This window comes from Caloenas nicobarica, chromosome 3 (genome assembly GCF_036013445.1).
Source record: "Caloenas nicobarica isolate bCalNic1 chromosome 3, bCalNic1.hap1, whole genome shotgun sequence".
NCBI classification, from domain to species: Eukaryota; Metazoa; Chordata; class Aves; order Columbiformes; family Columbidae; genus Caloenas; species Caloenas nicobarica.
The window spans coordinates 96,961,444-97,105,622 of NC_088247.1; the positions used below are offsets into that span (position 1 = coordinate 96,961,444).

The window sequence follows — 144,179 nt, forward strand, 5'->3', positions numbered from 1 at the left end:
AGTATCTAAAGACATAGTGTCTCGTTATATGTGTTAATTATCTCCAATAATAACTGAGTATTGGGTAAATGTAACCCTTTTTTTCTTTTTTAAATAAAAACACATCAGTTTTAGTAGTTCTATAAAATATTAATCCTAGGATAAAATTCAGGAGGTAGGTCTACCCCATGACTATTTTTACATGAAGCAGTCCTTGATTTCAAGAACACTGTCACCATGTATTGAGAATATGGCTTGATCTGTCTTTTTAAAATCGTGTTTCTTTGAATGTAGATTACATTTCTTTTCTTGGCATTTATTCTCATGCCACCAGTGTCAAAACAGAAACTGCAAGCATTGTGCTAAAAGAAAAATTATTTAATTTTCCGGGCAGCTTCTGTAATTGCCTTTGTGTCCCTTTTCAAACTGCTGTTCTGTACCTCCTCGGAGCCAGTCCCTTCAGTGAACAGCAGTTCACGGTTCTGAACTTCTCTGCCTACTATGGCAACAAGACCTTAAGACGCAGTGGAAAAACTCCGACATCTCCGAGTTACGCGGTAGCACATAAATTGATTATTTCTCCTCACTTGTATGAATAGATTCTGTTCTCTGAGCTTAATTCTGCTCACTGCCCCGAGCAAAAATGAGAGTGTTTAGCAGAGGTTTAGTGTGTTGGTGACAAAGCCGCCTCCGATCCTCTCCCAGGTTGGGCACAATTACATAAGTACTCCCCGCACACAGCTGCAGGCTCCAACGCAGGAGCTTCTGCATCAGCTCCCCTTCCCCGAGAGGAGATGCTGCTGGTGGAACCACATGCGCGGGGATTTATCAGCCCTACGCCTCCTCTCGCTGCCTACACCGGCTCTGTGCTGTCACCACGGATCAACGCAGCTTCGCGGGTCAACGCCTGCTTAGACTCTGCTGAACGCACTTCCTAAGTGCTGTTCTCTCCCCGTCCCCACATAGTGGAATCTATTTCTTTGGGCAAAATGTAAGCCAGATGGGATAATGCGTTGGAAAGCTTGGAAGTCAGATCCTTTGAATTTTTTTTTTTTTTTTTGCTTTATGATCTTAATTTATGCACATATGAAAGTGGAACACAGCTTCTTTCTTTCTCTGCTTGTCTCTTTCCTATCCAAAGCATCAAAAAAAAAAAAATCAATCTTTTCCAATAATGTTTTTTAAATTGTTTTTGAAATCAAGAAAATTTGGAAATAAAACCCATGAAAAACTGTTCCGACAAACAATTTTAAAACAAACCATGAGCTTTACTTTTTCTTTCTCTTATAATCTGTAGAAGAAATATCTGTCTAGAAAATGTTTATTTGTCTAGCACAGCATGATCAGCATGTGGTAGAGCTGGCAATAAAACACAGCCTTCCAACGCTTGCTCAGTTCTTTATTGAGAAAAATATTCTTTTCCTCCCTACAGCTCCTCATCTATTACAGTGCGCTGCAGCGATGAGGAACGATGCACACGCAGGCAGAGATCTGGTTAGCAGCAAGAGAAGAGCCAGGCTGAGACCCTCTTTATTAGCCATTGACAATTTATAGGATTTACAGATACGAGCCTGGACTAAGATGTTACATAAGATGTTTTTCCAATAATTGTTATTAAAAACACACCACACTCGTGTTATATTTGTTTCTACATTCCCACTCATTCACAGACCAGGCCCAAGGACATTCACACATCATACATGTGGGGGTGGTTTTCCAACCCAAGAGATCATCCTCACTGGCCTGGGCTATCACTCCTTACACGCATAAAAAACATACTTCTGTATAATCTGTCCAAGGCCCTTTAGCTGGAACTGCGCATCCTGTTGTTCCCACAGTGCACATCTTACAGTTTCTAAAATAAAGGATATAAGTTTTACAGAGAAGACTTTCCTTAATAAAATGAGCGTGATTCTGATTCAAGAGCTCTGGTCAATCTGCGCTCTGAATCAGAGAAAGCTCTGATGAAAACAAGCAAACACCAGGAAAGCAAAGATCCATTCCCCATGTGTTTTGGTGCCTTTGGTCACTTCAGAACAATGTGGGCACATTTAATGAAATGCACTGACATTTTCAGAGCAAACTTCCAGATTCTGCTGCATCTGTGGAAATGGTAGTTTGCTGTGGCTTCCACAGGGGACCACAATAGATGTCCTGGATTTAGACTTTGAGTTGTTACAAATCGCTGTGCTCAACCAGGGAAGTAGTAGAGCCCATAGACAAGCAGAAAGGTAAACGTCAGCAGGTTGATGTTATTGAAACGATATTTTCCCCTAAGAACGCTCTCACAGCAAAAATTTCGTCTAAACTTTCCAAAATGTTACTCTTAAAGCTGAGACAAACAATAGAAAATATTGGGCAAATGTTTTAAATTTGCCAGGTCCACAAGCAATTGAAAACAAGATACTATAGCGAAAGTTGGGCAACCAAAAACATGGAGTGCTAAAAGGCTCACCCCATTAGAGTTACTGCTAAAAAGGATATATGGTCATTCGCAGGCGGTGACAGCAAATGTTTGCTCATTGTCTTTCCAGAAGCAGAAAGTTTTAGAGGGTTGGCATTTCCCTTTGATGTTATGGCTCAGGGCATTTTTTTAATACAATGATGCATTTATCACTGGAGTCACTCAGGATTATTTGCCTACTGAACATCAGTACGTAATTGCATACTTTCTGTTCAATCATGTGTTACTGGCTCATTTAGGACACAGAGCAGTATATTATCTTTAAAAATAAATATCTGATCATTAACTTGGAAGATAAATGATATTCATTTTGCTGATCTGACTGGTCTGATACAGTTGCAATACGCTGGCTTGAAGCAAATTCAGACTTTTAGAAGACCAGTGTATTTTGTGGCAAAACCTATGAGTGGGACTTGTACAGTGTGGCTCTTATGATATTTTGCACAAAGCTGGATTATATTTACTCCTTTGGCCTTAATCATATCAGGTGGGCACATAATTCTGGTAAAAAACCCCAGTATAAATACCTGCAGACAAGGTATAGTTCAGTTCAAGAGTTTCAACTGTTGAAACTACAGATTTCTGCTTAAAACAATGGAAACTTTTTCTTTCCTCTTTATAGAGGACACTTTATCCGTAGATCACAGTTGAAGCCTACAGCTCTGTGTCCAAAGGTACCTGATTACCAACTCAGGGTAACTGAGACATGGACATCCAGTGACTTGCTCATGGTCATGCAGCAGGTCAGTGGCAGCAGTGGGAATGCCAAACCTTGTGACTCCAATCTTGTGCTCAGTGCATCATACTACAATTGCCTTGTTTATATAGCTGCATTTTCTGAATTTGTTATTATCGTTGTAATCAGATACTTGTAAATTGCTGACTGTAATCAGAAATGTATTTATCACTGACTCTGGCTCACAGCCAAGCATACTGTTATTTTTGCAACAGGACAGCATGTTCTTCTCATTCCAAGGAAAAGTTAATTATGAGTGGCAGGAGGGTATGTTGTGGTTTTGTTGTGACCAGTTGTCCTCTATTGTGTCACTACTGCAAAAGGCAATTAGTTTCCCAATTCTCATTTGGTGCAACAGAATTTACTTCAGTGAGCTGGAGTTTTAGTACGCTGATAGAATGAAGCAGAGTAGTTTTTTAAAGCCAATCACCAATGGGAAGAAATAGTCCTAATGGGCATGTTTTATAACTGAGGAAGGATGAGAAGACAAAAAACCATCACTGCTTATGCTTCAGTAATCATCAGGCACTGCGTGCAAATACGCAGGCACGTCGCAAGAAGAGCCAGAGGCCACGAATGCATTGCAAAGAGCAAGTTTTATTTTAGTTGCCTCTCTACTGGGGGATCTCCGAAGTCGCACCTGAGCTCTCAGGCAGAGGTGACACCAGCGGGGACGCGGGCGCTGGTCAGTCCAGCCCTGCTGGAAGATCGCTGGGCCCGCTGAGCTCGCCTGGATTTCAAGGCTTCAGGCAGGCACAGCCTCCCGCTCTTTCCCACAACAAAGCAGGAATTCCAGACATGGTGATAAGGTGCCTGGAGTTTCTCACAGGCCTATGTTATCTACCACATAGGTTCTACTCATCAAGCACACAAGGTCAGTAGAACAATTAGTGTGATGTATGTGCTTTTTCTACAGACAGGTGCAAGTCACTTGAGCGTATTTACATTTAACTAACCTCACCAAATCTTCCGCTACATTCCCATGCAGGTACCCTAGCTACATACTATCTTTTTCATCACGTAAGAATATTTTGTGGTATAGAACCCATTACATTGTCCAAATGTAAGCTCTAACCTCTGTTTCCTGTGCTGTCATGGTAGCAAAAACCTCCCAGTTCAATGTTGGCTGTCAAGATCTGGGCAGATTTGCCTTAACTAAGAGATTTGTGCTCTGTGCCAAGGAAAAGGTCTGGTAGTACTAGTCGTTCGGATGGATCAAATGCTGGCACTGGTCGGCTAGATCGGATATGTTGGATTTCTGTTTGGCTGTTTCTGATAGCAATGTTAATGTGGCAGAGTGTTTCCATGCAATATCAGGCTCCGTATATTATCTCCTCTTACAGTTTGTATATTAATTCATTTAATGTAAGTCTATGAATTCATCCAAGTTCACTAATTCTGCTTGTATATTAATTCACAGTTCATGAATTGTGCATCTTATCAACTTAGTTTAATAGCTAAATGAGTAAGCACTTGTTTGTGTTTCAAAACATATTTTAGGACAGAAGGATGTAATAGAAACAGCAGTGTACTTTCCACGAAAAATTACTAACCCAAGGGAACCCAGCCACCAGAGAAATATTGCTGAAGATGAGATCTGCTTGAAAGTAAATTCCCTAATGACTTTTGGAAGCAACTTTTACATAGAGAGAAAGAAAAAAGCCAAATTGTTTTACAATGGTGTCACCTTCCATGTTGTGAATTGCCTGGTGTCAGTGTCATCATGTTATCCATACCCTGAAATACAACTTGTAATGCATAAGTTTACATCCTAGAGATGTGCCCTGCATTTAATTAGTGTGACAAAAATCTGCTCCATGGAATTTTCATGGCTGTCCAAAGTGACCGTAGTACATGTAGACCACCCAGCAAGTTTATTTTAAGGGATAGGGATCCCTGTTTAAGGGAAGACCACTCCGTAACCTCATAAAAAGCTTGTAAGCCATTTGTCACACCAGAATTCCTGCCATTGGGTGGTACAGAAAACCGGTACCAGGTCCCTGAACCCTACATAGTTCTCCAACACATTCCCAGCAGACTTTTCACTCTTAACTGCCTCTGTACTGTGGCGTGCAACACCTACCCACAGATCAAGAAATGCCATGAACGTACACTGATGGACTGCACGTAGCTTTCACATTATTTGAGATATTTTGAGTAGAAAAAAAATCATGTATACAATAATGATGTCATAGGACCACAGAAGCACCTAATGAGACTGAAAAAGAGCCCAATGCCACTCACAGTGTGGAGACATCCAGGCTGTGCCAACTGACCCCAGAGCTACAGGATGGTTCTTGGTTCTGTTTCATTGAGCAATGTGGTTACAACTTCTATATCACTGTTATCTATCTGTAAAATAAAGAAAATTGCATTTCTTACCTTGCAATAGTATTGTAAGGATCAATGAAGTTGCAACAAAAGGAACTTGATTTCTCTTTGACTAAAGTAGTCTATTATGCAACAAATGATTAATCACATTAAATAATTTAAAGGAGGGCCAGATCCTGTCCTAAACTCTAGTGATATATTTCCAGTGGAGTACTTTTCTCTTCTGGAGAGTCACACAAGCTGCAGTTGGAAGAATATCAAAGGTGAGGCTTGGGAGTGGGTTCAACAGAAATGCAGAGCCAAAGGATGACCTACCAAGGACGCTAAGTGTGTGTAGAAGAGGAAGATGATCAAGGGAGTGGAGGATCTCCCTTATGAGGAAAGGCGGAGGGAGATGGGGCTCTTTAGCTTGGAGGAAACTGAGGGGTGACCTCATTAATGTTTATAAATATGTAAAGGGTGAGTGTCAGGAGAATGGAGCCAGGCTCTTCTCGGTGACAACCAACAGTAAGACAAGGGGCAATGGGTTCAAGCTGGAACACAAGAGGTTCCACTTAAATATGAGAAGAAACTTCTTCTCAGTGAGGGTGACAGAGCCTGGAACAGGCTGCCCAGGGAGGTTGTGGAGTCTCCTTCTCTGGAGACATTCAAAACCCGCCTGGACACCTTCCTGTGTAACCTCATCTGGGTGTTCCTGCTCTGGCGGGGGGATTGGACTGGATGAGCTTTTGAGGTCCTTTCCAATCCCTAACATTCTGTGATTCTGTGTGATTCTGTAATGAAGCACATAGGTGATAACCAGTAACAAGGACCAATAACTTCGGGAGAATTGGCAAAGGAAATGGTGGTGGAGAATACAGCTTCCACTTGGACCACCTCTTGGACTGAAAACAATTTTGGGAGCCAACAAGAACTGCCAAAGCAAAGCAATTGTGTAGACTGAGATCAGTAGTGGAGAGGTTCCAGATGGGGGGTGACGTAGCTGGAAAGAAAGAACAGTAAGTTTAATACTGGAAAGAGATAAAGAAGGCAGAAAGTTAGAAAGCACTGTTCTAGACAGCTCTTGCCCCACAGTTTTAACAATAATATAATTAAAACAAAAAAAAAAAAACCCTCAAAACAAACCCCGCACAGCCCCCCCAACAAACAAACCCCAAACCAAACAAAAAGTACAAACAGCACAGTAATTTATTTTTTAGGATAATTTTTAAAAGTTTCATAGTGGATTTGTGAATACTTTTCACATTTCCTTTGGATTTTTTTCCCAAACTACTGATGTATCTCCTCTCCTATGTGAGTACTAGATGAATATTTAATAAATCTGAACTGAAACACTGTTTTATTTCAATATGTCTACCTTAAGCTTTTTGTAAAGCAGAGAAATTAAGATACCTCTTTTTATGAAAAACATTTAGATGGCTAAAGTAAATTTATGCCAAAGTCAAACTCACTTCAAGCAGAAGGAAAGGTTTTGAATCTATATGGCTAACGCATCAGTGCCCTGTCATGTTTCCATACATTACAAACACACCTCATCCATTCGCCTACCAAACCGGTCCTGCTCTAGTGCCATCATGCCCTGGCACCTCGGGGGAATCGTATTTATTTATCCGCTGTTCTGGGGTTGGAGATATTTCTCCATTGACAAGCTCCTCAGTTAAATATACATGTTTGCAGTATTTGAATTCTTTATGACCATGGGGGATCAGTAGGATCAGAGGATAATTCAGGCTGGAATGGAATTAAGGAGGTCAGACTGGGAATACATATCACTTTGTTTCTTCTACTGGAAGAAGCTGGTTCTTGGGGAAGGAGAAAGCAGGTTAACTGGCTTTTAAATAGCTTGTTTTATGCACTTCAGTTGCAAACTAACCTCAGATTAGTTTGTTACTAAGGTGTGGGGCTTTTTATTTTTTTTTTAATCACTTCTGCCTCTGTGAAGTTCCCCATTGATGAGTATTTGCATTTCAGAAATCTTTGTAGAAGTTTCTGTTAAATAACAGCCAGGCTGGAAGTTGGGTGATTTTCAAAATCACATGCTTAAACTAGCAAATATAAAATGGTTTTAATGAACTCATTCAGTAGCTTTTTATTAATTACCTTAACAGATGTAGATAAAGCCTGAGTACTTCATACAAATAATACTTTGTGATTACACAGCTCTTCTGAAGAATTAGAAATCTTGTTATAATTGTATAAAGAAGCACACTTTAAAGGAACCAGGACTATACTTCCAGTTTACATATAATGTGGGGTTTTTTCATGGAAGGAACTCTTTTATTAAGGCACTAGAAATGTTAATTAAAAAATTTATTTGAACAGGTTCCTGCATTTAACACTGATTTTAAGAATTCTGCCGGTTACATACATTTTTAGTTAAAATGTTTCTTTGGATTCAGTAGGGTCATTAATACATCAATAGAATATTTGTGGTGCTATCAGAATGAATGACATATTCTGGTAGTTATTTTAAAAGTAAGAACAGAACATATGTTCAGAAACAGCATTAAGAACAGCCCTGCTAAATCCAAAAATCAGAGTAGATCATATGTTGCTGTATACCTTTAGAATATTTGAAATAATTAAAAGGCAGGCTAAAACTTTTATCAGTAAAAAGAAGCATGAAATTAGATGGATGCAGCCTTTTGAACCCTTATTACTTTTAAAATAATTTTTACAATACTGCTCCTGGAGGCTAAATCCAATGGGAAAGTACTGAGTACTCTGCAGGCTTGAGATCTAGCTGTGCAGGAGCAGTCACAAAATAAGTCACTGCAATTAGAAAGAAATTAAATGCAGATTATATACTCTGCACAAGCCTCCCAGTAGGAGTGGTTAAGGATACCAGTTCTTTCCAGTGAGACCCTAAGGCTGTGGCTGCAGCCTTATCTGGTTGCTAAGGGGACAGTGTTTGTCAAGTGCTTTCTTTTGTCAGTAGATACTGTCACTCTTCTCTACAGAGACCAGTTTCTCCTCCTTTACATGCAGAGCAGCTACACGAAAGTACTCCCTGCAACCCAGAAGTGGCGGCTTCCAGCTCACCAGGCTACGGGTGGGAGGGCAGCGAGACAAAGCAGAAGATCAGAGAGTGCACCGAAGGCAATTAGAGGGGGATGAAGAGCCAGAGCGAGGGAAGCTGTTCCATGGCAACAGCAATGACTTCGTCAAGGTTCGCCAAGAACAGCGGCCGTGGGTAGATTTGGCCAGGGCTAGTCAATCAAGCAGGGCGGGCATGCATGCTGTGAGTAACTCACACCATAAACTGCCTTGCGATTCTGTTATTGTTTCCCCTTCCTTGGGAGGGGAATTAACTCCCCGTGCTGCCACCACAGCCTGTGAAGCACCACTTGTGCCAGCTACCTGGGCCACAGGGAGGTGGATCTCTCCCGCTCTCACATCCTCAGTGCCAGCTGGTGAGCAACCAGCTCTAAGAACGCCTTGACAGAAAAACCTAACCCTAACCCTAACTGTAACCCAAACCCTAACCCTAACCCTAATCCTAACTCTAGCCCTAACCCTAACCCTAACCCCTAACCCTAACCCTAACCCCTAACCCTAACCCTAACCAATTTATAGCATCATAGAATCATTTCAGTTGGAAGAGACCCTCAGGATCATGGAGTCCAACCATAGCCTAACCTAACTCTGGCACTAAACCATGTCCCTAAGAACCTCGTCTAAACGCCTTTTAAACCCCTCCAGGGATGGTCACTCCACCACTTCCCTGGGCAGCCTGTTCCAACGTCTGACAACTCATGAAGAATTTTTCCCTAATATCCAATCTGAACCTCCCCTGGCGCAACTTGAGGCCATTTCCTCTTGTCCTATCACTTGCTACTTGGAAGAAGAGACCAACACCCTCCATGCTACAACCTCCTTTCAGGTAGTTATTCGACATTAAAATGTTGTAGTAACCAACACTGTGAGAACTTTAGATCTGCCTCTGTGTATGTGATGGTTTTATGGCTTGATACAGGTCACTCTCCATTCAAATCTTTGTGCCTCTTATTGTACTATTGGATCAGGTTGTGAGAACAACGTCATTTTGTGCTGGCATGGACAGGAGCAGTAGGCTCTGTTAGCACTCAGGATCTTGTTCTTTCTAAAAATAGTCCTCCAGGAGGGCTGGATCCTATCTTCCCATCCCCTTTTAATATTTTAAGTATGAGTAATGGAAATTTAATTTGGTTTTATTCCATGGCATTACCTTTGATGGCTTTTGATGAAGATTTATTCCCTAAAAAATAGACATGACTTTCTGAATGGCTGTTTGTTCATACTATGTACCTGCCTATTATCATATTATTGTTGTATGCTATGGTTTCTCTAATTAGATGTCCATAGAACTGTTCTGTAAGAAAGTACCATAATTCTCATCCACTTGTATGTTGAGAGATTCATATGTGATCTTTTTCAAAGAAAGGGGTTTTTTTGTTGTTGTTCATTTGTGATAAATTGTATGCATTACTTTGCAAGTGTAGCTGAATGGCTATTTTTTCATATTTTGCTGGAGTTGAGTGGGCCATTTGCTGGGATTCGAGACTTTTAGCATTTCCCAAGCAAATGAGGCTTATGTGAACATGCTCTCTTTGTCAGTCAAAGCTGAGGAAAGCCTCAGCTTTGAAACAGTTGGTCAAGTTCATCAAGATCCCAGGAATAATTAGGTTCCTTCTAGTTTCATGGAAACTAACTTCTGTGTAGAGGAAAGAAAGAATGAAACTACTGCCTCCACCGAAGAAAAGGCCAGGAGAATTAATCAATCCTGCCAATTCATCATTCAGTTTTTGTTTGGCAGCTTCTTGACTGTTCAAACGGCATGTGCAAAGCTCTGGAATAATTGCAACGTGCTGTTTTTGCTGGGGATATGACAGAGGATGTGGCGGGTGTGAGCTAGGGATGTCCCACTGAGGAGGGATGGAGAGGAGTGGTGAAGAACCACGTCTGCAGGAAACACGCTTTGTTAGTTCAGCTTCTCTTCGAAAAACTGGCATGTCCCCATGGATTCTGGATTAGTTTGGCATGGGATCTTTTGGCACAATTTTGGTTTATAATTTCTGTGGTTTTTATGAGCACATGCACCCGTTGATAGGCACATTTCTTGGGAACTGAACTCAACAGTCCTAGCTATATCTTCATGATGGTTTTGTTTTGGAACAGTGCAAGGCAATACAGTGGAATAATGTTTACATTAGTAACTTGAGCCAGTTAAGTGTTTTATGAGAGTACCAATAAAAGTCATTATCTAATTTATCAAGGCCTGAAGTTTGCAAGTGAGTCGTGGCTAACTGACCATCAGCTGGATTAATTAGGCACCAAAAATCATGGGGGTTTGTATGTTTTTACGTATGTTTTTATTTCTGTAGCAGATGCATCACCCACAGATTAACAATGTGAAACTGAATAAAAGTCTTTGCTCTTTTCCTCAGCTCATAGGACCTTTTCCAACTGTATTGTAGTTGGAAATCTGACCTTGTGGAGTCCTGAATTTGGCAAAAGAAAGGTGCTGCTGGAAATCTTCTTTTCCAGTTTCTCAGTCATTTATTCATGAATATGAAGTTACACATTGAGTGGTGGTATTTGGCCAAATAATTTGCTTCAAGAGTCAGGTTTATGATGCTTTTCCAACAACTGCAGACTTGAGAGTATCTGGTAGATCTCTCTTACCAGATGCAATTTCTGTCAGAGGGCCCAGGCTGTCTTTCCTAGCTTTAAAAAACTATAAGAAGCCAAGACTAAGAGTCACAGATTATTTACTTAGTGCCAACAACCCAATAATGAAAACCTTGATATTGAAAGGTCAGGTATTTAATGTCCTAGTAAATAACATTTTGTGAGAGAAACTAATCGGGATGGACATGAAGTTGCAAATCTAATTGGCAGTGTTCACAAAATTGCTGCCAAAAACTCTTAAGAAAAGATGCAAACTGATATCCCAGATCAGTTAGGGCACAGCAGCGTATTATAATCCTCAGCCATCTTTTCATCTGCTGGAGCACTAGTATCTTTGGGAGATATCTTCTGAAAATGTTTCAGAGGTCACATTTTAACTTCAACATCATGGGTCAGAGCTTTTGAGTTTTTCTCTTTGTTTCAACATTGCTGCACCAGATTTTTTTGCATTCCTATAAATAATCTATAAGGGTAGAATGCTCTAGAACTGCACATCATTCTACTTCTTGCTGGGATTTTTGTAAGGCTCCTACTTAAAAAACATAATTCCAGTTTTGTGGGAGTTTTGATCTGTTCTTTCAAAGTCTGTTTTCATTCCAGTCTGAAAAATAACCAGAGAAAAGACACACACACACAGAGGTGGGGGTGGGTGTGTGACACCCCCCCCCCTTGGAACACCCCATTAATTGGCATTTCAACAAAGGGTTGAGTTTCCTAATGGAAAGATTTTATATTGATAAAATCAAGACGGTTCATTTAAATGTCAATATTATGTTATAATACGAAGTAAGAAGGCTTGAGAATAAATGTTTTTTCTGAAATGAAAGAACTTGTATATGCTCTTAACTTCGCCCCCCTCTCCAATGGCATCTCAGTGAAATCATTATGTTTCTGCAAAGTACCTACATCTGAATGAAATGGCAGCATTCCACTGGAAAATTTACATCCAACTGTTTGAAGCTTGCTTCTGCTGTTTATTTGTGAACTAATTTTCTTCACATCATGACAATTATAGACAGTTTATCGGTCTGGCATCTTAATTGGCAGATCACTAATCTAGAACTTCAGCCTTTCTGGTTACTGATAGCCTGTCCTTTCAAACCCCTCAGTTAGTCTTTTAATTCATATATGCTGTGGTTTTCATATATTCTATGTCTTCATTAAGCGTAAGCTCTTTAATTGTATCTGGTTTAATACTAAGATTATGGCTAAGGTGGAACAGAAAATCCAAATAGGTTCGGTGTGGATCATGCCTTAAATGTGCGAAGAATCAGTTCATAACTAGGATCAGATAATTTAGAATTATTAGGTAATGTCCCATATAATATTTGGTGATTTTGAGAAAAATCAGTGAAAAGTTCTACTCAGAAAAAGCTAGTATTTTTCTATAATGAACAAACACACACACACACACAAAATGCATATAAACAATGACACTAAGATATGTTAAACAGTCTTAATCTTAAAACAACATTATTTCCTGTGCTATATATATACATATACAATGACACTATATCTCATACATATAATTACATAATAGTCTATCATTGTACTTCTTATTTCCCGGTAACTGAGATCTTCATGATCTTTAAGGTATTTCTCCTCCTATGTCCCTCATGCCAAAGTTTCCAGCGGCTTTCAGTTTTAATCACCAAAGTAGCTTCACACCAGTGCAGTGGGAGAAGTTTCTCCTGTGCAAGGTAGTTTCTTGAAGGCTTTAGGGTTTAGGGGAAAAAAATTGTCCTATACATGTCAGTTGTATTGCTGTCGATAAATTCGTCATCACAACAGGTGCTACTTCTTCCGTTTGACAGGAAATTCTTGATAACCCATGAATCATCGGCACATTGCAGATTTATCCTGGTTCTTAATGTCTCATGTTGAGCTGCAGTAATGTTTGTGTACAGCTGTCCTCTTCGGCAAATGGCAGACCTGTAGGATCACGTGTAAATGTTTTCAGCAGAATGAATTGCCCCTTGGATTTAGTAGAAAGCCTCTGATATATCCAAACTAATCAGCTGTGCTCCTTTCATGCAGGGGATGGATGAAGCTATAGCTTACAGTGTAGCAATTATACCCTGAGAACAAAACAAAAATAGTTGAATTTTGGAAGTTTGTTCAAGAATTGTCCCTCCTGGTAACGTTGAAAAATGAGACTCTCATGGTGGTGGGCAGGAGTATCTGATGTTTGAATAAAGCCTGGAAATTTTAAACATCTGCTCCTGAAACTAAAGCACAAATAGAATTGATTTGATTCAGCACAGCTCTGAAAAGCCATGTTTTGGTCTCTCACACATATTTTCACACCATCTCCTTGTTGATGTGGAACCATGTTTGTTCCTTGTGTCCTAAAACTGTTTTTCCAAACTGAGCAAATCACTGCTTTGGTAGAAATTACGTGTTTCTTTTGCATTTTGAAAACCAAAAGCCTGGACTAAGAGCTTCAATCATAATGTTACTAATTCACAAACATATATTCATTCCTCAACCTCAAAAAGAGTTTGTCCAACAATACGAACTTCTGCATCCTATTATGTTAATTGCATACGTGAATCACAGAAATGTGATTATATGTGAGGCTCTCCAAAAATTTTAGATGACTTTTTAAGCATCTCACAAACTGAATCCTGGATTCTGCATGGGTGGACGTCTGTGCCCTGGGAAGTTCTGCCGCCATCAGTGACTGGTAATTCCTTCCTACGGGAATGCTGCCAAAAGCAGATGGAGAAATAAAAAAAGAGAAGCATAATAACTCTAACTATGTACTTGATCCCACTGGAGTCTTCATTCCTGTGCTCAATACAGTAATAATGTCAGAAATACAGCTATCCGGACAAATTGTGCAGAAAACTTCAGGGCTGGAACACTTTCTAGGAACGAACAGGAAATCAGGGTATCTGAGGTAAATGTCAGTGCTGGTACAGAGAAAGGTATTCGCCATTAAGCTCTGCTGACATTTCCTCTTTCAAGATCCTTCTTACAGTTGCTTCTTGCCTGGACAAATGTCTCTCCTTTGGGACTCGTGTTCTCCAAGATGGCCATTTTCCTCAAGCTGAGTTTGCTTTAAAACTCCTCACTTTTAGGTTGCTTTTTCTAATTGAGGTGAAGAATGAAGTTGAGAAAACACATTGATAACTCCATATGACAAAAAGATTCTAAAGGCTGCTAGACTGAAAGAGATTAATGCGTAATTCCAGCATTTGAACAGTGACTTAACATTTGACAGAAAGACTATATTGGTACCAAAGATATTCCTCCTGACAATCTTGCGAAAATTTTCCTATGTTTCTCCAGTCCATACATGTCCAAAAAACCTGTTCGCACGTCCTGATGTGTCCTGTTCCCTTATAGCTCCAAATGCTAGCGGGACTTTCCTACACAACAACAAGAATTTTACATGCATCACACTGTCTTTCACCGTATAAAATGCATAACAGAACCGATCTGTTTGGCTGTTTTCTCTGTTCGTCACAGGAGCCATGCATGGCCAGTTCAGACAGAAGTCACAGAATCACAGAATGGTTGGGGTTGGAAGGGACCTCTGGAGATCATCTAGTCCAACCCACCTGCCAGAGCAGGAACGCCCAGATGAGGTGTCCAGGCAGGTTTTGAATGTCTCCAGAGAAGGAGACTCCACAACCTCTCTGGGCAGCAGACGTCTTTCTGGCTCCCAGGATCCTTGCGGTAAATGCCATGGGGCCTTGCAAGACCCTGTCGTCTTTGCTCACTGCGCTGCTCCTTTGGCATGGAGCTTCTGGGAGGCGAGGAGGAGGGTGCAGAAGAAGGATGTCCTGGGTGGGACAACAACTGCAGACCCCCAGGAGGAAGAGAGGCTGCTTCGAGTGTGAGGGAGACAAGCAAAAGGCACGGAAGGGAGGGAAAGGACCTGTGACAGGGGAAAGTGTAGGAATGAGGATGGAAAGGAGGAGTGAACAGAGGGTATAGCCACAGGAAAGTGCCTGTGAAAGCCAAGTTTCAATGCAAAAACTCCCTCCCCTCAAAAAAAAGCTCTTGTGAAGCACTGCACATTCACTAACCCCTTCCCATTTCTCTGAATCTCTTTTAGCATTAAATTCAACTTAAGCATTTGTGGAAGTTCACTATAAATTTGAAGGTGCCAAACCCTTCTGAAGATACACAGCGTGCTTGTGAATGCGGCTCTATGTGGCAGGTTGTTATTTCAGTTTTACACCCCCAAAACCATAGGAAATTGGACGATACGGTTACAGAACGTTACGGTTAGAAACAGAAGCCACCAAACCTGAGACGTACTGCATCTTTATTCACTGCAGGATCGTGATTCGCTCTCAAGTGCCATCTGTTTCCTGCACCAAGTCAGTCAGAGGTGGGATGGCAGGGACCAAGGGTCAGTGACCATGCAGCAGCACCGTGTCTCCAAGTGTTACAGAATCACAGAATCACAGAATGTCAGGGATTGGAAGGGACCTCAAAAGCTCATCCAGTCCAATCCCCCTGCCGGAGCAGGAACACCCAGATGAGGTTACACAGGAGGCGTCCAGGCGGGTTTTGAATGTCTCCAGAGAAGGAGACTCCACAACCTCCCTGGGCAGCCTGTTCCAGGCTCTGTCACCCTCACTGAGAAGAAGTTTCTTCTCAGATTTAAGTGGAACCTCCTGTGTTCCAGTTTGAACCCATTACCCCTTGTCTTATCATTGGTTGTCACCGAGAAGAGCCTGGCTCCATCCTCCTGACACTCACCCTTTACATATTTATAAACATTAATGAGGTCACCCCTCGGTCTCCTCTTCTCCAAGCTAAAGAGCCCCAGCTCCCTCAGCCTTTCCTCATACGGGAGATGCTCCACTCCCTTAATCTTAATCCGTTACCTACACGTGGAGGCCGTGGGGGTGGTTATAAGGCTGACGTTTCCCAGCTTTCAGCTGCTTTACTTAGCAAGACTTTTTTTCCGCCGTTTTTACAGGGCTGTACGGGCGCTCAGTGCGGCTGGACCTGCGTGGACGTGGAAGCAGGTGCCGGTTGCGTGAAGCTCTGGAGATGTTTGTGGAACCACGGCCAGCCTGCCGTGCCCCGTTCTCTGTTCCACCCGGCAGCTCCGGGAAGAAGAGCCCCGGGACAGGACCACGGAAAGCGACGGGCCCTTCCCTTGGCGGATGACCAGCGTCCTCCCCCAGCCGCGGCGGGGCGGGGCGGGGCGGGGCGTGTGGGCGGGGTCTCCGCGGGGGGCGGTTCCACGGCCGCCGCTGGGCGCGGGTGGGGCGGGGTCACGCGGCCCGGCACGCCCCGCCCTCCCCACCGCCCCCGCGCGGCGCTCCCGTCTCGCAGCCGCCGCGCCCGCCAGCGCCGCTCCTGCCTGCGCTCCGCTTGGTACGGCCCACCCCGGGGATCATGGCGATTGATGGTAAGTAGGCCAATAACGGGCTCCCCTCGCCCCGAGCCGTTCTCCTCCCCCAGCCCCCTCCTCTCCCTCTCCTCCCCCGGGCACGGGGAGAGGGCTGGCTCCGGGGGGGGGAGGGCTCCCACCGCGGCACCCAAACCGAGCGGCACCCCCCGGGCCGGGCCGGGCTGGGGAGGGCGGCAGGGGGGCGCCTCCTCTCCCCTCTCCTCTGTCTCTCTCCGCCTGCAGCGGAGGGGCTGTTGGGTGCGTGTGGGAGAGCTGAGCGCCGCTGCTCCCTTCTCCCGTCTCCGTGCCGGGGAGCCGGGAGGGGGTAAACAGCCCCGGCGCGGTGGCCGGCGCCCCTCCTCTCCCTCCGCCGCCTGCCCCTGCGATGCCCTGCGGAGGACGGAGCCGTCCTCTCCGCGCCGCCGGCCGCCCTTGCTCGGCCGGGGAGGCGGGGGCGGGCGGCTCCCGTGGGGCCGGGGCTGCGCCGCCTCTGCCGGGTCCCGGAGCGAGGGGCTGTCTCGGAACAACCCGCGCCCTGGGTGCTCATGCCCGTTGCTGGGGGCGCGCAGCCTCATCCGCCCTCCCCGCAGAGACTTCGCCAACTGCTTCAGAAGTGGCGGTGCCTCCTGGCCCCCGAGGCTCTGCGAGCTGATTCCCCAGGCGCTCTGGAGCCAACAGGCTGTGTAGGAGCTTGTGCCCGCAGATCTTTCTAGTCATCGCTTAAAAACAACAGTAAGGGAGCGGGGCGCGCTGGACACTTGTTGGGTTTGTTTGGAGATGGTCGTCTTAAAAGGCAGGGCTTCTGAGCTTTGTTTTGAAACCTTCCCTTTCGATTCTGAGAGTAATATTACACCTTGTTAAAAATCCTTTTTTTAAAAAAACCCCGAACCCAGAACTTTATTTCCAGCAAAAGGCATGCTGCTGTCCTGTTATGTTTCTCTCTGAAAAGGATCTGTTGTTGTAACTTAAAGAATCCAGGAAAACAGGGAGGAGGGGAAAAAACCCCACAAACTATTCTTGTTTGTTTTGCGTGTGGGATGTTTGTGCGCTGTCAGTTTCAATGAATTAGTGATTCAGGCCTCTGTAAGAAGTTGCACTGCGCAAGCAAAGCTGCATGTTCACCCTGTCTTGGAAGCTGTGTGCACCAGGAGTCAAAGTTGGCCAGCTTTAAGTTGGCTAGGTTCTTTTCTGCTGAAAAACCCTCTTAAAATTATCAAGATTATAGCAAAAATTTCTGCTGGGTCTGGACTTGAGCTCAGAAAAAAAAATTATCAGTCCTTCAAAATGTCTGTTTTCATCTTAGGCTGTATTATCCCAGAAATCTGTGACAATTTGTTAGATCTGAAAATATTCACAGAATGCGAAATCCATGTTTAACGTGTTCAGAGGATTTAGGGTAATACTTCTTACAAGTTAAAACAAATACTCGTGAATGAATTAAGCAATCTGGCCTTTGAATAGAATGCAACACTTCTTATTAGGGCCAGGCTTTAGAAATAGCCCAGCTGTCTTGTAGATACTTACATGAAATTGCCAAAATGGTACTTAAACTCTCAAGAAAACTGGGTGCATAGTTTACAGTTAAATGTTAGGCTGGATTAAAAAAAAAAAATCCAATCATGAAAGTGATCTGCTAGGTTTTGATTTCGTACTCTTTTCAAAGACAGAAAATGCAATGCATTTTTCTGCTGTAGTCTGTAGCAGGCATGTGGCATCCTCTTTGTTTTCAACCAAATAGCTGATTGCTGTAGATTTGTTGGTAGGTGTTACAGTTTTTATTCCTGATCTTGGTGTTCTCCTCCCCCTGTTTCTGCAACAGTATCTTGCCTGGACTGTACCGTTTAGCAGGACTATTTCCTGGCCCTCATGTTTAAAAATGAGAGTTTGGTTTGGGTGATTACTAACTCTTGAAGACAGGATCAAAGCACAGGACCTCTACTCTGAAGTGTCAAAATACAGAATTTACATTGTGTCCAAATAAATTTGTAAATGTATGTAATTAAGTGAACAGAGAGAATACTTTCCTCAGTTTTAAAGACGCTGCTGTTGTCCATATTTTTTTTTTGAAAATTGTTTTGGTAAAGGCATGGAAATTGAGCAAGTTTGGAAACTTTTGACTGAAGAATAAATATGCAGTAGCTCAAAACCCCTTCAGTGCTTTGACACAAACAGTTATATGTCAAGAGTGCACAAAATTAGAAGAGCTCAGATTAAAATATTTGGCTGTTCTTAAAAATCTGCAAGTACTATTTCCAGTGTCATTGTGTCAGTAGACTAGTTTACATCAGTTCTAACACTAAAACCCAAGGTTTTTGTGAAAGTAAGGCTTTTTGTATCAAGTGTTATAGAGAAACAGGAAGCCAATGGCCATTGTCATTTTGGTCAGACACAATGCTTTTTTACTTTTTTGCATTATGATCAGTGGCAGCTTTTTATTTATTTATTTATTTATTAAAAGTATTCTTCATGTGACCAAGTTAAAATCCCTAATTTAGTGATTGTGGGAACATTTACATATTTTTCTTTAGAAAGTTGATGTCCTGTTAAAGCATGTTCTTAGTTATTTATAAATCAGGTATATATTTTGCAAAGATCAGGCAATCTCAGATTTGCTAGGAAAAAGCAGAGGGCAATCCAATCAGGAAAGTTTTGGCTCAAATAAGATGAAAGAATTTTATTTACACGTCTTATTTCTGTATATTTCTCTTCCAAGACAAACTTAGTGTTAATATTAAGTAGGAGCTCCATTTTAAGATGCAAGGTTATTTATTCCTTAATATTTCCACTTTTTCATGGGGAAAGGTTAAATTAATCTAATACAAAGAGTATCAGAATGGAGAGCATGGTAAATATGGTAGAGAGTGAGGCTACGCAGAAGCAGTAGTAAGCCCAGACTGGTAGGCAGTCTGAGATGAAGCTCCTTTCACCTACACCTACCCAGCCCAGGGGTCCTGTGGCAGTTTGCTGGGGTTGGGAAGAGGGAGTTTGTGTCACTTCTGAGAATCCTCCAGCGTCGCTGTGGCAGTGCTCCTCACAGCAGCGGTAGTTTGATTTCTTCATGCTGCTTTGCCTCTTTTGAGCAACAGCAAAACTTTGGCACCTCCTTAAAAGTTATGTTGAATTGAGATCTGGGTGAGGAGCTGGCGATGGAAATCACATTGCAATTGCGTGGAAAAGGGAAAAAAGTCGCAGTTGGATGCTTTATAACCTAAGACAGAATTCCATATCTTGCCTATCCTTGTGAATCTACGGTTACGAGGATTTTGGGCTGCACTTGAACATGCTGTAATGTGGTACAGGCTATTCAAAAGTGTGCCTTTCTCAAGGAGGGGAATACATTTAGGGATGAAACTTTTCAGACTGAGTTAATTATTTTTCAATTTAAACTCTTTCCGGTGGTTTCCATTGTGAGGAGTTTAGTGTTAAGAACTGAGAAGTGGTACTAAAGAGAATAATGAGCCTTACAGATGAAGGGGAGAAGGAGAGAAGAAAGAATTACAGGGTGGTGTTGCCATCTAATAAGTTATTGCCAGAGTAATGAGACTAATGAACAAGGCTTGCTATATTTTTTCTGCTGTGATCCTACCAGTGTGACACTTGCCCTTCCTGATATAGTTTGCCAGCGTCCTCGTCTTGTGTCTAGGCTTTTGAATACCTTTCAGTATGTTCCTGCATCTCCAGAGTGTTTCTCAAGTGTCACGAGCTCTCTGATGTTTCTGATGGGATTGTCCTGCCTCTCTTTCCTCATCTGGCAGCTGTTTGGTTGGGAGCAGACGGCTGCACCGGTGTGTGCTGTGCGCGGATTTATTGGCTGGTTGGCCGCCCGTGTGTTTGGTGAGGTCCGTGTGTGTGTTCTATTTGACTACTGACTTTTCACGGAAATCAAAATCCCCAAAGTATTAAGTTCTTAAAACTTTCTGTCAGTTTTGGCTTCAGTTAGCCAATGAATTCGTAAACAATGGAAGGAAGGGGCAGGAAATGGACTGGTTAATTATATAACCCTCATTTGGGAAACAAAGACAAAAATTACCAAATGAACCTACTTTTTGTTTACAGGTATAAGAATAGAGAGGAACTGGAACACTACTTCTTATAGGTTACATGAAAACTATGCCTAATTGCAAATTTCTGGAATTCAGAAAAGGGAACAAAAGAGCAAGGACCTGTGTACAGTTCTTAGGAAGGAGTATCATATGTGTGGCTCATAGGTTGAATCTGGCCTAGTGAACAGTTTTATCTTGACTTCCAAGTTACCTGGGCTATTCAGGTGTCACCGCAGAGTGTACTGGAAGGGTGTAAGATGACATGGGGATCCTCAAGTTAACACTGACCTCAATTTGCCATAGTATTTCTGAGTCCAAGGTGGTGCATGCAGCCAGGGCAGGGGTTGAGCAGCAGCAGCAGCAGTATTAAGTAAAGCCTAAATGTTAGAAGCCATATTTTGTAGTTAGGCCCACTTTTAAACACATTTGTTAAATGTGAGTTGAATCGAATATCACGGTATTGGATTCAATCATCTACGCAGAATCTGTTTAATGCTGTCTTATGCTTATTCACTCTCTTTAGTGGAAACTATTCAGTGAGTGCTACCCAGTATTAATTTTTTATTGTCATTGTAAGGATGGTTACCTGCATTATTTGCTGAAGAAAGCAAAACCTTGTGCCATATGCAAAATTACCAATTTTCTGCTTGGATTTGTGTTATACCATCATCACTGTAGTGTTGCAGATCTGCTGAAATAAAGCAAGCAGTTAGGTCTCTGTCACCTTTTAGGTAATAAGAGTGGGCTACCTTCTGAAGGAAAAAAAAATCCTAACCTCTAATGCTCTACAGACTTCTTGACAAGTTAGTTCCTCGTGGGCTGAGATGAAACTATCATAGCTGATATAAGAACAGTTCATGTGTTCAGAGTGAAATTCTTCTTAAATTCTGTTAATTTTCAATGCTTAGTGCTTTTGCAAATTGGAACTCTTGGTGTTCAAGGTGGGTATGCAAGAAAGCAAACACACAGTCACTACCTGATTAAAAATGTTTGCTTATATTACTGCCCATCAAAATACAGGGGATCCACAAAAGGGGAAAGTGTTTTGCTGTCTTCAGAGAGCTTTCAACTGGTTTAACCATTAGGTTATATTTTCTCTTCACCTTATCCAAGTACACTTCTTCAAGCTTTTGTGATGAATGATGCAAGGGATCCACAGCTGATAGTCTCAGGCTTTTCCCTGAATATTGTCAGGTTTTGAAATGCATAAGGCAAAGGTCCTCTATTGTATGTGAAACTAAATGTGCACCTGGGGACTGAAGGGAGGATTTCAACTCAGCATTTAATCTGTGCGTTTCTTAATTTTTGAGTGTTTAACTCTGGGATGTGGGAGATGCTTTCTGATTTCTTTGTAAATCTGTCTCTAGAGTGAGACAGAGAAACCTGGGGATGGTTTTGAAAGTTAATTGTAAGACAGCAAATAAGTGTGAGTTTGTGAACTAATAGGTCACATTCTACAGAGAAATGTGTTCTTTGATGTGAGAAGTGGTAGGTTCAGTATGATTGACACACATCTTACAGGTATTTTTGTTCTGTAGTCTAAATCAAGCAGTTTAACCGGGACCTTTTGAAATATAAATTATTGGTAGTAATTTCCTTTTGTATCAAAGACTTAATGTTTTATCTGAAATATTATAAATCCAGTTACTGATACTATTTCTGTGAGTATATTTTTCTCACAATTTCATGGAGTAACTAAAATTGTTAAAATGAACACTTTAAAAATAAATTATAAACTAAAATCTATAGATCATTAATCATTAAAAAAATATTTCTCAGCTTACTTTCTGTTGTGAAACTTTGATCTAGAGTGGTGATTCAGTGGTGTTAACTAAAAACTGTAGGAATTAGCTTAAACTCAGACTAATTTTTCATCTCTTTTTTGCTATCGGCTTTTGTTGTTGACATCTTCCTTTTTATTTCCAAGATATTCGATAACAGTGTACATTTTTAGCAATGTATATTTAATCTTCTTGTCATTTGCAGTAAAGTAATAATTCTTCTTGTAGCTGCGGGTTCTCTTTCTATTCTTATTAAAAAAATATATTCACAGGTTTTATATTAGGTCAGATTTGAGCCACTTATACCGAGTATTTCTCTTGCTAGTTATATTTGCTGTATCTCTTCATTTCCACTAGTAAGACTTATCTGAAGAAGTGTTTACTGAGAATGAGGTAAATGAAGAACTTGTTAATCTTTTTTTAGTGCTAATTATATTTCAGTTGTCAGAAGGGTAGGAAAGATAAGCATCTGGTCATTCTGGGTAGAAAGGAAGCTGAGATTTTATTTTCATGATGGGAGGAGAAGGTCCCCAAGAACCTCTCTGCTTTATGACATAGTCATTTTAGAAAATCTGTGCTATCTCAATTTCTTTTTGGCTTCTGTAAGTCCGTGGAGATGCTTCCATTTATTTCAGTGTGGACAGGGGCAGATGCAAAATTTATTTGAGAAACAGGTATGGCTATTATATTCTTGATTAATTGTCATTGATTGCTAATTCATTGATCAGTGTTGTTGGTTCTGTTCATTACAAATGTAATTAAAAATTAAATATTTTCTGTGTGAAAAATGTTTTAATGTTCCTTGTTACTTTAATGGTTGGATAACAACAAACGGAATATTCTTAAGTCAGGACAGGTAGATGACCTTATCCTTAGGCTAAGAAATCAATAGATAGCAATCATTTTAAATGGTGCTAGCAGAGAAGACAGTCTTTACGGTAGGAGTCTGTATTATAAAACCAGAATATTGATTTCTAACTTTTACTCTGGAAAACATCTGGTCTTGAACATGTTTACTGGTTACTTAATCTGATGCTTATTTCTTTTATTACTGGATTAGAGAGTAAATAACTTCTTTATTCACCTTCTTACATTGACCATCTATTGTGCCTTTTTTCCAAGTTTAAGAGTCTTAGTCTATTAAATCACTCCTCATGTGGAAAACATTGTGTTCTAACCATTTTTATTGACTTTCTGTGACCTCTGTGGTTCTAATTTATTCTTTGAGGTGGTGGGACAGAGAGGAAACCAAAACTGCACAAAATGTACAAGATATGGGCACATAATAAGTACATAAAATAGCAAATTGGATTTTTTTTTTTAAACTTGCTGTCTCTTCTCAAATACATTGAAATATTTGCTTTTTATTTTTGTTTTTGACTACTTCCATGCATTCAGCGTGTAGCATTTCATTTTTTACATATGCAGTATTATTTGTACACTAAAATTGTAAACGGAGTACTAAAGGTATGCAGAGGTGATTTTACATTACGGGTGAGGATGGGCTAATGCGCGTATGTAACCTTTTTAGGAAAAATACCATACCAATATCAGCTGTAGGGTTGCTGTTCTGTGAAAGTCTTTTCAGCTTTGTTTATTGCCTTTACAGTTAGCTGTCTCTTCATCTAAAACCAGATTCTTCCTTAAAATCAGTTCATGCTATGAGGCAATTTTTCAAGGAGATTTGTTGATATATGTGAGCCAGAACACTTTCATTATAGTTGTCTTTTAGAATAACTTTGTAGTATGTTGCATGAAACAGCTTAGCATAAGAATGTGTTTTCTGAGTAACCTGTATTCATAGTGAAAGCATTAGTATTTCCATATCCTTCAGGCACGTTAACGTTGACAGTGGTAGGCTTTTTCACTGTATCCCACCTCTATTTCGTGCATTTGCTGTTTCCTTCTTGTTTGACAGTCCTGAACGCTCGAGGCAGGTGTCCAGCCTTACCTGTCATCTGTAGATTGACTGTGGCTGTGTCCCTGGGGTCACAGAGGAGTGGAGGATCTCAGCCGAAATGCGGGTCCCTTGCCTTTGCTGTGTGTGAGCAGCAGCTCCTCCGTAACTTGGCAAGGTGGGCTCTCAAGGGCCGTAAGGAACGCCGTGCCCATCGCCCTGCTCCTGCTACTCGCCCTGTGCCGTATCGTTATTCTGCACTCTGGTTTCGCAGGTTTGTCAAGGGAAGAATAGTTGTGTAACGTTGAATAAAACATTAAGTGAATGCTTGTTGAATGCTGTCCAAACTTACGGAAATGCTAATTAAAATACAGTCCTCAGCAGGAAAGTAATTTATCACATTAGAAGTATGTCCCAAGTTACACCCGATGACAAAGACTTCTGTGATGTGGTGTAATGTTTTGCTGCAGCTACTAACACGGATTTGTTGCTGAACTGAAGAATAAGGTATTTCATATGCAGCTCCGTAAGTTGCACTTAGAGTACTGCTGCTGGAACTGCGACTGTGTGACGTGTTTGTTGAAGGGATGCGATGCACCCTGGCAGAGTTGGTGGGCGATGCCGGGTAGGGGAGCAGCTAATGTGCTGGAGGGCAGGGCCGCTGGAGGGCAGGTGAAAGAATGGGGTGAAGGGAACCGCATGAACTTCAATAAGGACAAACGAAAAGTCTAAGCCTGTGCAGCACTACAAGCTGCAGACAGACTGGCCGGGAGCAGCTCTGAGGGTCCTGGTGGACATCAAGTTGAACACAGACCAGCCATGTGCCTCTGCAGCCATGTAGACCGACCCTGTATCCAGCGGCGTTAACCCAGTACGAGAGAGACTGACAAACCAGAGAGACTCAGCAGAGTGCTGCTAAGCTGGCGGGGGACTGGAGTACATGGCACATGAGGAGATGCTTCAGAAATCTGTTTGTGTAGCTTGAGGAAACCTGAAGGGGACTCTTACTGCAGCCTTTCACTATATATAAGGGGGCCTAAGAATGGAAAATGGGTTCTTCAGGTGCATAGTGAAAGCACATGAGGCAATGCGCCTGAGCTACCTCAAGAGAAATCCTGGCTGGCTTTAAGGAAGAAATGCTCACAGTGAGGGGCTGACACCTTCCCTGCCTCTCTCCTCGGAACTGGTAGTGCCTGGAGAGGTCATGGGATCCTGGTCCTTGCATACCTTGGTTGGTTGAGGCCCAGAAGAACTTCCCGTAAAGGTGGTCCTGCTCTGAAGTCTTCTCAGAGCACCAGAGGTTGTTCCCAACCTAAATCACTCTATGATAACATCCATGTTACATTTCTTGCCAGTTTTTGACACCTAGTAGTGGAGTTTCATCTGAAGTCCAAACATAATAGAACTTTGAATTGTACTAGTTTTAGAAAAACATACAATTTTACAGTTCAATCAATACAAAATTCAGGTGGTACTTTATCTTCTTTGATGTAAAACTTTTCATGCATGTTAGATTGTACATTTCTTATGTAGCCTTCTGGTCAATAAAAAGTAACATGAGGATTAATATAAAGGCTATATTTAGTGGAAGGCCATCATATTTTAGCATCTAAACAGTTGAAAATAGATATATTTCTTTAGTAGACAATAGGTAGCAAGGCAAAATCCAAACCTAAAATTAGTATTTTATGATGAGATTTCAAGCTGGTTGATTTCTCTGAGGGCAGTATATAATTAAAATCTAATGCTATTCACTCTTCTTATCTCAGTCAGTTGTGGGTGAATCTTAATTTTCAACTAACTGTATAGCACCCAGGTAATGAAAAAAAAGTGTTTTTTTCAGTATTTTTTTATTTTTCACTGATGAATTTAAGTCTATCAGGGGAAGAAAATCTAGGGAGAAGAGTTTCAGTCACTCAGTTTCTCTTTTCTAGTCTTAAGTTGATTGCAATTACTTTAAAGAAGGTTGTAATCTTCTCCCAAAGTTGTTTTCTTTTAAAAACACCTTGTTGTTGTAAAACCAGATTTTTTAAAAAAAAAAAATTTGTTATATTTTCCTTCCAAATGGTTTCTGGATGAAAACGATATTGGCCAGCTTCTAGAATGCACTGAGAAGAGAGTGTTATTATATTGCTATTATAACTAGATTTCATGATGGTGATGACTGTAGAAAACTCATTGGATACTCAGACTCATTGATACTTACTTGATTTCCCTTTCAAGAGTGTCTTTGAGGCTTGTATTTCATATTACTGAATAGGAAGAAGTATGTTGACATATAATGAGGATTCTTTTTGACTTCATACCTCACAGACTCCTAATTTTGTTTTATATCCATTTGTATAATCCCTTTTATCCTTTTTCCCTCTAATATGTGCATTTCCTACAGCTATTTCTTTAAGATATAAATTTAACTACAAATACAGATATCTTCTTAAAACTTTTACACCACCATCTGTTAGTGTTATCAGTTATGAGTTTTAAATATTAGTTGATGTTATAACACCCTTTGTTATTTGGCATAATTCCTTTATTACTGAATGAGAGTAATAAGTGCTACATATTTCCACACGTTTTTATGATGGAAAGAATTGTTTTATCTAAACCTTGTTTTAGTGTGTTGTGAAGTGTTTGGAGCCCTGCAGTGATTAATGCATATGGAATAGATGTTCTATGAGTTTTTAGAAGTGTTTTGTATTTTCATGAGATTGCGGAGAACTGGTTATGAAAACCTGGGCAGTTCCCTTCAGCTCTGTATTCATATACATGCAGTGTTTTGTTGTCAGTGGAAAAAGGCTTTGTGGCTGTCAGAGTGTGGTTAAGACGAGCCATAGTTTTGGTGTCGCTTGAAATTTTAAGATTTGACTGCAGGGCATATAATCTCAAAATATATTAATTTAAAACAGAATACTGTATATGTATTCAATATAAAGTAATCATAATAAAAAATAAAGTCATGCAATAATTTCTAGATGCCATTAAAAGAATTTCTTTAACAGTTTGTAACTTGTCGGTTCCTCCTTCTACAAGCCTTAGCACTAGCGTATTTCATGTCCCGTCCCTGTATCACACCTTCCTCTTCCAATGTGGTTGACTGAATGTATCTCCTTCCTTTGTGGACTCCTTCATTTACCTCACTAGGTATATGAGGTATTGGTGTTTTCTTTATTAGCTGTCATGCTAACATTAAAGTATATTTTATTAAAATGTAAAATAAAGCTCAGTGTCTCTAGCAACAATTTTGTTCTCATATAAATGTCTCAAAACCCAACAAACAGCTGTACAGATTTTGGGTTTTTTAAAATTAAAATAAAAAATCTTAAGGAGAAATTCCAGGTAAACCCAACCTTTAGTAACAGGTTTTCTCTTTTTTTTTTTTTTACCATGAAGGATAATCATAACATTGTTTTGGCATTGTATTGTGTTACAAGTATTTTTGACATAATGAGAATTCTTCTCTCAGAACAGGAAATTATGCTTTATACTTGGGAAATATTAGTGTGCCTTCAGTTAATTTGCTTGCATTTGTAATTTTATCTGTATAAATTCTATGTAAAACTCTTCAAAATGCACCGTCATTAGTAGTATCAAACCAAAGGTACACTTATTGTTTCCTCCAAAGGATATAATGTATAAATGGCAAACTCTTTAAATCGATCTTTTGCATTTTTTTAAAATGACATGGTTTTACATCTTTCTCTTTTATACTGTTTATAAGCCTTATTTAGAAGCCAGATATATTTATTAATATTTTCTAATGATTTATTTCCACATAGGTGGAGAACGAACTTGTGGTGTACATGAGCTAATCTGCATTAGGAAAGGTAAGCAATGATTTGTGAAAGTGAACTTCTTAACTTATGAATACTACTGGTAAGAAATCTGCTACCTAAGGTTTACGGTCTTATGTTTTCTGGATCTTGGTGTTACACCTTTGTGTTGCAAATTATTTGATGCTGACACTGCCAATTAAAAAAAGGAAACAATAATGAAATAAAATGTGAGATTCCCAAATAAGTTTTGATTTTTCACAAGGAGGAAAAATGTGCTCTTCCAACATTCACTGGGTTACAAGGAAGTTGTTAATGTTGTTCAACTATGACACGAAACCACAAAAACTTTGACCTTTGTCTTGTCCAGATATTTGTAGGATGATTTGATTTTTTTAGTAGTAATGGCAAGTTGTGAGGATATCGTGAACAACAGATGTAATGGACTGGGAATCTCCGTCTGTGTTTTCTGTTGAGATCTTAATGACTCAAACTTCTTTGAAAACAACTGTGTCTAATGAAACCAGTAATTGATAGAACATGAAACAGAGCCGTACTCAAGAGAGGACTTTGATTAAAGCTGAGCTACAATGACTGAAGTTGGAGTTTGACAGTACAGCTCAGCCAATATAATGACTAGATACAGTTCTGATTTCTGTGGCCTTTGCCACCCCTATGCTCCTTTATGTGGCATTGCTGTTGAATCTCTGTGTTCTGATCTGAAAGCTAATCTTAACCAAAAAAAAAGAAAAAAGAAAAAAGTTTCTTCAAGGATTAGTTGCTTTAATTGAGTCACCATTAGGTCAGAAGAGTCTCAGTGCTTTCAAAAGGAAAGGAGTAAGAAAGTGTGGTGGGAGAGGAGGAGAGCTGCAAGACTCTTCTGACAACAACTAAGCATTAAACTGGCTCAATAGTATTATCAAGCCACATTATACTTGGTAGGAAGAAATTTTTTTTTTTTTCTTCTGAATTGACCTTAGTTTCCATTGCATTCCCTCAAAGGTTTTAGTAAAATCAGTTCTTAAAAAATATTTACTTAATATCTCCTAGCCCCAGAATTAAGTCTACCGGTTAAGGTGAAAAACAGCTTTATGGTCACAAGTCATCTTTTCCAAATATCTATTAGAATAATAGACTGTTGTGTGTGGTTTGAAGTATTGTAAGTAAAACCAATATTCTGCTTTTTTTTTTTTTAACTGTGATTCATTTCATTCTTGCTTTTTGATTATTTCTTTCTCATTTGGGAGGGAGGTACTTTTTAATGTTTTGGTGTGGGTTTTTTGTTGTTGTTTTTTGTTTTCTTTTCTTTTACATTTCTTTGTTGTTGTCTCTGTTTTTCCACTGATGGATAAGTCGGTACACACAGTGCTCTATATTTCTTCTGTAATAGACTCTGTTTTTCTTTCTGAATTATGAAACTCATTCCAAATTCAGGAAGCCTACTGATAAAGTTTCAAAATCTATTAATCTTGTTAATCCCTATTTATTTCAGGGTACTGCAGTGATTTTAAAAAAACAGTTTTTCTGTGTTCTTGGAGGCAGTGCTGTACGGTTTTTAATTTTATTGCTGGGAACCTATATTGAAAAGATGTGCATTTTTTTAAGGTTCTGTCTTATGTTTGAACATTAGATTCTAAGCTCTGTCATTGGTATGGTACTATAAACTTTTTTTTAATAACAGTTGCAGGGAACCTGTGTTTTAGCATTGCTGGTCATGAATCAGCCTAAGCATAAGTGTGATTAAAAGAGAAGTATCCTGTTAGTGCCATTGATACCTGCAATATATTGGGTTCCTTTTTTATTCAGCTGAGTTTCCACATTTATTCTAACCTTGTGTGCTCCATGCCCAGCTGTATTCCTGATGGATTTCTCCTTGGAGTCTGTGGAGCGGGTGCATTCTTGGCTGTCCTCTCTCCCAAGTTGAGATGTACATATAAAGCAGAAAGTGCTTGCCTTCGTATTACAAATCATCCAGTCGCGTGGTGTTTTGGTTACTTGATCTAAGGCTTTACATCGCCTGACATATGTTCGGGATGTTTTTGTTGTCTGACTGACGGCCAGGTTCTTCAGGATTACTTTGCCAGTTGCGCAGGCCTGCTTGTTTGCCAGGAGCAGGGTGCGTGCTCAAGGTCCGTAAGGACCTCCTCAGAATGGGTCCTTGCCTTCCAAGCTGAGAATTCCCAGCTGCCAGCAGTCTGGAGCTGGTCAAATTGGACCATCTCGCTCTGTTCGTACTGCCTCTGGCTACTCATTGCAAGCTTATACAGGACTGAGTTGAAACATTTTGTGGTACAGAGGTCTTCCCTTCACCATCTCTTGGCTGTGCCATGAAAGCTGAGCCTTTTTTGGTCCGTCAGCTTGCTGTGGAAGTTTGATGGACACATTCACGTGGACACATGGATAATTCCCTGTGGTCTTGTCTGGTGCTAGGAACGTTTGCACTGTCCCCCTCTCCTTTTTCACTGGTGTCTGTGTGACTGTGGCACCAGGAGCGCACACCCTGGCACTCCTACCGTTCATCGGCTCGTTTTCATCAAATGCTATCTGTGAGGCTTTCAGAGTTGGTGCACCGTTTGACAAAATGGTTCTGCATTTGCTATTTGCCTGAAAGCCTCTGATGCATTCTGCCAGGTGACGGCAGGTAACTGCAACCGTGAGGTGACTGTAGTTAAAGTGCCCGCGTGGAATCTCTGAAAGAAAGATCAGTAGTAAATTGCCAGCCTAAGTAACTAGAATTCTTAGAGATGTCCGTTGTATATTTGTGCCTTGCTTGTCTGTGTATCTTTCTCATAGTCCTTCCAAGTATGTTGTTGTTGAGAACCAACTAATATGATCAACAGCGATGTTCTGTCTTATTTGTCCAATGCTGAATAGGGAAAAGGGAATAGGAAGCAAGCATGTGTCTTCTATGAATAATGCAAAGGAAAACTCTCTGGTTTCAAGTGATGGCGTGTAATTAGAATTTATAGGGGGAATTATACGACTTGAAGAACACCTGTTGTTGATTGATTTTTTCTTTCTGGTTAGCAAACACATTCCTAAGTGTGGGTTGGTTTTTTTTTTTTTTTGTGCCTGCCTATTCATTTATGCTAGGAAAATAGGAACCTTGGGGTGTCAGAGGATGAGATGTGTAAAGGGACCAGAAAGGTCTGCAAGGCTATGTGTGACCACACCATTTAGCTCAAATTATTTAATGAAAACTTCCTATCTATATATGAAGGCATAACTGTAAAAAAAACCCGCAAAAGCCAAAGCTTAAAAATGAAATGTCTGATTTAAGAATAGTCAGCTATTAGAATGAAAATAATTTGAAACCTCACTTTTCTTTCTTTTTTTTTCTTTTCTTTTTTTTTTTTTTTTTTTTTTTAAGTTTTGCATTTCTCAAATTAGCCCAAACCATGGAGGTTTGGTGTTTTTTTTACATTCATTATCTGAATTTTTTTAGGTACTCTAAGCTGCAGTACTGGAACTGCAAACGGTTGTGTTTTCATTTAAAACAGTTGTATTTTCATTTAAAAGCATCATTAAAATGTTTTTTATGTTAACAATGCTTCCACTGAAATAAATAAAACTAAATTAGTTTGTAGATTTGTTTCTAGCTTTCTAAGACTCAAAGATTTGCAAGTACCAGTTATAATCCTTATTGAATACACGAGATTATCTGAATTCTAGAGTAAATGTGGTACCAATACAGTATCAATACAGAACTCAGATTTGCTAACCAAAGATGTTGCACTTTTCTAGTGCAGACCCTCCTGCTGTGTCCCATAATGTTGTTGCAGCTTCATAGTTGCCCAAGATGGACTGTGGTGGATCCACTTCTAGTCTGCAGAAGAAGGATTACAGGTCTTTTATAGTGTTTTGCTCGTTCTTTTTCCTTTTAGCAGGTTCATGCATTTTTGAGAAGGATCTGCAAGGAGCTGATCAGGAGTAAGAAGACAGATAGGCTTTTCTGGAAAGCCTTAAAAATGAATTCATATGTATTTTTAAATAGAGACTTCTTCTAAATGTGTAAATATAGGGTGTGTGCGTCCTGAAAATGTGTGTATTTTTTTGGGAGTTACATAACGTCTAATAGCTGCAAAATACAGAACAAGTCACTTTCCAGCTATAGAAAAGAACTTTAAAGAAGTATGATCAGTTATTAGAGAGGTTTGGTAATACAGCACTGAAATTTGTGACCTCTGTTTAACATAGTTAAGTGGTAGAACTGTTTGTGGTTTTTTTTAATTACACATTGTTGAATTCTGGAAATTGGGAAAAGGCAAAAAGATATTTTTGCTTTTATTATAAATGGACTTCTTGTTTATTTCTATTATTTATTGCAAGTTTCTTTTATGTGCATACACATATTCAAATTCTTCTTGTATGACAATACATATCGAAGACTTGATTAAGGAAAGAAGAGTCCTGTTTAGTTCAGTTCCTACTGGCTATGTCAGGGCTCTTGACAGCAGAAGAAGGTGATGGTGGGGTTTTTCAAAATTACTCCTTTAAAAGTTTGCCTTTTTGCTGGCTGTTTTCCTAACACAGGTGTTTTCGAGAGAGTCTTGAGAGTTAACTTGTTCCTTTGGTTATTTGCTAGGGATATAAAAGAAATTGAGGAACTTAAGTTCACACTTAGGAAAAATGGGGGGGGCGGGTTGACTATGTAGTGCACTGTAGCTAGGCCACTAGTCTGACTTGGAATTGGTTGTTGTTAGATGTACTAAGATTTTAATTAAGACTGTTTTCAGGTTCTCTTTGTACAGATAAGACAGACTTGTGACGAGTGCTAAAATATTGAGCTATAACTGGAAGAAAGCCCTTTTTAATGTGTTCTGATATGTATAATACTCACTGTACAGCATGGAAGTGGCATTACAGCAGAAAATTCATGGCCATATTATTTTTGGGTCTCTTTCACCTTCCGTTATTCATTTGTGCATTTTTGAAGTAATGCAAAGTGATACTTCTAAGTCAGCAATGTATTTTATATTTAATTCATGGAAATGTAGATCGGGTATCTGAGGAAGGTCTGAGTTGTGCAGATTTTAAAAAATTATTTTTAAGCCTTTTTTTCTTTTGCAAGATGTTCTTTTCTTTCCATTGTTGTGGCAGTCTCGCAAACAAAGGAAATTATTCAGCAAACTGCCTTTGTGACTAATAATGGAACAGAAGTACTCTTTAATATGCAAAAGAAAGAAGTTGCAAAAAGTCTGTGTCTTTGGCTGACAATGAAAAATGTCACTTTTAATAATAATTTTGAAAAGATAAGAAGGTATGGATTTTTGTTTTGTCAGAAGTATGTTTGAAGTAGAACTATGTCCTCTTTAATGTTCTGGTCAACTATCCTTACCCATTTTGCATGTATCTGAATGTTAAGTTGCCAACTGCATTTAATTAAAGTGGAACAAAATCATATTTATTCATGAGTTTCATTTTGCAAGTAGAAACATTATTTTAGTGAAAGTCAAGTGCATAACTATTCTGTGATTCTATGATTCAAGATATAGTACCGTTTTTATGGTGGTCTACACTAAGTGCGTGCCTCTGAAAAAGAAACAAAATAATTTTTCCTCCTTCTTTTTGCTGTCATCCAGTTGGTAGAACTTCTTGTTCTTCATAAGGAGAAAGGTGATTCCACAGATGTTAGCAAATTTCTTTAGGTAACCTCACATGAATATAAAACCTTATAAATATGTTGTTTCTACCCATTTAAGGGTTCACATATGGACGGTACAAAGTAAACTGCATGTGTTTTACAGATACAGGAATAAAAACTCTTCATTAAAAACCGCACACAATTAAACCTAATATGCCTAACATAGTAACGAATCTGTTCAGAATTGTGTACTAGGTAGTTTTAAATAGAAAAATAGATACTTTTTTACAGGCTAGAAGTAATTTTATGTCCTTTATCCTATTAATGCTAAACTTGATAGATCTGGGAAATATTATGGAAGTATGGCTGCATATTAAAAAAATGAAAGTAGTAATGTTAGAATTAACAACACCAGAATATATACTAAATTTTGCACTCTGCTGGAAAGCTAATTTGTATTTATACCTTTTGGTCTAGAGAAAATTTGATGTGAAGTAAATATTTTTCTTTGAGTTTATTGATGTCCGTACAGGAATCAAAACTGTGTTTCTATGTGTTCTCCTATGTTTGGAGTCTTCTGGAGAGCAGCAACTACTGGGGTCACTTAAGTCTAACTGTCACAATGCCTTTTCTTCCAGAGCAAGTTTGGTGTGTGAGAACTTTGCTATATGCAAACCCTGGCATTTCTTCACTTAAAATGATCATAGAATCATTTTTACTGCATGGTTCTTTGCTATATATCCTAGTTAATCACTGTGCTATTCAGAAATCTGGATCCTGGATTGTCTTACACTTTGTTATTAATTGTAGTTGCTGATAGGAAAAAAGTGGTTTTAAAACAAGATTTTTATTACATAGGTTTGGTTTTTTTTTTTTTTCCTCCGTAGTGGAGAGCTATTATGTAGTAGCTGTGAACTCTCAAACCACAAGCCTCTCTAGACCCCTGCAGGTCTTTAATACTGTTGCACTGGGAGCATTATTTGAGAGTGCCATTTAAAATCTGTAATCACTGCCGTTCTCTTTCCCGCTGTGTGGAGAATCCAGTCGTGGAACATGCTATGTAATTGCAACAGATTTGGGGGATTTGGAGGTGATCAAGATGATTCCATGATCTGTGTCTGTTTCAAGTAGTAATGCAATGTTTCCTTCGCTATTTCCTTTCAGAGATTTCTGTTGTGAGATAACACTTGACAGGAGATGAATTCTATATTAGAGAGAAAAGATGTTGAGGGACTGGTAAATCAGCAGGGGTGGCAGCCTGACAACTTCCCCAGCCTGGAAGGATTTAGGAATTAAAAGATTTCTGTCAAAAGTTTAAATCTCCATCTCAGAGTATGGCTTCTGTAATTCCTAAATTCTTTCTTAGATCGGTGATTTTTTTGGAGCGCAGGGTCCTCATTTTCCTATAATTAAACTTATCTCCAAACCCCAGTTTCAGCATGGTATTTTAAAAGAGAGGAAAAGGAGTCCTGTAAATGACAAACTGCAGAGGCAGCGCTGGAGTGGATAGAAGTATTTTTGTGCAGTTGTATACATGATTAGTTAACTTGCTGAACCAAGATCTTTTTTAACATGAACTATAATTTATAAAGTATGTTGAACTCTATTTGATGCAAATATTTAGTCAAGTAATTTAATTGCTCATAATAAAATTAAATAAATTGAATTTAAAAAATTAAAATCCATTCTAGACTTTCTTCCTGTTTGAAGGAAGTCCTGGAACTTAGATGTTGAAACATATTTTTTCTTATTAGTCCTTTTATTAGATGTTACGAAAATGAAGGGGGAAATAGTCCTGGTTTATCTCTGTAACAGTGCAGATTATCCTTCAGCCCGTGTGAAGTGACATCAACCAAATTATGAAAAAAGTTACTATTATTCCTGATAACTTTCCACTGGAATTAAAGCAATACTGGAGTTAGACCAGTGTAGCTGTTGTGATACAGTAATTCCAGTAAAATTTTTCATGTAAACAGGTACTTTTATTTTTACTTAATGTTAGGTATATGGATTCTTTTATAAATTCACCTTTTAATCACATCATTTATCATTTCAAATAATGCAAGTTTTCTGTTTTCCCCAGTATTACTTTGAAGGGTTTATAAATCAATTTTTTAAAGAGTATTGTTATTCCAAATAGAAAATTAAATAAGCACTTTCATCCTGATTTCATTCTGTCAGTCATTCAAAACTTCTGGAAGGTTCATGTTACTAAAAGTTGTTAATAATTTTCTTATTTAGGAAATTCTCATTTCAGTTATGCATTGAAATTCAATTGTCGTTTCATGTTTATGTTCATTTAAAATTGCATGTCATTCGGCAATATGCTGGATATCGATATTTGAAGTGTTGAAATACAGGTAGCTCGTGTTGCACATGCTTCTAATTTATACCAGAGAGCGGGTAATCTTGCTGCATAGCAAGGTGCAAGATGCAGGAGAAGGAAACACATAAGGAAGAACATCGCACGACTAGCAATATAATGTGTATTTAAAGTAAAAGCTGACAAATGTAGCTGTCAGTAGTGGGCTAAGTTAAGGAGTGTGTGCTGCAGAAGAAAGGTAATATGCAAGTTTGAATTGAAGGGGACAGCATTTTTATATGGAAAAGTTTGTTTTAATATTACCTAAATGTAGCTAAAAAATTAAAAACATTGATAGGTGAGATTTAATTGCATGTTTTTAAGTTGAGCTAAAATACTTTTCTTGATGCTTGTTTTGGCAAAACACAAAAGAAATAGGTCAATTTTTAGAAAGGAATGACATAGCTCCAATGAGAAAGAAGAAAGATGAATACAAAATAAAACAGTAAGCATAGGAAATACATTGGGAGTTTTTTCTTTTGACACATTTAATAAAATATTTAGAGGGAATTCGGGTTCATTGTCCGTCATTGATTTTTAGCAGAAACATCAGCTAGTCAATTTTAGTGATAAAGTTGCCTCAGTTTTTTATATGGTTAAGTATTCCAGTAGTAATATCAGCTGCCACATAGAGTTTATCTTGTTTGTAAACCAGGGCAGGTAGTCAAGAATTTAATTTTTTAAGTCTTTGAACACAACACTGGATAAAAGAGAGCCCCCTGTAGGTGTAGCATTTTGTCTAGGTAAACGAGGTTCTGTTCACTTGTCATTGCTTCTTCAACTATTCCAGCGAACAGGAGGGTAATAATTCTGCTAAATTACTGTGAAATTTTGTGTATTGAGTTTGCCGTGTCGAAGAAAAGCTATTTGGAAAGAGCACAAAGTTGTGGGTAGCCTTCAAATTGAGTTATTTTAGAGAAGAGACCATCCTATGTAAATAGTCATGAACAAAAAAATGTTTACACGTGAACTGACACATATGAAAGTACCGTTCTTATTCCTGTTGAAAACTCAGTCAGACCACAGTATTTTACTTCCGAGTTGACTCTGAACTATAGAGGATTTTGTTTGTTTGGTTTTTTCCATTATGACATGAGTTGTCTTTGAGAAATATGTGCTGTTTGTAGATAAATAATTCAAGCATGGAGAGAAGGCAATCATGGCATGAATCTTATTTTGTGGTTCAGTAACCTGTTCAGCTTTCCGAAAATCTGTTAATTTCTCCTGCAAGGCAGAAAGTTGGTGTGAAGTGATGAGCAGCAGTGAATAGCATTTGAATGAAAATACTTTTGATCTGGACAGCACAGATTATTTTCATGTAATGTCACAAGATGCAATGGTGTAAAAGCTAATAACAATAAATAATAGTTCTTCAGGGCTAAATAAAAAACAACATATTTATGTAAAAGAATTTAAAGGCTAAAATATCTTGGATCAAGTTGTAAAAAAAAAAAAAGGCAAATAGAACAGGGTATAAACTAAAAACAAGCTTACATTTATCATTTCAGATGTTTTTGTGCTAGGATCTTAAAGGTAATTGAGGTTCTTTGGATCACACCGCTTGTTACTTTGTGCACAGAAGAGATAGTATTGCACTTGTAAATTAATAATTAAAACATCACTAAGATAACTACGTGGCTTTGTACATTACTAGCTGAGTGAGCAGGATGATGCAGAGTGTGAGAGCTCCAAATATAATTAACTGGATATTAAATATAATTGGAGGAGTACATACATATTAAGAACATCAAATGCTTTTTAATTTAATATTAAAAACATTACATTTTAATATGTCTGAAGATTATGTTTTGGTGATATTTATTTAAAGATGCCATTATTTTCTGAAGCGTTCGAAACATCTTTTGGAAAGGAAATGTTGTTTAATAACAGGGAAGTTATTATTTGAGAACGAGATGCTAATTTGATATTTAAGATCAAGAGATGGTAAGTTTCTGTGTTCTAATAATTCTAATTCTAGTGATGATAATAGTAAAAGTGAATTAAAGTTATGTTAATGTAATACTTCTGTAATGAGAGTAGGGTTCTATGCCATTTCCATTGCCAGCAATTCAATTAGTGTTAATAACTTTGTAGTAAGACATTTGTTTTTTTAGTATTTCTAAAACTGTGTTTATTAGTATGAATTTCAAACATTCATTTTTGTTTTTCTTAAGAACTGAGGATAATTATCAAGTTTATAAAAGCTGGACATTTGAATTTGAAATATGACTATGAGATAGCATTGCCTTTCTACTGGCTTGTGACTGTAGAAGAAACCACTGGGAACCTCTGAGAGTTTTAAAAATGCTTTTCATGGTACAAGTAATGCCCAAACCAACCAGAATTTATGACAACGTGCTTTGAATCAAAATAATTTGGGTGCTGAATTTTGCACAGATATTTTATACGCAAAGAAGTACATTTATTTCTTTTTGTGTCTATGAAATATGACTGCTTGACACTTCAAGTGTGAGAAACTAATTGAAGGATTAATGTGATGTATAAAACCTCTATTCATATATGGGAATTTGTACCCATTTACATGTGGAAAATGAAAGTACAATTTCATTGGGGTTTCTTTTTCTGGCTTTATAATGGTAGTACATTAAAGGATTTTAACTTGATAATGTGCTTTATCTGTGAACAAGCGTTGTAAGATTCTTTACATGGATGTAAATTGATACGGAAATACAATTTTCAAGTCCTGTGTTCACACTGAATTACATAAATAATTAATTAGTCTTGCTGCAGCTAGAGTTTCATTCTTTTTGTAAGCTATCAGCCAATGTTTTTTTTTCTCTCCAGAAAGATGTCATCAGATACTGTGTTTCCATAGAGAACTATACAGTTTGCATAGAGTGCCTTTTTTTCTTTTTTAACTAATTAATATCCAGGAAGCTCTTGAGGGGAAAAAAAAGTATTGTGTTTTCAAGTTACTTTTAGGTTGTGGTTAACTTGCTTAAGCACATATTTTGATGGATCAAAGCAGATTTGATTGCTGCACAATATAAGTAAAAAACCAAAACCACAAACCAACAAACAAACCCAAACCAAACAAAAACAAACCAAAAAAGCACCTACGGTTTTGAAAGATTGACTGTGAAATACCTAAAAGTGCACTTTTGTCTGAAGGTGTTGTACAGTTAATCGATGCTGTTAAAGAAAACATTCACTGTCCTTCATTGTGAATCACAGCATGACTGGAATTCAGTTCAATCTCCTGCTCAAAAGCAGTGTTGACACTGAATTCAGGCAAAGTTGCTAAGGACAGCCTGCTCCAATAATAAAGCAATCGTCATTGAAGATTCTCTCAGAGTTTCTGCTGTCACTTTATCTTAATCTGTGTTCTTTTTTGGCCTTCACCTCCCAACTTGGTCTGTGTGCTCCATCCCAATGTTACACCTTCTTTGTAACTCGTACTTCCCATTTCCTCACTGGGCATCGTTGACTTGTGCCTAATTGCCACCTTCCACTTCACTCTTCTGTTGGTCCCCACGTCCTGGTGAACTGCAATTTTCTGCCAGTGCCTCTGCGTTTGAGAAGTGTTAGAACTGGAAGTTATTGAAGAATAAAGATTTTCTGCTCTTGGCACAGTCTCTAGTCTCATTTGGGTCAGAATCAATAATTCAAAGAAAACGGGATGTTGTTCCAAGAGCCCCAGACGTTCTCAGTTATGCATATGCAGTCTTGGGAGGGGAGGGAACATGCCTATTGCCAGCAGAACCTTGGGAGATTTCATCTCTTATGCTTTGAGGTTAAAAAATAAACATAGAGAAACTGAGGCTTTTGTCATATCTCAGAGCTTTCACGTATTTAGGAAGATTCCATGAAAATGGCAAATGGACACCTGACGAACGCCAAATTTTCCTTGCTGTAAATCGGGGAACACTACGGCTCTTAAAAAATAATTGGTCACCACTATAGCAGTAATTTCTTCAGCTCATTCTTGGTCACAGCTTAACTTTTTTTTTTTTTTAACTTAAAAACAAACAAAACCCCTTCAGTGTGAGGCAGAGTTGCCATAAACTTCAGCTATGACAAGTGATTTTAATTAAGTTATAAGCAACTCCAAACAGACTTCTGAAGTCAAGTTCAGCTCATCTTAGTAGGATGTACAACCAAGGTCTATTGTGAACAAAGGGATTTTTTTTTCTATTTTTTCATGTTAATGAAAATATTTTTAAAATAAGTCCTAACTTCATTTTATCTCTGATCCAGAATATGATTCCACTTTTCACACCTTGCTCCTGTGCTTGATGCGGCAGGACATCTCATCCTGCAGGACTGATGGGGAGCTCTATAACACTGTGGGTCTTTGTATTTCTTTTGTACTGTCTGAAATTGAAAATACTACATGCCTGCTCCCCCCTGTTGCATTGTTTGTTTTATTCTGGCCCTATTAAGCATTTATACTGTGCTCTTGTATTTCTTGTTCTTTCTTGGACTTCAGTGGGTGAAGGTGAGATTTTGAAGGTTTCCAATTATTTCTAGCTTTTCCTTCAGTGCTTCGGAAGACAATGTTCCTTACTTAACTCATTTGAGAGTTGCTCATGTTTTTCCTAACTTTTCTAGTATGATCTAATAAAACAAGAAAAAAATTTACTCAAGTTTGATATTGACTAAATAGAGGTTCTAGTCTAATCAGTGTTTCTGTTTCATCCTTTTGGGACTTTTGGGTTCTAGGCACAATGTTACGTGATATCTTCTGCTCAGAGGTAAGAAGTGAAGCAAAAAGAATTTTCACAGTTTCAGATAGGTCTGGATCTCTAGCTCAAAATACAAATGCAATCTGACCAATTCCGTTTAGATGGTGGAAGGTGCATTTCTTTTGATCTTTCTTTTCCAGTTTTTGAAACACACCTGTATAATTATTTAAGAACAGCACCACAACCACAAACGTTCCCCGTCATTCCACAGAGCAAACCGAGGACATTCTGGAACTGCGTGTTTTTCTCATTCAGCACTTTTACATAGATGTATGGGCCCAGATTTACAAGGGGCATATGTAGACTCAGAGAATAATTTAATTTGGAATGCTCCTGGGAAAGTAATTCACAGTTCAGCCCCCTGCTCAAAGCAAGGCTAACATTAAAGCTGGGTTCTGTAACTGATCCAGGCAATCTGTTCCTGTGATTAACTTTTATTATTCTGGAATTTTCCTTGTTGCTACTTTGGATTGTTGCCTCTTGTCCTTTTGTATTGCGTTTCTGAGAATGCAGAGTATCTTTGCCATTCTTGCCAATTTTTCCCGCTCCTTTTTTACGTAGTGAAAGATGTTGCCAGACAGCATTATACTCCTAAAGCAAAGTGCCAAGATCTTGGCAAATGGAATTAATAAACCTAATAAATCTTCATAAATCTAATATAAATAGAAAAAAATCAACCCCCAAGACTGGGCTTTATGGTAGTGAGTAAAGGGACACAACAGCAATAAAGGGATAGGTGAAATCTGAGCTTTCATCCAGCTGAATGCAGCCATGGTCAATCTTGAAACATGTACCTCTGTGTGCTGAGGCCACAAAAAACGCTCCGACTGTTCAGGTGTCTGTTACCTCAAGGTCTCGCTCTCTCTCTTTAGAATGCCAGTTTGAGACATAGCTGAAATAAGAGACTATAATGTTTATTAATTGTTCAGCACACTACTAGTAAACCAATTCATAGATTAATTAACTAATAAACATATGTCTATGAATCACTTCAGTTCTATAACACTTCACACCATTGTTAATTGCATGCAGTTGTTGATTTCTGTCACTTTGTTCTTATAAAGTGTACCCAAATATTATTGAATTATAGTTCTGTAACTCTTAACTTTAACCTTTCACACTAGTTATTAACAAATTTACAATTCTCTAACTTTATAACTTCTCACAGCAAGTCTTTCAGACGTAGAGCCAGTGGAGAGTCCAGCAGCTTCCCTTTGATATCCTGGCTGCCCCTTAATTACTCTTTCCCAATCGTTCCAATTTACTACATCCATTTCCAGATTTCTTATTTCTAAAGCCATGTCCCAGCTACTCTTGGCCTTAAGTGGTATTACTGGTGTTGTTACTTAGGTACTGATGGACTTGCAAGATTCTACCCCTGCACAAGATGCCCGATATTCCCTTTCAGTCATCTGCTCAATAGCAATTACTTATTCTTTATTGTATACACTAAGACTTGTCAGTCTACTTCAGCCTTTTCCCCCTACCTGTTTCTGATTAAGTATGCTTTTTCTCTCTTCTACTTAGCTCTTTCTCAGTTTACACACAAGTCGCACATGTACCAGGGCAAGCAACACACTGTTACATGCTTTTTCTCATTCTGTTTTTTGCTCACACAGTATCCTACTTGTCAGGGAGTGGCGAGGACCAGCTGGTCCTCAAGGGAAGAGGAGCCAGGAGCTGAGCATCACAAGTTGAGAGAGGCAATGGCCTCACCAGCGAGGGCTCAGTCCCTCCCCAGTAGCGCGACCTCAGAGTTGGCCCTGAGTCCAGGTAGCCAAAACTCCAGTTCCTTCCAGAAAGGGGAGATGCTCTCAGCTCTCATCCAGCACACTGTGTCTCAGATGTTTCTTCAAAAATCATCACTCTTGGCATCTGCTGATAATCTCCCCATTTTCTGCAGAGACCCTGTCTTGTTATGGGGTCCAGTACTCTGGCAAAACCTCTTGCTCACAATGTCAGTCCTCCCTTAGATTAGAGCTAGACACTTTTCTGTTCTTTGAAAAGATGATTAGAAGAGAAAAAATTGCTTAAATTTAACAGTATCAAACATTAACTCAAAGTTAAATTCCAGTTTTTCAGTTATATCTTGCATATATATTTGGAGCTTTAGCAGTATTTATTAATGATCAATTCTGATATTATAATTTTTACAAGACTTAATGAAATGTGTTTCTTTCTGTTTCTTTTAGTATCTCCTGAAGCAATTGGATTCCTGTCTGCTGTTGGGGTGTTCATTATTCTCATGTTACTACTTTTCCTATATATTAATAAGAAGATGTGTTTTGAAAATGTTAGTGGTTTCCCAGATCTCGATTCAGGATACACTACAAGAAAGAATTCACAAGATCAACTTTGTAAGTATCTGAAATACAGTATGCTAAATGTAATAATAAAAATGCACATTTTTACAGGGATGTGTAGAAATACATCAATAATCCCTTGACTCAAGTGATGAAAACACACGATGTTGACTTTTTCTGTGACTGTGTGGTATGTGGAAACGAAGAAACCTTTGTATTCACAAGCCACAGAGATTCAACAGCTATATAACCAAAGAGTTGATATTTACTTATGGGAAGGTATTTCTTTTGGATGTGAGAATATTCTTGAACATATTTTATATGTTCCATAAATGTGTATAATTAAATCTTCTCAAGTAAATTTCTGAATAGGATTATTGGGTTTTGACTCAGGCTATTACAGTCTTTCACCAATATTTTGGAGAAGATCTTGCCTTTACTCAACTGGAAAATAGTTTTAAAGTAGTAAGACATTAGAAACTAAAGACATCTTATCTCTAACAATTTTTTTGTTTGGGTTTTTTTTTTGTAGAACAAGGTTTTTAAAGATAATGTGCAATGAAAAAAATTAGAACTTGAAAAAGATATTGAGAGTTGGTAAACTAACCCCTTTCTACTTTTTGGGCTTTGGAAATTGAATGGGCTTTGTTAGCTGACTTGAGAGAAAGAGACAGGGCCATCAGAGAACAGAATGGAAAATCTGAGAGGTTTTGTTCCCTACTGCCTATTTAGAAGATGCAGCCTAATTTTTTATTTTCAGTTTTCTTGGAGGCAGAAAAAGTTCTCCCCTCAGATATTAAGTCTGTCATCTTACCTTTCTTTTTGCTACAAAACAAGTCTTTGTGTTCCAAAATGTCTTACGTTATGTAAGAGACAACAAATATTTGGGGATGAAGAAGTCTCCATGATGCATGCTTTGTGCAGCTGTTATGTTAAAAGTTTGGTTTAGTGTGACATTGATGAAAGGATGTAATTTAAATGTCTCACAACTTCTTCTTTGCAGGCTAGAATAAAAAAACCATATTTCCACCACACACAGTTGTCTTATTTTTGAAAATAATGAATTTTATAATGGCTTGTTGATGCTGCAGTTGATGAAAGACTTATGATTTTACTAGTTGATTGTGGCTTCATTTCAAGATATTTACTTAGCTGCTTTCTTATTATTTTCAATGCATATTGAATGGAAAGAGCAAAGCTGCAACTTCCCCTGGTAAATGTATTGAGTTTGAGATAGCAAAAGCAAATAGCTCTGAAATTTAACTTGGAGAAATGGAGTTGATCTGCTTGTGAAACGGAGGACCTTTCTGTAGTAAAAGCAGTTGCTGAATAGGTCGGACAAATGGCGTTTTTCAGAAACCTTCACCAAAATCTGAAACTTCCCTCTGTGTCTTCTCTGGTCGACACGCTTAGCAGTGCTGTGGATGATCTGACCAGTGTTGTTGGAGAAGTCGGCTACAGCGTCGCGGATTCAGTAACAGAACAAGTCACAAGCATGATCAGTGGCCTTCGTGCCGAAGATGAAAGCTGCAAAATGCAGAATGATAAACCTGTGCAAGGGAGAGAGGAACATACACCATCATTAACTCATTCTCAGGAAATTAATATGAAAGCGAAGAGAGGTATTGCAGAACACGAAGAGACTCATTATTCTAATTCCTTAGATTTTATTAATAAAGGTAGAAGCCATGATGGAGAATCTGTCCATGTAGTGGACAAAAACCAGTGCCAGTTAAAAAGCAGAGATAGTAATAGTCATTTAAGTGATACAGAAGTACCTCAGGATTTGAAGAATGTAGGAGGACCTTTTAAAAGTGAAGCAGTAGGAGGAAATGAGTGTTTTGTAAATGGTAAGTTCTTGAAGGACGGTAACCTGAGAAGTAATAAATTTACAATAGAGAAATCTATTGAGGAACAAGATAATTGCCTGCATGCAGTATCAGGTAATTCCAAGAATCACTTGCATAGAAAAACCAAACCACGGTCACCTGGAGTTGCTTTTAAGGATTCTGAAGAAGTGCACAGTGTGAAGGTTCTCCAAGATTTAGAAACAAAACTTGTTGAAGTACAGAAGCAAAAATTATCAGACTCCAGCTTGAAGAAGACACACCATGACGGTCCCTATTGCATTAATGAACCCAAAGAAAAGAAATCTGAAGCCTTTTTTGACAGAAAAGGAAAATCTGTGTCACAGGATGAAGACGATGTGTCAACTACAATTACAAAAACAGATAAAAAGAACAACTCAAAGAAAACAGAAAAGAATTCAAGAGAGCTGTGTAGTAAGAAGACAACAGGAAAAGGTGAGGAGTCCGTCATCAAACTGCGTTCTTCAGCCTTTCCTGAAAACTATGATACTTCCTACTTTTTTTCACCTAATTTACGCATTTAATAATAGTGTTTCCTGTGGATGAAAGTAGGTCTGTGTTGTCAGTGCTTCTTTCTCTAATTATGTTGATATTTCTTGGAAGTTAATTACTTTTTAAAGTATTATTTAAAGGAACTGATTAATAAGTGCCTTTCCTATGTTCTAACTTTTCTTTTTCTGTATACAGTTTTTCTTACCTTCTATGCAGTGCCTAATGTGGTTTCTGTTGAAAACTATGAATTAATTAATACTGGAAATGAACACTTGTTCTGTGAAGGTGGTTTTTATTTTGTGTATTTTAAAAGCATTGTATAAAATGTCATAAGATGATAAGGAAAAAAATAACTTCTGTTACATTTACATTATAGTAGATCTTCAAAATGTATTTCTGGGATATGTAAGATAGTAATTTCAAGACACAAAGCTCAATGACAAGTGGCAATTAAGTGATTTAAAGTATAGAAAGAACTGAATGAGGCTTGTCTTAAGGAAAGTTGTAGTCTTACAAGGAAAACCCATGTATTGTTGATATGGATGCTGCGTGTGCCATCTTCAACATCCAATCTTAAACAATATGACAATGGGATTACCATAATAGTTTGTGAGTAAGAAGTAAAACCTTGTATTTTCACACCATTGTTTTGTGAGCCGTGCAGTGAATTTTTAGAAAGCAACACAGGCTTTTCTTGAGGTACTGTTTCTGTAGAGAAATGAATGATCTCTTAATATAAGTCAGTTGTGTGTGTTGTGGTGGTGTGAGTTGTGGGTTTTTTTTTTTCCCCCTCAAGCAGGCAAGTTTTCCCTTATCTGAAAATTTCAGGTGTTTTCTGGGGTTTTTTTGTTTGTTTTGTTTTCTTTTTAAAATTTGATTTAGAAGGTGGTTTCCATGTTTGTGTGATAAACTATGATCTTATATTTTACTAATGTAGTACAATATTTGTAAAATACAGTCTCTATCAAAAACGTCATTTTCAGGTCCCATAGTCAGCAAATTAATAGTTTTCAAATTACCTAAATAAATGAGAGTTTTTAATAAGAACATGAATTCTCTTAGGCAAGTTTCCAGATAACATATAAAAATCAAAAGAGAAGTGTTGAGGAGAGGCATAAAACCCTGAGGATTTTTTTTAATGTGCAGGAAGCTATTTTTTCCCAAGAACCTGAAACAGATTTGCATTGTTCATTTAAAAAATGTTTGCACGGATAGCTTATGTTTTAACTTTAGCGAGGTTTTAAAGTCCTCTGAAGAAGTCTTGTTTCATTACTTGTAATAGTAGTATACATGCTCATTCTATTTCTTTTATGCTTGGAACTGGAGAAAAAACATCTGGTGTCACTGAGAACTGGATGCTTACAAACTTCAGTGTATTAGTAGGGACATAACTTGCCGCATGGCTTTGAAATATGTTGCTACCATGTTTTATACTATTCCATTGTTTGTATTTTATGCAGATTGATTAATAAATGTAATTTCATATTTGTTACTACATTTCTTGTAATGATAAATGATGCATCGAATACTGAAGTCTGGCACTATATGTTAGTCCTGGTATGTCCTGCTTTAATTATAATGGTGGTAATCTGTAGACGTTTACTAGGTGGAAGGTTTCAACCTGTTGAGGGCTATATGAAATACAAAATTTTACTCTGTGTACTAGCAAAGGAGGCTCCATTTTCTGGGCAGCTTCTTGCAGTGAATCCACTAGCCGGAATATGTCTTGCTTGGTGTGGTATTCTCAATAAGTGATCAGTGAAATTGAACTTGCTTTATAGCCATTCATACAATGAAAAGAAACATACCTATCAGACTTGAATTAAAGTCGATAGCCTAGAGTTGAAAGATCTAGTTGCTCGTTAGCAGTCTTTTAATGCACCAGTTTTCCTATAAATACTAAATTAAGGTTATGTACACATTGCATGTAGAGCTGATAGCACCATCTGCAGTTAAGGTTTCCATTTCAAGGCCTCATTTTCAGTTGCTTCTAACCATGTGACAAAATTGAAATATTTGGGATGAAATTTGGCATGCTTTCTGTCATTTTTTTTTTTTAAGCTGTAGTTTAAAATCTTTAGCCGTTTCCAGGAAAAGAGTGTGGGAAAAACATGCTGGTTATCTGCAAAAAATAAGTAGATTTCATGCGTGCTTCACTAAGATGCTTTTTCACCTTTGTGTATTGGAGTATGTGTTTGAAATGTAGGAGAACACTTTTCCTCTGGTAGAGGTGCCCAGGTTCTTCTATGAAAAAAGATGTCAGTTTGACCAAATTGCAAATCTTTGGGAACTCTGCCTTTGCAAAATGCATAGTAAATACTTCTTATAATTTGCTTGTTAAATTCACTGACCATCCCATTTGCACTCACATGCTTCATTGTAGGGGTTGAAGAACAGGGCGGGTCTTATCCTGCTTTTGATGCTTATGGTTACTGAAGGACTCTGGAAGTTTGAACAGAGGAATTGAGAATAAACACGTCTTCTGTGAGGACAGAAACTTCCTGAACAAATGTGACACGATGCAAATGGTAGACAGGGATTTGAAGTAGGATGGGTGACAGCTATGGAGAGAACTGATAATATTATATGGAGGTGGAGAGACTAAGGATGAAAGATTAAGGTTACATGAGTAGCTGGTTAGGTGCAAGTAAAGAGAATTTGGGATTGAACAGACGAAAAGAATAAAGAGGAGATACCTGTGACAGGCCAAAACGGGGTGCTTGGAGGAGGAACCTGGAGTATGGGGCTGGGAGAGAGGAACTTAAGATTCTACTGGTATACATGTAACTTTGCAAAAAATGTCTGACCTAAACTTGCAGCGTAGACTTTTCTATGTGAGTACCAGGGATAAATAGACCTCAGGTGGAAGTGATTTTGCTCATCTACCTAAAAGTGGGAAGGAAGGACCTCTGTAGTAGGAAAAGGCAAACACTTGACTGTAAAAGAGGCCTAGATGGCTGGCAGAGGTTAAGTTACTTTAATTTTAAATGGCTGAATTTTGGGGAAGCTGATTCCCTCCTCTCGTCAGAATACCCAGACAGAGGAGCGACACTGACTGGGCATGAAGACAGACACTCATGGGAGTGGGAATGCAGAACTAGAGCTAGGGCAGGGACTGAGAGGAGGGCAGAAAAGCAGAGAGGGGAGAAGCGGTTCAGCATGGCTGGATAGCATGTTAGACAATATTCCCTTGCAGAATCAGGAGCTGGAAAACAGCTTTATGGCTGTCTCAGAGCTCTACCAGTAGCGGAAATCTATTGACAAATCATATACCATCGGCTTGCTTACAGAGTATTGGTAATGCCGAAATTTATTCAGTTTATGTTAATTCTTCTAATGCTTATTAGAGATCTACAGAACCTCTGCATGGCTTGTTAAATTTGGACAGAATCCATTAGAAGTTTGGAAAAGGGAGGGGGAAGCTTTCCCTTAACAGATAAAAATACAGCTGAATCTTTGACTTGTGGAAGGAAGAGATGTAGCTGGACAAAGCTGGCCACAGGAGCGGGCATTACAGAGGAACTGGTATAAAAGAATTAACTAGACAGTTTCTTCTGTGCAATTTTTGCTGTCGCCAGATGTCTGCAATGGTAATCTGCATTAATTGCGGTTATTGAACAAGGGGCTGTTTATTGTAAGTTAAATAAAATCGTGCATGTGAACATCTTTCACAAGCATTTTCCCATTTGCTACTGTGAGTTTAAGCACTACTGACATATACACACTAAGACGATTTTGTTGTAGGCTTCTCTTTGTAAGTCAGTTCCATTTCTATGTTACACTGCATGCACACAGCAAAAATCAGCTGGGAATGGAGGATCAGGAGCTGCCTTTTTGATATGTTAGGTATCCAAATGTAATGTTGCAGCAGTCTTGGATTTACTTTACATAAATTATTTTGAGCATTTTCTTATTTAACAAAGGGTTTCAAGAACTTCAGTGTGTGCTGCCTTACCTGAGTGGATCCATTTTCTGGTGAATAAGTTTTAGAATGGATTTTTTGGGGCTTAATGTTCTTTCAGGTTTTCTAGAAAATAAGAATAGTTCTCATCAACTTACAAAATCACATAATACTTATAATTACCTCAAGACGATACTTTTAAAATATTGCAGAAATTTTAATTGAAATAGCTTAAATATCTTCTATGATAACCTCTTATGGTTATTTTCTTGTATTCTGTTTTGAGCTGTAGTCGATTTGCTTTATTTTATTCAAACAGACAACTCATATATGAGTAAAGACCAGCATGGTTCATCATCTGAGAGTGAAGATGAAGCACTGGGTAAATATCATGAGGCCTTGTCTAGAACCCAGAGTTCCAGGCTGCCAGTGGTGGATGGCAGACAGCAAAAAAACTATATATGGGAAACCAGACAAAAATATAGTCCCCTGTCTGCAGAATATGATGGATACAGTAGTGAAGCCTCAATAGATGAAGGTAAGAGTGATTTAAAAGCATTCATTTTATTCCAAATTTCAGAATGATGTTCTGGATAAGTAAGTCCTAGATGAGGACAGCTTGACTTGTAAATAGTCAATGTCTGCCACGAAATATCCAGATATCTTTTACATTAGTGCATGCTCCAAAAAAAATTGGCACAGACTTGTGTGTGTTTCTGGAAATACTGCAAATGATAAAATATCCTGTTTTATTAAGTTTCATAGAGTTTAATCATTAGTCATTTTATTTTGGGGGGAATTTAAAATGTTTTGATTTAGGAAGGAAACATGGCAACTCTTGATGAATTCTGTGGTATTATAAATACAAAGAAGACCTATTATTCCTCTACTGATAAGCTGTCGTTACAGCAAAGTAAACTGAATTGGTTACTGGTTACAGTGCATGTGGTCATTGTGGTGTGCATTACTGGAATGTTCTGCATCTTTTCTTCTCTTGAAATCACAGAAAGAAATTATTACAAAGATTGAATTCATGGAAGTTTTCCATGGCGTTAAAAGTTGGATGTAAACAATGGATATTTTACTTTGTGGTATATATTTATTGACTTTAAGTAAGGGCAATGGCCTGGCATAGGGGCTGAGAATTCTGCTGTCGATATGCTTTTTTGTACTTGAAAATAGCTGCATGTGAGAACTGTATCTATAGCCTTTTTCTAGCACAAAAAGTAAGGTTTGGTCGAAGTTACTTCAAAGTCAGACTAATATAATGTTGTACTACCATAGGGTATTTGTCGGTCCCCCTTTAATAGGTTAAAATGCAAGGACTTTTGAGAGATTGGTATTTTCTAATAAAAAGTGGATACATTTAATTAAAAGGCTGTATTTAAATGTTGTATACAGTCCAGAAGTGCTTGAAGTTAAATTTTCTACTATGGGATGTAATTCAATTATATAGAAGTCTCTTTGCCACTGAAATTTGAAATTAGTGCATGCTTATTCATGTTTCCAAGTTAAGGCACAAAGGACATAATTGAAGTAAGTTGCAGAGTAAGAGGAATGTTTTCTGATCATCAGAAGTTTGAGGTCTTTCCTTCGCTATTAAGCTGTAGGAAGGCTGGGAGTCTGAGTTCCAGCAAATAGAGCAGGAGATGCAGAGGTGAGGTCAGGCAGTAAGAACCGATCCTTGGACGCTGTGGTGGAGGACAATAACTACGAAGAGGGGTAGTAAAACTATCGTGTTTGGTTTTGTTGGGGTTTTTTTAATATATCTACTGAGATTTATCGACAGCATTGCTGGGGCAATATGAAAGATAAGATGCTAACTTTTTGTGTGGCTTCTTGTTGGGAAAGAATGGTGATGTATATTAATGGGAGATGGAAAACTCAATTGTATTTATTAGCAAATAATACCAGATACAAACTATACAAGAAGGCTACTTTCAGGTACTGAGAATGATGTATTTGTCTCTTTTCAAACTACTGAGACCACTTGCTGAAATAATCATACAATAATTGATGTTGGAAGGAACATTTGATGTTTCTCTTCCTGTTTCACCATTGTTCATATTTTTTTATCCTACTAAGTTATCTTCTCAGTGAAAAGTTCTGAGTTCACCTGAGCTTTTTACTTTGGCTCTATAAGACTCCAAAGGTGTTGTACTAGCCCGCATTTTGTTGTTGTGGTGGTGGTGTTTGTATGTTGTGTTGTTTTGTTTTGTTGTTGTGGGGGGGTTTTTTGTTTGGTTGGGTTTTTTTGTTTGGTTGGGGTTTTTTGCGTTTTTTTTTTTAATAATTGTGTTCCTCAGCATCCTCTCATAAAAATCATCCTCATCATAAAAATTAATAGTCCCTGACTTTTATCCTCTTCTGGGGAATGAGAACTCCAGTTCTCCATGGAAATCTATATCATGGTTAGAACCTAAGAAAAAACCCCCCACTCTTTCCAAGTCCAAGTATTGCATCAGGGAGGTTACAATTATTTCCCCCTTCCTCATTTTTCGATTTTTTTTTTTTTATCCTATTCCCAAAGATATCTGTCACCAGCTGCTATCCCTTCTCAACACTCTTTCCGTTCAGGAAGCTGGCTGCATATAAAACCCATTTATATATATGCACACGCATATTCCCTCTAAAATTAGTATGCAGATTGAATTTATTATAATGAAAGAACATTCAGGGTTTGGAAAAAACCTTTTAAAGCAAAAACTATCAAAACATTCTAACTTAGAAAATTGTAAATTTTTAATCACCTACTTGCAAAAAACCTTTAATATTGCCCGTATTTTGCTTTTGCTGCTGCTTGTGAGACCATTCTCTTCTCACATTTTACAGGGAGTGGAGAATCAGCAATGTTATTTATTTGATAGCCTGCAGTCGTTCTACAGTTTTCTGCAAAATCCTTGCAAATTAGAGTGATGATTTTGTCTCATTTTTGTAATCTATTAGTCTCAATGAAATTATGTTTGATAGTATTAAAAAGAGTCTTGTACTATTGGACATAGCAACAGAGAAACAACCTAGTATTTTTCACTTTTCAGTGACCTGAAGGTGGCATACTAGAATAAACAGTGTTAGTACTTCTATGCTCTTTCTAAATTATTTCAAACATAAAAGAAAGAATCTTTGCACAATAATAACAATGCGTTAGAACAGAGGAAAAGACAGAGTATGCTTCGTTATGTTATGATCAGTACAGAAGGAAAGCTGCTCAACCTTGAGCTTTGATGAAAAGAGAAGGTAGAAACCTAATAAAGCAAGCCTGTCATCAAAAATAAGTGAGAGACTGGCTGTTGCTAGCAAACAGTTTGTATGTGTTCACAGAAAAAGCTCCAAGTGGAGAGCATCAACATTCTAGATGTTTCAGTGTAATTTTTAAAAATTGAAAGCTTTACTGTTCCTTAAACTTGGAAAATAAATCTGTAGAAGACTTGATGCCATAGGAATACTGACATGGTGCATTAAATAGTTATTTTTTTATGACTGCTGAATTATTTTTATAAGTGTAAAAGCAAATGATGGAACCATTTATTGATTCTTTGTAGTGGAGGGGGAGCAAGTGGTGTATTCATATGTACTGTATTTAACGTGAGAAGCAATTGTCAGTATATTTGACTTGGTGTGCTTCTATTTCCTCATATGTACTTCATCATTTCTACTTCTGAGACTTAAACGTTGCAGCTGTACTTCCAGCTTAAGGCACCAATCAGTCCAATGTTGAGCAGGGCTTGATAGTGTTCCAGTGAAGTGATGAGAAGTGAGAATTCATTTTGTCTCATCTCTGTTTCCACCCTGGTTATTGCTAGTAAATCAGCCTCTGATGATATCATTAAAAATTCCATCAGAGGTAGAGTAATACCAGAAATGAAAACGATATTTCGTTTTTGGAAAATCCTGTGTTATTTTCTCTTCAGCAGTAGATCTCTAACACGTGTTGTATCTTGCAACAGTGTGCTGTGTGTTTTCAAAGGAGTCAATAAACAGTTTGACTAATAACTATTTGCTCTGCACTTTAATCTTCATCTTTAAAATTTCAGAGACAAAAAGGTAATCATGTCTTTATTATTACACCCTGTAGGCTTTGCTTGCATTGCTAACAACATGCATAATATTAATATGTTTTCATTCCTAAGACCATCATAATTTCTGATCTTATTATTTTAAGGTTCACTTATTATCAAATACCTGCTTAGTTTATTACATCTGTTTTCTGGCTGTCTGCCCCTAAAACTATTTTATTCTGAAACCTGAAAATGTGTGTGGCGTGTTTTCACATCATTCTTTTCTCCTCTAGATGGCCATATTAATCTTTCTTTTCAGCATATTTATATAGAACTGGCATGGCATTTTTTTATGATGTTTTTAGTAGTTAAACAAAGAAAGCGATATACTTTTTGAGTTTTGTTGGTGTATTTTGGTAATGGGATGTTCCAGGAGCACTTTAGTTCATTCTGTGAGGTTTAGGTTTTAAAATTTGGTTCACAATTATCTGTGTGCGACCAATGTCTGATCCACTTCATGTATTTGTGTAGTTCGTTTGAGGCACTTAGATTTTGATGAGTTACAATGTATATTTTAAATGAAAAAAAAAATTTTGCTTAGATGCAAGTATTTCTAGACTCTGACCTCTTGTAAATATATAACTTCTGCAATGAGCTCCTCATGAACAGGCTTAATTACAGAGTATCTCTAAAGGAACATCTCGTTCATTAGAAAATCAAGATGATGACAAGTGTCATCATGAAAAGTAAAATGGTACAGAATGGCAAAGTAAAATGGGTCAGAAGATGGGTTTACACCCAAAATTTCCAACTTCTGCACAAATGACTTAAAACTGTTGGTCACAGAACAGAGAAATCTATATAACTGCAGTATTTCTTGATATCTATATGTGGTCTTAATCCAGTATCTGGCCCTAGGCCCAGAGTTCTAGGGTCAGCTCAAAGTTTTAAGTCTTATTTTTGCCAGTAATATTATTTGTGTTCTTTCTCATGTTATCCAATAAAGTATGGATACTTACTGAAGTGACCTTTTTTCCTTTTCCCTGGTACATATCCTGTTTTAACTTCCATTTCATTTTTTATGATTTGCGTCCTACTTCTTGTGTTACTCCATACCATTTCAAATGCTCCTATTATCCTGTTAAATATGTCGTATTGCCTTTATGTGCTCCAATTATTTGCATTCTCTTGGAAGAGGGGAATAATATAGGCTGTGATATTACAAGTCTGTTTCAGAAAATAAAGGAAGGGGAAAAAAAACCCAACAACACAACACTAAAAAAGCAAAAATAACACCATAAGGTAATTCTTCTAACAAGGATGTTATTAATTGAAATAGTGATCTACATAAGTGTACAAACTTTTAAATTTCAATTGTCATTATTCTTTGTACTTTGGTAATTGGAATTATTTATTAGTATCTGTGTTGGTTGTGATCTTAAATTGCTTTCTGAATAACTTAAATTTTTAAAAAATGTACAATGATATTAAACTAGCCTCTTTGTCTCCAATAGTGGCTAGTTCTGAACTTTAAAAACTCAAGCATTATACAGGCAAGTTGTTGTGTCTTTTTTATATCTAGAAGCTTCACAGGCAAGTACAACATATTTTCTTTAAGGAAGCAGTCCCTTGAATTCCTAAAAATGGAAGTTTTTAAACTTAGAAATGTTAGGGTAAATATATTGAAGTTAGAGGTTGGCAGGCAGATGTCAAAAGCTGAAGGCTGTTCTTTGCTTTTGAAATCAACATTCTCTGAATCCCTTGAAATGAGAAAGGTATAGGAGGGGAAGAAAACATTGTGTTTTTATAGTTAATTTGTGATGTTTTTAAAGCTTGTCTTGCCAAATCACCTCTTTAATAGCTGTGCAAAATTCCAGATTAGCAAGCAAGCAAGGGGAATTGATCCCAGTTCTGCGGCAAAGTAAGTGACATCGTGATGGAAAAAGCAGTAAGCTCTCTTGCTTACTTAGCATACTTAGATGTACTTTATTTAGCTATAGTTTACTAGCTTGGTACAGCCACAGGTTCCATCTCCAACCTATTTTAAAGTCTTTTTTTCTGACTTCTCAGTTGATAAAGCCCCATGGTGGAAGGCACGTTTGTTCAGAGGCTCTATTTCTGAGATTGGCCCAAGTGCCTTACATTTCACAAGGTTTTTTGGAAACATATGGAAGCACTAAAAGACTGCAGTGAGAAAACATAAGTTCTCTTAAATGAGAATCTGCTGCTCTAGCAGGCATATGCTACTGGATTTTATCCATCTTTTCCATATTGTGAAGGTAGAGTATGATGTTATTTTTGTAGTTTATCTTCTCCGCTTTTATTCTTCTCTAGGCTTTCGGCACTTTCTGTTGATGTGTCTGTTGGACATATGTTTGCCTTGCTCCTCGGTGTCAATCTTTGCACGTGAAGGTGACTGTTCTTCTGCAATCTCTTGGATGGGATTCTTTATGCAGCTTTTTGCCTTATCTTTCTCTGTCGTTAGTTTTCATGTCTTGGTAAAAGTCTCTTCACTGAACTACTTGAAGTACATAGATTTTATTTCAAAATCTTCCCGACATAAACACCAAAGGCTCTTTCATAAGCACCTCAAAACTGGTACGCAGGTAAATCTCTCCAGTTTGTTAAAGCAACCTAGGGGTGTTTTGCTCTGTAAATAACCTTCTGTAAAGCAGGATCCTACTTCTTTGGACTTGTCAAGCTAAGATGAAAGGCACTGGACAGGCTGAGAGGAAGAGTGAATCTCTCAGTGAATCCCATGATAATTGTGTATTTCCAGTTTAGTTTCTATCATTATTCCTTGCAGATAAGCAGGTGTATTTGCAATCCAAGTGTGAATAAAGACTTACTGTTTCAAAAGTATGGAGTGAGGGCCTCAGTATGGTTGTATCGTGTTCAGCAAAATAAGGCCAGAAAGTTCTCTCAAAGTTGGTCTATCTATCTGAGACTGCAGATAATGACATGTAGACATGAACACCTTGTGAATACATTTAACTTTCTATTTAGCTATAGCTTTATTCAGCATGACTGTAGATAAGGGTAGCAGCAAACAATCATTGAAGCTTAAAGAACATTTTAAAAATAAGTACCAAGACCTCATATTTCTTCTGAAACTGTTTTATTTTTCAGCGAATAATGTTTAATTGTATTGATTTTTGACCAAGAAGATCGTTTATGTGCAAGAAGAGCTATGAACTAGTATTCAGACTGGAAGACTGACAGCTCAGTTGAATACTAGATCATTACTTAAATAGTTATTTCTCTTCTTTTACTTCTAATGTGTTTTAAATAAATGAATTATAAATACAATGGAAAGAGTATTTAGGAAGAAGGTGGCCACCCAGTTTTCTCTGATGTGTCTTTATCAGGTTGCCTGTGAGATTTCTCTGGTATAATACCCATTGGAAGAATATTATCTTTTAGGCCTGCAGCTTTGGATAGACCTAGGGCTTCAAATAATACATTCATCGAGATACTTTGAAAGGGTCTTCAGTAAAGACGCTTAAGACAAGTCTTAAGTAATCTTCAGAGCAGTATTTCCCAAACATTTCAGAGTGTATTTTGGAGGCTGAGTCATGTTACATCTATGAGATATTTCAGATATTCATACTTGTGTACATCAGTTGACAGTGCTTTTATACTATCAAATTATATAATTCTTGATGCACTTTTTAGAGGTTTTTGGGAAAGAAAAAGGGGATATTTAAAAATTATTTATTCAGTTGATCCAGCTTCCTTCTGCTTCTTTTCTATTATGTTGACGGCTACCCTTGACACTTTTTATTTGAAGAGTAATTTAAGATCTTCATGTAGTACAGTAGAAAGTGCAATAATGCAGTACTAATGATGCAAAGTCCTGATTCCTGATTATGTGTATGTGCCTCCTATTTATAGGGAAATAGGAGTGAGTTTTCCTTGGCTCCAAGCCCTTACAAATTGGAGAAAGATAATTTATTGTGCTTTTGAAGCATCTGGGGAGTGTGGCAGTTCAACCATAGCTTTATCAAGGGAATGTTTTAGGGATAGTTTTGTGTACTACAAAAGATACTTTTGTAACTCAAGGATCTGCACGATGCTGTCCAGAGCTAACTTGATTTGGGTTGTTTTCTGCTTAATTTCTCGGATGCTGTCAGGTTAGGGGTTTTTTGGGGGGATATGTGTGTTTGGTTTTTTGTTTGTTTGTTTTTGTTTTTAACTCTTGCCGGGGTTGGGAGGGAACACCAACAAAGTAGCTTCCTAATGCATTATGGCACTATATTCCTAGAATAGTGGAAGACAGTTCTATTAAGTATTTGAAATTATTTGGTTTTTGCCAAAAATATAGTCAACCGAGCATTGCAGAGACCAAGGTGATTTGAAGAGTAGCTTTTGCTCTGTTTTATTCAGTTTTACAGAATTCAGATCTTTTTTACTATGCAAGACAGTGTTACCCTTTATCTTTTGAACAGTTCCTGATAGGAAGGAGCTTTTCATGAAGTTATTCACGTATTAGGCTATAATTATATTATGGTTTTGGTTCTTTACCTGCATGAATGGAAAGAATTCACAGATGGGGTAGAAGGTACATGTGTAATTCAATATTATTATTGTGATTTTCTTGAGGAATATTACAGAAGTGGCAAGATGTAAATATGGGATTTAAATGCAAAGGAGGTCTGTGTCTGAATTTAAACACAGTTTGGAAGAGAATGGAGTTACATTGAGAACTTGTGAGTTGAAAAGCTAGATAAGTTGTGCACAGTAAGTATCTTGTCAACCAAAGGAAACATATGAAAGTGCTTGATAGAATGAATTTGAATAATACTGAAGTTATGGATTTACCCTGCGATTAGCAGCAGAGTTGCTGGAGAAAGATGATGTTAAAGCGTGCGTGTCATTTACTGCTGAGAGAAGAAAACTAGTAGCAAAACTCAAAGTCAGTGATGATGATAAGATTTTCATCAGAAAAAATCCTTTTCCAGCTAGACCAGCTCCAAAGAGGAAGAAAACCTGTCCTCCAGTGGGAAAGGGCTTTTTTTCCTGATGTGCACAAGTGAGCAAAGCAGTCTCACAAATTAGGTTCCTCCTGCCAGCATTTTGAAGTCTTTGAAGAGATACCCTTTGCATTCATGTGAAGGCTTTGAAGAAAGTCACCCTTAGCAATGTGATGTCTCTGAAGTGATGTAAATCATACATTAATAATGACGGGAAAGTTCCCATTTTATTGTAAACTTACTATTTTAATAAGTCATCTGTATGAATCTGGAATTTATGAAAGGATCAAGATCTGTCATTATCTGGGAAAAGTGCACGTATATATTTGTGGCTGAAAGAGTTCCTTGTGGCATTGTATTTGATACAGATGTTCCACATTAATAAAATGTGGAACTGATTTAAGACATAAGCACAAGGGGCAGTACTATATCAGCAAAAAAGATCATTCCTTGATGAACCCAGCACCTTTGCTGATTCTGAGGTTTCCCATTGAAAACTGGGTATTTCTTTTACTAACATGATGTAAAAGCTATTGGATAGGGGTGTTCTTTTTTCTTTGTATTATGGTAATATCTAGTGATATAGGGGAGCAGTTTCTTTGATCTTCATGCACATAGACCATGAGACATGTCTTGTCTGAAAGACTCCCACTGAATACAAAAGAAGACATAGTTTTCACTTATTGCAACCCGAATTGCAGAGATCCCATGGCCTATCATGGAATGAGTGAGTAAGAAACAGGATCAAACAGCAGGCTGGAGATCTCTGTGTAGACATTTGTTAGGTGCATTGGAAAAAGGAGTTTTACCCTGCGTACACCCAGTAGCGTACTTACCTGCTGAGAACAGTCGTGCTGCTTGGTCGGTGGAATGGAGCAGTACTTTTTACATAAGCATGAGAACTACAAACAGTATTACAACTTTATATAGGAATATAGCAAAAGACGAGTTTATCAGTTCTTCCTCCATAGTGCCTGTGGATAAATGGATCATTCTTCTTAGCTTTAAATGTTAAAATCAAAAGATTTTTAACTCTAGTCTGAGACTAATGTTTATGTCCCAGTTGTGCTTTTTCCCCTACGTTAACAACCAGTTACTGTTAGGACTGTTTTTTATAATCCGATTGCATTACATTTTAACCATCTCTTTGGTAAAAGAAGAATGGGTTATTTTTATAACTGAACTCTTTTTGCTTTGTTACCTAGTCAGTGTAGATCATTTTCCTTATGCACATGTATCAATTTCGTAGACATGCTGTAACTGTATCATAAGTATTCTCTTGGAATTATTCAGTGACTATTTTGTCCTTGTACAAGATGAACAATGTTACCATTTTTATCTAATAACATGTATTTTATTGTTAAGATGACTATTTTCATAGCTACTTCAATTGTGTATGTTATTTATTGGGACTGTATCGTATGTGAGTAAACAACATGAAATTGTATCTATGGCTTCTGTGAAGGCAAAGATCTGTATTTTTTTTTCTTGTTAAAATAAGCGCTTATGTGCTACTTAAAACACTTCTGTGTTACAAAGTTATCCTAAATTTTAGGAATTACTGGAATATTTTCCTTGGAGGAAAGGGCAAGCATGATATATTATACAACTTGAAGTCTTTGTTTTGTGTTCGTTTGGTTTGGGTGTGGGTTGGGGTTTTGTTTGTTTGGGTTTGTTTTTTGTTTTTGTTTTGTGGTTTTTTGGTGGCAGTTTTGGGTTTTTTTTTAAGGGGAGAGGCTTGGATTTCTTTGTTTGCAATTACTTTTCTTTCACTGTATTTAGAAGTAAGCTGGAAATAGATCTGTAGCTGGTGTAATTGCCAGGCTTCTGGTCATTTTGGTGTGGCTGAAGGTTTCTGCTGTGATGGAATCATAGTCTCATGAAAGACATACGAAAACTCAAAGGGAAAATTATTTTATTATGGAAATTCTCGTTCTGTTCCTTTGAGAGAAGCTGGCAGACATGCTTAACTGGGTATAAGATTTTCTGTGTGGAGTCACCTATGCCCAATTCAATTAAAGCTTGATCTTTAAATTTGTAAATAGAAAATCTTGCTACATTCACCTTCCACACCACTTTATAGTCTACCAGCATGTGTTTTTATGTATATATTTGTACATTTTGCTTTAAAAAAAAAAAATTACCCAGCTCTCTATTTGACAAATATATCAATTTGTCAGATAAAGGTTAAAAATTAGATACATTTTATTCATGTTAAAGTCACACCCAGCTTATTTCAAGGCAGCTTTGACTTAGAGTTGCAAGCCTGAGGATATTGATTTGAATTATGCATGACTGTCTGGTATGCAGTTCCATTAGCCTGCTGGATGGATAATGTAAACATGTTCAGAATTTTAAGTATCCTATATGAGCGGCAGGTTAAAAATAGAGCCGATAAGAGCATGTGTATCTGAAAAATCCAAATCTTGGAGAATGAAGCTACAAAAGGTTCATCTCTTCAAGAGACAGACTTCAGGTGTGATTTTCTTTTCTTTGAAAATGCTCAACCCGAACAAATACAGCTTATGTATGTGACTTAAACAGGTGACACGATTACTGTTGTTTACTGCAGAGTTGACATCTGTACCAGAAGACACACTTGTAACCGAAAGGTCAGGGCCAACTTTGCATCTTTTGGCAAAAAAGAGGTGCAGCATCTGTTCTTGTTTAAGTTGGTCAAGATTAACACTAGTGATCAGACTAATTTCTTCATATCTTCAGGGAATCTTGTTTAGAATGTTGCTCGATTTTGCTCAAACTTCCCATGGCTTCCAGTATCTCATAGTTCCTGTTGGTTTGGTTATCCCTGTATTTCAGCAGTCGTAGTTTGGTGGTAGGTGTGATGACTTCTGAAACTTCATTTTTTCCCTGGCACTAAAATCACTATTAATATGATTTAAAACAGATAGTGTCTTTTTAGAATTTTGTCCAAGTTCCTGAGATTTTTAACGGGAAAAAAAAGAAAACTCTGAAATGAAAAGTACGATGCCATCTATGTTACATTTTATTAAGATTTATTATGAGTTGAAGTGTTTCTGTTGCATATGTAGCAATGTGGCCAGTTGATGAGTTAAGTAAAAATCAACATAATGTATTGCACTTATCTTCAAGATCTGATAGATACAAACCAGAAAACTAGTCTAACATTGCATTAATTTGTAACTACCTTCTCAAAATTGTTTTCCTTGGAGTGCTTAATATTTGACTGAGTGAAATTCTGTACATAATGCCAGAATAGAACTCTTTTTAGGTCATGAGAATAATGAGAGAGAATAATGCTGTATTTTCGCCGGCTTTTACAGTGTTTATTTGCTTATGTCTTAGTGTAGAAATAATCACATAAAAAAATTGTAAGTACATGTATGACTTAAAAGCTCTTCTTGAAGATGAAGTTGATTGTACTGCTCTGATGTATTTTTTTTTCTTTTCCTGTCAAATCTTGGATCATGAATTGTATGTCCACACAAAATCTGGTCAATAGGTAATTCTTGAGTAGATCTGATAAAATTTGAAAAGGTGTTTTGAGTTTATGGTCGTTTTCCCTTGTAACTGAGCAATAATTAATCTGTTAAGAGAGCAGTGTCTAAAGCTCTCCTTCAGAGAAACTCATCGTCCTGTTTGATCGTGGCTGTTGTCTTTGGCTGTTTGCAGAGCAAAATTCCTTTCGCTGTCATGAGAACCACTGCTCTTAATCATCTGCTTTTCCTGGTGCCATTTCCTTCCTGTTAACAAGAAGGGGCTTGAAAAGAAAAAAATCTTTGGAAATGAAAACAGTAGTTGTCATTAGTGTTCGAAGCAGTCTGTTGGCCTCGGAGATGTAGGAGACAATCGTGGCCCTTTCCAGACAACTTTGAGATCCCGCAAAGGAAGGACATAAGAACTCATTTTATGAAGGATGGTAACAATGGTAGTTATTTCTTAAAAAATACTAGTTTGCACCTTAGTCCTACTCAGAGAGGAATGGGGCATCTCCCGTGTGCTTTTGTGCACAGTGCAGATAATCCGGGAGAATATTACACAGAGGAGAAATGAAAGGATAGCAGGTGTAACAGTGAATGTAATGGCAGGAGCACACAGCCCTTGAGTGGTTCCAACACTAAACTACAGAACTAGTAATATTTTGATAATACAGATGACTTACCATAAATACCACAAGGTAACAGTCCATTTTGAGTTCCTTTTAATTGTTCTCTAGCTTTCGGTGACTTTTAAAAGAAATTTGTAGGAAAAAAAGTGATGTTTATTTCTAGTTGAATGTTTACAGTAGAAACATTATGTGGATCTTTTTTTGTCCCCAAAAGAAAGCGTTATAACCTGAGACAATTTAAAGTTAAATTTAAAAGCTAGGAGAAATGCATTTTATGAAATCCATGCGAATGTAAGTCTAACCTCCAGCGACACTGTTAGAAAAGTGAAGATATTTAATATGTCTTTATTTCGTATGTGCTTGTGGAAAACATATTTCATGATCAAGGGTAAGAGTTTGGTTTTTATGCTTCAGTGGCTCAGATATTATGCTTCAAAATTTCTATATTTTAGAGCAAAGCTGAGCTTGTGCGTATGAGCAAGTCAGGTTAAGTTTTTTGTTTAGTGTTTTGCTGTAATAACTTTAGGTAACTGAAGAAAAGAGGCAAGAATAGCATTTCCTACCCATTCTTCTCTGGCTCTCTAACTCTTAGTTGCTTTCATGACACTCATTTATGTAGCCGATACCTTTCCAATGATTCAATGCATTGAAAGGTGGGAGATGGCCCTGAATGATTCTATATCTAGTTCCTATTACAATAATTTATTTCTCATGCATTAATTCAGATTATGTTAGTATCGGCACTTGGTTTTTAAATCCTGTGTAAATTTTGCTGAGTGGGAGCGAGTCTTTTTTTTTTTTTTAAGAAGAGGTCGGAATACAGAAACATAAAGGGAAAATCAGTTTACTAACTGCCCTCTTCTTCACTGATGAGTACAAATTATTCCCAGCTTGTTGGAATGCAATTTGCATTTGAAAATGCCCATAATAAATTGGTATAAAGAGGTCTAACGACTTCTGTTTAAGGGAGTTCTATTTATTCTGGTTTATGCGTAATCTCAAGAGTTGCACGCAATGGTTCTGCACCTCCTTTCTGAAAAGCTTGCTTGAAATTTGCTGCGTTTTAAGTCTTCAGCGGGGTATATTGATAGAGAAACACTTAAACTCTATCAGCTCCTGGTAAATAGCAAACTCAGAATTATGTACTCCCTTTTTAATTTTAACACCATTTCAGGGTTGATCAGGTTAAATCATTTTATGTCTGCACCTTTTTTTCATTCTGTTTTCCTCAAGCGAAAGTGCTGGATTTCAGATCGAAAAGAACGTGCTTGCTTATTTCATTACAAATGTTAGCATATGGTATACCTCAGGTTTTTGAGAGGATGGGGGGGTGGAAGAAGAACACTTCCAAGGGGTTAGATATTCATCCTGTATAGATGGCTCAGATTCCTACTGTGTCAGTTTTCTGGTGTTTGATAAGGCACACAAAGCAGTTGTGGGAGAAAGCATATCACTTGTATCCATGGTAACTCGAATGATACTTTGGAACTCAAAAGGATAGAATAAGCCAGAGTAATAGGTCTCATTATAAGGGCAAAATACATAAAAGGTTCAGGCATATGCTTTTAATTAGTTGCCAAAAATAACTAGAATCAGAGACAATGCAATGAAAGAATAATTCTTAGCGTTAGAAACAGGCAACATTTGAAATCTAAAGATGCGCTCAACTGAAAGGCTTTTATCTTACCATCTTCTGGGTATTTGGTCCATGAATACTAATAGATTTGCTATGGTTTCTTAATCATGCTTAGGACATGAGAGCGCACGCTGATAAAAGCTCGTGCAAGTCTCACATGAGTACAAGTTTCCGAAGTTCCATAGTGATGTTAATTCTCATGGCTGTGATGCAGCTTCTTATGAATAGCGTGTGCAAAGCATTCTCTCATGTTTTACAAGTGCACTGCTGGAAAAATAAATGTAACGAGTCCTTCTGTGTAGAAATCATTAAAAAAAAGGATTGAAAATGCAGATTAGTTTGAGATCAAAGATATAGTATTTTTCACAGTAAGTCACTTTCATTAATTTTAAAATAGGAAGGTAAGCAATGGGGGAAAGTGGGAAAATGTAATATGAAACTTGAATGGATAGACTAGAATTGAATCCCAGAGAATGAAAATAGAACAATGTGTGAAGTACAAGGTATAGGATATTTGAATAACCATTTTAATAGAAATATTTTAATGCAGTGAATAATTTTAAAGTTTTCTATTTGAACAGCAGTGTTTGTAAGGAATCCATCTTGTATTGCAGTGCAATTCTCCACATTATTTCCTCTGTTGCTATAGAAACTAATTCTAGTGCAGCTGTGATCGCTTATCAAAATTCTAATGTTTCAATACCCATTTCTTATTTTGAGTTATTTAAATAGCCTTGTCTTACTTTGAATCAAACTGCACATTTCTTCACTGCTGAATTGTTGACTGGTCAAAATGTTAATGCAAAGTGATAGCAAATGCTGTATTTTTTTTCTTTTTGCCATCTAAGCTATCATACTTATTGTTAAAGTTTTAATAACAAGCAAATTAAGGCTTTTTCACTTAATAAATTGTAAAGGTCAATATTTTGCTGTCTAACATCAGCCTCTTGTAATGGATATTACTTCCTCAGTGTAATCTTAATCATATTTAGTATTTCATAAACCTTAAATTGTTCCTGTTACTCATACATGGTCATAGGGTGTGTATATGTATATGTGTGTGTTTACATACGTGTGTTGATGTGTATGTGTAATCCACTGTTAGGATTTTTTTAACTTGTGTTATGTTCATTTTACAAAAGTAAAAATTTCAGTGATACTACATTGTCTAAAAGTAGTCATTGGCAAGGTATACTGAAGTAGAATGTCACCAGTTGACAAAGTATTCTGAATTTCTTTTGCTCCTTGTATTATTTGTTTCTTCAGGGTTGGTTTGAGGGGTTGGTTTTCGTGGTGGTGTGGGTTTTTTTGTTGTGGTGGTTTTGGTTTGGGGTTTTTTGTTTCTTTTGTTTGTAAACAATGGAAGCACTATGCTAGCAGGTATATGTATTAAATGCAGGATGCAGCAATGTAAGTAGCATATGAAGAGGAGCTACCTGTGAATTGTTAAACCGCTGTATTATAGAAGGAGCTTTGTAAGTATTTGAGATACCTGTATTTGAAATTATTCCCATACTTGATTATTACAGTATAGAGTTGAGGTTTTCGATATATATTGTAGAATCAGTGAATAATAGGTGAAAAGGACCTGTGGAGGTCATCTAGTCTGATCTCCTGATTGATAAAGAGCCAGTTTCAGAGTTAGACCAGGTTGCTCAGGGCCCTCGTCAGGGGAGCTTTTTAAACCTTCAAGGCTGTTGATTACACAGCCTCTTCTGGGTAACCTCATCCAGTCTACACCCACTCTGACTTCAAACTTTTTTCTTATATTTAATCAGAATTTCCTTTGTTGCAACGTGCACGCATATCAGTTAAATATCGGGTTTATATATAGCTTAATAAAGTAGTTTGTTAAGGAAGTAGTTTAAACAATGCTGAGATTTGAAACAATTAGCATTCTAGTTGTGAACCACGTTGAACGTCATTCTTCTGAGTTTGTTTTCAATTCTAATGGTAAGATCTAAAAAGTTTGCTTGTACCAGATGATGAGAAAGGGTGGGATGGTAATAGGTCTGGAGACACATGTTGTATACTTTCTGATGTTGTAGCAAAACTACTGAAATGTTCCCATAGTACTTTTCAAGATAATCACTGACTTTCTAATGAGTGTACATTAATTTCATGTAGTGTGAAATAAATCATTTTCAATTTTGAAATTATCATACAAACATTTTGCAGCTGTGGCTGTCAGACTGATTAGTAATTAACTGCTGTGCACCACCTTTCAACACGCAGCATCAAACAGTAATTTCAAATTAGGTGTAACATTTTTGCTAGCATAAGAAAGGTCCACGAGAAACAAATTTTGACAGATATGCATGTTTTTACTCTGTCTCAACGGCTAGTGAGTTTAATATTGTAGGTATAACACCATGTTCATGGCAATGCAACTTACCAGTGAGTGTTTTGGGAAGTTAAATGGGTTGAGAACCATGTGCAGCACTCTGACCCTTGATTGTTCAGCACTGTTACTGCTTTGGGGGCATGACAGGGAAGAGCAGTTCCTCTCTTGCTGTCTACTGAGGGCTGAAACATCATTCCGTAGACCTTGCGAGCCCTCTAGGCAATATGCAGCTTGGCCACTGATCTTCCTGAGCTCTTGCCTAGCTCTTAATGATTGCTACCATGGCTGAACTACAATACCTTCGCCAGCCTTCGTATTCATCGAGTCCTGTCCAAGTGCAGAAAATTACCTGTTTTCACAGAATCACAGAATGTTAGGGATTGGAAGGGACCTCAAAAAATCATCTAGTCCAATCCCCCCGCCGGAGCAGGAACACCCAGATGAGGTTACACAGGAAGGCGTCCAGGCGGGTTTTGAACGTCTCCAGAGAAGGAGACTACACAACCTCCCTGGGCAGCCTGTTCCAGTGCCTGTTACCCTCACTGAGAAGTTTCTTCTCAGATTTAAGTGGAACCTCTTGTGTTCCAGCTTGAACCCATTGCCCCTTGTCTTACTGTTGGTCATCACTGAAAAGAGCCTGGCTCCATCCTCATGACACTCACCCTTTACATATTTATAAACATTAATGAGGTCACCCCTCAGTCTCCTCCAAGCTAAAGAGCCCCAGCTCCCTCAGCCTTTCCTCATAAAGGAGATGCTCCACTCCCTTCATCATCTTTGTGGCCCTGCGCTGGACTCTCTCCAGCAGTTCCCTGTCCTTCTTGAACTGAGGGGCCCAGAACTGGACACAATATTCCAGATGAGGTCTCACCAGGGCAGAGTAGAGGGGAAGGAGAACCTCTCTCGACCTACTAATCACCCCGCTTCTAATCCACCCCAGGATGCCATTGGCCTTCCTGGCCACAAGGGCCCAGTGCTGGCTCATGGTCATCCTGCTGTCCACCAGGACCTCCAGGTCCCTTTCCCCTACACTGCTCTCTAACAGGTCATTCCCCAACCTATACTGGAACCTGGGGTTGTTCCTGCCCAGATGCAAGACTCTGCACTTGCCCTTGTTATATTCCATTCAATTTTTCCCCACTCAACTCTCCAGCCTGTCCAGGTCTCTGGATGGCAGCACAGCCCTCTGGCGTCTCAGCCACTCCTCCCAGTTTGGTGTCATCAGCAAACTTGCTGATAGTGCACTCTAGTCCCTCATCCAAGTCGTTGATGAATATATTGAATAGTACTGCAAATTATATGACAACTATGGAAACATAGGAACAACTACATGGTATGTTACATATAATCCTAGTAAAGTGGCTGTCTGTGACAGTGGGAGGTCTCAGAAGCCCTGCTCAGAAGTGCAAGAAATTTAGTTTCTAGTAATTGTGTTTCTTTATTACCAGAGAAATTTGTTTGAGGCCGTGCTGGAGTGGGTGGAACAGACTGACATCTTCCTTGCTACTTAATCTGTGCCTTTCTGTGAATTTGCAGCCCTCTTACTGGGTGTGTGAAGGAAAGTTACCTCAGTTTCAAAGCATATCCCATGCTTGTGGTTTCACAGTGTCCTTTTTGCCTTTCTTTTTCTGGTCATTTGGCCCCAAAAGTGGTGCTAGTGCCATTATTCCTAAGCATATTTTCTACAGGCACTAATATCTAAAAGGTTTTAGAGGAGTTCTTGAGCATATATAGACAATTTGCTTCTGTTGTTCACCTGTTAGGTACTCCTGTAAACTGAGATCATCCTTGGTTTTTCTGGGTTCTAGCTGCATTTTATTTGGTAAAGTTACAAGAGCTGTTTCAAAAGCAAAAACCCCTGTATTTTGTAGAATCCTTTTTACAGGAATCCTCTAATATACTACAGGAAATAAGTCCATTTTACTAAAGCAAGTCACTGAGCCAGTGTGTCAAGGAAAGAAGGGCAAAAAATTCCCATATAGATAAGAGGACTCAAGGTCCTTTGGAGTCTCAGGATCTGAATAAATAATTACTTGTCTCCCACTCAAAAGGAAAAATAATAATAAGTATAAAATATAAATATAAAATAAATGCTTATTCTGGAAAATGTCTTGCCCCTCCCTGAATGTAACTAGCTTTATCTCTAGGTTGTGCAGCTTTTCACCTACAAATGTGGATAGATATTCCCACCCATCAAACATCACTGATTTCTCTTTTATCTCTTTGCTCTGTTGACATTGCTTTTTTCTCAGATCTGAACCATTTTTTTGCATGTCATGTGTTGTTTTATTTTCCCCATTCCTTCACCTTTCTTCCCCTGCCATTTTTGCTTTGTTACTTTAGCTGTTTGTAATTTTTCATTCCTGTTTGCATCTTGTCTCTTCTTTATTCCTATTTTTGCTCTTTTTCTCATTTTTCTATACAGATCTGCTAAACTTCTCTCCCTTTCTTTCTTTCCTTTGTTCATTTACCAACAACCTGTCACTGTTTTCTGAATCATTGCACCTACTTTCTCCTTTTGCCTTTTTTTTTTCTTTTCCCTTTACTTTTTTTCCCCACCCTAATATTGTATTTTTTTGTTTTCTCTTCCTTCTCTTCCACTACAGAGCTGATGATAATGGAAAATTCTGTGAGGGTATATCTCTTAAGAAGCTAGTGGCTTGGAGGTTTCCATGTTGATGGTGGTACACAATTCAGGTGAATTTTAGATTAATAATAATTTACAAGGCTTGAAGTAAAAATTAAAAAAAAAACCAAACACAAAAAAACCAAAACAAACTGGAAGAAATTGCTAGGGTTCAAGTCTTAAAAGACTTGGTTTCAATTCCACACTTCATTGAAAGCTTTCTGTGATTATGAGCACTTCTGAGCTAGATTCACAGCAATCTTTATTACCTCTTATTTAAACCTTTACTTTAGTTCCTTGTCTTTAAAGTGCCAAACTTGTTAACGTCTACTATTACAGTGGTACTATTATTCACTATAATATATATTTTGCTTATATATATTAACATTTATGAGGTACCCAAATTGAGATCATATAGATACCTGAAGTAGATGGGCAGAGAATTTAACTCATGCCCTACCGAAATGGTTTATGCAGAACCATTGTAGTGCTGCTCTGTGTTAGTGACTCACCCGAATAGAGTATCTTTTGCGCTCAAAATTGCTATGAAAATAAGACAAAGGAATCAAAGCAAGCTTTGTGTTCCTATTCTGGAAGCAGTTCTTGATGGAAAATATCTTTCTTGCACCAGTTAGGATAGTAATAAACCGCTAAAAAACTAGGGAAGTTTACACTTTTTTTTAATTACAAAATGCAGCTAGCAAGGTGAAGTTGTTTTTAAGAAACCATGAAGTTATTGCATTTTAAGTTCCAGAAAGAGTTCTCACTAAACGAAGTAGTTGTATCTTATTTAAAGTAAAAGTATGGAAAAAAGAATGATGGAATTCTCGTTAAGGAACACACAAGTTCAGCATATAGTGCTGAATGGATCTTTTTCTATAATTAAATAAGTATTGAAATCTTAAAGGGGGTTTCTGTATCACTTAGAGAACTTTGTATTCTTCCTTTTTTTGTCAAATAAAAAAAGAGAATGTGCCTGAAACAAGCTGCAATAATATTAAAATGTTCAAGAAAAGGATACACGTAACACATGAATCTTGCTTTCTAATAATGCTTTCTTTCCTCATTTGAGACCAAATAGAATGAGGGCAGGAACACTACAGGAATTTGAGCTGTGTGTTACAATGCTGGGAATTGATCTTAGACCTCTACGGGATCTTTTTCATCTTTTCAGCACTTTGTCCTGCTGCTCGACTCTTGTACTTAATACTACAGCTGTAGTAGTATTAGTCTGGACTGGAATTTGAAGCATAATTTAAAGTGTAAATTATATTCAAATGAAGTATACAAGTGACAGGAAGATACTTTCTAAGTACACATCCAGCTGCTGTGGTCCAGAGGTATGAGGGATGCTGGTGTGGACACACTGGTCAGAAATGGGGATTTTCAGAGGCCTAAGATGGTTTGCAGTGGGTGAAGTTTTCAAAGCTTTTAGCTGTTAAGCTCTGAATTTCTGTTAAGCATCTGTAAACGCTGGTGAGATGGGTGAATTTGGGTGAATTTTCACAGAGATTATAATAGACATTTCCTCGTCACCAAGACAGTCTTAAGATTTTAAAGCTGGTTGTCAGTCACCTTCAGCATGCAGGACTTCTAGTGTATTTTAAAAGAGGAAAAGGAAAAAAAGAATATGAATTGATTTAACTTATTATCTTTTTGGAAGTCGTATTTTTTTAACAATTTTGATAACTTGGAAAGAATGAACAGTGAACAGAGGTGCAATGGAATACCTGTTTATTTATAAAGTTAGCCAACATAGTGATCTAAAGGTAGCGTAAAGGAAAGCTGGCTGCTTATAAAAACAGTAAAATTGAAACCGGCATCTAAATGGAACAGAAAATAAGTTTTTCTACTTAATGAGTTGAATGAAGGTGCTTAGTACAAATGCTTTACCTAAGGAAATATAATTATGAAAGGGAAGGCAAACAATTTTACAATTTCACTTCTTAAGAGATTACTGCTTCCAAAAACCTTTAGAGCTGGATGTAGTCTCAGAAAATACGAGGTTTTAAAGTCTCCTTTTAAAAGTTAAAAAAAAAAAGTTCTGGGAAGCTTGATTTATTGATATTTGCATCAAAAAGAGATGAAAATATTGAACCGATAGCAGTATTTAGATGTATTTTGGACAGCCAGAAAGCATAAATACAGAACCAGGTAGAAGAACTCCTTCCTATTCAAATTAATAGAAATACTGTATAGGGAATGAGAGAATGATACTTAAATTGAAAGAAAATTAATTCAAGATATGCTAATGTATAATTTTCATTGAAGACGACCAAAATATTTGGGAAGGAAACAAAAGAATGTCTTTGACAGTTAGTTCACTATAATGCTTTAATAATGTATTTGTAGCTTAAATGTTCTAATTTGGGCTAATTTTGGAAAGAGCTTGAAATTTTTCACTGCTGCAACGCTTTTCTGTATTGCTCTGTAAAACAGAACGTAAATTCTTACAAATCAGAAGTGCTCTAATAAGTGCAGAAAAGAGCACATTTCTTTTGTCAGCAAACAAAACCAAGTTGTAATTCTGCAGGCTCATGATATAAACAGAAAAAGAATAATTTTAAAAATGACTATGCAAGTATCGATAACTTCAATGGGTCTTAGACCTTTCCCAAGGAAGGAAATCGAAGCTTTAAGGACCGGTCGTAAATATAATTCAATAATTTTGGGTAGTTTTATTGGGGGGGGGAAGAGGGAAAAAAAAAGAACCTTTTTTAGTACATGAATGCCCAGTAGAATGAGCCTTAGGTGAAGAATATGCAGTGCTAAGAACTTCATGTGACATCAGATATAAATGGCACCAATACTGTTTCGACTTCTATAGGTTTGAGGTTAAGTTCACAGTGTATGGAATTTTCTAAATACTAGGAAACTAAGGAGAACTATTTTTTACTGAAAAACAAACAAAAGACAACAAACAAAAACAGATATTACTTTTCTTGTTTACTGGTGAATTGCTTAATGTAGAAGATAGTTCAACTATGAATAAAAGTCTAAAATGTGGCAAATGCAAAAAGAAAGCTCATAAAAGATTTTTTTTTTTTTTCCTATTGGCGTAATGACCCCATACCACTCCTATATTCCCCTTTTTTCATTAAGCAAGACTTGTGCCATAACTCTTTTGGAAAAGAAATAGAATAATGCTGAGATAATCTGTTTTATTAAGAAATAAAATGTTTTGTTTTGTTTTTCCTCAAAGATGCATGTAAGCTTTTCATTTTGACGGAAGGAGAACCCCAGGGTTTCATTCAATATTAAATGTTCATATTTTGTACTCCTCGTAATGTGGGGTAATTCAGTCAACATAATATTTTTGGATGGTAGAAAAGTTCAAACATGAAAATTCCATTTGGACTGTCTGTGCTGCATATCAGAAGTCTCTAGGGGTGTTTAATCATTCAGAGTAAGAAAAGTTTCTTTAATTTTTAAACACGTATTTCATTTTATGCTTTATTTAAATTGTCTTAACATTTACACAGAACTCCTTGAAGGCTTGAAAACTTGAATTTTACGTTAGTTTAAAAAAAAGTAATTATGAAGCATGGTGTATATGGAGCTATATTAGGGGAAGATAAGTTGCTGTTTGAGTATGAAGATATTCTGATAATTACAAAATATGACTTGCAAAAATTTTTCATTTATGTAGTAATTATTTGTTTTAAATGAACTGGAAAGCAGATCCCCAAAGAAGTTTTGTGATAATGCTACCTCACACAATAGTATGAATATTTAAAGAAGTAATATATATGGGAGACTCCAAGTGGCAAAAGGATAGTTAATTGCAGCTTATAAGACAAGGGAATTAAAACCACAAGGATAGTTTGCTTTTCCCATATGTTAAGAGATGGATGTTCTTGGAATTACTCAGGAAATATGGGCTAAAGGAAGCTAGGTTTGTGCTGCTGCCATTTCTGGCTGGTAGGAACCTCAGGCTAAAGCTGATTTGGTTTCTTAGTGATTATTCCTTTCTTCCAGGTTTGAGATATATGTTGGCTGGTTTTTCACCCTGTGTAGTCCAAAGTGGTACAGTAATTTAATATGATTAATTTCATTGAGGGAACTGGCAAAATTTATATTCTATCTGGTTTGAAAGCAGAGAGTTTCTTGGGAAACATGCATAGATACGATGCAACAATTAATTTTAGATTTCCACCGTAACCATTTGCCTGTTAAGAGTAACTCTTTAGCAGATGTTATTAGCCACATCCACTGGTCTTTGGGAGGTATTCTTTGGCTTGGTCGCAGTATTCAAGGTTCAAGGTATGTTACAGACAGTGGTTCTACATACGAATATGCCAACACTTCAGAACATGCTTTCCTTTCAGCTCCAAATGTTTTTCTCCAGTACAATCAGTGATAGGCCAGCATGCATTAGCAGTGCTTTTTTATTTTAAACTTTGATACCTATGCAAAATTTTCTTGACAGATTAGTTGTTGAAGTTAGCTCTTACTTCTGTGTAATTTTTAAGGAAAATACCCAGTATTCAGTGTTACTGTATTTGCTTCTGTCTGTTATATCATTTGTCTTTGATATCATCAGTCTTTAGAATGTCTTCATGTAATTCAAATTTGCAGTATCTTCAGAGAGATGTAACACGAAATCATCATTTTATTGCGTTTTATTGCATCATTTACTGTGGGGAGGGGGAGACATTTTTGCCTTGAAAATTCATGTGAAAACTTTGATATATTTTTATGTTTTGTTCAAAACCAGTTTATACCCATTTAGACATAGATGACCTTAGATTTTTAAACCTGAGTATTTGTTTTAAGAATTTACATGCTATTTCTGTTTGGTAAACTAAACCTTCAAAACTAAATAGTTAAAACCTGTCCCAATGTTTCAGCTTTTTCTGAGATTTTTGAATCACAGCTGGTTAAAAAGAATTTTCTTCACTTCTTCCTCGCCTACATTAGAAGTACCTTTTCTGTCACACAGCCTGTGCAGTTTTCCCATAGGGACATATAATGGAGTTCATCAAAGTGAAAAAAGTGAGTCACACAGTCGTTTATTTACTCATGTAAGACAATAATGGTGTTGATAGTTACCCGGACATGCTTTCATTTTGTTAGATTGTGGAAAAGCTGCGAGTTAAAAAGTCTTTGTAGAATTGACTACAAGTGAAAAGAAAGAAATTAAGTCATAGCTACATGGTGATTACTGCCTCATTTAATACTGTTTTTTGCCTTTTAGCAGCAATGAGCAGAATTGTTGTTGTTCTAAATTTGCTAGAGTATTTGATTATATAAATTATGAAAAGGATGTCCAATTTTCATGGTATAGAGAGTCAAAAGTTTCTTTTATGATGATTAAAATATCAGTTTAGATTCTAAAATTACTTCTATCTCATTTCCTGGGCACAAGTTATCTAATTGTTCTTTTTAAAGTGCTTTCCCATATCTCTTCTCTGTTTTGCAAATAAAGTTTTCTCACTATTCCTGCATGGTGATTTCAAGATTCTGCCGGTCCAACTTAACTTTGTTGCATACGTAAGGTTTTATGATTATCTGCTAGACTGATGACTACGTTTCAAATGTAGGATTCCCTGCCTGCCCTGTTTTCCTTTCCAACCATGTGAGACCGGAGTTTCAGGAGTTAGTGGCGCGGGGCTGGCGAACTGAGAGCAGAAGACCTTTTGCAGGGGCATTCTAACAGTAATTTGGAATCTCTCTGAGTGGTAGGCTGGCTCTGATGGGTTTATCAGAGGAGACAGGATTCCTGACTGTGGTATCATCTGGTATTAGTGTTTTAATTAGTCATTTGCCTCAGCTGAAGCTAAGAGGAGTTCCATTGGGCGCCCAGCGAAATAGAGGAGGGCATTCATTCCCCAGTTATCTCGAGGCTTGTATTTATTCGTGCTCCATAATGAGCTGTCCTCTCCCTGTCCTTCAGTTGCCCAGCTCTGGGGATCTGCAATGCATTGACTCCCTTCTAGCCCATGGCTTCCCATGGGCAGTGTGCACCAAAACCATGGTGGTGTGGGCTTACATCAAGTCCCAAATGCTGTGAAATGTTCCAGATTGTGAAAGTCTGATATGACCCAGACTTCGGAAGGAAAGGAGAACAAAAGAGAACCTTTCCCTAAGACTATTTGTTTCCCAAGAGAGCCACATTACTGTGTTTTCAGCCTTGTTCCATAACGAGTAACTCTTACACATTCTCTCTTTGTTTATGTGATACGTTAAATGACTGGTAATTCCCTCCAAAGCAGTTAAAAGGTTGATATACTTGGTGAGAATTTAGGATACAGGCAGGAAAAATTTATATAGAAAAATTTGATGATGAAACTAAAATGTACCACCTTTGTCATGTGGGAAGGAAGATCAGTTTCTTTCTTAGATGAATCTGAAATCAAAGCTTGCATTATTCTAATGTTAATGCTTTTGTTAACTTCCATTTTGGTAGATTTTTCTGAAAGTGGTATGTCTGGCATCAGAAAACACAGTTGCTTTGAAATTTTTTTGTATAAGTTAATTCTATGAGTGAGGGTCATCGAAATCTTCATTAAAACCTCTAGAGAAGGTGTAAACAAAATGTGATACAGGTTTTTACTTCTCTTTGGTATTCCTTTCATTTCAGCTATTGCACACCTTGCTGTCTTTTCCCACTTCTAGTCAACTGTGTAATGCTGCATCGTAAAATATGACATCAAAAACTGAAATGTAATTATTTGGAATGAACTTTCTATATCCACAGCCATGCATCAGGTTTATTTTCTGTGGAGATGTATAACCACATTTCTTTCTATGTATGTATGTATGTATGTATGTATCTATCTATCTATCTATCTATCTATCTAGTGTGAGAAGCAAAGGTGATCAGCATCAAGTATTCATCCCAAGCACAAGATTGCTCATGATTCTTTTTCCACTGTCTGTAGTGACTGGGTCTAGTGTCTAACTTGTAGACACTGAATACATACCCTTTAGCTGTCCTTAACAAGTAAGAAAGAATCTGAGACAGCGCCTCACTTGTTAAATTCGCTGGTGAGCAGAGTTCACTTGTGTGAGAAGGCTTGTGTCTGCCTTTATTAGTACCTTATTCGTCTTCAGAGTTTAATTTAATATCTCCCTGGGTGAGCAACTGCGTGGGAGGTAATCAAAGGTTTGAAATCGTGGCTTTAGGGAGTGCATTTTGTTTCCTTAATTGGTCTACATTCCACCTGCACAGAATCTGACTTAAGATATCCAAAGGTTTTTGCAAGGTAAGCATCCCTGAAATTCACACCTAAAATTTTTGTTTTGTCATATTTGTGCCATATTTGTTTAGGTACGGTTTATACAATCCATTGTGACTATATACTTAATACTTAGCTTTTATCTTAATCTCTTTCATCTGAGAGATCATTCATTTTCATTTTTCAACATATTTTTCAGTAGTATTTGTTATCTAATTTGAAATGCAAAGTAAAAAAAAGACATACATAGATTTTTAAATACTCCGTCCAGATATTTAGACTTACTGTTTTCCGCAGAACTGTTTCAACAGTAAATAATCAGAAAGTAAGTAAATAATTTTCACTTATTCTCAGCGAACTGCATTCAAAGGATGAGAAGAACACCTCCGCTAGATGAACTGCAGCCGCCTCCGTACCAGGACGATAGTGGTTCTCCTCATCTTTCATGTACACCTTCTGAAGTCGGAGACAGCAAATGTGAATTTTCCCACTGTAGCAACAGTCCAAGATGTTCATATAAGTGCCCAAGTGAGGGAAGCACAGGACACGAAATAGAAAGCTTCCATAACAAAGGATACGAAGAGGATGTACCGAGTGATAGCACAGCTGTCCTTAGTCCAGAGGTAAATGAAAACAGTTGAGTGTTCTGAAGCGTCATGCAGTGCAACCTTTGAAGAGCTTTTTATCTAAACATCAATGCACAGTTATATGAACACTAATACTGCAGCTTATTTTAAAAAGAAATAGTTTGTCAGAAAATACTACAGTAGACTTTGATTGTTCTTTATAGGTCTCTTTATGGCATCTTAACTTTAAAACAAGCTCCCAGTAAGAGAGAATTATTTTTTAAACCAGTCAGAAAAGTTCACTATAAGGACTGTAGTCAAATTTTTTTTTTTCCAACATAATTTTTCAAACAACACAAAAAAAAAAATGCTGTTAACACTTTTTGAACTGAACACCCCATAATGAAAAACATTTTTTATGAGAAAAAATTATCACACATTTTTAAATTGTTGATGGTAGTAGAGAGATTTGGTCCACTTAACTTTCCTTTTTTCTGCCATGAACTGTAATGATATCTATTTATTTTTACTGTGAAGGTTTCTGACACATATTTCCTTGAAATGTCTTTAATAACCAGTTACTGCACTGACATCTGTGGGTGACTCTACATTAGTGATGTCATGTGCAAAAGAGGCTCTTTTTGGTACAGGTTTGTCTTTTGTCTGTACCTGAAGTTTTGAAGTGCATATTAGGGCTCAGTCCTGATGTGCCAGCAGCTGTTTCTGTCTTAGTAGACCTTTTGGTAAGTCGATGTTGCACACCTGGGGTGTTGGTGCAACATCTGGAAGGCCCAGCTGCAAGGTCCTCCAGTAGCTAGCTGTCTACGTGTACCTGATGGTCAGCTAGGACCACGATCTGTATGAACTTCATAGCTGGTAAAGACACAGTGTGTACGTATGCTCGAACCCTAACGAATTGCAGCAAATCTAATCCTAGTTCTTCCTGATTTGTGTCACGCCAGTCATTAATGTGAGCATACTCAATAAGAACTGAGAATACTGCCGACTTTTTTTATAGCCACTCAACAACTTGAATAGTAAAGCTTTCAGAGGAATGAATTCCCATAGCTATGTAGCAACCAGTTTAAAATAAGAATATAATTTTTTTTTTAATCCAAAAGGCTTTATTGTGGCATCTATTCATTTACGTGAATAAGTGTATCTTTGATAATATGAAAATACACAGGCACACAGGCAATATATTTGTTTTACATACTTGGAATAACTTATTATATGAACAGTAGGTTGACCAGTACTTGTAAATATTTTGTGGTTTACTATCACTATCAAACTCGCTGTTGTAACAATATAGGGGATCAATATTTTGTTCAAAATTTGAAGTGACAATAAGCAATCTTAAGTTTAAAATACAGTATGAAGACTAATGCCATTTACAGAAAGATCAAAAGGTGTGTTTTAAAGAGATGCATCTCACACAGTTCCAGTAAAATTACATTAATAAAACCATGATAATTTTTGGCACTTCATAGAACCCTTGTGGGCTGCAACAAGACCTGCATGTGCAAGTAGGGATTTTGATTCCTGTATTCCTTGCTGGCATCTTACTGTGCTCTCAATCACTAGCCAGCTCTTAAAGCACATTAATGTGTTAACTTAAAAATGATGTATACTCACACTGAAGTAAGGTAGTTCTATCTCATAACAAATGGATATGCATTTTAACATATGGGGCACAGAAGAAGAGGTCATAAAAACGGCCTAATTTAGTCCGAGCTCTGTCTGATTGGCTTCTGGCTTTTGGTGGTATTGACCAGGTGAAGTCTTTTGATTTCTTCTTGACTGCTTGTCAGCCATCTCCTCAGGCTTTTGGTGTTTAATTACCTTGTTTATGAAATGAACGAAAAGATCATAGTCTCTTCATATTTCTTAGAGAAAGCCATATATTTCCACGCTAGATTTAATAATGGAATGCAATAAATAACTAAATAAATAAGCTTTTTTTCTTCTTCTTCAGGATATGTCAGCTCGAGGATCATCTTCACAGCTTCCTAAACCTTTTGATCCTGAGCCAGTAGCTAAATATGGCACACTGGATGTGACTTTTGACTATGACTCACAGGAACAGAAGCTTTTGGTGACAGTGACAGCTGTCACAGACATTCCCACATACAGCAGGACAGGTGGAAGCTCGTGGCAAGTGCACCTAGTTCTTCTCCCTATAAAGAAGCAGAGAGCAAAAACCAGCATCCAGCGGGGACCGTGCCCTGTCTTCACAGAGACATTCAAATTTAATCACGTCGAGTCTGAGATGATTGGGAATTATGCAGTTCGCTTTAGACTGTACAGCGTACGTCGCATGAAAAAGGAGAGGATTGTGGGAGAAAAGATTTTTTACTTAACAAAATTGAATCTTCAAGGGAAGATGTCAGTGCCAGTGATACTGGAACCGTCTTACAGTCTGTCTGTGAGTATTAAATGAGGCAGAATAAGAATGCCGTGATACACAGTGTCCTGAATTTTGTAAGAATAGTTGTATATTTATAGTCATCACATCCACTAGATTTTTTTTCAACAGTCATCGCACCATACTAGCACAACGATAATTTCTTTAGAGCTGCTGTAAGTACACTCACTTTCCACCTGCAAAATCTGCCCATATTTTTTTTCTGTTAATTACTTAGAAATTTCCAGGCTGTAAATAGGGATATAGTGTTGAATATTATGTACACATGCAAATACATATATATGTATTTAATAGCGTAGTCTTTACTCTGTTACCCACACCATTTAAATTTAAAAAAAAAAAAAAAAAGGAGGGGAAAACAAAACTATACTGGTGAGTGCCCTCCATGTGTTGCAATTAAATCTTGGTTGGAATAGGTATTTTCCTTTCAAGGAAGAAAGACAGGAAATAGGAATTTTGAGAGCACAAAGCTATTTTTAATAGCTTCAGATTAGAACCTTGTAAATAATTGGTGTCTTGTTCAGTCTGAAGTGAAAGACAGTGTGAAAAGTAGTTCAAACTGAACAGAATTTTTGTTTGCTAGAAAAACCAAAACCAATCCAAAACAAACAAACCAAACAACCACAAAAAAGCCACACAACACTTCCTATCTGATGAATACTATTTTTTGTCCTCCAAAATAATATAACTTTACTATTTTTGATAAAGCAAAGCAACAGTAATTAAGAGTAAACTTAAGTATTACTATCAAAAACCACAGGAGATCACTATATGGGCAGTGACCAGCATCTATTTTTTCTTTTTTGTATTTGTAAGTATTCTTTTAGTTAGCTTTGTAAGTATTTTTAGTTAGTTAGTATTGTAAGTATGCTTTTGTCTAGAAGGAGAATGGGATGTTGTAGTCAGGGCTTCCTAGACTAGGAGTGCTTGAATGTTTATTGCATAAGAGCTGCATATGTGCTAAGAAATGGATTTTTGAGGGAAAGAGAAAGCGATTTAGCAAGGGCATTTGTATTTGGACATTGAGGGGTTTTGTGTGTGTTTTTTAAACTATCAATAAAAGAAAAAGAGGAGGAGAAGGGAAACAAAGGAAAATATTTTTTTCAGGTGAATCTGTGCAGTTAATTTTTTTCTGCATTTTCCAAAAAACTTTGGATCGATTGAAATGGCATTTCTATTGAACACGAGTATCATGAAAGACAGTCAAAATAAAATGCTGTTGTATTGAATGAGTAAAAATATATTCATTAGAATTAGTAAAAGCTGAGACTGAAATTTAGATCTGATGGAGGATCAATGATCAACTGACAATAGAATGGCTTTTCTATGATTTCTTAAGAAGTACAAATCAGTCCATTCCAAGGATGAAGTGGTTCACCTACCTAGTATGAACTTTCCTAATATGGAGTTTGCTAGTTTCACAGCTAGGAAAAAAATGCACCATGAAACAAAACATTGAATATTCTAAGTGTACTTGCTAAATTTGTGTGTATTTTTGATAGATTCTTGCATAAAATTTACCAAAGTCAGTGAAACAGGCCCATGAATGCGCCAGGCTTTTGATTGGTCGGTATATCCCATGGTATATCCCATATATGCGTTGGTTATTCTTTTGTATTATTTTCTTGAGCTTTTGTGGCAGGGAGAGTAAAATTCCAGAAGACACCAAAGATAAGAAGTTTGTTATGTATATTTTATGATGGTAAGGGATGCCCTGTCTGCGTTTTTCTCTCCTTGTTTTTTGAGGGAAGGAACAAGAATAAGGAATATTGGTGGGCAGTGAAAGGATCTTCCAGAGTTTGTTGTTGTAATGGGGTTTAGGCAGTTTTATTATATCTCAGCCCTACCTGTTGCTGGAAAGGAACCTTCGTAGTTTCTAACTTAAATGAGGAATGGTTTTCTGGAACTATGAAAATCAGTTTTTAAACGGTTGGAAAGTCATTCACCTCTGAGTTTATAGGTATTTTTCTATTATTGTTTATAGCCTATATCACATTTTTTCCACAAGCAGATTTATTACAGGATGAAATGTGTTGAAATTTGTTGCGTTTTTAGGATTTCTGACTGAAAGTGTGGGCCATCCCGGGTCACTTAAATTCAAGCCCTTGTTATTGCAAACAGCCAGGTCATCCTGATGGCAAAACTGTGAATTTTCATCTGAAAACATCAGGTCGTTTCAGTTCCAACCTGAATTTCTTCATGACCAATTTATTACCATTTGTTCTTATGCCAGCAGGGTGCTTGAGCTTAATTAATTCTTACTCTTCTCAGGTGTTTGCCTCTGGGTCTATTTATACACATTGGTTGTACTCATTCTCAACTGTCCTTTTCCTACAATAAACTAACAACAATATTTATGTCCAACTAATGATAAATGCCAGGCAGGAGTTATTTAATAGGAGAAGGTAAGTGGTATTTAAATTTGGAGAGATCCAGCTGTTCAGAGATATTTGTAATTACAAAATCTATTATGAGGTAACTTCTGAATTAGAATTGTCTTGTTCAGTTGCAGAGTGCTTTGTTGCTGAGAGGTGTCTCTTTTTGACAGCTTTTTTGCAAAGATATTTCTTGGACACATTACAGTTGTCCTATTTTTTTCCACTGCTTCTCATTATATGGATTTTATATATTAAATATACCCTCTGTCACTGAAACTTCGTAATCCGTTGAAACATCTCTGCTAATCTCATCTGCAGAAACGTATTTTATTTGCTTCTGTCTGTGCCTGATATTTTATTAATTTATCAGCTAATCATCTGCCTTCTGATTGTATAAGAACAGCATGTATCCTGTGAAGTTTAGTATTTGTTCAGTTATACCTTAAAGCTATTCACAAGGGAATCTGGTTAAAGGTAGACCAGCAAGTTCAGTGCCTTTCAAACATAGTCCTCACATGAGTGGGGCCTGCAACTCTCTGGTTATTGTTAAAATGTGGACAAGTGCATGTCCTGGTGAGTACACGAGACTATTAATACTCTGTTCCTTAAATAGGTTTCAAAGCTACACATTGCTTCAAATTTACAAATATATTCACAAACTGTCTCACTCAAGATTTCACCAAGTTCCTCACCTCCCTGTGTTGTGTATAATGTCTTCCATGAGCAGGTATTATCACCTGTCCTATTGCCGATGGTCTTTTAACAGTCCTGCGTTGGTGCAGATCTCCCACGAAACAGGGAATTTCTCCTCAGCCCTCTTGTTTCTCACACGCTTCCTTCCGAGTTCAGCGTGCGCTTGAGTGAGGAGGAAGCAACAGGACCAATATGGGCTGGCCAAAGTGCCATTGTCACTGGTGTCTGAGACTGTGTCCCTTTCAGATTTGATGGGAATTGGCCGTTGCATCAAAAGTCAATAGCAGGGGTATACGCCGTGGTTTTGTCTGAGTATAGTTTGCTTAGGAAGACTTTTGTTGATGCTTTAGAGAAATTTTCCTTTTGGAACAATTGTAGACAAATTTTTGTTCACCCACTTTGGAGTTTAGAATCTATTGTGATGTAGTTTATTTTTCTTCAGGAAATCCCCATGGACCTGGTTTTAGTTGCTCTTCGTTCTTCTCACCCAAAGAAATTTTCCTGACAGTGAACAACAGCCTCCAGTATGATGTGATTATAAAAACATACAAGCAGTTTGTTGAGTGAAATCTGTTTGGAAAAGATCAAAAAAATAAGCGTCATCCTCTTCACCATCCCATAGGTTGCTTTTGGCATAGAATAACACAGTTGTGGTTTTATTTTTTTAATTTATTTTGGAAGTGCAATTTGGACGACCGAAACATACCTCTTCTTGCTAAGCAGCTCTAGTAGTCGTTCATTATGTATTGTCAGTAACAAGATGTTTACCGTGGAGAGTTACATTTATTTGTCTTTCTTTCTATAATATTCTCCATTTCTAACCTACTAAACTTCCAGATATGATCCCCGTAACAAGGAATGGAGGGTGTAGGCAATCGTACGTGCAAAACCAATTATATTGTTTATCTTTACTATTAATATTAATATCCAGAGTATCCGAGAGTTACTTTATTTACAGTTTTTTTGAGTGAAGGCATTCATGCATGCAATGAATAAAAATGCTCGCTCCTGCACACACACGCGCACCTCTCTCCACTTCGAGGACAGTGGTTAATCATCTAGTATGTGTTAGTTTATGCATTGTACTTAAGGCATTCTTTGTAATGGATGTTTACCAGTTTATAAACTTCTCAGAAAAGAAGCTTTCAGACTGGCGTTTCTTTCTTGGAAATTCTTGTCCATTATAGAGTCAAGCTGTCAGGTTTTGTGCAAGTTCTTATACCTTACACATATTGGTGACTTTACTATGGCGTTCGTGTGGCACGGTCTGTTCAGTATTGTATTTGGAAGGCTAAATACTAACATTCATATGTATAAACATAAATAGCAGCTACTAGTACGATACTTCAAAACAGCTGACCAAAAGATGACTAAGACTTGTCTAGATGGAAAAAAAAAAGACTAAAAATATTTTGCTCATAGTGTTTTAATATGACTGGAATTACACCTAAAAGGATCAGCTCCTGTGTGATGGTACATAAATGCTTTCAGTTAGCTTGTAAAAATTATGTCCATCAAAGTAAGGGGCAGTTATCTTTAAACATTGAGCACATTCTTATCGTGGGAATAGCTTGCTGAATTCAGTTGAGTTAGTGCTGTAAAACATGGAAGATCGGAATTAGTCCTTTGACACAATAAGAAAGATGACTCTTGCAGTTTCTTTGAAGAAAATTATTAGGTGATTGGAAAATGGTGATCATGTTACTGAGGCTGCAGGAGAACTTGGCAGTATTATTCAATATATTCATCAACGACTTGGATGAGGGAATTGAGTGTACTATCAGCAAGTTTGCCGATGACACCAAACTGGGAGGAGTGGCTGACACGCCAGAAGGCTGTGCTGCCATCCAGCGAGATCTGGACAGGCTGGAGAGTTGGGCAGGGATAAATTGAATGAAATATAATAAGGGAAAATGTAGAGTCTTGCATCTGGGCAGGAACAACCCCAGGTTCCAGTATAGGTTGGGGAATGACCTATTAGAGAGCAGTGTAGGGGAAAGGGACCTGGGGGTCCTGGTGGACAGCAGGATGACCATGAGCCAGCACTGTGCCCTTGTGGCCAGGAAGGCCAATGGCATCCTGGGGTGGATTAGAAGGGGGGTGGTTAGTAGGTCGAGAGAGGTTCTCCTTCCCCTCTACTCTGCCCTGGTGAGACCTCATCTGGAATATTGTGTCCAGTTCTGGGCCCCTCAGTTCCAGAAGGACAGGGAACTGCTGGAGAGAGTCCAGTGCAGGGCCACAAAGATGATGAAGGGAGTGGAGCATCTCCCTTATGAGGAAAGGCTGAGGGAGCTGGGGCTCTTTAGCTTGGAGGAGACTGAGGGGTGACCTCATTAATGTTTATAAATATATAAAGGGTGTGTGTCATGAGGATGGAGCCAGGCTCTTTTCAGTGACAACCAACAGTAAGACAAGGGGCAATGGGTTCAAGCTGGAACACAAGAGGTTCCACTTAAATCTGAGAAGAAACTTCTTCTCAGTGAGGGTGACGGAACACTGGAACAGGGTGCCCAGGGAGGCTGTGGAGTCTCCTTCTCTGGAGACATTCAAAACCCGCCTGGACGCCTTCCTGTGTAACCTCATCTGGGTGTTCCTGCTCTGGCAGGGGGATTGGACTAGACGATCTTTCGAGGTCCCTTCCAATCCCTAACATTCTGTGATTCTGTGATACTTGGCAGACGAAGTGGGCTCCCCGTGTCTGGCTGGTTGTGCAGGATTTCAGGGCGGTATCGGCAGGCAGCAGGTGTTGTCTTCTCAGTGCCACGGCTACCTCAACGTCCATGCCTTCGTGTGGTGTTCCCCGAGCGCTGCTCCTGGCAGCTGGGAAGATAAGAGCTAACCCATGGTGCTCTCTGCTCAGGTCTTCATCAGGATATTGGGAGGGGAACCCAAAGACAACTGCAGCTATCGTGCTCTGAAGCCAGTGGTGTGCCTGCACTCTTCTCACAGCCTCAAGTTTCAAGAACTCAAGTAGCATCAGACCAGATGACAAGGACCACCCACTAAATAAGTTCAGTTGTCACAGTTAAAAATGAATTGGCTTTCCAAATTAATGCTATTTGCTCCTGCTTTATGTAAATACATCTAATAATTCATGGCAAATTCTGGCATGTAATTAGTCTATTCATTCAAGAAGCACTGGACCAGGTGTTGAGACTATGAGACTGTTTCAGTCCCATATAGAATAACCTTGATGCTTGGTAGAACACTCCTAGGTAGTTTTCAATAATGTTTTTTCTACAATGACAACTTGTCTCAGGTGACTGCAGCCATTCTGTCATCTCTGGAGTGAAATGGTTGACAGTTTTCAACGTATGCTGCTTGCTTTTGATAATAGATTACTGTCATGGAGGGTAATACAGTTATTTCTGTCAGAGACTGAACAAGCCTCTCAAGCAAGCTATCCAAAAATGCTAGAGTGTTTCCTCAACTTGTACAGAAATTCATATCCAGTTATTTCAATGAATCCGGAGTAAGAGGCAGTAGTCCTTGCGAGTTGCTTTAAACTCCATAACTAAATTCAGTACTTCAGCTCTTTTCGTGGGTTATTCGCTAGCTCTGCTGTGATCAAGAGAAGGATCTTTGTCCTCAGAATACTCTGCCTTACACCATCGTAGTTGTGGGCCACATTGCTGCTATTTGTCTGTAGAAAAGCAAGTCCAAGATCATCTCAGGAAGCTTTCCACAAAGCGACAATTCAGGGTTTGTCATTCTGGCATGTCTAGGTTTGTGATTCCTGTTCTGTCAGTAATTTAAAGAGTATAAAGCTTTTCCAAATGAAAAACTCTAATTCTCTGGAAGCAAACTTCTGCCTTCTTATGAGGTGCTGAGAGCCCTTAGTTGAATCTTGTACATCCATCACATTTCTCAATTAATTTTCTTTTCTAGCTTTTATTGCTGGACTTTTTTGTAAGATACCAGAAGAATAATTTGATTCCAGTTATTGCTGATGGTTATAATGGAGCTAATAAAAATGCTGTCAGCATGGTACTTATATACCATTTCTGGGATATGCTGACCAGTTGGGACACTCAAAGCGTTCTGGATGTAGATGCCACTGCCATGGCAGAGTTCACAAAGTCCACCTGGCCTTCAAGTTTTGAGAGGTTTATAAAAAAAAAAAAAAAAAAGCCAGCATAACACCAGGACTTTCTTCAACATGTTAGCAAAACCAGAACTTGAATTTAACGTTCACTTTCAACTACCTTGCTGATATCCAAATGGGAGGCAAGCTCCTACCCTGAATGTAGGATACTGGGAGAATTACTTGAAGTCAGCAATGTAAAGAATTTAATCTATTTGTCAAAATCATCAGTTGGTCATGTAGCCAGAATAAAGATTGTTTGTTGTCTCTCTATCTTAATATCTGTGCACTGAGTAAAACAGAAAGTAAGAGCTGGTATCTTTTGCCTTTAATCAATGAGTTGCTTGGAAAAAAAGTTATTTACGCAGTGTGTTCCCCACAATCTTTGATATTTGGGTCAGCAGATAATGGAAGCTATGTTTCAGACATGGTATTACTATTTTGAGTGTATGACGATGCTTTTCAGTCTCTAAAATGCCCCAGTCAAATGACAGGCTGTGAATGACTGTTCTAGATTAAATCAGAGTAATCCTTTGAGCAATACTCTTATTCCCTCAGAAAGTCAGTCCATCAGTGACAAACATATTGTCTAGGATTGTATGTCTAGTTTTGATCATCATTTTAAAAAAATGGAAAAAGCTCATCAATATATAAAGCTAGAAAGATGATAATTTCATCAGGTGTCTGTGAGATTCTCAGACTATCATTGTCTGTGGCATAAGTATGATCTCCCAACCTGGATTGCAATTTGAAAGAGCAGTGATACTTAAAATTCTTGTAACTTGAATTCTTTTGTGTTTGCATGTATGCATACACACAAACATCATCTCGCTTTTGTTACTGTCTTTCAAGGAAGCAAGAAAAACACAAGCAGTTCCGTTTGCAGATTTGAGCACCCTTCACCAAAAGCACGTGCGCTGTTTTCCTCCAGTTTATTTCCAATGGGGGAAACCCAAATCCGGAGGTGTTGCACAGATGAAGTTACCTCGTCTGCAAATGTATAACTTACACGTTTGTGGAACTTTGGATTTTCGTTTTTTGGTTTACTTACTGGGTGATTCTTCTATTCCTGGTCTTTGCAGTATAATGTAGGTGTTCTCCATTTCAGACTTGAAGATCTCCAGGTAATCACTTCTTTTCTAAATTCAAGCCGCCTGTATTTGGTATCAGAGAAACATTTCTGTTCTTGGTTTGCCTTTTGCAAGGGATCCTTTCAGCCTTAGTGAGTTAGCCTCTGGTCAGGCTTGGCCCTCACGTCTGACTTTGAGCTGCCTCTTTCACGGTTCCTGTCTTTCTCTTGGGCTTACTCAGCTCTCTGCTGGCCCCAGGAGAATCCAGCTTATCTCCACCCCTTGCCCTTCGCTGTGGTGTGTATGATAGCTCTAAGAACTGAGGCATCCCTTCTACCCTAAAATACCCGATGATCCTTACATCACGAGATTAAGCATGACCTGAACAAATCAAAAGGGGTACCACTAGCAGATTAAATTAGAGCTGGGTGAACTGTTAATTGCAAGTAGTTTAACTGACAAATGCTCTGTAAGCGTGCCTTTAACGTTATGGATTTTTTCATTGTGAAAAATAATTGTTTGAATGTTTATGCAATCAAATACTAGTCCAGAGATTGACTACTCGTAAATTACGCTTACTTTTTGATCACTGAATCCTTTTTCTCTTTTCCCAGTTTGAAAGAGTGTAACCAAGAGAGAAAAGAGAAAAATGAAATTATTTGCCATTGATCTCCACAGCGAGCACAGAGAGTGACTCCATCTGGACAGGGTATTGTCATTTAAAGAAGTCTGTGGTCTTGGAATCTCTTCCACAGCGACATCTCCGTGTTCTCGTGTTCTCGACAGGGAGTGGAGCGAGGGGCAGGTGTGGGTGAGCCGGGTAGGAGCCGTTAGCGTAGCTCCATCAGGGCTGCCGCTGAAACCTCTGCCTTTCGTGTCAGATGTTCTTAACTAAATCACCTGCGCAAGCATCTAACAGCTTTTAGTGCTCCAATGTTTCTTTGTGCTACATGTCTTATCTCAGAAAACAGAATTCAATAATAAAAGGCCTCTCGCCTCTTTTCCTCCCCTTGCCCCTGGCTGTGTAAAAAGCGCGCAGACTTTTGCAATGTAAAAACAGGGCGCTTTTGTAAATGCTGCGAATTCCATTGTACGTTCATGTCCAATTGCCTCCACTGCCGCTCGGGTTTACTGTGCAAATTTCAGTCCCATTAAGTCTAGGGAACAACTAGGTGACCTTTTGTAGTGTGGCAAGGAAGCCAAAGGTGTAATTTAAATGCAGACAAATAGAAGTTATAAAAATCTTAAACCGCATCCCATTCTGTAGAGAATTAATGTTTCATTCTGCAGAGCTGATAATTTTAAAATTTTTTAGACATGAAGTACTAATAGTAAATTCTCATGAAATATGAAAAGCAACACAGAAATCTCGCTGTGAACTTGTTCAAAATCTTTCAGAAAAGTGGATTTTTTTTGGCCGTTATTAACAATGTGTGCATTTTGTAATTTTCATTTTATGGTTAAATTATGATATCCTAAAGTTTGAAAACAAGCCTTATTTTAATAATATGGTATTTTTCTTATTAGAAAACCCACAAAGGTTTTAATTTTTATTGAAATTAACTCATTTTAAGTTACATTAAAATTGCAATTTGTGTAGCATCACCATGTACCTAAGGAGGTTTTATAGCTCTGTACATTATAGTATCTATGGTAAATGAAAGTTTTGCATAGAATATTTAAGGTTTTAGTCCCTTGACTGTGTTGAATGAAGGAATTATTATTTTAAATTTGAACTCCATTTTCCAGTGTTTCATCTAAGAAAATATGTGTTTTGTAAAATTCTGCATGCAGAAGTTTTTTTCTCTTGAAAGTAAAAAACAAGGCAGAAGCAGGAGCTTTTGATGAGAAATGTGAATTTTATCCCTTCAGATAATCTGATTTTCAACTACATTAATAGAAGTTTAATAATTAAAAAAATTTCATGTTTGATGGGAATGCCATCAATGTTGAATGAATTTATTTGCTAAAGATTTTTCAATTGGAACTTGTGAATAGGAAACCCTGGTAATTTTTAAAGCATGCCATTCTATCCAAAATAAATAGGTTTTGTTCCCTAAAATTAAATTGCATAATAGAAATATTATTAGAATATTTACTTCCGTGTTTGTGATTTCAGTTGACGTAGATATTAATACTTTAAAGTGTTAAGTACATGAATGAACATTACTTTATTGGAACGTTTGCTATTAAGTAAAAAAAACCTGTCATAAATGACAATAAAAACTATATGTTTCTGTGTTTGCGAGTTCAGGTTATTAGTTTAAAGCAAAATCCTGATAACGATGTGTTCTCTTAATTTTACTGTACAGATAGCCAGCTACAATAGGAATGGGCATTTCCTCCCTAACATGTTGTGAAGATAGGTAGCTTTGCACTATTTTGAAAGTACTGGTTTTCCGAAAAAAAACCCCAAACAAACAAACAAAAAAATCACGTCAAAACATTGACACCATTTAAAATCGGATATTTTTTTAAATCACAAGAGCCTCAAAAAGACAATGGCATACAGTGGTTTTGGTTTCTTAAAGACCTTTTTTGGTACTTGCTTCCTCATTTAATTCTTGTTTTGCAACATCTTTGCTGAATTTTATTTTTATTAATCTTAAGAAGAAGAATTTTATCGTTTCAAACATCTGGTATTGTTTTGAGCATCATGTAACACTTGAGTTCTACCTTTAAAAACAAAAAGTTGATACTTCCTGCAGGCATTAGTGTACAGAGAGAGTGTCAATTGTCTAGTTTAAGGAACTGTTTTGTTATGAGTATCGTATTTTTGAGGACTTTGTTTTTTCAAGTATATCGATCCTCACAGTTCTTCCATCAATTAGGGGAAACAGAAGCAGAAATGATGAACGGGTGCAATCATCTCCGCAAAAGCATCCAGGTGTCCAGTATAGCATGTAAGTGGGATTTAGATGCCAGAATTCACAACTAAAAAGCTCCATTCTTCGACATGCCTAATTATTTTACATGCTTCTGTTCTCGGGGCTGAATTCTTCAGGTGGTTTAAGTTCCCTTTCCCAGAAATGGTCCTGATATTTTTTCAAATGTATTTCAGCTTTGAAACTTGTTTTTATAAAGTATCGGGTGCTTAAGCCACCAAGGAGGGATGTGGAGCAGAAGCAGGGAATGGGCTCCAGGCTCAGAGCCGCTGAAGAAAGTAACGTGCAAAAAAGTTCTTTAAGAGATTAGTGTATAACATTAACATTTAAAATTTGAGAGAGACATTTTGACAAGTAACATGCTGTGAATCAGATTTTTGTTGCTGAAGGATTGTCAGCAAGGTTTCATCTTTCCTGTGTATATTTTGAAAAGCCAAGAGAATCAGATGTTCTTGTTTCGTAAGCCTACGGAGGCATGATTTTAACCTGCGCAATGAGGAAAATGAACTTTTAACTGCCCGCAGAGCATGGCCACATTATTCCATGTGATTAACTCCAGTGGGCTTAAGAGCAGAATTTATTAGCAGAACTTCAGGGTATAGAAAAATAACAGTAGGAGATGAATATGTAAGTAACGAATACCCTGTTGCCATGGAATTATGGCGAAGGAAGACAAATAAATACATTTTACATGCATTGTTGTTGTTGCAAATAGAGGTTTCTCTGTGTTGTCGGAGAGCAGAGAAAAAGATTACTGAAAATACTTAGGCGTTCAGCTCTGACATTATGTGTTGTATGTGTTCGCCTCCATTTGCACTGGGGAAAAAGAGTATTCTCTTTTGATTGCCAGCTTTTGTACAATAGGAATATGTGAAATACAAATACCACTTAATTGAAATTGGTTTATTATATGTTTATTGAAAATTGAAGTTTCTTCCCTAGATAATATATGCAAAGAACTCATCAAGGACAGTAGTTTGGAGAATTAGTAACTAAGTTTTTGTAGATTACAACGCATATTACCCTTATAATTCAGTGAAAAGCAGTGATTCTTGTAAGTGTTGATCAAATAAAATGCACCTAACTTTGTGATGAAGTACTGTCCTGTGGTATATATGGGAAAGGTTTAAGTCCTTCGTGCAAAGCTCTGTGATATAAAATTGAAAAGCTGAAAATTTGTACTTTAGTAAGATAGACCTTTGAACCAAATACTTGAAATAGACTTTACCTAATGTGGGGTTTTTTGCTTGTGTTTACTGTTAATAATATATTTTTATTGTGGCTAAATTGACAAAAATAGGTTAGAGATTTAGCATTAAAATCCTGGAGGCATCTTGAAGAGACAGCTACTTGCACTGTTGCCAGATCATCAATACCTTGGCAATTCATCTAAGTTCTTAAAAATCTAGGATTTTACAAGGTTCTTACTGGGCTGTTCTGGTACTTCACTGACCTTGAAAGCCTTTTGCTGTTATGGAACCTTAGTCCTTTTTTTCCTCGCTTATTAAAATACACACGGTCTTTATAGAGGAAGAGAGGACAGAGTTATAAAAATAAACTTACGTAGACAGATTATTTCAAACAAGTAGCAACTTTTGGTCTAAATATTACATTTCTCACAGCGAAGCTACAGTATCAGAGTGGCCTACAGATAGATTTACCGATAGATTGAATGCAGATCTCTATGGAGATGAAAAGCATCTGGTAGCACTGTAATGTTGTCATGAGATGAAAGCTTCGTTATAGCTAAGTTTGTATTCATGTTGTACCAATTACAATTAGCAATTCCAGTGTTAATATTTTACAATTTGACACACGATCATGACGCTTATATTTTGAGCAGGTAAAAATGTAACTTCTTTTCTTGCTTTTTTCTTGATGAGTTTGTTAGCACTCTTCTTGAATTTTGACTATGCAATCAGGAAAAAAACCTCTAAACAGAGACTCAAAAAACTGTTATTTTCAATTCTAGTGCAGCTTATGGATCTAACACGATGAATGGATGTCCACAATGTGAACAATCAACTGGAGAAAATACTTTTGAGAAGACACCCAATAATACTCAGTATCCCCGATTTTAACTTTGTCCTGCAATGAAAATTCTTTCTTCGGTTGTTGATCTGAGCTTTCTTGATCTCAGCTCTTTCCCTGATTTCTGGTTTCTTCTTCTTTTCTTCATAGGATCTTTCTGTTTTCTTTCAAAAGAAAATCGACAAAATACAACCTCACCTTCCTTTTTTCTCATGTTTTCTACTTACTTGCCCGCAAATTCTCCATTTTCTCTTTTATCATAGACACAGAAATTATACTGTGGTTTGTGTTGTTTAAGCCTGGTTTTACCGAGTAGCATCAGTATGTCTTCTAATCCACTTCACACCTCACTACTTCATTTTTCTTCTTAACATCTCACTTTCTTGTATATTAGGATTTTCCAGTTCATTACTGAAAAGCAGAGTATTTTTTAAAATACGTTTGGGTCAGCATGAAACAAAATGGGTTGGAGTCTTTTATGTGAAATGGAAAACAAAATATTGTTTAGATTGTTTCTTTAGTGAATTTGGTTGCTTTATTTTAATGTCTTTAAGCTTTTGTCACCACAACATTTTGTAGGAAGGAGATTCATAAGTTTATTAGACACTAAGGATTAAACTACCTGCTTTTGTTTGTTTCAAACCTGCTACCTGTCTCAAAACAAAAGGCAAAATGTTTTGGGTTAGATATCCACTGTAATGAGTTTAACTCTGTCATAAACCGATTTAGACTGAGTTTACATTATTAAACTGTAGAAATAAGTCACAATTATGAAAAAGTGCTGTCATCGCCTTCTCTCAGTACAGGTGTCTCGGCGCTTTGCTGGTTTGTGAGGGAGTGTTGCCCAGCTGCTCACTTGGTGTTATGTCCTTTTTTTTTGTGGACTTGCAGCATGATCACAACCAAATTTGAGACCTAAGCTTTGAACAGTCTCAGGTTGACTGTGGTTAAATTCCTGGCCCAACAAAATAGTAAGATAAATAAGCACCATGGGGATAATGTTTCAAAAGACCAGAAAACTTAAGTAATAGCTGCGGTTGTGACAGGCTGAGGCTTTCAAGTGTGCAGTGTGTACTGTGACAGCTGAATCAAGTCATCTTTCTTTAAACTTTCCATTTTGTACTCTACTGTGGAAGTCAGGAATCAAAAGTTTCCTGTTTCGTGAGTGCCAAGAACCAGAGGATGAATGTATACTTGTAAATCATTTTCAGCAATTTACAATTTGCAACCCATTTGAAATTTATTCTTCAAATTGAATAAAGAACTTTTGGATAAATAACCAAAGATTTAAAATTCAGAATTTGCAGCTTGGGGAGTAGCAGTCAGAGAATTTCATGGAGGTCCTCCTTTAGTAGTAAGAATACATTTGCTAACAACAGTGAGTGAAGGTTTGTTAATGAGGAACTGGATTGCTACTCGAAACTTCTGCCAGACTTATTGGAAATGTTTTTTTGAGAAGAACTAGTTAAAATGTCAGTATGAAGGATACTATTGTAGGTTCATAATTTCTTCTTGCAGGCGTCATGTCTTCTATAATTTGAGATTCTGTAATTCATTTGGGCTTTATATGCCAGATTAAGATACTTGCTTTTAAAGTTAACTTTTATCTTGATGAGGCTTCGTACTATTCAGGTTTTAGGACTGATCTCGCGCCCATGTCAGCTGTTGCTGGAAATGATAGAGACATTTGGAATCTGGAAGAATCAGCTTCACAAAATCATCATGACTCCTTGAAAGAGTGCTGCCGGATTCCCAAATGAATCAAGCCATATTTGAAAAATCTGTGGATCCAATTTACATTTTTTTCTGAGAGAATCATAAAGGAATATACTGATAATTCCAAAGTCTCTTCATGGCTACAAAGCAAATTGCCCTGCCATTGGGTAGATTCCATGCAGTTCCTTGTGTTCAGTGGTACAACTCTATGTGCCAGTGCATGAAATCAAGAAATGAAAGTAGGAACACCTATGGTATGATTAGCGTTAGTCTAATTTTTTTCTTAAGGCCAGTAATGAGGGGTTAAAATGATAAAAATTAATATTGGAAGCTCACATCAAAGATTCGACAGTGAGAATGCATGAGAGGTCTGAATTTTTTTGAGGTTCGCGGAGTGGAAATTAAGGCATCACTTGCCGAGCCCTTTAGGATGGCATTTTTCCTTTCCCACCCAAGGCAAAGGGTCCGTTGCAGTTCTGGATCCCTGGATCAGTTAAATTCTTTGTAAGCTAATTTATTCTAGGCAGAGTGCATTCTTCTATTTGCATGCGTTCTGTTTTTTTACTACTCATAAATTCTCAGTCTAGAGAATAACCTTTACAAAGGATGAATAAGAATTTCCTGCATTTTATTATCTTCATAGTTCCACTAGTGTTTTCAGTTTCTGGACAGTGAAAGATCCAAGGTTTAATGTTCTCCAGGATGCTGACAAATTATGTTACAGGTCTTACCTTAGCAATTGAAGTAAATAAGGACCATAGAGGCTGCTCTTCATCTTCCACTATTATTTCTCCTGAATCATGAAGCAATGGAAACAAAAAATTAATAATTATTTTAATTCCAAACCCCTTTAGTCTTTGCTACCTCTAACATGTGCAAACCGAGTGTATATTAAGGATGAACATTTCTGATTGGGTGATAGAATGGAACTTCTGTTATTGTCAGTAAGTTGCTTTCCTAATTCTCTATGCATTATTCTGAAATTGGCTTCCCAGTAATGTCATTCTATAAAATACGTAGAACTTTTTATCTGTTTTATAGGGTTGTGACTCTCAAATGAGCATGTCAGAAGTGTCCTGCAGTGGAAGTACCTCCTCTTGTCAGTCGCTGGTACATGGCTCAGCTCCAGAAATCCTCGTTGGCCTCCTTTATAACGCTACAACGGGAAGATTATCAGCAGAAGTGATAAAAGGCAGCCACTTCAAAAACTTGGCAGCGAACAGACCACCCAGTGAGTGAAAATCTTTTTTTCATCCTAATGCTTCTGTACTGGTGGGACTCTCGGCAGCAAGGACTTCAATCCTATCATTTAGTCTTATCCAAGCAAAACGAAATAGAGCAATCATCAACTAATCTGTTTCATGTTTTATATTTCTAGTCAGTTGGGAAATAGCAAAAATCTAAAATTCAAAATATTAATTGTAAGTTGACAAGACTTTTAATTTTTCATGATGACTGACTAATAAATTACCTTTATCATAATGATTAATTGCTAAATTACTAATGCCTCACATCACAGGCCAAGAATAAAAATTTAGTGTTTAAAGAGAAGATACATGCCAGCTAATATTAATATAAACACTCTGAACAGTTATTGCTATTCCTAGAGGAGTTGATACTGCAGTCTTTAATTGCCTGTGTGCCTGTGTATATGTAGTAGTAATATATGTAACTTGGGAATGTCAGTGAAGGCAACGGAGAAACAAATTGAGACCTGTAGCATATTTACTGTGCAGAAGGAATGTTCACCATCAGAAAAGACTTGAACTGTATGTTCAAGTATTTGTTCAAAAATACATTTGTCTGAAATATCTGTGAACTTTATATACTTTAAAATTAGAGCCAGATGGATTGTCACACACCCAAAATGTTTTTACTGTCTCTAATTCTTTGATATAGCTCAAGAAAGTCCAGTAATTAACTTTTAGATTTTTTTAAAATTTTTTTTTTGGATGATGAGTCTGATTTATCTAAGTTGTAGCCAGACATACCTCCTGTTCCTTTTGGTTTTGTCTGGAGGCTCAGGTTTTAGCCCCACTTTCTGTTTCCTAATCCCCAGATTTGTATGGCACTAGCAGATTATCTTGCACTACTAGCCTATGTAGCAGGCTGCCAAAATTTTATGAGTTTACGTTGTCTTCAGAGTTTAGGAAATAAGCCAAACAACTTGAAACTGATGCTCTTCTCTTTCTCTCTTGACCCATGTTTTATTCCGTTCATTAATTACATTTGGCTCAGCCTTGCTTTGCTTTCCTTTCTCTATACTTTTCACACCGATGGAGCCAGACTTGGTTAACATGGCCAGAGAAGGAAGGCAAAAGAAGAATCTCTAATACTTTTACATAATTAGGTAGTTGCCCTAGAGTCACCTGTTGGGAGACAAAGCACAGAAATAGATGGGGAAAGCCAAGAATGCCCAAGGGCACTAAGGTGGGGGAAAGGAATGAACAGGAGAGATGTGAAGAGGAGGGACCATGTGTTCCCATAAAGCAAAACCCAGTAGGTGGCTTATTCTTATCTTTATGGCAACTCCAGAGAAAGCCAAGTTTTTCTTAATATTTAGAACATACAAGTTAGATGGGGTTTCAGTACTTCTTTTGAAGACAGATATGTTCATTCCTTGGTATGTTAATTCCCAAAACGTGCCCTGTGTGCCTGCGCTGTCTAGCTAACAGTGTGTGAGTCAGGGGGGTCAAATATTTGTTTCAGATTGGAAGAAAGCAGCATAGAACATGGCACGTAGCCCTATAATATCATGTTCTGTCTAACCTTTTTGGAGGGAAGATCTTGTGTGTTACCTTTTATCATCCCCTGTGAAGGACAGGGAGAATTTTTGATATGAATAAGAATAGTCCAGTTCTATTTAGGCAAATGCAGGTTTGGAATTCTGTTTTTTCTAGAAAGCTGGAAACTAATGGGTCTAGTAAGACCATGCACAGAATATTGTGGAATCCAAATTTCTCCTGTGGGCTGTTTTGTGCCATGCTCCTCCTCCAGCCCCCAGCAGTGGTAGCACCCTCTTGTAACCTCCCAGACCCAGGTGCGTACCCCTGCCCTTTCCTAACTCCCCGCCAAGTGCGTCGATGGTGCACCCCAACCTCTCTCTGTGCCATCATTTCCACCAAATGAAAACCAGAGCACGTAGAGTTGATGATGAAGTGCTCTGACCACATTTGTTGTTTGGACCATCAGTGGTCCAAAATCCTGAGAACTGCTGCAAAGTACATGCACAGGTCAGTTTTCATTCAGGTCTTGAGAAACTTTGATAGAAAGGAAAGCAATTATTCTTTCCCACATACACTCCTTTCTGTAGTCTAGGTGTTGTGAGCCTATGCAATTTTCGTGAAATGCTTCTGTAGCAAATATGGATTGAGTCCTAGGTTTCTGCTTCTTGGTAATATATACTCCTCTGCTCCATATTTTGGTGTTAGAATGTGTCTGTGTGATAGTTAATATTTTGTCTGAGAAAAAGATGTTTCCTAGTATCCTTCAAAATTTTGTTGAAAGAGGGTACAAGCTTTTGCACATTAAATCCATATACATGTATGCATGCACACATACATTAAATCCATAAATACATGGATTTTAACAGGTGAGATCTTTACATTTTAAGGAGAAACCCATAGCTGAATTTCAGATGTAAGCATCCCTCAGCTATTTTTAGAGATCAAATCAGAGTCACTCTCTTGCCCAAGTCCACCACTAGTCAAGAACTAAAGTATTGCAATCAAATATCCGCATTTATAAAAGCTGAGGGCAAAACCAGTTTAGTATTCAGTTCAGTGATTTTTCATTTTATTGCTTGTAATATATGAAGTATAATTAGTGTGTGCAGTTTTTCTTAATATGCTGGAGTTTGCATGAAAAAGCATAAGGTTTGATAAAAAGGATACCGTGATTTTTACCCAATTGCTTGCATTATTCTTTCTGTGTTGAGTGTGCTTTAGAACCCAGTAGCTTTTAGTGCTAAGATAACCCATTATGTAAGCAGTGTAATTTTTGCTAAAGATTACACAAAAACTGCACAAAATTTTCATTTCATTAAATTTTACCCAACAATCCTTTTGTTCAATCCTTTTTTTCTGATCTATGCTGCCAAGGTTTTGTGTTCTTCCACTCCAGTGAATAATGTTTCCTCTTAAACTTTAACCTTTGATCCTCTCTCACCCAACTATTGACATCTGGTCATTATTTCTTTTACTGCTTTCCACCCCCTGTTGTCAGACGGACTGTTCTGTTGTCTAAAACACTTGATAGGTGGACAGGTTTATATAATCCGAGGTGAGTTCCTGTAGAAACTAATTGGATGTTGTCTTTTTCATGCAAAAGAAAACTTGCCAGCAGTAAAGCTATCCATGGCTGCCTACCATAGTGGTTTATACAAGTATATGTTTATTATTTGTGGCACTCTCTAATGCAAAAGTTGCATTTATCTCTGATTATGGATGTTGGGATTTCAGTGTACCTGCAAAGTGAAAATATTCAATGTGTTTCTTTTTACATAAACTCCGATCATTTAATAATTTTATTAATTAATATGAATATGACAGGAATAAAGAATGAAACACTTGATTGTTTTACACAGTTGTATATTTCTTAAAATCAGTTAACTTCATGAAATGCACATCCTTCTGCAGGAGCATGGCTTGGTGCTTCTAGTGAAATGAAAATGGAGCTTTAAAAGTAAGGGTTTATACCCAAATACTAACACCCAATGTGTGCTAACCACATTTGCTTGCATCAGCTTCTTAAGCGTACTTCCTAGGAGCACTGTGCAAGCTGTGTTTTAAACAACTGTCTTGAAGTATGCAAAAATTTATTTCTCTTTAAAGGTGTATTAAATGCATTCTTTCATGAATCTAGGAATGAAGAGGTTTTCTGTATTGTGTAAACTTCCATCTTTGAATGCACTTTGCTACGTTTTGGTCTTTAAAATAAATGAAAAGCCCAAAGTGAGAACCACATCCATGCAGAGATTATTCTTAAGCATTTCATTCTGACTGTTTTGATATCATCACTGCATATCTATATATTTTTTTTCTCTTCATTAGTTGCCTTCATTCCACGTTATTTATTCTTATTCTCTGAAAATTCAGTGGTATGCTTTACAGTGTTGTGGCTAGTTGGAGCTTGCTAAGTGTTAATGCAATTGGAGTTTGTTTAGAACAAACAAGGGGGCTTGATGGGAAGAGGATTATGAGGTATACCTTTAACTTAACCATTTACATAGTACTCAAGCTAGTTAACTTGTTAGCGTGTTTGTAATATTTTGCTTACTTGTCATCTTTCCATGTGTCTAAACTGAGCTGTGTTCAGTCAGCCTGGTATACACCATATCCTTGTGTCTTGTAAATACCTCATTCTCAAAACCTTTTGTTCTAAGATATCTGACATTCCAAAATATTATTTCTTTTGTAGATACATACGTTAAGTTAACGCTGCTGAACTCGATGGGGCAAGAGATGTCCAAATGCAAAACTTCGATCCGCCGAGGACAGCCAAATCCCGTATACAAAGAAACCTTCGTTTTCCAAGTGGCACTGTTTCAGCTCTCAGACGTGACGCTCATACTGTCTGTCTATAATAAGCGCAGCATGAAACGAAAAGAGATGATAGGGTGGATTTCCTTAGGTCTCAACAGCTCAGGAGAAGATGAACTCAATCACTGGACTGAAATGAAGGAATCTAAAGGACGGCAAGTATGCAGATGGCATACTTTACTAGAGTCGTGACAGGCTGTACAAAGCTCAGGCATGGTTTTAAGGGAGTTTGGACTCTGAAGAAGAGGATCATCCCCGGTCACAATCAACAGATTTGTTGTGGAAGTGAAAAAGGAATACTGAGGTCAACATTCCATCGTAAAGAACGCACAACATGCAAAATGGCGGGATTTAATATATAATCACTTAGTGTCAGGCACTCCTTGGTGTCAGAGAAGCCTTGCTGTACACAGATATGTTAGCAGTCCCTCCCCCATCCACCTGATGCTGTAGTTGTTTGCGTTTGTTTTGTGGTTTTCAGTTCAGAAACACTTTATATAAGGTTCTCCAAATTAATGTAAGCTCCTCCTTGTGTACTTTTTGTATTGCTCTAATACTGTAGCTTCTCACCTGCCTGCATTCAGATTAAAGGTCAATAATTTGCACTTTGAGAAAAAGTTAATGATCTGTAGAGCAAAAGAAAAAAACCCACTAGCGGAGAACACTTAGTAATAGAGCAAATATGAATATACTGTTGTTTTACACTGAGTTTCTTTCCAGGAGCTTCGTACAAGGAAGTTTTCATTTTTTTTGGTATGCAGTTGGTTTGAAAAGTACTAGCATTTGGGCATCAGGTGAACTTTGACTTCAAAATAATGTTTCTTCAATCTGTGACAGGAACGAGCTCCATATATGGCATAAATTGGGTTTTTCCCTCTTGCCTGTAGTTCTGCCTAATCCAAAGAGACCAGATCATTAGTTTGGTCCCTTCCAAATCTCCTTAGACAGGTTGTACTGTAAAACTATGTAACTTTCTGTTGAAAGCACTTCCTGTATTCATGTATTCCAATGTAGGAAGCTCACAGAGCACGACTTTACTAAAATCTATTTTCGTTAAACAAATTGATACTGATTTCTTTAAAACGTCAGCAGTTGGAAGTTAGGTTGAAATGCTGCAAAGGAAGTGCAAATGAATGCAAAATACTATGGCTTTGGTTGAAATAGGTGTCCATTTGAGTCCCTTCTGAGCTGTTTTAGGGATTACCACGTGCTGTTGGTTGAAGTCAAGAGCAGATCAGGAGTTTTTACCTTTCTTCTTGGAGAAGAGAACATCAGTAAGTTATTTTTCTAGTGATTTGCCAGCAATTTGAATGAATGTTTACACCCAAAATAGAAGTTTGCTTTGCTTATGTTCATGTTGGGGAACACAACTTTCTAACGACACAGTCGAGGAGCTGCAGTATCACCAGAGGTTTGCTGTCAGATAAACACTCATGGCTTCCACTGAAATTAGGGAAATATCAGTCCTTCTGAGACTCCTGTTTGTCCCAAATACTTTAATTGGGATCAAACTGAATTACCGACTGCTGAATCTAATTCATATTACTGAAATTGTGGCTTATTGAGTAAATGTATTGCTTAAAAACTTCCCAATTCAAATGTTCTTTCTGCCTGTAATTGTAAGTTTCACTTATTTTTAATTGTTGCTGTGTAGAAAGTAAAGCTTTTTTTCATATAAATGATGGTGATGTCTTACTAATATGAGACCTCACTGACTGTTGTAGCTGTTGGTAGGTAGAAAGTGAAGTTCTGGATTTTATTGAGAGAACTAGTAGTAGCCTGGAGTGTTCTCATTATGACAAAAGTTTTTCTCTTGAATCTCTTTATAATACATTTGAAGAATCCTGGCTTTAGGGTATACAGTCAGTCAAGTACAGCGAGATTGAAGACAGTGAGTATGCTATAATAAATATATTTAACATGGTTCTCAAATTCTTACACTACTTAACAATTTCATTGAGTCATTTTTAAAGGATATTGTGCTTCCACTTCTTGGTTTATTTGGTGCCTTTTGAGGAGTTTATTTGCAGACCTAGGCTTTCAGTTTTTATTGATTTAAAGCATTACAACACTACTTCTTTCCCCCTCCGCCCCCCACCACCCAGTATTGCACTGCTGCTTCATTTACAGAAGATTTATTTACTAACTGCAAATAATGCAGAAACTTTCTTTAAAAAGGAATGGCCTTGCAGTAATATAATACAAGTCATCTCTTTCAGTCCTTTTTGTTGCTCAGTTTGTGAAATGTAATTCTGGCTGTAGAATTTAATAAAAAATCAACATTAATTTTATATGCATAAGGAAGGTGCTCAGATTTTCCTAATCCTTTCAGTTCCATGTAATAGAAACACTGACTTAGAAGCCAATCAAAAGCAATTTTTCAATGGATGTGGAAGTGTTTTTATTCATTCTGTTTGTGGATTTTTGGATGTTCTTTCCTAAACCTGAAAGTTATCTCTTGATAGTTGTCTGTGTGTACAACTTTTGCTTTATAAAATAATGTACATTATTTAACAGCAAGAACTGAGCAAATTAATTGCAGTGGATAATATACTTAACATCACCAGTGAACAAAAGAAGAAGTCAGTTTGGACGGTAGAGCAAATGACCTCTTACAGAACCAAATGAAAATAAACTGTGTCATAACTTGGGTTTCTGTTTGTAGGTTGCATTGCTTCGGTTTTACATCTAACCATTCAGCTTTCTAAAACACCAAAATATTCATTTAGCCACAGCAGAGATCTATACTAGTCTGTGTTGGGCACATTTGGGAAGAGGAATCTCTTTCTAGATCATGTGTCTTTTTCCCAAGGTATCCAGGTGCAGTCTGTGCTTCACAGAAGGAGGTTCGTCTTACTTGGATTTATACTATACAAAGGCTGAGAACTGAATGTATAAAGAATGGAAATGAATGTTGTATTTTGAGGCAGCAGAACATGGATTTTTCCATGCAAAACCAGTCACACCAATAATTGGATTTGCCCTGGGATTTTTATGAATTAGTTATAGTATCAATAGCTGTCATGTTGTTTTCTTCTTCCTAGATCCCATTCTTATGATTTGTTTGCCATTTTGTTTTTCTTACTGCTTTATGCAAACCTGTACTTTTGTATTTGAAATCTGCCTTAGATACTGGTTTTTCTAAACCTTGCATAAGGGCTTATAAGTGTGCTTTTGTGCATTCAGTTAGGTCTTAAGCATGGAAAAGAATTTCTAAAGAACGAAGTATCAGAAACAAATTAGAGGCATTTGTGTTTTCCTCAGAGTTGTCTGTGCTCTTTTATTTCATAGCTTTTTGTTGTTTACCTTTGTTCAAAAGTACAGTGAGTACTTGGAAGAGTTTATTAAATTATTTAATTACTTTTCTGTGTGCCAATATACCGTGTAGAGATTACAATTCTTGAATTGAATCTGTTTCCTGTTATGTGGCCTTAATTATAGAACAGTGACATTCTATGGATTCTATTCTTGAAAATATTGCATCCTTTCTGCATATACCTATTTGCTTTAACGTCTAGAACGTTTCACATAGGTCTCTTGGGAGTATTATGATACGAAAAAGTCAGTTCCTTTCTGCGGTAAGGGCGAGATTGTGAAGGGCAGCACAGGCAAATGTGGAATCGCTGCACCGAAGGGTGGGAGGTCGTACGGGCTCCGCAGGACGAGGCGGAGGCGAGCAGCCAGCAGAGCTGTGCTGCCGTTCCCCGTTCGGCCGGGCGGCACAGGGAAGGATGGTGGCACTGGGTAAGGTCCAAATCTTGGTCCCCTTGGTGCTGCCTCACGCTCAGGGCTCGAGACATCATCCGTGTTGCAACCACACAGCGAGGTCTGACTTTGCAAAGGCAGAAGTTACGCGAGGCGCAAGTTCTACAACCGGAGAAATATGACATAATTTCTAAATCCAGTTAAAATCCTCTAACCTCATTAGTAATTAGATTTCAAAACGTGGTGAGCCCTTCAAATGAATGCTTGTGCTCTTACTGGAGCTGAGCGTTGTTTATCAATTAGGAGACTACTTGAGCAGAAGACAGATTTTTATGGCGTTCACTGCAGAAGACATTTTTCACCTGTAAATTTTTGCAGCCATTCCTGATGGCAGATGTAGTGCCAGCATCGGTACCTTCCCATTTTCCACACCTTTGGAGTGACTTTTTTTGTTGTCTAAAAATGTGTATTTGCGTTACTCATTTATTCTCTTTTTCTCCTAATGACTTGTTCCTGCAAACTCCCCAGCACCCTGAGAAGCTGTCTGTGGCAGTCACTGGACCTCAGAAGTCAAGGGGTACCCTGCACCTCTTGAAATAAGGTACTGGTGCAAAATTTCTGTGACCTGTCCAACTCCCTAAGATTTCTGAAATGCAAACCATCAGTTTTAATGTAGTGAAGCAGAAGACGTAAATTTTTTTCCTTGAAGGAGACATTTTAATGTAGGAATTGAATAGAGATCACTCTTGCACATACAATTTCTAACAAAAAGTCTGTGGTAAAACTAGAGAACAGGGTTTGAGGGGAAGCCTTTCGGCCTAAGCTGTTCCAACTGGAAACTAACAGCAGTATGAACGTTCATTTAAATGAGAGTTTTATCAAGCCCTTTACTTACTGATCACACTTTTCTGGAAGGAAAAAAGCCATCTTGTGTAAAGCAGTCTTTAATATTGTGGCTTGTCATTTGTAAGGCAGACTGACTTCCTCCTGAAGCTGAGACCTTAGTAACAGCTAAACATCTGTTTAATTCTCCCGCTGATGTGCATGCCTGCCTGCCATTAATGCTAATGAGAGGAGCCCATGGGCATCAACAGGAGAGTTAGACCTGACCCTGAGAGTGGGAAGTGCAATAGATTAGAACAGTGATGCCACGTAGCACCTACAGCACCATCAAATGTCATTTCAGTTATGGCTGGAGGTAAAAAAATATCCAGATACTGTCGTAAACTTGTTATTTAATCATTATCTCTTATTTTTGTTTCTTCTTTTCCTCAGCTTCTGAAATATTTTTAAACTTAATGTTAAAAATGTTAAAGTAATCCTCGGACATCTTGATCATTTTAACTGAAACATTCAGCAAAGTTTTTTGCTAGAACACACAATCAAGAATGCTCTGTATTTTGGTGTATTTAACTGCCAGATTTTGCAGAGCATCACAGCTGGATTTCAGACTGCTTTGTTCTGAGGGAAGTTTGCGAGGGGAAAGTCACAGGAGCTCTTGCTTGTCAGTGAATCATCGCCTGATGAAGAGATGTCACCTGAGAGCGAGAGCATTAAAATGACTTCGTACAGTGGTAGCGACCGTGACTCAGATTCCACTCCTGGAGCCGTGCGGCCCTTGGAGGGCCCTGCTCAGAGAAACCGTGACGTGAATTGTGGGAGTTTATACATTCAAAGCAGCACGGGTTTGTGCGGGCACTCTGTGGCTTCTAACCTAGCGTATTTTACAGGTGTAAGCAGGGTAGGTGGTGTTTATTTGCGTAGGGCGAGTACCAACTGGCCTACAGCACCATGGATTAGTTTAGCCTTAAGAACTTATCACTGCCCCTCCTTAAGTTCAAGCAGGGTTTCTTCCTTTCTGCAGACTATGCAGAAATCTTATGCACCCAATGTATCTGCTTACGTTATGCCTACCTACATATGTCACAATTATATAAATGCTAGCAAGCTTAGTTCATATGTAACGTGGTGTGACTGAATTAAATTGGTCTGATACATGCTGGATCACGTTTTGCCGTGCAGGCTTATGCTGGTAAAATATCGAAGTAAGATGCTTATGGAGAGGAATGTGCCAGGAGTCAGGGAAGTGGGTAGTGGTGCTTCTGTAGGAATGAAGGCCAGGAAACAGCAGTGCCCAGGCAGTGGGCAAGGCTCGCCTCATAGCAAGGAGAATCCATTCACTTTCCTGGAAGCATCTACTGGTAGAGCTGGCATAAAGCCTCCAAAAGCTGCCCCTCCCTGAGGACCCTGCTCAGGAGAGCAGGATCAGTAATAGCGCTGAAGGAATACCTCACGGACATTCAGGGATGTAATTAATATCATCCTTTTTTCTCTCTTATAAATAAGGACAGGAGTCTTGCCCATTGTATCAAGTTAATTTTTTTGGCAGTGTTTTGCATATCCTGTGGACATGCACTGCATGCCGAGGGTCTAAAGTGGGTTGCTTTGTAACTTGTGGTTCATTTCCAAGGCGTGGGTTTGAATGAATTTACAGAATTAACTAGAGGCGTTATCATAGCTTTGAGATGCGCACTCTAGGCCATAGCGCAAGCAAGGAACAGGGCTTTAAACAAGTTTTGATAGTAAATTTTGCAAATGGCTTATTATGACATTTTAAGAAAATTTCTAAGTAGTTGAATGTTATTAGGGAATATTTACAAAAAAGGAGATAGAGCAATGATCTTTTTTTATTATACAGCTAGTTTGCTGTCCTTTCCAGTAAACCACAAGGTTCATTAGTGCTCAGTACTGTTTCGTTTATGATAACTGTTTTTAATGTGATTTTCATGACAAAGTGTAATTAGTAAAACCTTTTATTCAATTTTTCCCTTTCTTTGCTTTTTTTTTTAAGGAGGGATTCCACCTTATATAGTATATATACTTTCTTACAGAGCTTTCTTACCTATTTTTATATAAGATGGTTTAACAATGTAAAAGTAAATGCTCTATGAGCAAGCTGTATCACTGTTACACAATCTAAAGTGCTAATATAATGACGAAGGGCCTGAACCTACTGCCTTTTACTCAAGTCCTGGTTTAACCACTTGTCTTTCATGTTGTTTGGTATCTTTCCCTATAAGCAGTTCCGTCTATTTCTCCGTGATGGCTCAGAGAAAGGCACTAGTAACATGAATAACAGTGGTAAAACTGAGCCTCCTCTCCATTCTTAGTGGGACATCTGTCATGAGTAAAGGCTGCTGGCTCTGTCCCAAAAGTATAGTTATAGATTATAGTTCCCTTGATCTTCAGTAATTTCGAACTTGTTTTCTGGTGACTATAAGCTAATAACTGATATCAGTGAATACAAAGATTGAATCGTGCTGTTACCAGCAAGGTTATTAAAATGTGCTTCACATTTTAATTCATTCTTTCATTGGGATATAAGGAATTGGATTTGCGAAGCATTATATTGCATAGAGCGAGCACACATTCACCGCATTTTTAAGAAGTATGAAATATATGGTATGTAGCATTTTCTTGCATACTTTTATACTGCCTGTATGCCACCGATGCACTCGGTGCCTTCTTTCTTTTATAGAAAACAAATACGTGGAGAAATGAAAGTCATCGTGTGTAAGGAATGTCACTGCAACTTAAAGAGATGTCTTAACCTGATTATTCCCAGCACAGGAGGTTTCCAGTGGCAGTTCAGTTTAACACAATGCATTTCTTTGAGTTTGGCATTTTCCCCTTTCCAAGAGACCTCCGTGTACGACTGTTTACTCTTAATTGATTGCTGTGTCTGCTGTAAGTCACATGATGTTAACCAAAGAACCAAGTCTGTTTCTAATTCTTTGGACAAATAATGTTTGGACTTGCTATCATTTAAAGACAGAAATGATATCATGGATCTCTTTGGAAAAACATAAAATAGGCTTCTGTAAATGTGACGCACAATCGAAAAGTCGAGATACCTCTTTTCTGACTGGTTGTGCACTATTGTATCGGTAGCAAAGTGTTTGAGTTGTATTTCTTTGTGCATTTTCATCAGAATGCCATCACAAGCAAAAAAAATAAATAAGTCAGTGCTGTCAAATTAGCTCGTTTTACCATTCTATACCTATATCTGAAGTGCGCGACTTTGAGAATGGATTTGGCTTTTCAGTGTCTGAAGTCCTGATATTATTTGATAACTGTCTAGTGTGTATGCTGGTCTGACAGAAACGGCCTCATGCTGCATTGGATGTACACTTCCCACCAGTACCCCTGTATTGTATAATTTACATAGTATAACACAGTTTTCAACTACTGTTTCAACTTGCAATTCCTTAAATTTCAGTGCATGTATAGCCTTAAGCATTTAAGACACCAAGCGCAGTTTTAAGGGTTATATTTAAGGTTATATTTGCAAGTCCTGTTAGGCACAGAAATCAGAGAATTATTTTTATATATCAATCAAAGATTGTAGAAAATGTGTATATTGCAGTCATGTTATCAACTATGCTCCTAATTACATGCATTTTTTCAAAAGCATTTTTGCTGAAGTTTTTAGAGGTGAAATATCAGTGCTCGTGTTCTTTCCTCAATTTGTTGTGGTTTGTGGTTTGTTTTTTTTTTTCCATACTTTCATTTCTGTACAGAACCTTGAAGCCCCTAATGAATGTCCATGACTGAATGCAACCCCATTTTTCGGAATTTCTTGAGCTTCTTTTGTTTTCTGCTACATTTTTAAGTCGAATAAGCAGTAATTAAAATTCTCATTGGTTTTGGTTTTGTTTGGTTGTTTTACGTTTTGACAGTAACATAATTAGAGCAAATGACTGTTTGCAACTGTTTATGCAGCTTATTGAAGTCTTAGGACTTTGTTTGGAACTGTCATTATAATCCAGATGAAGACATATGTTTCGTGGCATTGCAGTCCACAGCAGGTGAAAACGGGAGTTCTGGCGATAAATATGCAGATCTGCATATTGGGTGTCAGACTGTGATTTTATAATGAAGTCTCGCATTGTATCTACAGTATCTCCAGTTGCGTGTTGTCAGATACGTGTTGTTTTGTTTTCTTTATTATTACCTAGCAAAAAACTGCTTTTATCATTTTGTGCTCCTGTATATTAATCTTGAGGGTTTCCAGTGTGCACGGTTAGTTTAATGTTGTCGGTTCTGTTTTTGTAAAAAAAGCTGGAATTTCAGCATACGCATCCCATTACTATTCTGATTTTGGGGACAGGCAGAATGCCATCAGCTGTTTTTAGTTATATTTACCTGCACAGCACAGGTAGCTTTAATCTCATGTAAGTTTGGTTAAAACGTGCTATAGTATATTTTCAAACCATGGATCTGTTGCAACATTAAAATAGTCATTTTGCATACCCGAAGCTTTGCTGCTGTGGATTTGTGTTTTGTTTGCTCTCTCTATTTGTATTGACTACTTTGTGAAATGTATTTTTGTCAATTTGAGGACCGGAATGGGTATCCTTTCGTTATTTCAAAGTATTTTCTGTATGTGGAATCAGCTTTTTGCCTGTAAATTTAATTGCTGGAAAGTATTTAAAAAAAAAAAAAAGGAAAAATCACTTTGAAAACCGGTTATTGTCACTTTTCTTTGGAATTCATTAGATCGTAAACAAATGTAATAGACTTCCCTGTGTAGAAGGTAGTAATGCTTGGTCAACCATCTGAACTGCTGTCTTCATTTAGGAGAAGAAAACCTTTTTTAATTTTGGCAAGGTAACTAATTCTAGCCCTAACACACTTTTTGGCTCTGTTTCCAAATTTCCTAAGTTTCCCCAATTCCCTTTCTGTTGCTCACAGTCTTTGTTGAAGTCATGTATCTTCTATTTAGAGAATTTTAAAGTAACCAGTGTGATAACGTTCTGACAAATATGATGTGTATACTGGCAAATAAAGACACACTCAGGTGATGGTTCTGTTTGACTTTATACAGTTTCCTTCTGGGGTCATCTGCAATTCTCTCTACTTCTTTGTCCCACATGTATTTCTCAGAAAAGACCTCATCTAACATATTTATCCTTCATTTCCACTTTCTAAGGAATAGGCAGGCTGAAATAATTGAGGTTTGATTTAAACGTGGAAGAACACATTCCACAAGTAACAATTATAATTTTACTGTGACCCAGCTTAGATCTTCTGTACTATCCTCTAATGATTTTTGAGGTTAGGGAAAAGCCTTCTGGGCTCGCAGGGCAGCTCTGCTTTGGGATGTGCCTGAATATATGCACGTTTTAATACATATTAGCATACATGAAAAAAGCATTGTTACAACAATTAAAGCCTTTTTTTTCCTTTCCTAAAGGTAGGAAGACTCAGTTATAAAAAGCTTATACCATTTCTTCCCATTTCAGCAGACGAAAGGAGCATAGCCCAGTGATTTTTACCAGGTGAAAGTGGAGAGAGGGGTGCGTTTCTTTGCTGTGTGATCCTGATGATCTGGACCCATCCTCAACATATGTGCAAATCCTAGGGCTTCTATGAATGAGATAACATGGTACTTGTTTCTGTTAAGGCTGGCATTTTCAAAAGGCTATACACTTAAAAATAATTTGTCATTCTGTACGGGGACTGGTACATATTTGGTAATTGAGAAACTTCAAGAGGAACACTTACATTGTGTCCATATTCTTTAGCAGTTGTTGAAAGACGTTTGGTGCCCTTGTCTATCAGAAAAACAAAAACACCACAACTGTTTTTCTGCAGATTATATGAGATCTATTAAAAGGTGGTAATATGAATTATTCGATACTTGTTTAAAAAGTGAGGATTTATGAAGCTCTGAAACCAATGCAGAGTAAGTGAAATAGGTACGTTATCTGTATGGTGACAGTTGTTCACCATTTATGAACAGCTATTTGCTAATCAAAGATCACAGAAAAAAAAGTTAATACACCTGTGAAACAAATTCAGCTTTCAGCTGCATGTGTGGCACCTTTCGGTCAGCCGTGGTTCATGCATGTGTTATAGCTGAGCCAAATTACAAGTAATGCTTGTAGTTTTTACATAGTTTGTTGTGCAAGAGTAATTGCTTCGGGCAGGTAGAGGCAAGTTATATCACTTCTATGCAGATACACCTTTACCTGGCAAAGGTTTTCTCTGAATAGTTGTCTTCGCGTGGCAAATTCCACATTAGATAGTATTTAAAATTGCTTTGAAGTCACTAGTTACTTGTTTCCAAAAACTCTTGTGAGGGCTATTTAGCACTTTTCCTGCTGAAATTTGTAGCATTCATTTGCTGTCTGTAGTATTTTTCCTTTTATAGTCCAGCAGTGCAGTTCTAATTTAGTGTTCGGTTGATATTAGACATTTCATTTTAGTTGTAAATTACTTCCCCAAAATTAATGTGACCATTACTAAGGCATTTTGTTACCTGCTCATCATTTTGAGTAGCTACTTGTCAGGGTAGGGATTCTAAAAAACAAATTTGCTGTTGTATCAGCATTAAGCATAGTAAGTACAAAAGGAAGAAAAAAAGCAGAAATAAAATAAACTCTCATCAAGTAAGATCACGCAACAAGTGAGCTGGGCTTTAGATAAATGATTTACTATTAAATTCAAAACCTAATAGGTTTGTGTGTTCTGAGTGTAGTTTACACTGGTTTGTTTTCCGCTTAATTAGAAGCCTTACATTTCATCGTATTAATAATGAAACCCCTCTTGTCAAATTGTGTAAGATCATGTCGAACTAATATGTATATTTTAGAGGCAGAATAAAATCCTCCCTCATAGCTTTTCACATTATTTCATTGCATTGTGCAAAAATGACATTCTGCTTTTAATTTTGCTTGGGTGAAATAAGAAAACTTCAAATCATCTTTCAGTCCTGGTTGAGAAAGTCCTGGTTTCAAGAACTGTGATGAAGGTAGTTCAGTCTCTGTAGCCCACTGGTTACAATTAAAGGTTAATTGTAAACAGAAATTCAGCATGCCAGGCTAACTTGGGTTTATAAATGTAATGAATAAGAGTATAAAAGATGATAATTAGTCAATAATCAAAGCTTAAGTTATAACCTTGTTGGAGTGGTTCGACAGTTCGGAAAGGGAGCAGGCTCAAACATGCCAAAAGAGACCAGAATTTTACCCCATTTGTATTAAAGTTAAGCACACGTTTTCCATGATATCACAGCATTTTCATCTGCCTGTGCAGAGGCCTAAAGTACCAACAGACTAAAACGTCAGTCACACAAGCATTTGCTAATTAATGCCTTCATCAGAAAATGGCATTCTTAGGAAATCAGGGAGATCTAGAATGTGGAAATCATTCATATTTTTATATATATTAAAAAAAAAAATGGGGGGGGCATTTAATCAGCTATTTTGAAAAACTCCAAACCAGTCAGCTGGGCTAAAGGTCATGAAAATGTAGCTAGACCTAAGCCTTGGTGGCAAATCGTCGCACAGGCTCGTTGAGTTTTCGGAGACGGCACAAAACACTTTGGAGCTGACGAGCCAGGCCAGGGGGCTGAGTAACAGCACGAACCGTTCAGCCTCCACCATCTGTTCTGCACGCAGCCAAGCCGACAGTTGGGATGAAGACGTTCTATATGTTTCCTTATTTCCAAGCACATGGGGTTTTTTTTTAACCGAACTTCTTCACAGCAGGCTTGCCAGCGAATACAAACTACTGTCATCGGCAGCAGCCGTATATGTAAAGTATTGATTGGGAAATGGCAACCAGGCGGTTCCCAGACTCTTGAGCAGAGCTGTTAATAAAGCAGGGTGAGGGTGCGGTGGTATCCCAGCATGGGGCTGGGAGCCGGGAATGCCCTCTAATTCCATGTTCAATGCAGAGTGGCTTCGTAACCTTAGCTGATTTACTTGGCCATCATTCTCAGTGCCAAAATTCCCATTTTGTTCCATGTCATTGATGTGTCCAGGCACTAAATGACCCGTCATACTATTAAATTAATCAGTAAAACTGATGCACCTCTTTTCTTCTGTTGAAAGGTAGTATGAAATACTCTCTCTAAAGCATTGTTATGTAGAAATTGCTGCATGTGGTACTATATTTGGAAAAATACTTTTCTGCTTCTACTTACACATACCAAATATGTATGCTGAATATGTCGGTTATGCAGCCTTTTGCAGTTCTTACTACCAACAAAAGTCACTGAAGGAGCAGCATAAAGCCTAAGAAGATTTTTTGAAAGTTTTCAGTGGATCAGTTCCCTGCCGTAACTGAATTAGAGCCTGACCAAGTGCCAGTGCCAGCGCAAGGAGGGCAGTGGGAGGAAGTGCACGGCTGGAGCTGAGCTGGCCTGTCCCTGGAAATCCACACTTACCTTGGCTAAATACGATGCTGAAACCACTCACCTGAGAAAACAGGTATGAATATGGAGGCATTTTACATTGCTGACTGTCGCCTGCGAGGAATCTATCCAACCGCTTCTCACCCTAGTTTGAAACGACCTTGTGCAAATTGTTAGAAGTTAAATTCATAGGGGCAGGCAGAAACGAGTCTATAATAAATGCTTTCAAAACACCATAGAGTGTCATTTTGATGGGACAGAAATTGCTACTTGGTTCTGGCATAAAACATCCTTTTAAAAAAAAGAACTATTAGAAAATGTATAGCAAAAAAATTATCTACATTTAATATGGTCGATGTTATTTTGAGGTTCTCCCGAACATCCAACAACAATCACTTTTTTTTTTTTTTTTTAACTTCTCCCACCCCCAGAACACTTGTCCCACAATGTGACCTGCTCCAGAGCCACAGGTTGCCCTTGTTATCTGACACAAGAGTCGCTGTAGAAGGATTGCCAGCGTCGGTGCTCAGACCCCAGGGGGCCCTTTGAGAGGGAGGGTGGTGGTATGTGACCCTTGTGGGAGCATCAGCACCACTAGGACGCTGAGGGAGGACAATTGCTGAAGGTCACTCCAATGCAGGCACTTCTGATCTGTAAAGACCCAGGGATGCTGGTGCCCAAGCCACCACACTTCTCACACGCAGAGCTGCTCCTCCTCTTCCTTCTTGGCTTTTCCGTGGAATGGGGTGATCCGCCCTCAGGCGAGCATTTCACTGCCAGAAATATTTCAAGGAATTGCTCTTCTTTGAGTGCATATCCCACCCTCTAATTGCACATAATATTTCACTGAAAGCTTTCTCAAAAGGTAGACATGCGGCATAAGACCTATGATGTCAGCAGCCTGAAATACAGAATACGCTTAAACTGTTCATTGTCATCCTGGGCAATCCAAAGTAAGCGTCCCCAGTAAATGCTGCAATCCAAAGAACAAAAGCTGCAGAATGATTCAATGAATTCATAGCCCATGTCATTGCTGGATGACAAACATTTCTGCCTTGTACAAAAAGTAGAAATGGTGTAGTTTATGCAAGGGGTGGACCTGAAAGAACGTTAACACGTCATGGTGGTCTGCAGTTAGATCTTCAGCCTTTGCTTCTATCCACTGACTCCATTTGTCAGTGAATTTCTCAACAATTTATTGCTTACCTGGTTTATTTTCTGGATACTGTGTGGAACTATGCTTTTCACTTTAATATTTCCTTTTGTAAGTGGATATTGAAGCATTTAACAAATACTGATTGCAGTATATAGTCCTGTGTCAAGTCAGTGTATTGATATTCTTAACCGAACCCTGAAATGAGCCAGTTTGAAGATGAAGCCTAGAAAGCTCTTGGCAGTTCCAGCCACTGCTGTACGTCAGTTTAAGGGAGGAGGCAAATACATCAATCCTAATCTAATGGGAGAATTTTCAGGTAGACAGTAATTGAGTTGGAATTTGGCCAAAGCCTTGAGGTTAAAGAACCTACTCTTATGAAATATATTAGGGGATCTTTAGTGAATGCAAACAACTGAGATCACAGTTTCATCTCTTCTGCAAGGGATAGCAGAAAATGCTCATTTCCCTCCAGGAATAATGTGCTGCCTGTAATCAGGCTGAGGCATTGAAAAAAAATATGCCACTTTCTGAAACACCAGAACCATCTCCTCCTCAAAAAAGATCTCAATGTGTTGACCTGTAGGAGGAATACCTGGCTCATGTATTATATTTTAGTAATAACCCTCACATCAATACTGAGAAATAGCCACTAAGCAAGTAAAGAGATCCTGAACTAAATTGAATTGAACTACATCAAATTCAGCTAAGTTAGTTTTTTGGGTTTGATTGTTTGTGGGTTTTTTGGTGGGGTTTTTTTTTTGGTCTGAAAAATCCTGCTGATTTGCAGAATAATTTCAAACAAGTTTATTAAGCTCCTCAGGTTGACTGGACAAGAGGAAGGTCTCCAGACTTGCTGCTTTCCACAGATAGATGTTTCCATATCCATCGGTTATTTTGGATTTCTTATGTATTTATTTCTGAATATAGGTAATGGTTGGGAAAAAAAAAAAAGCAGCATGACTGGAAGAGTCCTTGGCAGCACAAAAATGAAGGAAAATGGATGCTTTACAGATACTAGAATTGTTTGCCTTTGAAGCTCTCTGGGTGAAAAGAATTGTGTCAGCCTGCTTAACCCCAAAGTGTAAGTTATCGTATGTACAGAGGGAATTAATTTTTTTTATTTTAAATTGCCTTTAGTGTACGATACTTTAACAGCTGCAATAGGAGCACCTCTAAAGGCAACAGCCTCTAAAATGCATATGAAGGTATTTACTTCAGAGATTAAAAAAATATACAAGTCAAACTTTGTATGAGTACTTAAATCTTTCAATGTGGAATTTGAAAAGCTGATGCATTTTGCTGCCTTATACCAGGATGGCCCCAGAGCAGCAACAGAAGCTAGCTGGCTTGGTTGCTTTCATTGATGAGAATAAGATAAGAGTAAATCCATTCATTTATATTTTTTTACATGCTATCAAAGTTAAATTCTTGCCAAACTAGCAGAGATAGTGGTGTGTTCCTGCTTTCACTACAGATTTACTATTGGTTTTAACCTCACAGTGGATGTGTGGTTCCTAGCACGCAGACGCAGAAGGGCCTGATACACAAAGCATCATTACTTACTCTGGAATTATTAAAGGCTTTAATGTTTACACCTGTGTCTGGAATGGCTAAAGTGGCACCAGGTGAATCAGGCTCAGGCTAACTGGTACCCTGCTGCAAAGCAGAGTGGCCCCGAGAGTGAAATCCCGTTCTAAAGTCTGCAATCAAACGCAAGTATTTAACTTTGAGCTTTTAGTAAGGTGATTACTTCCTTTGTACAAGTATACTTTGAAACATAATATGTGTTCTGTACTATCCAGATCAGATTTTGGAGGGTAAAATCAACTATATTAAAAAAATATATACTATATGTAAACTGAACAAGAAACTTAATTTTAGTGCCCTGCCTGAGATTCCGTGCATTCCCCTAATGTTTTCCTCCCCAGCCTCTATACTTAGAAAGAAATAAAGAGCAAAACCTGGGCACGTGGTTAATTCTTTCAAGATGACATGGACTTGGTATCCAACTAAATAATGTTCTTGCTTTTATATTTGATTTTTGGTTTGGATTATTCAAGGATATTTATGCTTCTCTCTTGGAATAATTTTGCTTTTGGAATAATTTCAGGCAACAAACACAGTCTACGGTTTAACTTGCTGTGACCCACTCTGGCTCCCAGAATAATATATCCTACCAATTTATTTCTCAATCATTGGCTATGCTCTGCTGGTTTTTAACTCCTTTTGTGCCCATCAGGTTAGGAACTGCTGCCTAGATATTTTTCTTGAAGACCTTTTATTTCTGATTTATGGTGCTTCTCTAAGTAAAGAAATTGCTCTCATTGCTGTAAAGTAGTAGGAAGCTGCTAATGCTTTTTGAGAGCAGAAACACACACAGGAGGCTCATATAATTTACTTTGTAATTGAATGGTACATTTCTCAGCATCCAGATTTTTAGCTGTTGGGATTTCTTTTTTAAGATGATATATCCTTCAGAGGTTGTGATCTACTCCTGTTTAAGACAACTGGGATGTATTTCCCCAGCTCATAATAATAAATTGCCTGAGCAGTCTATTGCCAGCGAATCACGCGCCCCAGTTCTGTGTAATCCTCTGGTAACCTCGTGCAAACCTCTGCCAGGCTGTAGCAGAAACTTGGCACCTTCTTTTGGCTGTCCGCAGGTTGGGCTGGAGCCTCTTGGAGCTGGAGCCTCGATGCTGCTGCGAGCTGGGTTTTGTCCTTGGACTGATGGGATCTTTCTTCTTAGGGCCAAGTTCTGCCGATTTTACTCAGGCTGAGTAGTCCCACTGCGCTCGGCGAAACTACTCATGGGGTGAGGCAAGCCTGAGGAACTGCTCACCGGGAACTGGGCTGGCACCGCCCGCTCCTTGGGAGAGGGGAGAGGAAAGGCTTTTTCTCCTTTTGTGAAAAGCAGAGAGCGTGTGTAACCGAGAGGGATAGCGAAGAGGAACGCATCGGGCAGAAGTAGACGTGGGAAGAAGATTAATCTTAAATTCATTATCATGGAACAGCAGCTAAGCCAGAGCTAAAAAATACTTCGGAGATTTAACATGAGATCTAAATTTTATTTTAGAGTTCATGTTGCTATTTCATTCCAATGACAAAAATGAATCAACTGAATAGTTGAACTGAAGCTGATCATTATTCAGTTTTTCTTGGTGGTTTGATGGATGAACTGATAGTGAAGTTTAAAAATCTCCTTTTAGCAAAAAAAGAGCCACTGTTGAGCTCCAGAGCACATGCCTGAGGACTGGAGGTACAGTGTCTCAGCTGTTGCTGCTGGGGACGAAGGTGAAAGTGGATATGGGCACTGGAGCGAGCATCAAGATACAGTAAACACAATGCAGATCTGAAGGAATACACAAGTGCTTCCCCATATTTTCCTGTTTCTGTTTTTTGAAATTTGGGGAATAGCATATTCAATTGAAATAGTGAATATTACTGCACAGGTTTGTTTAAACTAAAGAAATTGCATGTTGCCAGCCATTACTCATACCAGTTGGGAAAGTTCACAGGACTTAGCTTGGGCATCTCCCTGGTCCCTGGAGTTTAGATATAGTCCAGCACACGCCATGTGGATAAACAAGAGGGTTGACACAGCTGTGCAGGAGCTAGGTGGGGGTTTTGGGGCAGACAGACAAGCAGGAATGGCTTTGGGTAGTTGCCACTGCACCAGATCCTGCTCTCGAAACGCCGTCCCTCCTACACATCAACACGCACAGGAGACACCACCAGGACACATGGTCCTTCCTGGTCCCTGGGAACATCGCCCACGTTGGACTCTGCTGTCCTTATAAATAGTCCCTACTCATGGCCGTAAAAGTACTCCTGGAAAATGAAGTGCTGATAATGACCAACTTCCAGTGCTGAGGCAGAAACACTTGTGAGGATCAGAGAGCTATGAGCCCCAGCCTTGGTGAGGACATACGCCTCAAAACAGTTCTCTAAATGAAAATTAATTCTCAGAATAACTTCAGGGTTTTTTATGCCATCGTTCAAGTGAAAGGAATAATCACTTTCCATAGCACCAGCTAAATAATTGAAGGCAGATCTTAGCAGAGTATTAGCAGTCCACGGACAGTCAAAATCTACACCTCCGCTTTTGCAGTGACAAATTGTGCAGAGGAATACTTTTCTTCTAAATGTCTGTGATGTGCTTATGTGAACTCTCTCGTTACCTCAGCTGCTTTCACTACCTCCATTTTGTATGTACAAGATTTCTTTTTTTTCTCACTTTCCTTGGTTGTGTAATTATTTCATATAAGAATTTAATTTTTTTTTCTTATTTCTAACAGATGACTTTTTCTTTAGCTATTAAACCAATAGGTTGGGCTTAAGACATTTTAAGTTCAGTTTTCATTTTATTTTTTGAAAACTTAGGTTTTTTGGGTCTACATTGTAAATTTAAAAGTAAATAAAGCCTTTTAAATTTTGATAAAATTGATCTTTTTTGTTTGCTTGCTTTTATAGATGGCAAACGTTGAAGCCTGAAAACAAGGACACAGACAAGGAGACTGAGAAATGAATGGGCAAAGTCATGTTAGTAAGAGTCAATCTGGATGCTGTAAGTCTCAAAAAATATATATATTTCTGTCAAATATGCAGTTCAGCATCAAAATATAATATTTCACCTTAACACTGTAATTTGTGATGCTACCCCAGAAACCCTGATTTTGGGAAGATGGCCCCACCACACAGAGGTGAATGACTAATCCATTCCTGCACAAAGTGTCTCTTACGAAGACCAGGTCATTTGTGCTGCCCAGTTGCCTCATGAGCTCTACCAGGCATAAAGAATGGATACTCAACAGCACTGGTATCACAATTTTACAATCTTTTCATTATTTAGACATTTCCCTTTTTCTAATTTATTTTATGTGCCTTGCAAACATTTATTGTGGAAAGAAAGCACCTAAAATAATCTTTTTAAATCAACCCCTTATATATCCCATACACTGGTAGGATCTTTCCTGTCTCTTCCTTTCCCAGCTCCTCAGTGCAGATGTGCAGCTGTTGGCAGCTGGAATACCTTTATCCTGCAACTCATTCTTCCTAACCTTAACAAAACCCATGAGAGTGATTCCCAGTATCTCTCACCGGGAAGGTGCTTCCTGCCAGTGCCCTTACCCAGTTGGGTTTTGTTTCCTCTGGTTCAGTCTTTGCAGAGCGGCAAGGTGGAGAAGTGGCAGTGCATGGGTGGGATCAGGTCCTGGCCAGTTGGATGGTGGGATCAGGTCCTGGCTGGATGGATGGTGGGATCAGATCCTGGCTGGATGGATGGTGGGATTGGGTCCTGGCTGGACTCATGTGGTTGCAGCTGCTCTGGCCACTTTGTGGGGACTTGCAGAAAATGGGAAAAGCTGAGCACCACAAGAGGCTGAGAATGGGTGTGGGCCATTTGATTACTATGATTTTTGATCTATGGATAGCTACGTGTTTTCTATCATGTGCTAGCATAATGATTTTATTCCTAGTGATGGGTCATTTTGTCTCCTTTATGAAGTCTATAGATTGCAGGATGACAAACCTGGGGAGTAACAAGACTCTGATGCCTTTTGCTTTTCTTCCCTCTTTCCAGTCCTGTTCCTGTTTCTCCCCCTCCTTGGCTCGGTGTTTGTCCCTCTGTATCTCCTTCCCTGCAGCAGCTGCCACTTCCCAGCTGATCCCTCCTTCTTGTCACTAAAATGCCCAGTCATGCCATTATGAATATTAAAATTCGCCCATCAACGGTGCAGTGGGGTGGGGCCCGAGGAGCTCCTACCTCCCAGCTTGCTGTGCCACCCTGCCAGCAGATCTGGGAAGGCAACACTGCCCTGGTTTATCCTGGTTCTCTTCCCAACCCTGACAACTGGTTATAACTGGTTGAGCAATGGCTGGAGTTCAGCACAATTCAGATGTCTCAGACAGTCCGTATAAACATCGTTCCTACTTAGAGGTCCCGTTGGAAGAAGTGTCTGTTGGGCACTTAGTGAATTACAGGCTTAAGAAACAACCTGGCAGCGTTGGAGACCTTGAACCAGACGCAAAACTTCCACTAATGCAGCCTTTAGCGTCTTAAGTAGGTACTTGGCTGCCAATCAGTTTCAGGCAGGCTGTAAAGGGAATTTCTAAAAAAAAAAATCTGACTCTGGACCAGCATCCCTGTTTGTTTCATCTTGATTTGGAGTGGTTAAATAGGAATTTGCAAAGGAAATGAATAAGAGAACCAGCTTCTTTCATTTAAAAGGCTTGTCTAAGTAGAACCAAGTGACAAAGGAATTCAGTGTAAGGTTTGCAATTTTTGTCACTCTTGTCTAACCAGATTTACATCGTCAAAAACAAAACAAACAAACAAACCCCCCCAAACCAACATGAGACAGCACGAGTGTTTTAGAACGTGTGCATTACAAGTGATACAGAATATGCATTTATGATTCAAAATTTTAAACAGCTGAAAAATAAATATGCAAAGTAGATTCTTCTGTTTGCAGATGGTAATCCTGCCACACTGATTTTGCTCAGCTGTCTGATTTTTCAACGTCTGCATTCCTGGTTCCCGGGGTTCCTGATTAAGAAACAAAATATGAGTCACGGTGCACCGTTACCTTCCGCACATCTGAAAGGGTAACTCAGTGACCGAAACCAGATTATTAGAGGCTGATCCCTCCCTGCTGAATTCGATGCAATGTCAGGGGATTGGGGGAAAAAAAAAAAAACAAACACTAAAAAATCCCTTCCCCCGCTCTGCCCTTCACTTTTACAGCTGTAAGAGAAGGGTTCCTGCCAGCTCTTGCAGATCGGTCCGGTTCTCCGGGGGTCTCTGCAGGCAGGGACGGCCGGCGGGCAGCACGCTGCGCGGCGAGGTGCAGCGCATCCCTTTCCCTCCCTCTCTCGAGGATGACTCAGTCGGTTATTAAAAATTTCCAGCTTCCAGCTAAAAATGGCATCAGAAGCAGCGCCCCGGAGGGAAGAGGGGGAGACGTGAGAAATGGGTTCTGTTCCTGTCTCCGCTTCCTAACACACACACACGCATGATGTACAGCTCGTCTGGGAAAAGTTTATTTTGCAATAAGAAGGGTTAGTATTCTCCTAAAGGCTTTTGCGAAGACTGGATCCAATTTTCGGAGCCTGTTGCCAATATTTGTGAGTCATTTCCTTGGAATCCTACCTTTGGTGTTTATTTCCCTTAGAAGGAAACTTGTAAAAGAATAATAATAGCTCTCATTCTTCGTGGAAAGTAGCACACAGCAAAGTGGGAGACAAATCGCTCTTTGTTCCAAAACACTTTTTTGTTTTGTTTACTTTTTTCAGCAGACACAAAGTGAAGGCGGCAACGTAATTAACCCCACAAACCATCTAATTTATGGTGCCGGTGACATGCGTGCGCTGCTGCACCGGAGTGAAAGTTAAGCAAGGAAGCAGTTTTAATTGGTACGTGTTTTAAAGAACAAGTGACGAGAGCTGCCTTGTGATTTGGGAAGCTGCCTCGTGTACCAGAAGGGCTTTGCTTTCTGAGCGTGCCCTGACTGCTGGGACCCCTCTTCCTCTCTGACTTCAGTCCCAATAACAACGTCCAGCACCTATTCAGTGTCAAACCCCATTGCCAAGGTTAACCAAGCAGAAATACTGTCAGTTATGGTTTGCAGCAATAGGAGCACCTTTTACCCCCAAGATACTGAAGTGTTTTGCAAACTCAGCTCCCACTGAGCTGAGTGGATCCTGGATGGAGCTTTCAATGTCTAGCAGGGCCAGGCAGCCACCAGCAGGGTGGAGGCAGGGAGCGTATGAGACATTTTGGCTAAGAACACTAGAAAAAATATTTATGCTTACTGAAATAAATACCATGGGGCTTTATTGTTCTCCCAGAGCAGGCAGGCAAAGCAGCCTTCAGGAGATGGCTGCAGCAAACTTGATGTCACCTTTTTTTATATCTGCTAGAACCCCATGGCCAAAAAAAAAAAAAAGGTAAATTTGCTTGCATTTTCATAGTTTTGCACAAATTCTGTGGTAAACTCTGTTAGAACCACCATTTAAGATTCCATTGCATATAGGCTACCGAGAGTACTGACAGGTTACATACACCTATAAAGAAATAAAAACCTCTTTTCTGTTGGTATATAAACCTCCTCTAGTTCTGCTTCACAGAAACCAGAAGTGGGAGAAAGTACAACTGTTAAGAATTCAAAAGCATGTTTTCATTTTTCATTTTTTTCCTTCGAAAAAATGCTGTTAAGAAATCAGGGGACTCTGACAAACAAGGGCAAAGTAACTCTGAAAAGTCTGTATGGCAAGAATTCAACTGAAAAGAATTAAAAGAAAAAAAATAGCATGTAGGGATTAGGAAAGTTCGAAATATTTGCTTGGAATTCTATCTTGAGAAAGCGACACTCTAGAGTCTGGAGCTGTATCATCTAAATTAGGACAGAAGTTAAGATACCCTTGAAACTCTTTCATGGAAGGGCTGTATCTGGACAGGGAAAGCAGTTTCTGATTTCACGTTAATTCATTTTCCACCAACCAGTAAGTCCAGCTCTAGAAAAAGAAGAAAAAAAAAAAGGCAAAAATTAGAAAAAAAAAACCCCCACACACCAGTGGATTCCTTGAAATTCCCTAAAGTGAGGGCCAAGAAATACAGGGAAAAACACTAGACTTGGCAGCTCTATAGTTTATCTATACCTCCGAAGGATGAAGAGCTGAATTGACCCCGTTGGCACGCAGACCTGTTGTTCTGCGAGTCTAGTTATTTCAGCCAGACTTAACCCTTGTATCCCGCTTATGTTAGAGGGCGTTATAGGCGTTTCTGACAGGAGGTACAGCTGAAGGAACAGAAAATCACCATTGCCTGGCAGCCACGCTGTCTCGCTGCCACTTGTCCTCATCCCCTCCTCCCTTGGCCTCCTCCCTGCAGTCCCTGGCTCTGGCTCAGCATCTCCCTCGCTGCAGACCAGGGACCACTCTGCACTTGGTGCGACGAGGCACTGCCGTTCTTCTCAGCTGTTTTATATCAACAAGAGAATGAGGAGATCACTCTCTCTGCTCCCAACCCATGGCTCTGGCTTTTGAAATCAAGTTTTCAGTTTAAATCCAGCATGGCCAGTTCTAGGTGCTTTCCCACGCCTTGCAGCCTTGCTGCTTGCCTTGCCTCCGGGGCCCTGAGCATGGGGATCGTCTTTGACTCTTGGGACTGGGCTGCCCCAGTGTGCTGTGATTCAGTGTCCCCTCTGTTCCCACTGCTTCATTCATACTACAACTCTGTGCATATCTATCTAGACAATAAACATTTTAATCATGGCCCTTGTTATCTCCCATCTCTGTAACTTCCTCCTCCTTGAACTTGTGACATATCAGCCGGTTCGATCTATTTAAACACAAGTTCCCAATGTCCTCTTCCCTGTCCCCTGCTGTGGTCAGAGCCAATCCACCTCTCGCCTTTCCTCTGTGTTTGCCTGCGTCTTGTCTTTTTATTTTCATGTGCTAAATTGTCACAGCTCCACCTCAGCTGCCATCGCTCCACCACTGTCTCTACTGCATGGCTCTGCTCTCTTCGCCAGTGATGTTGGTGTCCTTGTGCATTTATCTGCTTCTCCCAGGGCAGCCTTTATGCCCTTTTCCGTGATGCTCTTGCCCGCGGGATGCTCTGCCTCCCTCAGCTAAGCTGGCGATACCAAATTTTGTTGCAGCAACCATAAAGAGTAGAGAGTTTACAGTGAGGTTTGTCTGGAATTGTTTACATGTGATACAGTTGGTCTTTTTTGGTTTTCATACATGTACACGGGTCTGGGTTTGCGATTGTGCCTTTCCTCTCTTCGGCTGTCACTTGCTTTCTTAGGCTGCAGATCTGCACAATCTGCATGCAGTGGGATCGCTGATGGATTCTGCGGAGTCAATTTTCTATGATGCCAGAAAGGTAACAGCTACCAACGTGACGGCAATTTTGCTTTCGAAGCAGTGCGATCCAGATGTTAACAATGGTGTAGTACAGTTAAGAAATGCTATTGTCTCCTCCAGTCAGGTTGTTGTGCAATGGAAACACTCCAGAATATATGGCAGAAACTGAAACTGCTGCAGTACATGGGTACAAACCCAGGAGTTAAGAAAGGAATAGTCATCTTAAGTCTATCCCTTTGTCCTTATTGATCTTGGTAAGACCTGCAGCATTATTGTCACAGGCATTTTATATTTAAGTTTAGGATTTTAGAGGCATTCTGGAACTGTATGAAGAGCCCTTTTCACTGACATCACATCAGGCTTGTTATAATGTGAATGGCATCATTACGGTTCTCTCATTAACATCATAATGGCTCTGGAGGAATAGTGAGTGAAAACCTCAGCAAATGGAGTAGTGTAGCAATGTATAGTTGTCTTACTGTGTAAAACTGCATATGGAAAAAGTTTGACATTTTAACCTTTAGGCTGCTGTAGATGCCTCGGGCTGTCCTTGCACTGCATGCATTTGGTTGACAAAATGGAAAAATTGTGGTAGTCTAAGGATGGAGGGCTGGGTTCAATAAAGCACTGTGCTGGCTTCCATGCCACTGAAGCCCACACAAGGCTCCCAAATGGATTTTTCAAAATTGAATCCAGCCCTAAGTGTCAACCTTTTGCTGTAATTTTGTATAGTAAATGTATTGTATATTCAAATGTACATCTTTCATCCTTTATTTCCAGTGGCATTAATGGAAACACAACAATGCGTGTGCTGTTCTGCAAAGTCTCATTGAAACAAACAGGATTTTGGATGAAATCCCTCCATTGCATACAATAATGTAATATAAGTGGGTTCGGCTTACGGCTGGAGGACGATGAAATCTGGTTCTATTTCTGGCTCTGACACCGATTTGCTGCGTGGCTTCTGGCAAGGTACTCAGGAGTGGATTTTGCCACCCTTAGTGGGGAAAAACAGTAGGTTGGCTCTTTGGGAGCAATGCCAGAGGTCCTTTTTTATGGAGCTAGGTCTGGTAGCACTTTTTCAGTAAATATCACCTCGTACTTCAGGCTTCCAGTTTTGCCATGTCCACCTTTACGTTCTAGGAGACTGACTCCTCACATGTGCAGAGTACTTGCAGCTCCCTTCCCACTCGTTTGCAGCAGCTGGAAATCAGTGCTTCTGAAAATCAAATGGGAACAAATAGCATGCTGAGAGTCACAAACCCTTTTAACAGACTGGTTCTCAGCTTCTGTGTGCTGAAACAACTCCTTTGCTACAAAATGGGGCTTATTTTGTAGCCGAGTGCCGCCTATACAGCTTTGTAATGCATGCTGAGACCTACAAGCTTCGTTTGGGGCTTTGGTTTTCTGGTTGTTGGGTTTTTTTTCTCCTAGGGAAGTTCTATTATTTATGCCTTGTTTTTATACAATTTGGAAACATGGAGAATGTGCATGGGCAGTAGCTGTTTATAGAAGTTAACCGGCCTGCCTCTATTAATTTTGCATGTTGTAAATAGCAGAAGCAGTTAATTTACTTTACCGGCTGTCCAGAGAACTCAGTTTTTCAAGATAAATCAGCAGCACTCTGCAGAAGGCATCTCAACACTTCCTTCCTTCCTTCCTGTGTGTTTCTGCCTAAGCACAGAAAGACCTACTTGTGATGAAATATGGTAAAAAACCCATGCAGTTGAAATCTCCAGTTCTCTTAAAAAAAATCCACAAAGAGATGCTGAATTCATTACGAGTAAAGAAATCTGGACTTTTCCAAAGCAGCAGCGAATTTCTTCCAAGAGTTATTCTCGGAGGACAAACACTGAGTGTTGACATCATGCCAACGTGAGAAGATTAATGTCTCCCTGTTAGTGATTCCTTCGAGCAGATTAATGAGAACAGTCCATGGGTGCTTTCTAATGACAGCTTAATCTTTTCAGCCACAAAATATATGACTTTTTAGCTGGTTCTTGGGCCACTTTTTGGCCCTGCTCTTAGGTCAGCAGACTTGACCCACTTGTTGTTTTGACCAGTCTTTCCATGTGTTGGTACTCAGCTGGTAACAAAAGGTGCAGTGAATAAATTATATATATTGTCTGTGTCACGGATAACTTCCAATGGGAACGTCTAGTGGCTTGTCATTCCCCATGTCATTGTCTCCTTGCTCACAAAAAGCAAGGTGGCATTAATAGGCTACTGCAAGAAAATGACTGTGGGCTATATGCAGTGCATGATCAGTAAATTGACTCCGAGGAAGGGGTTTAGGCACCTTTCAGCATGATTGCAGTGAGGTCTGGTGGCTTTTACTCAGGCAAACGGCTCGGGGATTTCAGCTGACTTCCCCTTCACCTCCCATTTTCTGCCCCGATGAGGAGCATGGGGCAGACCCACGCATCTAAGGCACAGAGAGCGCATGCTGGAAGCCCATTTCTTCATCAAGCAGCAGCCTTGTGCATTCTTCCAGGATTTAAGAAAACAACTGGCAGATGTGAATGATTTATTTTTCCACCCTCTTCTGCTGCGGTTTATTTTTTCCTCTTGTTAGCGAGCGCTCAGCTGCTAACACAAACATTTGCTGAAATTCCACCTGCCCACCTGCAGCCCCTCCTTCTCGCTGCTTGCTCGGGCCCTCGTCTTCCTCCGGGAGGGCTGCACCGAGGGGAAACTACATCCCGCTTTCTTAGAGAGAGGAGGAGGAAGGAGAGGGAGGGGCCAGGCCGTGTCTGGGCGCATTGTTCCACGCTCCTCTGCCAAGAAGTAGGTGACTATGAACTCATCCCTTGCCCCTCGCAGAAAGTTTGCTCCCTCCCCTGCCCTCCCCTCCCGCCTGCTGTCGCGGCAGGAGGCAGCTCGCAGCCTGGCGCTGGCCCTGGAGTCCCCGCTCCTGCTTAATATTCCGCCTGCTCCGCCGATGTTGTGCTTGGCTCCGGTGGGACCGCAACTCACGGCTTGAAACCGGAGCCAATTTTCTGTCTTAAGTCTCGCAGTGTTTTGACTGGAGGCAGATCCAGTTCAGTCCGATCGGGGCTAGTGGAAACAACTACCTAAGTCTCTGCTGTCTTGTTTCGTTTGGGAGGGAAGAAAGAAGAAAGGAACGCGATCCCGAACTGCTGGGCGCGCTCTCTCTCTCTCACACACACACACGCACGCACACGCACCGCAGGCACACACAGACGCGCACACACAGACTCGCACACCCGTCGGTGCCGAGCGCTCTGTGCCAACACCGCCGGGAGAGAATGGGAAGCGAGTGAGCGGATCCGTGCCGGTGTGTGAGCGCCGCTGGGGCCGGGGCGGCGGCGGGAGCGGGGCCGCTGGGGGGGCGGCGCGGGGGCAACGCGCACAAACTCCCGGTGCCGGGGACCCTGCGCCTTTTGTGGGAGAAGGCTCCGGTCCTTTTCCTGCCATAAGAAGGAAAAAACCAAAAATTACGTAAGATAGATATGCGTATATTTGTGATCTATGTGTCTGTAGAGGTGTGACCGCCGAGGGGCACAGGAGGCGGAACGCGGCGGGGCGGAGGGGTCAGCTGAAGGGGTGCCGGGCGCTCACCGCGCTGCTTCGCTTCCAGGTGCCGGCGCCCGCGATGACCCTGGTGCTGCCCATGCAGCGGCTGGGCCGCCCCATCGCCGCCGAGGGAGCCGCCGACCTCGCCGCCTACCGCGCCCTCTGGGAGCCGCCCTGCTGCGGCCGCCCCGGCCCCGCCGCCCCGCCGGCCCCCGGGCCCCCCGCCGCAGGTAGGCACCGCGCCCAGCCGCCGCGGGGTCCCCGGGCGGACACCCGGCCCCGGAGCGGCGCGGGGACGGAGGTTTGTCCGCGGAGGGGGGCGGCGGCGGGCCCGGGCTGACGGCGGGGGCTCTCCCGCGGGGCCGCAGGTGCGCGGGGTTCGGCGGGCGCCGTCGCACCCGGCTTCTCCGGCGCGGGGGATGCGCTGCTGAAGGCAGCTGCCCGGCCGCGGGCAGGAGGGAAAGTTTTCCCGAAGCCGAGCGTCCTGAGGACGGCAGCGGTTCCCCGTGGCTGCCGGTTAAACCAGCCCTCGGCCGCCCGAGCCGGGGCGCCTTGGCGAGCCCTCTGTTAGGTGAGGGTTTGTTTCTGATCGCTGCAAATGTATGTGAAAATATGCGGTGGAGTTCTCCTGTAGCGCGAAGGGAAATGAAAAGTATTTTGTTTGGAGAACCTCCGGCAAACCGCATGTCATTTGTCATATCTGATTTATTACCCACAGGATCACATTACAGGGGAATTTCAAATCCTGTAACAACATCCAAGATCACATACTTTAAAAGGAAATATGTGGAAGAAGAGGATTTTCATCCGCCACTCAGCAGCTGTACACATAAAGTATGTTTTCTAATAGTCATTATTTTTACTCTGAGTTTCAGATGCTTAGTAACACTCGATTGACCCATTTCCAGAAGGCTTAAATACTCGGCTGAAATTAGGAGAATGATCCAGCTGTTTGCTCGGAACAAATAGTTGTCAGTTGTTCACATTCATTGTTTTATTGTCATCAAATTGCTTAAGAAGCAAAAGTGTTTATAACAAGTGTAAATGGAAGTGCCAATAATAACTTTATTATTCAGATTATTTTGTTCTTAGGTAATTTGTATAGTGTTTACAGAAACAGCCTCATAACAGCATTTGAACAGCAGAAATGAAGAATATAAATAAAAAGGGTCCATGGTTCTCCACTTCATTCAGAACTTTTTCCCGGGGAGAAAAGAGTAATAGGTTCCATGTACCATCAATGGGTTACAGATCCTCTAGAAAAACAGAATTATTTGGAGAGTGAGTACAAGCTCCTTCAGTATTTAATCCTGTTTATTAAAAAGGTAATAACTCCAAAAGAACAGATTAGTAAATGAAAGAATATTTTTTTTAAATGAAAGCTGTCAAGGGAGGGATTAGTGCAAATATTTCCTAGGTCAGTGAATACATAAATTTAAATCTAACTTTTTTTTTTTTTTTTTAATGGGAGATTTTATGCTCTCGTTCATCAAGGGCTCGGTCCTGTAGGGAATTGAATGCCTGGAGTGATGTGCTTAAGGATAGCTCCTGTCTTGAGACCCCATCCTTACCTTGCTGGATCATGCCTGGCCTGCAGCAGTCTAGTGCTACCCATGTGCTATTGGCAACAAAGAGGACACAATATAATCCGATTAAAGCACATCTTATGGGAGGCAGTGGTACCACAAGAGCCCCAGAGACAGGAAGCTAAAGCAGATCAAGATGCAGAGCAAGTTTATGTGTTGTCTTTACCCACATCGCAGAGGCAGCCATCTGAGATGTGAGGAGAACTGGGTGCCTCATCCCTGCCAGGGACACTGGGCAAGGAGCTCTGCCTGGTGGGATCTTGTTTCCCTGGAGGGATTTCCACAGAGGAGAAGCACACAGTAATGCTGACCTCACTTCCCGAGGACCTTAGAGTAGCCGAAATAATTTTCAGCTGCAGATAGTGGTGGCTGGAAATACGTACCTGACCAGGAAGGTGAAAAACTGCCCTGCCGTCAGTTCCAGAAGGTGTCCAGTCTGCTGCCAGAGCAATGAATAAGTAGCACTGAGGGTGTTGAAAAATGTCTTCTGGTTAATGAGCATGTCTCCCACATGTTGCATCACTGGCTAGCTTTTTTCTTGGCTAGAATGTTGGATTTTTTTATCAGCGATTGTTTTCCCCGCAAAGGGGAAGAATAGTTACTTACCCTATTCTAACAGCTTAAAAAACAGTTGTAGAGGTATTGGTAAGGTAGACCTGTCCCAGACATTGTCTTGTAGAGCTGTACCATGTCAGAAACCCTGGATCACCAGTTTCTTCTGTTCAGCACAAATATGTTTTCTACTTTGAACACTGAGCTCTGGGGAAGGGAGAATGTCCACCAGATTTCTTTGAATTTCTTACCTCTGCTGCCCAGTAAAGAAAGAGTTGTGTTCTGAGATTCCTTGTCCTGTAGAGGGTATGATGGTAGGGCCCAGAGCCCCTCTCCAGAGGGCTTGTTGGCAAACATTTGTAGTAGAAAGCCTTTGACAACTTGTTCCTACTGGTGGCCCTCCAGGACGTTATCTCCAGGAGGATCGCAGTTCACAGAATCACAGAATGTTAGGGATTGAAGGGACCTCAAAAGATTATCCAGTCCAATCCCCCAGCCGCAGCAGGAACACCCAGATGAAGTTACACAGGAAGGTGTCCAGGCGGGTTTTGAATGTCTCCAGAGGAGGAGACTCCACAACCTCCCTGGGCAGCCTGTTCCAGGCTCTGTCACCCTCACTGAGAAGAAGTTTCTTCTCAAATTTAAGTGGAACCTCTTGTGTTCCAGTTTGAACCCATTACCCCTTGTCTTACTGTTGGTCGTCACCGAGAAGAGCCTGGCTCCATCCTCGTGACACTCACCCTTTACATATTTATAAACATCAATGAGGTCATCCCTCAGTCTCCTCTTCTCCAAGCTAAAGAGACCCAGCTCCCTCAGCCTTTCCTCATACGGGAGATGCTCCACTCCCTTCATCATCTTTGTTGCCCTGCGCTGGACTCTCTCCAGCAGGTCCCTGTCCTTCTGGAACTGAGGGGCCCTGAACTGGACACAATATTCCAGATGTGGTCTCACCAGTTCAAGGCTTACTGGTTTGCTCCAGGCTTTTACAGCTTCATGGACTGTTGCTGCAGCAGGTATAAAGGACGCAAATTAACCTGTAGGCTTAATATAATTTGAAATGACTCATATATTGTGGAAAATTACTCTCTCTAACAAAGGACAGCTTGGGCTGTGAACCCACATGAAAACACAGCCAATTTTTGTTTCTACGAGGCGCTGTGCTGCTTCTAAACCTTGTAGACAGGACCAGGCTGTGGAAAGAGCTAGAGGGCTGAGGAGAGCTGAATGGATGCGAAAAGCAGCTGTGCTTTAAGCTCTTTCAGTCCTCATAGCTACGACTTCCACTCTGCAAAAATGCTGTAACCATGTGGGAAAGGGAAGAATGATCAAGCCACAGATGGGGGGGATTTAGAGCAGTCTTGCTTTGTGCTGTGCTGCTTTCCTCCTACGCAAACCAAATTCTTACTAAAAATGAAAATTAGTTAATAGTGCTTACAGTAGCATGCCTTGCCCCCTCTCTTATTTTGACTCCCAGGGTAGCGATTACAGTGCAGAATCCGGGGCCTCCCGGGGGCAGTAACCTGCTCGTGCTGCCAGTGCTGAGAAAGGGAGCCTTGGAAGGACCATGGAAGGGAGAACAAATCTGTGGGCGTCGAGCCAGGATTTCTGCAAATCCCTATCCTCTCTGCATTTCCTGACCTTGTCCCTGCCTATCTGCGTTCCCACCAGTCCTGGAGAGCGCAGGGTGTAGTACACAGGCCAACAGCTGCTCTCCAGATGCTGTGATGCTTTGGGATGGGTTTCTCCCTGCCTTCTTCCCCCCCATGCGCTTCTGTACACAAGGACAGTATAAGAGACCTTGGCAAATGGAGACCTCCTCGCCGGAGGACCTTTTCAGCTGGCAGTAGACGAAGTGCTCCAATACTTGCTGTGTCAGGCAATGGCTGCTGGTTGCATCTTGGAAACTTTGAGGCTGTAGGGGAGAGACCTTCACTTGGCTTCAGAGCTTTGGGGGGATGATGGAATTAGGTCTATTTACATCAAAAAGTCCCCAGTCATCACTGGAGTAAAACTGCGCAACCCTTTGAGTCTTAAACCCAAATGCAAATAAAGAGCCAGGTGTGAGCATCTGGATTTCCCTCTCCCATGCTGGATTTGTGCCCTGTGATTGCCTCTATGTTGTAACGCTCAGCTACTTACCTCCTAAACCTGGGTCTCTGCTGTGGCTGAGAAAAAGCAGGTCTCCAAGCCAGCTTTAGGCACCTCTCAGGAAGAGAATGAGAAAGGTAGCAGCACAGGGGGAATACTTTGCTTCATTTTCTCTCTCGTTGCCTGGAACTAAAGTGCCTGCCTTCAGCTCCGTGTCATCTGTCTTTTTGCATTTTCAGACAATCTCCGTGTTTGAGGAGCGGGCCCATATTCTTTACATGTCTTTGGAAAAGCTGAAATTCATTGATGATCCTGAAGTCTACCTGCGGAGATCTGTCCTTATCAACAATCTAATGAAGAGAATCCACGGAGAAATCATCATGCAGAACAACTGGTGCTTCTCCGCCTGCTCCTTCGGTGGCACCTCGCCACAGGAGTGGTTTGTGCCTCAGGACTGCCCATACAGAAAACGCCTTCGGATGGCGAAGGAGGAGTACGAGAAGCTCCACACGTGCTGCTTCTACCAAGAGTGTGGCAGTCACTATTTAAATCTACCATACTCCGTTAATGCTAGCACAGAAAATACTTCCTCCTCTTCCTCCTCCTCCTCCTCCCCCATTTCTTTGCCAAGCTGTTCCCAGCAGTTGGATTATGACATTGGCAGTGCCCCTTCTTACAGGAGTGATGACCAGATCCCTGCTAATGAAATATTCATCACTAATGCCAGGTCTCACAGTAATCAGGAAAAGGCAAAATTTAATGACGAGAAAGGCGGTAATGAACCTGAGCGAGAAAGCGTTGCCCTAAACTGTGAACCTGTAAGAGGCATCCATGCTCTTGAATGTAAAGGCAAATGTTATGACTATTTTGAGACTGGATGTAATGACAAGAGCAACATAAGCGAGTCTTGGAAAAAATCCTTAAGGAAAAAGGAGTCTTTACCAAGTAATAAAATATGCTGCAGCAAAGGAAGTAAAATATGAGGCATCTTTCTTGCTCTGTTGAAGCATGCGCAGCACGTCCATTTGTCTATCAAGATAATTTTTATTTTGAATGGATTTTTTATAGTTTTCTACAAATGATACAATCATGCCACAAACACTACGTGTAGTTTAAATGACTGGAGAGCAGATTGTGCAAAGTGTCTCTGTGATCTGCATCAGTGGGCTATTTATAAATATGGAGACTTCATAAAGAATGCAGTTGTGTTAATGCTTAGCACTATAGTCTGTACAGCTATGGTGTAGCTTTCGTTACTGAAAGTACCAATCAGCCAGATGGGGAAAACATATCGTTTTATGTATCCCCGCCCCCAAGAAGTCTGCCATTAATTAAGAAGAACCTCTGTTATGTTTACCGAGGAATTAGAAGTCTGGTAAACAAATTGATGCTACCAGCAAGGGTGATGTGCTCCTTGTAACTCAGTGTTTGTTCTGACAAAGGACTGTCTTCATGGACTGGGAATAAACTATCCTTACATTTTATACTGACACTTATGAATTCCTGGATTCAGCGTCTTGTTCAACTGACAAAATAGGACATAGCATAAAGAAATAACCTGTTTCTGGGATCTTAATCAGAAATCCAACATGCAGCTCAAGTACTTGCACGTTTTCACCTTGGCTGTAGTAACTGATGAGGCTTGTTGTTATACAGGGCAGGTTTTTTTTTTGGTGCCTTACATTTTGTCTTAATTTTTGCCAGTGTGAAAATTAAGTATAAATCACTGATACAGCAGGGATTTAACCTAAACAGAGAAAAAAAAAACCAACACAAACCACAGGGTGGATCAATATTATTAGGAACCTTTAACCTTTGAAGTACTGAGTTCAACTTCCTATTCAAACATCTCTGTTCTTCCTTTTTGATGCTCAATTGCTTTTTGATTTGCCATCCTTAGGAAGGGATTTAAGAAACAATAGAGAGCTGTCTCTTGTAAACAAGCATTCGATGCTTGAGTGTTTCTATGGCAACTGTCTGTTGCTGGGGCTCTTTTTTTTCCTTCTTCGTATAATGAAGTTCATGAACCAGTGGCATGTTTTATACTTTATTCTATTTCACATAATTTCTCTCTTTTAGATTGCAAAAGCATGCGGGAGTTTTCTATGACTTTTGCTGTTGATTTAAAAAAGACAAGAAAGCAAAAAGCACAATGTTAATTGATAATGTGGCGATAAACACGATTTTATCTGAATGAATGTAAGGGGTTTAATTTTAAAAAAGAACATTTTGGAGAAATGAGCTGAGATTTCAGTGGCAAAGGACAACATTTAGTCATCCCTAGGTAGACGATTTGCAAAAGTGTGCAGTTTAAATGCCCAGAAGACATTAGTCAGCTTGGACTGAGAGTATTGAGTCTTAGATCCACCAAATTAATTAGTTCCCACAGTCCCCATAACAACTGGCAGGATGTGCTCGGCAAAATAGCCACATCCAAGCCATGGCTGACTCATAATAGCTGCCTGTTTCCCCAGCAGCCTGCATCCAAGTGACATCTTCTCCACTTGGTCCTTGTCCAAAGGGTGACATTCACCTCTGTGCTGGGGGAGCGGCCAGCTCGGCGCAGGGCACAAGGGTCCCCAGCGGGGGACACTGCCCTGGGCTGTCCCCGGTTTGGTGCTCTGGGTCAGAGACCTCCTGCTCTGGGTCTCCCAGGTTCAGCTTGAGTCCTCCCAAGCCATGGTTATTTTGGGTAGCATGCACACCTCACGGTCACATTTGCAAACTGGGTGGTTTTCTTGACTAAGGCCAGTGGTCACAGGAGAAAGCTTCCCGCACCACCACCCCCCCCAGCCAAAGTGACCATAAAGAGAATATCTAGGATGTAAATCAATGATAACCTTTATGTAGTGAGGCAAGTTGGAACTGACAAGTTTGTAAGGGTTATCATTGTGAAGAACGACAAAGTAAAAAATCCCACCTGATTTCTCCAAGAAAGAAGCTTTTTTTATTAATAAAAATAATATTAAATATAGATCTCATTCATACAGTGTATGAGTAGGATCATCATTTAGACATTTGTCCACAAGGACCAATTTTTTAAAAAATCTGATTTTTCTTGTGTTACACCCAGATAGTCTAGTGATGTCTGCTCTTTTCCAATATTTGATAAACACTTGATGTTTTAAGCTTAAATATTAGATGCTTGTATACTAATGTGTTGTTGTAGTAAAGTGAAATTTCCTTGACATATATTTATTAAAATGACCAAAATTCATTTTAATTTTATATTTCCAATGGCTACTGGGTCCTTTCCCCCATGTTCCCCTCTCTCACCCGTGGAAATGCCATTTCATCAAACTGCTCCCTGCTGAGGAGGTCACATTGCAGTTGACTGTGCACCTCAAGGTGGGTCCTGGATGTAGCTCAGCCTTCTCACAAGCCTTTAGGACAGTCGGAAGGTGCACTGAGGAGCAACAGGCTTCTCTGTGGGTTTGCACGTACAGCCAAGGGTAATGCCAGGCCAGATGCTGCCGAGGCCACAGATCAACAAACACTTTGGTGGGGGATGAAAGCTTTTTGACCCCAAGGGACTCCTTTGCCTTCAGGAGCAAGCCTGCACGTATAACCCATTGCAGAGTCTTCTCAGTTGAATTTGCACCTGCTGAAGTGGTGGATCAGCAGAAGTCTGTCTACTCTGGCCTCTCCAACAGCTTCTTCAATTCCAGGGACACCTAGAGATGAACCTATTACAGCTCTGGACAGTCTTATTGAGTGTCATCAGGGTATGTAAGGGGTGAAATGCCATCTGATGAAGGTCGGCCTAAGGATAAGTGGTCTTTTATGTCTTTCTCTGGACCCTGCCTCACAAAATAATAGCGAATACTGAAAGTAGATATATTGGACTCAGGAGTACACTGAGTTCTGTTTGCTTCAGAAGAGACAGAGGTGTTACATGTTAGAAAAGAGAGTTGGAAACGCCCTTGTCCAATTGCCAGGAATGTAATAGACCTTGATAGGATTTCCAGCTTGGGCTAGCCTGGATGGATCTCGTGCTTTACATTTGGTTTGATTTACGGCATGTGAAGAGTGTAAACCTGATAGGCCTTTTCCCCGTTGCACACTCCAGTACTAAGGACATTTTGCTAGTAATGCATATTTTCGAGAAATAGTTATTTTTCCAGGATTATACTCATGCCTTTTATCTGTATGTCTCATGCGTAACTGCTAAACGAATGCTCCTGAACTTGATCTTGACCTACCTGCCTGGAAGAACTGGGCAGAAGAGCTGCTCTTTAGGGAGATTGTTTTACTTTCTATCGTAAGATACTTCTCTCCTAGAGTGCAAGGCTATAAAATACTGTGCCTTTCACCAGGCTTATAATGGTACTTCAATAATACATGGAAAACAGCAATAGAAAAAGATGTTACTGTTGTCAGGTCTATTTTACTGTCACTAAGAACAGAAGTGTCATTTTACCTGCAGGATTGCTTTCCACCAGGTAATGCATTTCCCTTGGAAATGCATAGTTCATTTGCATTGAAAAAGTTATGTTCCTTTTTCAAAACATGCAGCGTAATATCAATGTGCTTCATATATACTTAATACTTCTGGTAAAATTGTACTGGTTTTGCTGGATTAGCTAATCTGTTGAAACAGCCTAACATGGTTACTTAAGCATCCCCGGCACTCCAATAGCCTCAGCTGGCACCAATCTGCAGTGCCAGCATAGCAGCCAGCTCTGCAGAGAAAACACACACAGGCTGAGATGCAGGAATGAAGTGCTTCTTTCAGTCCTGAAGCTGTTACACCCCAAAGCAAAGTTGCGGTAAGGAGATATTTTTCACATTTCATCTTCTTGTGCGCCCTTCATCCTCTTTTTACTGTCGTTTTGGTGGAGACCTCGATACGCTGCTGGGGCGATGCACTGGGTGCCACCACCCTTTGGGTTTGCACAGGGGAAGCGTGGAGCTGGCTCAGAGGCGCAGCGTGACCCGAAGTGGAATGTCAGCAAGCTAAGCGGGCTGCAGTGCCTCTTGCTGCTTTGTGGCCTTCTGGAGGCCGGGGCCAGGTGTTATCCACCCAGCTAAATGGCCTTTCCAGCTGCTCGTAGCTCAGATTGCCACTTTGGTAGGGATCTGGTGATTAAATGGCTCTGGCTGAAGCAGAGACATGAAGGTGATTTCTAGCCTGCATTTGACTTGCGTCCTTTCATTGCCTTCTTGAGATAAAGGCTATACCCAGAGGTGTAGCAAATGGAATTGTTGCCTACTCATGCCAGGAACCTTGATAAAAGAAGTTTCTTAAGTTTTGTCATGAAAAGAGCCAGTTAGTCACATCATAGAAAGGTTTAAACTGCTGTGGGGTAAAGGATTTCATCTGGCATTTTTATTCAGTGAATGCAGCTCTCACAGGGAAGTCTCCCAAAGGGACATAACCTTTTTCACTGCCTGTCCCCTGCTTTGCAGCCTGGAAGAAGGGGGCTGCCCTTGCTTTCTGGAGGTAACCTTTTGGGCTCCTCAGTACTGGAACAAGTTTTTCTGCAGCTGCACAAAGCACCCCAGAGGCTTTTCCTGGCAGGGTGTGCAGAGCCTGCTAAAAGATTGCAGCCGGGGAAGCGCTGCGAAGGATCTTGCTGGAAATGTTGGGAGATGTGAATCTTCCACAAAGCATCCCATGTAACAGCCAAGCCGCTCAGTCACAACTACTTGGAATACACAGTAATTTCCTGTGTTTTTTCAATCTCACTTTAACTCCTCTGACAGATGGGGAAAGATGACTAAACCGAGGGAGTTTACAAAAGTTCGTCTTGTGGTGTTTGCAAACTGTCTCTGTGAGGTCCATTTTCTCTAATGTAAACACAGCCGTGGCAGGGTGCCGAGCGCTTTTGCAGCAGTTAATCCTGCTCAGCGTAAGGCTGCTAACGCGAGGTGTAGCCGGCTGGCGGGTCTGAGCCAGGGAACCGAGCACAAACCAGCCCTGGGACCATGAGACCTTCACTCCTCTTGGGTCTCCACGGAGAGCATGAAACAAAGCAGCTGTGGCTGTAAGACCAGAATGAATTTGCCATTTCAGGGTCAGTGGCTTTCCACGTCAGGGGGCTTGGGGTCGGCTATGGAAGGTTAGATTAAACTCCAGGGAAGTAATCACGTGCAAATGGTTGCATTTGGGGCTGTAGTTGGCCTGTTGTTGCTCTCCCTAGTCTTTAAGTCATAGCAAGGAAGTGAGCACACCCCGGAGAACGTGGAGTTTCAGTTCCTCAGCTTTGCAGAAGTGGTGCAGACTGCAAGGTACACAAAGCTTTCTCACCAGACCCAGCTGAAAGGCCAGGTAGGCAAGTACATTAACTTCTCTCAATCTCTGTGTTCGAGTTTCCCTCTCTGAGGAATGCAGGGAGTGTGAGAAGTCACAGATGGGTGGTCTGTGTAGAGTCACAGGTATGCACAATGAGAAAAAAAAAAAAAGCCAAAACCCAACAAGAACCCCCAAACAGGGAGATACTGGATTTGAAAAATAACTACTCTTCTATGCCTAGTAATTATTCTCAATTAATAGAGCATTATTCTCCAATTTACTGCAGATAGCATCTAATCTGTCATACTGGGATTGCAGAAAGGAGATAAATGGTCCATCTGCTCGAGGTCAGTCCATTTAGCACTGCCTCCTGCAGAGGTGCTTTCCCCATTGAATACCCCACCAGGCTCACCCGTCTGTGCTGTGGGCTGTGGCTGCCTCCTGAAACAACTGACAGCTCTGGCCACTGCAAAGGAGGTGATGGGATGGCAATGGTTGGTGGATGTGTCTCCTCCACGAGACACTGGCCGGTAGCTGTCACAGCTGCACGTCTCCAGCAAGCTCAGAGGGGCCACACAACATCACTTCCACTGTTCCCTCACCGCCTTGTGTTTCTCATATAGCGGGTGTCAAATGCTCCAGCAGTTTGCTGGCTGATGGTTCAGAGACTTTTGCAGCCGGATGATGGGGAATCAGACCCTCAGCTGGCGTCAGATGATGCCACACCATTGGTTTTTGGAGAAGTTGTGCCAGGTGGTTGTATCAGCTAACCATCCACACCTTTGGTTATTGTTGGTTTTGTCTTTCCCCTCCTGCTGCCTCATTTTCTTCATCAGAACAAGTTTCAAATGGTAATCGCTCTCCTCCACCCAAAACAGTGTGGGACTGGCTGCTCCATAGTTACCCCTTTGGTTAGGGAAAGCCTCTGCCAGGGGAGTTGGAGTCGAGCAGCAGATTATTTTCAAATCCAGTTTTATTCCCTGACTCCACAATCATTTCTGTTTCTCAGTATATGTGTGAAATCTGTGCCCTATTCCTTCACCAACCCTAAAAACCCTCATAAATTTTTATTTTTTGCCTCCATCCATTGCTCTTTCATGGTGAAATCCTCTGTACTTATTTCTGTGAGTAGGCCCCACTTACCAGCCACATCCTCTTAGCCATACAGCTGCCATGGGGTCATTTATTCCTTTGAATAAAGTAGTGTGATTTTGGCTCAAAATGCAATTGCCCTTTACGTTACAAATCATCAGACAATGCACACACATTAAGTGTTGCTACCCTGTAAGTGTAATGTACTTTCAGTATTATGTTTTCCCCAAATTTGTCTTCCATGAGTCTCAACAAGTATGACCAAAGTGACATACATTTCTCAGTTCCTATCGATATTATCATTATTATTATTCTGAAAATACAGTTTGACTAATTTTTAAATCTTGAGCAGCTTACATTATACCTGCAGAGACTGAATAGATATTATTCCTTCTTTGACCCTTTCCTCTGCGTGACAGATTGGATTCTGGTTTACCAGGAGACTAATTAGTGTAATAGTGGCAAATTTCATTCTGTGTTTGCTCTGAGAAGTAAGGTGCACAGTGTTAATGCAATCCTGAAATGTACCTCCATTGCAGAATTGCTCCAATACTGAAACTTTTAAATAACCTGTGTAACCATCACAGTCATGAAGAAAATATTAAAATACCAGTAGGACATAAGCTACTGTCAGATCATTTTCCTTATTCTGCATGCAGACTGAGACAAGGATTTTTATTGCATGAATTTATCCACCCGTTGAAAGCGTCCGTTTGCTAATTCTGAGGCTTAAAGATGACAGCGGAATGTCAGCTTTTGAGGTATTTCACTAGTGACCATTATAAATAAGAAATCCAGCTAACAAGCTTGCCCCACATTCCCAGTGGTCTTCTGAGTCTCTCAAGCTGCTGGTGGCCCCCGCTAGTCCCTTTCCAGCTGCCAAAGCTCCTTTTTCCCTTTGAATATTTCCATGTGCTATCAATAAAATATCTTCCTAGGCTCTAGAAACACAGGGACAAGACAAACTCTCTTTTAACTGAGTGTCGACATAAATAATAGAAAAGGCAACCAGGCTGATAATTTTATTCTTTTAATTTTGAATATATGAAGCCTTTTAAAAAATTATTATTTGGAAACTTAATTTTAATTTAAATAATGCAACCACAGCATTTTCTGGCTGTCGTGGATCTGACACCCGCACACTAAAAATCCTTCATGATCACATAGCACTACCCTGGTGGGTGCCAAAATCAGAACCTCGGCAGAGCCTCTGAGGTTTGACTGGATGTTTTCCCACACTGCCTCGTTTTTCCCCTTTGCTCAGAAGTGCTGAGAAGATGCATGCGGAGGGGGAGGGGGCCTGAGAGAAAAATGTAAATCATGGCAACCTGACTGTCAAGAGGGTATCACTTTTTAATTCCTAGCTTGTGTTCCCAGCAGCAGCGGAGCTACAATATTAAATTGTTTTGGTTTACCTCTAGGCTTGGTTTACAGGTGCCGGAAGAGATGCAGCCCCAGCCCCTCGAGCACAGAGGTAAGGGACCTTGCAGCAGAAAGCTCGCTTAGAGGTTTTGTTCCCCTTTGATAGGTCGGGCTGGCACTCATTGTGGGAGCAGCTGGGAAGAAATAATTAGCATAACAAAGAGCTATATTATAGTATTGCATTGTGCATTTTGAGCCTTCAGATACCTTGACACGTTCGGTTGCGTGATACATAAATCTGGATTCCAGGTAGAAATGGAAAAAAAACCCCACAACAAAACAAACAACCAAAACCCAGAAAACAAAATGAAAATAAATAGATCGTCCCACCTATAAAGTGAAAACAATCTGAATGCTTTAATTGCAAATATAGAAATCCTCAGTGTTTTGAGCATAGCCATGCTGCAAGTGCATTCATCTACAACCAGGTGCCAGTAGTCATCGGCATGACTGCCTGGCGTGAATGGTGAAGGAGCGCGGTTCTCCCTGGCCGGTGGGGGATGCAGGGCAAATTCTTCCCATGGTGTGGGAGCTGAGTGACTGGGGTGCGTGGGGCACATGGGCTTGGGCCAGCAGAGAGGAGCTGGCTGGACCCAGCTTGCCACTCAGCCGCCTCCTGCCCCTGCGGGCACAGAGGTGGAAGGGCCATGTGCAGGTGGTGGGTTACCAAGGAGAAGGCTGTGGGTGCAAACGCTTCGTGTTTTCCCCTGTTTTGATGGTGGGCCAACAGCAAAGCTGCACTATGGGGGCACAGGCGATTTTTACTGGTTTAGTTGCGCAGGAGGTTCTGAACCCCACAGAAAGCTGCTCTCCCTGCCCGGGTGCCTTTCCCTGGGTGCTCCCAGCATCTTCTGCTCCTCTCCCACCTCAGCTCCTGCCCCTCAGCTCCTGCCCTCCTGTCTCGGCTCCTGCCCTGTGGCAGAGGTTGGACAGAGCCTCCTGCACCCTGTGGTGTTTGCAAAACCTTGTGCTCCCTTCCCCGGCTCCTGTGAAATAGGCTGCTTTGTGCCACTACGTGCCTGTGCCCACTTGTGATCTGTTGCCCACTCACAGCAGTGTACCTCTCTGCTCCCTTTTTTCCTTCCTTTTGTCTGTTTTTTGGCCAATGAAAATTACCCACCCCAGGAGTTAGAAGAAATGCAGAGAATGAAGTAGAAGGAGCAAAAATATGCCAGGGAAGGTTTTTCAGAGCTGATCCTCCCCTGGGTCCAACGTCTGTCAGATGTGCTTGCAGCATGGAGCTGCATCATGCTGTCAGAAAGAGGGATTTAAAATCTAACCTGCATATGCAACTCTTTCTGTTGCTGCCTTGGATTAAGAGTCCCTGGCAGGGCAGGAGACTAAATCTCAGCTTCGGAGGGCAGCCCAGCCAGCCCTGCAGGCAGTCGGTATTGCAGCAGGGAGCTATGTAAGCTCTGTCGTCATCCATGGTGGTGGCCATTTCTGCAAAACCTGAATATACTTCAGCCAGATATTTGTATTCAGCACAATCCTCGTCAAGCAGGGAGATGCAAGTTGAGCAAAGAGCACGACAGATCCTACGGCTCCGTCCCAGCTGTGCATGGGATAGGAAAGCTGGTGAGTCTCTAAGAGAGAGAACTTGGGGGAAGAGCCGGAGGTCGGCTTTGGGGAAGGACAAAACCAGGACATTGCAGTAGCATGTTATGGTTCTTAAATGGTTGTGGTAGTTTTAGGAAGCCGTAACTTTCAAACTGTTACTAAAATGACAATGTTGTTTAGGCTTTATGCCTCTGATAGTTATAATAAAATTTATCAGAGAAACATATTTGTCAAAACTAATGAGACTTTTTTACATTTAAAACACACTGACATTGTCTTGCGCTTTCCTTTACAAGTAACGTCTAAAATAAGAGTTACAGTTGAAAGAGATTCGTGAGGAAAAATTACATAGATCTATTCTTTTGTTTACTTTGTGCACTTGACAGCCCCTGTACACAGTCAGGTTCTCCGCTTTGCCTGTACAGTCTGTCAGTCAGTTTTCTGACATTTGTTTGAGCCTTTCACATAGCAGCAGAGAAGATGGAACTGGTTTTCATAAGGAAAATATGTCCGTGAAAACACAAAGGGTGCCAATGGATTCAGCGGTAGGGAGTGTTGTTGGGCGATGCTTTGCATTCATTCATTTCAGGAGGGGAAAAAAAACCCCAATGTTTAAACAGACTGTTTCTTTTTACAGCAGAGAATGCTTCTTTGCAGCCCAAGAGCACAAAACGCTACACAAGAGCACTGATGAAATTTTAAAAAGCAAGAGCTGAAAAAGCAAGAATCTCAGGTAAGCTCCTGTCTGGTCTGGGAGCGTGGGGCAGTGCCAGCCCACAGTGCTTTAATCCTGTCCTTGCACTGCACAGCCACAGACACTGGGACAGTCATTCTGCCCACAGCAAATGTGGTTCCCCACCAGGTGAAAAATCTCTTTCTTAGGATCTGCAATGACACTTACTCTGGGTCTTGCGGAGGGACCATCAGGTCTGTTCTCTCAGACCCTGTTGCTAACATGGCTTCAGAAAATGCATTGTTCCTTTCTATAACGAACATATAGCTTCACCAACCATGACCATTGCCAGTGTCCATTTTCTACAGCTCACGGTACTTACATGGAAAAACAGGCTTTACTACTTCTTTCATCCTAATTTCACTCTTTCATAAGAAGTGTGGTCAATTTAAGCAAAGCATGCCAGACTTAGCAGAGAATGGGTGCATAATCCGCTCTGCTACATCTCCAGTGAGATGGGTAACGCTGCACGGGAGCAGACCCCTTGGCAAGACTCATCGGAAGGGATCTGCTGGGCCACATACCATAGCAGGACACCCGTGGAGTTGTTATTTCCTCCTCCTCCCAGAGCTGGACTGAGGAAACAGAAATCAAGCAGGATTGAGAAGTTTTTGGGGTCAATGAGAGCTGCTGGCTGCAGTGCTTTAAGTGCTTGATGCTTGCCAGACCCGCTGTGCTTCCTTTGGGCCAAAAGTATACTGCTGAGGTCTGCAAGACATAACCCTCCTTGAGAAACAGCAGAAGATTAGAAAGATCAGAAAGCTCTGTGTGTGGACTTTTGTAGCTGTATCTGTATGCAGCTTCTGACATCTTTGAGGAATGGCAAATATTTTGAAGTGTTTGGCGACAGCCAAATCTGCACAGTATGAAGGACCTCCATGCCCCGGCCCTGCATGTGATTAAGTGGTCTTCTCCAGCTGTCCATTTGTCCTTGCATTTGTCCTGGGTTCTGACTTCCCTGGGTCGTGCAGATTCTGCTTGAAAGATCTGCTCCTGTTTGAGTGAGACTTATTGGGAATAAACAGCTGCTTTTATGGCTCTCGCATGGTTGTCTGGAGGAGAGCTGCTGTCCTGCTGGGGCTCCCAGAAGTGTGGCTACACGGCACCCAAAGGCAACTGCTCTGATGGGAAGATGCACCTTGGGTGCAGCCCTCCACTGCAGGTGACCCCATGGGTCAGCCCTCCTGCCCTGCTCTGCTCCTCTAAAAGTGTCTCCGATGCTGAGAGGCTGTTGAAGAGACATGACCATGTGCCTTCGAACCTGGGAAGCTGGAGGTGACTTGGTGGTGTCTGAACTACAGCCCCAACTCTTTTAATTTTCTTTTTGTTTTGCATGAACACTGCTTTGAGTCAGATTCTTTCAAATTCCACATAGTTGGACAAGAACTGCTGCCAGACCCTCTGCTTTGAAGCAGAAGAGAAACACCTCCATAATTTCCCTAGCCAGTGCTAGAACATGGAGGAAGTCTGCCGTGGTGCATGCCCTGATCCTGCTTTGGGGAATTACTCAGAGCTGTTCCTGTTTTGACAGAGCTCATTTACCTCTCCCTAACTGCTGTAATCTCTTAAGAGTGCAATTCAGGTTGTTAATATGAGCACCTTCCTAAAGAATTTCCATATGCAAATTCCCAGTCTGAACTTTGCTACAACGAAGTCTGTGTTGCTGGAATATATTTCTCTGCACCCACAATAATCTTTTTTTTATCCTCCGTGCACCATACCCTCCTCTACCTGCTCCGAGCTGCTTTCCGCAAGCTGGAAGTTGAGAGCATGAGTCTAATTTCACCCTTCAGTAAGCAGGGAATTCAGAAAATTCAGAAGTGCTGGGATCAACACTGGGTGCTCCGTGTAGCTGCTACGCTGCTGTTTTCTCTGCAGGGGAATCTGAAGGATGCTCTCCGAGGGCGCTGCCGGCAGCAGCGGCAGGCTGGGTTTGCCGTGCCGGAGGGAGGCTGG

General features: G+C 39.4%; 2 protein-coding genes across 4 annotated transcripts; both read left to right on the top strand.

Moving 5' to 3' along the window:
- The first annotated feature begins 16,484 nt into the window (after positions 1–16,484).
- On the top strand, positions 16,485–101,869 carry SYT14 (synaptotagmin 14). 3 transcript variants are annotated; one of them, XM_065632567.1, is made up of 8 exons: positions 16,485–16,560; positions 28,040–28,087; positions 42,878–43,042; positions 49,569–49,787; positions 76,449–76,717; positions 78,636–79,085; positions 94,984–95,173; positions 99,361–101,869. In XM_065632567.1, the coding sequence occupies exons 1-8, from the start codon at positions 16,548–16,550 to the stop codon at positions 99,672–99,674; spliced, it is 1,668 nt and encodes a 555-aa protein (XP_065488639.1). In that variant the 5' UTR covers positions 16,485–16,547; the 3' UTR covers positions 99,675–101,869. The 3 variants fall into 3 exon arrangements, with proteins under 3 accessions (XP_065488639.1, XP_065488641.1, XP_065488642.1); XM_065632569.1 differs by lacking the exon at positions 49,569–49,787; XM_065632570.1 differs by lacking the exons at positions 16,485–16,560; positions 28,040–28,087; positions 42,878–43,042 and adding an exon at positions 44,331–45,291.
- Positions 101,870–126,634: 24,765 nt separating this feature from the next.
- On the top strand, positions 126,635–134,321 carry SERTAD4 (SERTA domain containing 4). Its single transcript, XM_065631819.1, has 4 exons — positions 126,635–126,713; positions 127,017–127,182; positions 127,671–127,786; positions 131,421–134,321. The coding sequence occupies exons 2-4, from the start codon at positions 127,032–127,034 to the stop codon at positions 132,162–132,164; spliced, it is 1,011 nt and encodes a 336-aa protein (XP_065487891.1). The 5' UTR covers positions 126,635–126,713; positions 127,017–127,031; the 3' UTR covers positions 132,165–134,321.
- The last annotated feature ends 9,858 nt before the right edge of the window (positions 134,322–144,179 follow it).

What these genes read in the sequence shown, in the direction of transcription:
- SYT14 (XM_065632570.1), top strand. Translation starts at nt 44,331, where the DNA reads ATGGCGTTTTTCAGAAACCTTCACCAAAATCTGAAACTTCCCTCTGTG. An exon ending in TAAGAAGACAACAGGAAAAG is followed by an intron (nt 45,292 to 49,568) that starts GTGAGGAGTCCG and finishes TTATTCAAACAG; the next exon opens with ACAACTCATATATGAGTAAA. An exon ending in TGAAGCCTCAATAGATGAAG is followed by an intron (nt 49,788 to 76,448) that starts GTAAGAGTGATT and finishes ACTTATTCTCAG; the next exon opens with CGAACTGCATTCAAAGGATG.
- SERTAD4 (XM_065631819.1), top strand. Translation starts at nt 127,032, where the DNA reads ATGACCCTGGTGCTGCCCATGCAGCGGCTGGGCCGCCCCATCGCCGCC. An exon ending in CCCCGGGCCCCCCGCCGCAG is followed by an intron (nt 127,183 to 127,670) that starts GTAGGCACCGCG and finishes TATTACCCACAG; the next exon opens with GATCACATTACAGGGGAATT. An exon ending in TCAGCAGCTGTACACATAAA is followed by an intron (nt 127,787 to 131,420) that starts GTATGTTTTCTA and finishes TTGCATTTTCAG; the next exon opens with ACAATCTCCGTGTTTGAGGA.